Source organism: Perca flavescens, chromosome 23 (genome assembly GCF_004354835.1).
Source record: "Perca flavescens isolate YP-PL-M2 chromosome 23, PFLA_1.0, whole genome shotgun sequence".
Lineage (NCBI taxonomy): Eukaryota > Metazoa > Chordata > Actinopteri > Perciformes > Percidae > Perca > Perca flavescens.
Window position 1 is genome coordinate 7,782,157 of NC_041353.1, and position 144,179 is coordinate 7,926,335.

The window sequence follows — 144,179 nt, forward strand, 5'->3', positions numbered from 1 at the left end:
GTCTATCTGTAAAGTGTCTTGAGATAACTCTTGTTATGATTTGATACTATAAATAAAATTGAATTGAATTAATATTTAATTTCATGGACTGTAATATTCATATAATGGGAATGATTTTAAATTGATCTTATTATACAGAATTAGAACAGAATTAATTAATTAATCTTTTTTCAGTTTTCTTTTCTCTTCCTTTTAGCTTGTATTACTGTAATTGGCTTTAGCATAATTTCTTTCCAATTTGGTCCATTTTAATGTCTCTTATTTACTTTGATGTATGTTTTTCTTAGTAGTGGAAGAAGTATTCAGCTCCTTTACTTTACTTACAATACTGCAATAGCAGTTTCACTGACGAGAAGTTCTTGTTCAGAAAAATAAAAACCATTCAATGATGACCGAGCAAACGCCATCTGCTGAGAAAGATTGTGTGATAGGATGAAAAGCGCCAAAAAAATCAATTCACTAACCTACAGCTCTTTTCATCTCAGCACACAGTACAAACACTCAGCATCACCATTTCATCGCTGCATGCTGATGCAAAGCTCCATAGAAATAACTCTGCACGGTATTCCAGCAATATTCAATCCCTGTGCCTTTCTGTCACCATTACCTCACTCACTGTACAAGCAGGTTTCTCCCCACACTGTGATTTAGACCTGCTATTGGTGCTTACTGTCAGAAAGCTCATTTCAAGCAGGGATAATAGCACTATTAGTTAACCATACTGAAGGGTATGAGCCTTATGGTGTTAGATTTGTGTGCGTCTAGCTTGCTCCCAAAGGTGCACTGACTTTTAGGCAAGTTTATCATTGATATGTATTTATATGTTTTGTGGAGAGGTGGGTGGATGGTAGGGTGGGCTGGGGGAAGGGAGGTGGGTTGGTAGGGGTGGGTCGGTATAATCAATAACAAGTATTGAGAGAAGCATAGTATGTAAAAAATAGAGATGAAATTCTGATGACATTTTTTTTAGTGTTTGTTTGTTTTCTTTGTTGTTATTTTGCCTAATCATGATGACCCACAGAAATGTATAAATATAAAAAAAAAGAAAATTCTAAAAAGAAAAGAGGCTGTTTTGTGTGTTTTGTGTGCCCATACAGCCATTTTTGCCATACAGGTCTGAAAATGTGACACCCATCCACATCCCCACATTGGTGAGTAGGAGACCAGGCATTCAGCCATTATCTTTGCAAGTGCCAACCTTGTTACTGATAATGAGAAATCTTGGGTGGAACAAAAGGAGTGAGGACGCCTTTCCTAAAAATAAACCCTGAGCTATGGACTCAGGTCACAGTGCTGCATATTTAGCATATTTCTGTCTGCTCTTGAGGAGGAAAAGGAGAATGAGGGGCCACAAGGGTCGTCGCTAACTGTTTCCTTTCATGCCAACACAAACACTGCTGTGCTGCTTTTAACTACATCCCATTCCAGTGATGTATTCCCAAAATAAGCGTGCTTAGACTCCACGTTAAGTGTTTTATTCAAGATGTATTCAAACTGTCCTACACCCTCGCTGAAAGCTCTTTAATAAATGCCCATATCATGCCTTTTGTAACCCATGACATGTTTTGCAGTTAAGAGGTAAAATGCATTGCTTGCCTAGCTGTAAAATGAGCAACGCAAGTAATCTGTAATTCATAGTAAACATAACACTGTGTAATGGCCACTCTTGTGTTTTCATTTATTTGACATTAATGTTTCAGTCAAAAGCCATTAGGTTGGTAATTTTGTAGCGAGGAACTCACTCCCCCGTGAAATTGTTTATCCAAGAGTGAGTAAGTATTCAAGAAATGTTTCTCCCGAGCCTCCCAGATGTTGGGTTCGCACACAGTTCTGCAGATACCCTCCATTGCCGTCTGAAGAATTCTGCAACAGAGAGAGAGAGAGAGAGAGAGAGAGAGAGAGAGAGAGAGACTGGGGAATAATGAGTTCAATCATGTTAGTTCATCAGGCGTTGACGGCTTTGAAAACACGTGATTATCTTTTAGCACTTGGAAAAATTGACACAAAAATCAGACTTTGATCTGGCTTTGAGCTCACAACTTTCCGCTAAATCTCTGAGCTGTGTATTTCTACGAGAAAGCCATCAGTAAAGGTTGCTTTTGGCAATAAAATGCGGGAGTCCCTTTTCCTTCAAAAACAGTTTGACATTTTGGGAAATATACTTGCCAAGAGTTAGTCGATACATTACATGATTTTGTATAGATTATTATATAGATAGACAAATGACATAACGTGCGTGACATTTAGTGGTGGATTTTAGAAGCTAAAGGCTAGCTGTTTCCCCCTGTCTCCATTCTTTATGCTAAGCTAAGCTACGCAGCTGTCTGCAGCTTCATTTTTAATTGTACAGACATGAGAGTGGTATTCATTTTCTTATCTAACTCTTGGAAAGAAGGCAACTAAGTGTATTTCCCAAGAACTTTCCCTTTCACCTTTATTTATGAAGGGAAGGAATGCTGAACATCAACATCTTTACCAAATTTAATGGCAATAATTATCCGTTTTAACGTGGCTAAAAAGTATCACCGTAATATAGTCGGCAAAACAGTTGGCTGTAATGTAAATTATGTCATTTTTTTAGTAAAAGGGCTAAAACTTGCATGGTGTAGCCCTTTTAAAAAACACCAGGTGTAATTGCTGACATCACTACGGAGCTGTTAAGTATAACCAAAGAGCTTTTTTGTGATGCAAGGAGATATACAGAATATCCAGCATTGTGCTCACATTCTCTGATGATCCTGGATTTGAGCTGTTGAGCTTCCGGTCACAAGCCTGCTGTGGAATATAACCCTCCTCTGTGTACACGGCCGTGAGTCAGGAGTTTTACAGTGAGCTGCGGTCAGCAGCAGGAAGGAAGTTAAGTAGAGGGACAACAGAGAGCTTTAGGTGACACGCTTCCTATGAAATACAGAGGGAAAGTCAGCAAACATTGGCAAGAAAATTGTAACAACGTAACTAAACTTAGAAGCACTTAAAGTGCTCATATTATGCTCATTTTCAGGTGCATAATTGTATTTCAACACGGTCTCACGGCAGTTCGTGAAATGGTCATGTCAGTTTATTGATTCGTGTTCATAGGGACGTTTTTCTCTTTTCTTTTCGTGGTGGCGAGAGCGAAATGGTCTATATGGAGATTGCGGGGAAGGACGCCTCACACAACGCGAGACGGACGCCTCGCACGCCGGGGGACGCGATAATAACGGGATGGCGGAGGTTGGGTTTAGGAAAAAAAAAAAAAAACGGGAGAAGGACGCCTCGTACGCTGGGAGACGGCCGTGGAGGAGGACCCCTCACGCGCCGGGAGACGGCCGCAGGTGACGCACGACAATAACGGAACGGTTAACGGGGAAACAAAACGCCAGACGCGGGACACGATCCCCGCCCTTCGGGGTGAAAGTCCTGAATTGTTTGACCCATCCACCACCCCGACCAACCTCCTTACGCAGACTTTTCGACATTTCATACTACTCGCTACCGTAGTCGTGCTGTGACCATGACATATGCTTCCCATTTAAATACATTAGTTTACATTTTCGTGCTACCACGAAAAACAACAACAAAAAAACGTCCCTGTGAACACGAATCAATAAATTAAATAACGTGACCCTTTCACAAACTACCGTGAGACTGGGTTATTTAGAGGTTGTACCAGAATAGGTTTACATGGTTTAATTAAAAGAAAAAGCACCATATATTTGTTGTACTGCACATTGCTGCAGCGCCTCTTTTCACCCTTTGTGTTGAGCTCTCTGTTTTAGCTACAGAGTGAGGCACCGCACTTCTGTTCCATCTTTGTTGATTGACATGCGCAGTAGCTAGGTCAGCACAAGCCAATCAGAAGCAGAGTATGAGGGCGTGCCACGCAGCTAGGCAGCTAGGTGAGCATTATAACGTGTGTTACAAAGTGACGCACGTTTCGTCACGGAAGTAAAGACTGGACTACAACAGAGCTGTTTGGAGCACTTTGTGAACAGCGTTTCCTGTTGGAGATGGTAAGTCCCTTTGGGGTAGACTTTGGGCTTTTTCACTTTGTAAACCTATTACATGCATAAAAAAAAAAAGATATATAACACGATAAAGCAAAGGGAAAAAGACAAAAAGCACAACATGAGCACTTTAATAAATAAAACCCTCTACATGGGACATTCACATTCATTTAGCTAAAAGTATTACTCTGCTGCCTAATGAGCCCGGCCCACAGCCCTTATGTTCCTCATTGTTCTACAGATCCAGTCCTCTGTCCGGCTCGCAGGTCTGTCCGTTATCCCCTCTGTGCCCTCCAACGGCTCCCAGTACCGTCCCAGTGCCATCTGCAGGGTGCCATCTGTTGATGATGGTGGCGTGATGGTGGGTCACCGTGCCAACCTCCTCCCCTAGCTTTGTGATGCTCAGTCGGCTGAGTTCGCACACTGCAAAAAAAGTTCTCCCAGTCTTTTAAACCCATTTGTGTCCTGCTTAACTCAACTCAGCCTACGAAGCCACTTGGTGCTTCATGTTAAAACCTACAGAACAATCTTAACACAGCTGAAACAGCAATGGAAACAACTTACTCAAAGATTTGTTCCCTTTTGTTTTAGGAACATAAGACATTAAAGGCCCAATCGTTAATTTGTAAATACAATTTACAAATTATTTACACTATTTATTTTTGTGCTACTCATCTAATTGAGAATATAGGCATATTTTATGGCAGTGTTTACAAAGAAATACTGATGTAAACAAACATTTAACAGCAGAAAACATCAGACTGTTGTTGTCTAGTGTTAGTCTCTGCAAACCGGGCAAACTTTTGTCAACTTTAGTTTACATTTAGGTCATGGATTTTGCCTTTAAGACTACATGACTTCTAAAGGTTGCTGATTATTTTTTTTATTTTTTTTTTGTAGTGCAGCCCTCAGTGGGCAGATCAGCTTAGTGCAATTCCTTCATAATTACCATAACTGTCATTGTAAATTTCCACAACCGACAGTAATGTCCTCCAGTAACAGCAAATTTGGGAAGCTGGATTCATTACTGTTAATTCATTAGTGTATCATTTAGCACTACAGTCATCTGTCCTCTCCTTGCATAACCTCTTGAATGTTCCCTTGATACATGCAGGATATTATTTCTGCAGATGCTGCCACCACAGTCAAAGAGAAAGAGACGTTTCCATGTCCTCCGCTCTAGATGCACCCTCACCGGTGCGGCATTATGTCGTTTGTTGGTATGTTTGTCTTTGTTTCAGTGACAGACTCGATCTGTCACTTCATCGGGACGCCTCGATTTGTCATGGTCTGTCAGCGGAGAGAGAAACCGCCGCTGCCGTTGGTCCTCAGCACTGAGTAGTGTTTTTGCTCATCCAGTGTGTCTAAGACTTGTGTGTGTTGGGGGGGTTTAAAAATTGCAATTGGAGAGGAGGTTTGTTTGGCTTGCTGCACTTTACGGTAGAGAAGAGAGGGAGATTAGGCCATGGTGGAAAGAAAAATGAGCAGGAGAAAATGGGTGCGAGTGTCTCGGTGTGTGTGACAGCAGTTGCCAAGATCTAATTCCTTCTTTATGGATGATTTCCAACCTAGAGACTCCCAGCACGGCATCTCATTGGTGGAGCTCCTGTCAGGAATCAAAGAGACCAGCCAGCAATCATGAGGATTTTTCTTTTAGGTTTCTAAAGCTCCCGTTGAGACTTATTACTGGTCACATTTCCATGACACTTAAAAGGGCCATATCCGTGTATCCGACAAAGAGTATAGGGGACATGCGGAAGTGCTGCAACTGAATGAGCTCAAGTGTAGATGAAAGCCTGCCGAGCAACATTTATCATCTACGACAGATGTGAAATAAAAGTGCAGATTAAACATCACAAACGCACACATTGCGGTATAATGTGGATATAATAGCTCTTTGCCTTTGAGTCAGCATTAATTCAAACCATTTGTTACTATGACATGGGGTCACTTTTAAGGCCAGGAATCTGTCTACAAGTAGTTTTTTTTTTTTTCCCTCTCTCTTCGGTCAAGGTCCTGATGAAGACATTCTGCTCGGTATGGTTGAGGAAGCATGTCCGTGTCGCAGTAGAGACACAAACCAGACTTCCTAACCACGTGCTGAGGCAATGGAAAAACAGAAAAGACACTTTTCTTTGCATGACTCGGAGCAATTATAGCAGATACCACCGCTTATCCCCAAAGCTTAATCCAATAAAGATTGGAGCCCTTCATCGCAGATCTAAAGAGCAAGTCACACCCAGTGAGCCATTATTGACGAAACATGCCAAAACTAGAGCTTACAGTAAAGTTGGTTCCAGGATCACTGTCACAGTGATCACATAAAGAGGAGTCGGTCTTATTCTGTGGTGGAAGTTGCAGCACATATACTCACATACTGTGTGTACACATGGGATTACAATAGAGCACAGTGAAGCGTTGCAGATTCAGCCTGAATGCTATTTATCTGTCGGGATTTTAATTATCTGTACGGATTTTAAGGGAGACCGGTCAGCGTTTTACTGTTAATGCAGAGATGCAAATTACCAGTTAAGAGACAAGGCTGTGGACTGGTAGCTGGAGAGATGCCGGCTCACCTCCTGGGCACTGCCAAGGTGCTCTTGAGCAAGGCACTGAATCCCCAACTGCTCAGGGTGCCTTCCATGCGCCTCACTCTGACATCTCTCCATTTTATTGTATGTATCAATAGGTACTGAGTGTGTGTGTAATTCAGGCCTGTGTGTAATGTGGGTATATATAATGTGCAGCTGATGATATAGCTGGATAATCTGAATATGGATGGGAGTGTTATCACATTCCTACATATCCAGAATTGCGTACCAACTAGCTGACAGAAATCCCTCCACAAATAGTAAAATAATGTTAAGTGCACCTGACTGAGTCTGCAAAGCTGTACACCATCTACTGGTATGATGGGGGAGCAACAGTGAAATGTCTCTCTACTCCCCTTTAGACACAGAGCAGCATATATTTGAAGTACTGAAGACATGCGGTTTAATTTGAAATTATTTTCATAGGCATGCATGCCTGGTTATAAGCTAACAATGGCCTTAAAAGACCATTAAAGGTCTAATCACTGGAAAAAGTCTTAACTTGGAACTACTTTCTACCAAAACAATAGCCCCTATGAAAACAATTCACAGTGAGGTTTATTTATGCAGAGTAACAAGAACATTGTTTCAAGAAAAAGATGTTGCTGTTAATTAATTTAAACGCAACTGCAGACATGGTATTTACTCCCAGAGCTGGAGGTAGAGATGATTTTTTTGGGAGAAGTGTCCTGGCCAAGAAAGGGAGCAAAAACAAGTTACTGACAAACATCACAAGACAAGATACTATGAAATATGCCAATTGTCACAACACTCGTATTTAAATCTGGTTAGAAAATCCTAAATAAACTCTTAAAGTCTTATAAAATTATAAATTGCAAAAAAAGGATAATTAAAACCCGAACGGCACCTTTTAACAACCCAAGAACAATCCAAAACAATAACCGATTGTAAAATACCCCCCAAAACACAGGATATCTCCGCAAGTGTTTCTTTCTTCAAAAATTTGGGTGAACCACTTTGAGAGCCATTTACAGTGGTGCTCATAAGTTTATGAACCCATGCTAAAGTTGACTAAAAAGAGGAATAAAAAAAAAATATCTTTTGGAAATTGATCTTAATGCCTTGAAAAAATTAAGAAAAAAAACCAGCCTTTAAGGACACCAATTTTCTTTGTGAATGAATAATGTATCGTAAATAAATAAATGTTCTTCCTTAAAATACAGGGGGCATAAGTAAGTACACCCCTATGTAAAATTCCCATAGAGGGAGGCAGCTTTTTATTTTTAAAGGCCAGTTATTTTATGGATCCAGGATACTATGCATCCTGATAAAGTTCCCTTGGCCTTTGGAATCAAAATAGCCCCACATCATCACATACCCTTCACCATACCTAGAGATTGGCAAGGGGTACCTTCCATAAAATCATCTCTAACTGAAATAAAACCATGCCAATCTCTAGGTATGGTGAAGGGTATGTGATGATGTGGGGCTATTTTAATCCCAAAGGCCAAGGGAACTTTATCAGGATGCATAGTATCCTGGATCCATGAAATAACTGGCCTTTAAAGATATAAAGCTGCCTCCCTCTATGGGAATTTAACATAGGAGTGTGTATACATAATGCCCCCTTGTATTTTAAGGAAGAACATTTATTTATATACATTATTCATTCACAAAGAAAATTGGTTTCCTTAAATGTTGGATTTTTCCAATTTCTTTTTTAATTAAGGCATTAAGATCAATTTCCAAAAGAGGATTTTTTTTATTCCTCTTTTTAGTCAACTTTAGCATGGGTTCATAAACTTTTGAGCCTCACTGTATATCAATCAAATGAAATCAGCGGAGATAGGGTTAGAGAAAACCATTTAAATAATCAGACGTGGGAACTTTACAATGTACAAGTTTATTTTTAATGAACTCTTCAGTGGTTGGTAGTCACAGCACAGCTTGCATGTATTAAGCCACACACCTATTATACAAGATGACGGGAATGAAATAAAATAAAGAAAAATCCCAAAAAAAAAAAAAAAAAAAAAAAAAAAAAAAAAGTCTAAACCATAGTAAATGGGCATCAGTCCATCTGCAGCTTTTTTTTTTTTTTTTTTTTTTTTTTTTTTTTTTAAACTTGTTACTAAAAAGATCCTTAAAAGGCCACTGAAATGCATAAAATGTTTTCAGACGCATGGAATATTTGATGGTGGCAATTTCGCTTTAACCTGACATCAAGACTCCTCACATGGCATTGACAGTGCATGTAGACATTGTAAAAAGGATTGGGTTAGAGATACCTAATATATTCTTTATAGTGACAACACCTTTGCTATAATACTACAGCTTTAAAAAAAAAAAAAAAAAAAAAAAGACAAAATTAACAGCACTCTTCCAAGATACTGAATACAATGAAAGTGAAATGTAGTGAAGCGATTATTATTATTATTATTTTTTAAATCTCACAATTATGTGAACACTTATTTTAAACTGGAAAAAAAGGAAGCACTGAACACTGCAAGCCGTCCCTTTGTAAGAGAGAGGCTCTACTGTATTGTATTCAATGTCTTCAGACTATAAAAAGAAAAAAAATAATTAAAACACACCTTTTTGTCCTCTGGAATTTGTATACTTTTAATAGTAACAGACGGGAACCATAAATGCATGCCATGTGCTGGTCTCAAACAAATACATACAGGTATATACAGCATCACTCAGTACCTGCTAAAACAAAGTGAGAAATAGTATAAACTGACTACACTACAAACTTAAAACAAAAACAAAAAAAAGAGGAGGAAGGTGAGCGATGGAAGTGGTGGAAGAGTGAAAAATCCTACTTGTGATGGACTCGTCATTAAAGCATTAAAAAAAGAAAAAAGAAAAAGAAATGCATATTGCACATACAGTGAAAGCTTAAATTCCACCAGGTCTGCCTCTTTTCGCTAAAGCGAGAATTCAAAAGTTTCCCTCTTGGAGGAAGACACACAGAGGTAACAAAAATGGGGGAAGAGCGGCGAGTGTGTGTGTGCATTGGAGGAGATCTGTGTGGAGAAATTAGGGGCCACGAGGAGCTGATATAGAGCAGAAGTGGCACTTTGAGGGGTTAAAAAAAGAAAAGAAAAAAAAAGGGAGAGAGGAAACTGCACAGCACACAACACTAACACAGGGAGAGGAAAAGAAAAAAGGAAAGAAAAATACATCAGAGAGATTGTGGCACAAATAAAATCAGGTGTTGGATAATATCTGTTCTTCAGGGATAGCTGAGAGAGAGAGAGAGAGAGAGAGAGAGAGAGAGAGAGAGAGAGAGAAAGAGATCGCTGCAAGTGTTTTTTCTTTTTCTCTTTATGTACAACTAAGGCTTATTGGTTAAATAGTTTTCAGGCTTTCCCCGCCCACAATGCTTTAACATGCTCATCACACAACCCTTTCTTCCGTTTGCTCTGTAAACTCAAGTGGTTCTATCAGGACAGCAACCACACAATCAAGGGGATAATAGTCGTAGAGGTGGCGCAGGGGGGTAGATAGATGGATGGATGGATGGATGCTGCAGTGGTGGTGGAGGAGCAAAAAGGGGGAGATAAAGAGCTGGGAGGAGATAAAAAAAAAAAAAAAAAAAAGGAGTCTTGTCTCTGATGTCTGTTGCAATTAATATCTAAATGTGCAATTCCATTAGTCACTGCCATGGGGGACTACGGGGTGCAGAAGATGGGGTGGCGGGGGGGGGAGGGGTGGGGTGGGCTGTTCTACTTGGAAAGCTTGCTAATGACTCGAATGAGTGCTCCGTTCTCGTCCTTTAGTCTCTGGTTGTCTGCTTTCAAGTCTGGGAGCATCTGAAAAGGGAATAAAAAAAAAAGGAAAACAGGGATGGAGGGAGAGACACAGAGAGAGAAGGCTTAGACACGTCTTGACACATACGCTAGCTGTTAAACCAGTCAAGCCAGTTTTACAAAACTGTTAATTGCAGCCTGTGTAAGCAATGTCGGAGTCACACAGCACCTCTCATGTTTTGTTTTCTCCTTAAAAATAAAAATCACTTCCTTGTTCAAGTCAAAAGAGAGAGAGAGAGAAGTGAAAGCGGGCACACCACAGGCCAAAGGTCCTGAGAAAGCCATGCAGAATCTCAACAGCTGCTCACCGGCAGCCACAAAAATATATATACACAAACACACACACACACACACACACACACACGCGCGCACGCGCGCACGCACACACACAGCAGAGACAAAAAAAGTCACTTTTTTATTTGATGTAGTGCATACAAAATTGATCATTGTATGGTATTCTACATCCTACAGAGCCCAGCAGGTGTCAGGAGCAACAGATTTAGTTTTTTTTTGTACAAATGAGGAAATGATGCTCTTGAAAACACTCACATTACGGTAACAGCAGGACTTTAAGTTACAGGTTGCTGTGGCTACTTAAGATGTTAGCGGAGGGATAGCAGCTGTTGTTTTGGTATTGAGTTGACGAAAATTACTGAAGAAATGCCATTATATTAGATATAATTATGTTATCACTTTTAATTAATAACAGTTCCCCCGTTCCCTCAACACTCTACTGTACAGCTGCGATGCTACATGGGATGTTGTTTCAGCAATACTGGTTAGGTGTACACACTTTATACCGCTGTGTAGCCTCAGTGCAACAATAGAAGGGGATAGGAAAGCCATGGATGAGCTAATCTAAAAAGGACCCACTGCCTTTTATTAAATTAAATAATTATTCAATTCTTACACTGCAACTTTCATTTTTGTATTTTATTCCTGTCTTACTCTAATTTTAGCTTGTTTTTATTTTCTGTTCACTTGCCTCTTTGATGACTGAATTCATGTTTTTGGTTGTATTTAGATGTCCTTTGGTAGCGTGTTTCTTTTGCACTTTGTCACCATGCTTTTGGTGTGTTTGTGTAAAGCACTTTGAATTGTCTTGTTGCTGAATTGCGAGATATATATATATATATATATATATATATATATATATATATATATATATATATATATATATATATATATATATATATATATATATATATATATATATATATATATATATATCTCTCCTTGGATTTGGATAGAGAACCTTGGATCTACTTTAGATTCAACATGTTCCACAACATTAGGACATATGGCAAAATAAGACTGGTTCCCAGGAGGAAGTGAGTGCATATTAACGAGATTTTTTAATGTTCTGTTAATTTGTGTAATTATTTATTGAAGAGTATGAGTTAAATTATTCAACAGCCAAATGTATTTTTCCCCCCCTCATGACACCTGCCGGGCTCCATAGTATCCAAGGTAATGCTCCATTTTGTCGGACAGGCAGACAACAACAACCTATTTTTGGATGTTTATTGTGAGCTACGATAGGCAAATTTTTGCATAGACTGTATCCGTTTCTGGCATATATGAACACGTCTGATTTGGGGGCTTGAACCGGAGTTTGCCAGATTACTGCATGACACTGTAAACTCAAATATTTCCAATATAAACATAATGGCTGCTGAAAATTCACCCATTTGGGTAGCAGCATGTCTTGAACTCCACTCGATTACAGATATTACTATGTTAGCTAGAGTTTGACTCTTCTTTAATAAATAAAATGTGCAGATGCTGTGGTGGGGAAAACTTTAAGTAGAAAATCATGTTCTACAACACGGACACTCCAACAAGAGATTTCAGTCCACTTAAAAACAAACTCATTTATTGATTACAGATGACCGTCAACTGCTAGATAGAATATTCGATAATGTTCTGAAGTATAGCAAGTTAGTTTATACTTGATATTGATCAGGCACAATGGTAACCACTGCTGTCGGCCCATGCAGCTGATTTTAAAGGTCCCATATCATGCTCATTTTCAGGTTCATACTTTGGATTAATACTAGAACATGTTTACATGCTTTAATGTTGGAAAAAACAACAACACATTTTTCTCATACTGTCTACACGTATTCATTGTCTGAAATGCTCTGTTGTAGCACCCGTCTCTTTAAGGCCCCCTCCCCAAAAAGCCCAGTCTGCTCTGATTGGTCAGCGTTTCCAGGTCTTCTGCATCTGTGCTCGTGGAGATTCTGCACCGTCATTGCAGTCAGGGAATGACTGTACTGTAGGCTCGTTTAAAGACACTGTTTTTAAGTACGGGCTGGATTGAGCATTTTGATACTTTCATAGTATTTATATAGCACCTCGACCTGCTTTATGATTAAAAAAAAAAAAAAGGGATGGAAATTTCACTTTTTACAATATGGGACCTTTAATATTCGTTGAAGTCATCTGTCAAATTCAAATTTGGGGAGTAAAGGGGGTTGGGGGGGGGAGTTTCAGTCTCTGAAGATTTGGGCCAAAAAAGTTGATGCCAAAAAAGGAAGACACTTCATGCAAAGAAGCCAGAACAAGCCAAACTGAACACCTGAGCTCCCTCTGATGGAAGCATCACAACTAGAAACTACAAAGGGACACTTTCCTTTACAGTACTTGATGTGTTCATAATTTTAACATTAGAGTAAATTACGACATCTGCCACCCCTTAAAGGACTCTTAACTGAGCGTTTTCTCCACCCATAATAAACATGTTAGTTAGTTTGACATATTTGGGATGTGTCCCTAAGTTGCAATGTGTTGAAATTGCCTTCCAGTTGTGTACTGTAAAAGGAGAGAGTGTCCTGTTGTAAGAACAAAAAAATAAAAATAAATAAAAAATAAATAGACACCCTCCCCAATCTGAAAACCAAAAGCTCTGGGGAGGCAGAGGGGGGCGAAAAGGGGAGTTTACAAAACCAGTGATGGTGGGGCGGCTGGACACCTGCCTGTCTATGGGTGCGGGCAGAGCACGAATGAAGCATGAGAAGAATGGGGTTGGGAAGGGGGAAGGTGAGGAAGAAGAAGGAGAGGAGGAGGAGGAGAAGGTGGAGATGGCGGTGGACAGACGGACGTGGCTTAGAGGTCGACGGCGGGCAGCTGGCTGCAGGCGGACTGCGAGAGCTTTGCCAACACACGGGACAGGGCCCGGTTCTCTGCCTGCAGCCGCTCCTTAATCTGCCGCAGGGCCTGAACCTGCTTTACCTGGGGGAGGTTCTGCAGGGGGGGGAAAACAACAACCACAACACAGGAAAACAAAGAGAGAGAGAGAGAGAGAGAGAGAGAGAGAGAGAGAGAGAGAGAGAGAGAGAGAGAGAGAGAGAACAGAAGGACAGAGTGAAAGGCCGGCAGAAGAGGAAAAGAAACAAATTAGGAGAGAAAAGGTTTAATGAAAGACAGGACAATATAAATTAATAGAGAAGAGGGGCCGAGAGAAGGAGAAAGGGAAAACAGAAAAGGAAGATTGTTAGAAAATGGGGACAGATTTTGGAAACCGGAGGAATGATTAAATGCTTTCCGGTTCAGCATGATGCTTGTAGATAGAATGGGAAAGTGACACTGATAAGATCAGCCAGCTGCCTAAAAATAAACACACTTCGTTATCACAGAGATGGGAACAACACTTGCTTACTAGAATTTAATAGATTTTTTTTTTTCCTCTCCTCCTAAAAATCAGTTTTCAAGAAAAAGAACATTTAATTGGCTGTCGATAAAAGATGTCCACATAGATTACAACAGCTGACCTGAGAGGTGTGCTGACCAGAATAACAGATGCACATTTAGGAGTCTAACATGAGGACTGAGGTAACGTACCGTACTGGGCAGAATATAAAACAGTTCTGAAAGTTGCATGTGCAAGACTGGAGGTTGTATTACACTTGAAGACTTAAACATTCAAAACATCAGATAGATATTCTTTTTGAAGATCCATCTGGGTTTCTTTTGTAGCTATAATGTTGCTAGTTCAGCGATTTTCTTGAAGTCTATAGTCTTTTAGAGTAAGTCAGCCCGAGAAGTAAGTTTAACCTTCGAGAGGAGTTTTCTGACAGTTTGTGTAAGCTGCCATGGAGGAAAGAGAGAGAAAGAGTCGAAAGCGCCTTTAATGCAGCAACAAACCAAAACATCTTACGCAGCTAAGAATTGTCATCATGTCATGAGTCAGAGAAAATCATTCTAACCGATTCTACAGCCTGACAGGAGAGTGTGCTAGTATGAGACCGTCAGACAAGCGACACAAATATATGATTTATGTGCGTTCTGCTGTGATAAAAGTATTTCCTGTTTTACTTTTACAAGAGAAAAAGCGGATGAGGATTGTCTCAAGGTTACTTTTTCAACTGGAGTCTTGTATTCGGGGCCAATATTTTTGGTTCAAAATGGACTGAATGAGTAGGGCTGGGTATGGGTACTCGATAGCTTTAGGGTATCAACCGCAATAACCAAGTACCAAGTAGTATTGTGTTTGTATATCGTGTATCCTGTTTTTGTAGTTTAGCCTAAATCATTCCTGTTGTAATAATAAAACTGCACTTCAGATGTTGAATTGCTGAGATCTGGTAAGCTAAGGAGTAGTTTTGGTTTTACCGCCAAATAAAGTGGATTTGAATAATTTGTTCACCATCTGTTTGATTGTCTGACTGCTCCTGTTCCCAGATTCTCCCATCGAAATAATGGCCAAATCAATGAAAATAACACCCAAGGTGTAATAAATTAGAATTAAATTAAGAATCATGGAATTTGAAATGACTCACCACTTCTATTAAAACCCCCAAAAAATAAGTGAGCCAGATTTATATATAAAAAGGGACACTCAGACTGAAGTGACAGCTGTTAGTACTATATTGGCACTCACAAGTAACACCTACACACTAACTGCAATCATGACTCCATTAATGGAAATCTTCTACGGTACACAAACAGAAAATGTAATGCATGTGTGTAACTGTGTGTGGTGGTACCTTAAGTTCCTCCTCCATCTCAGAAATCTTCCTTTCTAGAGCTCTTCTTTCCTGTGGGGCAGAAGGAAAGCAGGTTAACTCAGGACTTGCACATTTCATAAAAGACAATTAGCAGAAAGCACACTATAGTGCAGGCTCTACACACACACACACACTGCATAAATAAGGTGTGGAAGATGCTTGAAACACACTCGTGAGGTGACTGCAAGCAACGGCCAGTTCAGACTTGCATACTCCGTGATGTAAACATAATGTATACGTAAGGATATCCAAAGAGAATGAGTCATGGAAATGGGGACGTAGATGTTTAGATGTTGTGTTGGATGTTAAGTTAACGAAAGGGGCAAATAAAAAAAAGGGCATTCTTGTATTATAAAAAGGTTGTGAAGACAAATGGAGAATGGTCTTAAAGGAACACGCCGACTTATTGGGAATTTAGCTTATTCACTGTAACCCCCAGAGTTACACAAGTCCATACATACCCTTCTCATCTCCGTGTGTGCTGTAAGGCTGTCTGACGGCTCCAGCAGCATCAGGCCAGCACAGAACATGCAGGTGAATGGTTCCAGCAATCCTACTGCTCCCAATAAGTGACAAAATAACGCCAACATGTTCCTATTTACATGTTGTGATTTGTAAAAGTCACAGCGTGTACAAAAAACAACGTAACATGAGACACAGCTGTCTTCTAACTGTAAACAAACCGGGAACTATATTCTCAGGCGGAAGAATATAGTACTTGGGCGGAGTGATATGCTCGCAGCAAGCCTGTCTAAGAATATAGTTCCCGGTTTGTTTACTGTTAGAAGATGGCTGTGTCTCATGTTACATTGTTTTTTGTACACGCTGTGACTATACAAATCACAACATGTAAATAGGAACATGTTGGCGTTATTTTGTCACTTTTGTCACAATTCGGAGCAGTAGGCTAGTTGGAACCAGTTACCTGCAGGATCTGTGCTCGGCTAAGCTAATGCTGGAACCGTCAGACAGAGTTACAGCACGCACGGAGATGAGAAGGGTATGTATCGACTTGTCTTACTCTGGGGGTTACGGTGAACCCTAAATTCCCAATAAGTTGGCGTGTTCCTTTAAATGTGGCTTGAAAATAATGGATGAATGTTTTACAAATCGAGGGCTTATGGTTTCACGGCTAAACAGCTGCAGCTGAAGACGCAAGCATTATTACTGAATGAGTGACAAAAACACACACGTGCACAGGTTCTTTCAACAGCAATTTAACAGTCTATGATTGTTCTACTGCACACATGAAGATAACACACTTTTACACACACACACACACACACACACACAAACAGAATATGCAGTCTTGAGAAGAGGTGACCACACGCTGCCTCTGAGGTCTAATACAGGTGAGAGAGAAGGTGGCAGTGTTCTGGGTGGCGAGGAGGGAGGAAGTCCCTTTGAACCCGATTACATGTGTGACACGACAGCCAGCAGCAGAGAGTAGACTAGTACAAAAAGTCAGGTTAAGATCATACCACCACCCAGATGATATTGGGGCCTGCTTGTTACCTTCAGACATAAACCCATTGGCAGTGTTACCAACATGTTTAAAGGCAGGTTGGAGTTATCAGAAATAACAGGAGGACTTTTGAGTATGAGATAAACTTGAGAGACAGAAGTTATACATCTTTTCAGTAAAGTTCATGGTGTTACTAAGCAAAGGAGGACATTTGTAATAGAACTGGGTTATTGAACTAGTTCTGTCATTACCCTTTTCTCCATCTCAAGCTGTGATCGGTCGGCATAGCGTTCCTGCCTCTGCAATGAGGAAAAATAAAAGTGAGCAGTCACGAGGAATCCCAATCGTCTTATCAACGCTGATGAGCGGAAGCAGTGTGAGCTCAGTGTACCTGTGTGGCCTTCTCTAGTTGTAGCTTCAAGTCTGCCAGCTCCAGGTCCGTGTCACGTAACTGGGCCTTCAACTTCTCGTTCTCAGCTAAGATCTGCTCGTAAAGCTGAAGGGAGGGAGAAACATAATCCATCAGTCAACAAGTGGAACAAGCGAACCACCAAGGCATTCTAAATAAAAATATATAACAAATATCATTGAAAGAAATATTGAGTCTTTCATAAATTCCTCATTTTGTGGGTAGGAAGCCTAAACTTCTCTCAGCTCGGTCACAAGGGCTTTGAAAGCTATTGCTATTACTTTGTACTATCTACTGTTTGGCCTGTACTTTTGTGGATTGTGCAGTTGAATTATTAGGGTGATCATGAATTAGACTCCATGATTTGTTATTTGGGCCTACTCAGGACTTTGTGCAATATCAACCAGTGACATGAACAAACTAGAATTACCGCCTTGCGGTTGTATGCCTCCGCCAACCAGTCAAGTTGCAATTTACTTTTATGTCTGTCCAGACTCATAATATACTGCATGTAGTGAACATTTTGACGGAATTTAATAAAAAAGGTATTAAGTGTATTTTGGAGCAAAAACGTGGATGCTTCACACACATCTTCAACCTGGCAGCACAGAAGGTCTACACAACCACCACAGTTTCGAGATTAGTGCCACCAATTCAGTATATGACCAAATGTGAAATACGATCCAATCTCCCCTTCTGTTAATGAGTCAGGGCCTTGAATAATGGCCAGAAAAGAGAAAAGAGAAGCTGAACCTTTGGGTATCAAATGTAATCACTTTATTATTTTATCTTATTAGATATTTGTGTGAAACTTTGTCATAATTAGCATAGGCATTCTTGAGTTATGGCCAAAATGTGTTTTGTAAGGTCACAATGACCCTTTGACTGAATTGGCCAAAAACTAATCCTCTCCCTCAAGTCCAAGTGGACATTTCTGCCAAAATTGAAAATCTTTCCTCCAGGCGTTCCGGAGATATGGAGTTTAAAAAAAATAAATAAATAATGCCTCTGGCCACGGCTGATATAAATATAAAAATGTGTGTTTTTGTGTATGGGAGTCAAACTCCATCAGTGCTCTGAATTAAACCTGGGATCCAAATGAGCTTAAAGGGTAACTACCGTTTCTTCCAACCTGGACTCTATGTTCCTATGTGTTTGTGTCCAAGTGACTGATGGGAAAAATGCAGATGCAGTTGGCAGCGGCGAAACAAGCTACAACGTAAGTTAATAGGTTGTATTTACCTTCACAAAAGTGCTCGTTTTGCCACTGACCGGCTCAGATTAATATTTTAAGTGTCTGACAACATCATGGAAAGGATTACTAAGGAGGTCGACCTTTCTTGTTAAAGAGTAAGATCCTTTTTTTAAAAAAACATCAGCAAAGTTGTGTTCGCTAAACCCACCAGACTCTAAATAAACACTAATTTTAGCATCGTAAAATACACTTCATTCAAAGTTAGAAAGAAACAAAATAAAAGTCTAGTTTTGGTTGAAATAAACACAGTTTACCATTTATAAATATGTTCTCTCTACTAGGCTCTATACTATTATATACACGCTAAAAGTATTGCGTTTTCAAATAGAGTCTGGTGGGTTTAGCGCTAGCGACTTCAGAGCTGTTTCTGGTTAAACGTCTCAAATAGGTTTTAAAGGTCTATCTCTGAAGGGGTCCTTTCCATAATGTTGTCAGACACTTAGAATATTAATAAGTGGCAAAACGAGCACTTTTGTGAAGGTAAATACAACCTATTAACTTACATTGTAGCTTGTTTCGCCGCTGCTGACTGCAGCGATCTCGCTTAATACTGGACCAGTGTCAAAGATTGTTGTTCCCATCAGTCACTTAGACACAAAAACATAGGAATATAGGTTCAACTCCAGGTTGAAAAAAAAAAAAACGGTGTAAATAGCTTTTTTTTTTTTTTTTTACATACTGTACACACCTTCTTATAGTCAGTGGTGTCGTCCCTATCCAGTCGGCTCGGGTAGGTCTTCCGACTCTCGCCACAGCTAAAAAGAGTGTCATTGCGATCTATGGATGAAGAGCTGCTCTCATTCCTATAACAGAAATAACAGGCGTTCAATTAAAATCGTTTGTGAAATACAGATAATATACTGTATAAAAAGGATAATAACAAAGAGCATTATAATATGAAGGGGATGCAACATACCTGGACAATCTGTCACTCTGTCAGAAAGCAAAAACGAAAGTAAGTGTTAATGTTGATAAAGAGAAACGCACTCTCCATCTGGTGAAAAAATAATCTTATCAGTCAGTGTCTACTGGAAGACAGATTACATGTGTGAGGAGGGCTTTTGTAATTAGCTTATACAAACAAAACTGAACAAAAGGATGTGATGGGACATTTTAAACTAAACCTCCACTTCCACATTCTACAGCCTCCCTCTGCATGCATCCGCACCTGGCCCGTACTCCTTTGCAATCTGCCTCCTACATACACTCCTGCACTTTATACAAATACATGCTGACTTATCCCTAAACAAAGTACCGTGTCTCCAGGCCTGCTGTGCATTGTGCGGTGAGAATGGGGCCAGACGTTAGATAGGGAGGTCGGGTTGGAGTCAGATATTTAAAAATTGCAGTCAGCTTCCCGCGGTGACCAGAGGACAGGGACAACAACGCTACAATCTGAGTCAAGAAGTCCTTTAAGGAAAATGACCAGTTCAACTGATAAACAGCCAGCTTGGCTCCATTCAATGCAAGACTAGAGATTTAAATACACAGGGGATTTGCACTGTAAACTCTTTAAGAGTCTGCTAAACATATTCTCTACCACAGTGTTTCTTACATGGTTTTCTTTATATAGGCATTTTTTTTCCTACCAAAAGTGTTGTGTGCTTGTCTGGGGGTAATTGGATGAAAAATACTTCAAAGGGGGTACATTATTGAAAAAAAGTTTGAGAAGCACTGCTCTACCATATCGGCATTACTCAAATATAAAAAAATAAAAATAAAAAAACATTTTGGTGCTTTTAATTGAGTGCCAGGCAGGAAAGGAAGCGCACTTCCTGCACGCTTGCAAAGATAATTGCTTGCTTCCTATTTAGTGCTCTGTTGCTGCTCCACCCTTTCTATTGTCCTACTGAAGGGGAGGGCTGGTAGCTGTGTATATGCCTGCTGATTGTACTCAAGTCTGCTCTCTACGTTATGCTGCGAAAGACACTCCCATTCAAACAGGATGTTTATCCAGTCAGCAATATTTTCACAACACTGCGCTTTCTGCTTCATGCTATGTCTTCCATGGGTAGTATGAACGCATTTAATTGAATTCAAAAGCTCATTTATAGTTTTTCTTCATAGTTCAGGGACTGGAAGACTGGTTAATCTGTTTCTTACGTGTTCATTTTGCCCAACACTGGTTGAAATTCTTATTTACAGTGACTTATGTGTGTATGACTATGCACAAAAGAGCAAAAAAAAAGCAAACAGAGTTGACAAGTGCTTTTGTTCTTCTTAAATTTCATCTCCAAATTGGAAAAACTCTCTGCCATTTCACTGTGTGTGCTGTGACCCAGCAGTGACCCAGACTTCCTTTCCTTTGTATGTCTGCATGTTTTTAAAACCCACTGATCTATGGCTGAGACCACTTTTGGTTTGCAAGGTCACCCCAGCAACCAGACAATCACCAGAAGATGGAAACTGTGTGTGTGTGTGTGTGTGTGTGGGGGGGGGAGAGAGAGACAATAAAAATTCAAAGGCCGCAGTTGTTGAGAGGGGAGGAAATCATAGCTGAACAGGGAAGAGTGGTGAACATCAAAGACTACTGGCCATGCTTGGCCTTGACTTCATGAGATGAGACATGAGGAAGGACCAGAATAGAGAATAAATGCAGAAGGGGCAAAAATCAAACGGAGGTCATCGTGTGTGTGTGTGTGTGTGTGTGTGTGTGTGTGTGTGTGTGTGTGTGTGTGTGTGTGTGTGTGTGTGTGTGTGTAGTTACCTGTGGCTCTCCCTTGGTGCTGCCCTCCTCTGAGTCGGACTGCTGGTCAGGGTCATTTTCATCACCCTGGAATTGAAAGAAAGAAAAAAAAAAAATAAAACAGATGAAAGGGTTACCATCCAACTGATCAAAGAGGAACACTCAGGGTTGTGCGAGTGTTATGAACAGCAGCACCTCATCAAGAGTGCTAGGAATACTTATGATGGTGAAAGAAGTGATAGTGCAGGTCTCTTACATCCTGGGTCCAGAAGGAGACTCCAGTGGAGCGTCTCTTCTCGCGGGGCCGCCTGCGATCCCGTATGGAGCGGGGCTGAGACTTGTCCTCCCCTTCCTTCTCCTCCTCCTTTTTGTCCATTTCTGTCCAATCGAGAAAAATGACAGCAGGTTTACTACACGCACACACACACACACACACACACACACACACACACACACACACACACACACACACACACACACGTGATATTGCTGCCATGATACTAAAATGACAGTAGGGCTGCACGATTTGTCACGCGCTACTGCCCAAACAGAGTGACTGGTCGCTGCTCATCTTTTGTGGACGCTGTTACGAGGGTGTAGCGATTAACACATCCATGGGGTAGCGTGAGTCAGAGGTAGATTCAACGTGGACTCCACACACAACCATGAATCAGAAATTAGTGACAGCGAGAACTGCAGGCGAGTGAGTGACATCAGTGTGAGGGAAAAGCGAGAGGCAAAAGAGAAAAAGAGACAGCAAAGACGATGTGTGCTGCGAGTTAACAGAGAACACAAAGCGTCATCGCTTGTTAATACGGTCGGTAAAGTGAAGGGTACTTACAACGTGGAGTGCGCGCAGAGGGTCTCGCACACCGCACAGCTTTTTTTGTTTACTCGAAACGCACGATTTTTGCTGTTATGTAATCGCACAGAGTGACATCACGATTGCGATTGGATTAATCGCGCAGCCCTTAATGACACCAAATGAAAAGACCCAATAAAGAGAGGAAAACCTACAAAATGATGACAGCCTCACATGTTCAATCTCCAGTGCAAACCATACCGTTAACACTCCGCACTACATTATTAGATCTAGTATCATTTTCGTCAACTTTTAAATAAAAAAGGAGAAGACCAGCAGTCGTGTGAAACATGCATTTAACACAGTTTTGCATATGAACGTAGAGAAAATGAGACCGTGATATGATGACATCTGTACATCTCTAAATCATCTGTTGTTGACCTCTGGTCAGTTTTTCACCAGAGCACTGATTAAGCCTGATTATTTTGACATCAACGATGTGCAAATGACCACACAGTATTCCTAACAAGAAATCAAAGTGAAAAATTAAAAAAGGTTAAAAAGGTTCTCGAAGCAATGTTGGGAGACGTTATTCTTGATGACGTTCAAAGTATTTTCAAACAAAACGAGACTAGCACCTCCCTCCTCCTCATCCTGTCTCCTCCCCCTCCCTTCCGTGCTTCAGCGAACTAACCCCCCCCAACCCCCACCCCCAAATCCTTCTTGTCGGTTATTGGAACGCTGGAACACGGTTTGTTATGTTTTTGTGGTCCAGGTTGGCCACTTTGTTTTTGTTGCCGTTTGTGGAGCCTGGGCTGTCTACAGAGACCGCGTTTTTTCACAGTGTGTTCAGGGGACGGCAGCTCGCGCATAGTGAGGAGAGGTTTGCTGTATGTAACAAAAAAATAAATAATTGTAGCCTTAAAAAAAAGAGAGAGAGAGAAAAAAGAAGGCGAGAAAAAGGTTGTGGTCGTGGGTAAACAAAGAGGTCAGTGTTTCCATCAGTTGAACAGACTTGAACTGCCTTCTATTTTCCCAGGAATTTTTTCATGGATTTATTTGTTAACAGGAGGGACTTCATTTTAAACAACCTAATCCCTTTCTGGATGCCTCTAGTCAGCATCAGGCAGTTTGCCAATGTGAATGTGGACCTGTGGAGACAAGATACAAGCATCATCCTACGCCTATTATGGCTTTATATCAGAGGAGATGGCATTTAAGTTATTTCAGGTTCAACGTCATGATAGTTAAGCTAGCCGCAAAAAAAAAAAAAAAAAAAAAAAAAAAAAAAGGAATCACTAAGGTTGGACTTAAATTTAGGTTTTCTGTGATTATGACCCAAATGATCAAACTGCCAATCTAAAATGATGAATATGAGACATGATCCTTGTCTCGGAGAATTATAATGGCCGTACAGTTGCTGTAGAGGTGTATTCGGATGGGAACGGCACTGACCTTTTTCCGTGTCTCTGGAGGAGCGGCTGTAGGAGGAGGTGATCCCCGTCAGACTGTTAGGCCTGTTGAGGGAGCTGGAACTGGAGGACAATGCGGTGCTCGAGTACGGGATGGAGCCGGTGCTGACTGTGGAAATGGCGGAGGTAGAGGAGGAAGACGAGGGCCGGTAGCGCTGGTAGAGAAGAGGGAGAGAAGGAGGATATTCAAATATTCAAGGTGTAGATGACAGGCGGGGACAGCGCCCCGTCTTGGTCACAAAACCTCCGAGCACAAATGTACCTCTTCGAAGCTGCGGTACTTCGATCGGTAATCGTCTTCCTTGGTCTCCATCTCCTTCTTCTCCTCCTGCTGCTTTTCCTTGTCCTGCTTCTCCTTCTCCTCCTTCTCCTCCTCTCGGGTCTTTGGGGGACGACTCCGGCCGATTGTCTTTTCAGCCTCTTGCAGGTCAGTTAGAGTCACACCCTGGAAGAAATGATTGATAGACTAGCTTTAGAATTTTAATTCTTTGCTTGAATCTTTTATATTATTTTTTGTATTATTATTTTATAACCAGAATCCTGTTGTTTACATTATGGCTAGCTCTGCAGTCAAAAGTCTTACTGGTGCTTTACAATTGGGGTTTCATTCATTCATTTCAAAACTCTTGTCAGCTTGTAAAATGATCAGCTCTGTGTACAGGCCCAGATGTTAAGTCCTGCCTGTGTGCACAAAAAGTGCTGCTTCAACCAGGATAAGAAAACGTATTTAAACCAGTGTATGGCTATAAAACCATAACGTAAACTGAGGGCAACTACGGGTCACCATGATGAGGGGCGCTTCTGCCATTTTACTTTACTGTCATGGTACTCATTAAAAACGGTGACTCGTTTGGTGGCAAGGAGGGATGAATGGAGTCTCGACACATCAGAGGTGATAAAGGTTAACCAACCTGGGTGGACCTTCTTGACTGCCGAGCCTGTCTGGAGCGAGCTTTCCTCTGGGACTCTGACTCCTCGTCTCGCACTGGCGTCAGGTATGACCTGAGAGCGAACACACACACACACACACACACACCTTTATGTTTGTGTTCATCTTCGGAGGCAAGATGGCGAAGCGCATATATGACCCAGAGTATTTAAAATGTGGATTTTTGTACATTGAGGATATAAAGGGACTGAAACCCCAGTGTGTCATATGTAATGAAGCGCTTGCACATGAGGGCATGAAACCATCCATAAACAAACATTTGTGGAAGGGTGTGAATGTGAATGTGAAGCAGCTATCTAGGTCAAGAATGTTAAGCTTCCTGGAAAATGTTTGAGTTTCTTAAGATCAAGCTTTGAAAACAACAGTGTGGTAAAACAGGACTCCAATCTCTGCGTTTAACCCTTCACTATTAGAGTTATCAGGCCCAACAGGCAACACAGTTTAGAAAGTAAGAGGGAGCTATTCTAGCACTTTCTCTCAGCGTTCCTCTGCTGGACACACAGAAGTATGAACTCATTCAGTGCAGCGTGGAGCCTTGGCCTTGAGGAAAATATGTAGCTTCTGCCCCCCTTCCTTATAAGGAAAAGTCGCTGGAGAAGTCTAGGTTTTGAAACAGCCCTGCCCTACTCCCACCATGACAGGTGGCTTATTTCAGCACTGCAACAGGAAGACATCCACTTGACCCTACTCAAACACACACGCTTTCTGTGAAACGCTCCCTCACGTGCTCCCTCTATCACAGACCGACAGAGAGAAACTCTCTCTTCCCCTCCACACTGTGTGTACAGAGTTGAAGAGCACACACCCTGTTCTCAAACAGAGGAAATGCATCCGGATTAGTGTTTGACTGACGGAAGCTTAATATTTCTTGAAGGTGTTTCCAGTAAATGTTGTGTTCCAATATGCAAGTTATCTGATCTTGTAATTTTCATAAATATACATAAACAAATACAGTAAATAAATACAGTAAGTACTCCTCTTTTCCCAACTCACGCCAAGAGAAAGAAATTTTATGGGATGCTGAAAGTCCAAAATAGCAATTAACATGGCAAACTAAATCTGAACTACAAGTAAGTGTAAGTGGGTCATAATTGCGAATTAAATCCTGACAGGGTGATTCAAGACCCCTCAGCAACCTTCAATTCAGAAAAATGACCCGCTCGCTCAACATTACACCACTTATCCCAGAAATCAATAATTTAACATTATAAGATAAGAAGCCTTTGTCATTATATTACAATGAATGCAACAAAAATACGAGTGCCCCTCCCAGCGGTGCTTAAAATAGAACTATATCGCACACATCCACATATAACGTTAGAAACAATATTCATTCAACGTTCATCATTAAACCAGGGCAGGTAGTTGCGATAATAAATATATTGCACAGTTAATACAGGGTTTCTGCAGGTTTTAACAAGTCAAATTTAATTTCCAATTTTGCAAAGTAAATACATTCATTCAAATTGAATAAAAGCGACACGGAGGAATAATTATTCATATACATGAAAGAAAACATATATGTTCATATACAGCGAATTATATTTGGACTAGCGAAAGAAAGAACTACAACACCACAGAATAAAAAAGTATTTCAGTGAGTATCAGAGGTAGCGTTGCATGGACGTAGGAAAATTAAGACCTGGAACACAATACTTCAGTGAATTTAAGACTTTGTAAGGCCTACAATTTTGATTGTGAAATTTTTGACTTTTTAAGACCCTGCAGCAACCCTGTAATAAAAAATTATATTATAATATTGTACAGATCAATAAAACGGATTGTAAAAACACTCATAAGAAATGTGAATATGGGTGCAGAGATGTTACGTGTGTAGATTTAGAGTGTGGATGTCCATGTTTTGATGGACCTGTAGTGTCTCCCTGAGGGCAGGAGATCAAAGAGATGGTGCCCGGGGTGAGAAAGGTCTTTAACAATGTTTTTTTTGCTCTGGAAAGGAAACAGGTGCGTGGAATGTCCTGAATAGACCTTTTTCACAGCAGACATGTTGACATGTCATAGTAGGAAAAGCACAGGTGTATTCAAAACCATTAATGATGGCTGCATTCCACTTAGGAGAGGCCCTGGTATTGTGCATTACTGGGACACTTGATGGAATTGAGCCATCGTTACGGTTATCAATTTCAGCGGTGCTTTTCCTACTGTGACAAGTCAAAATGTCTGCTGTGAAGAAGGTCCATTGAGGGAAGAGGGCAGCAGATGATCTTCTCTGCGCTGCTGATGACCCGCTGCAGTGCTTGTTTGTCTGCTGCTGAGCAGCCCGGCATACCACACACACTGTGAGGCAGTACTATATGTGATGATGCTATTTAAATTTGACTAACAATTGATTTTATTGTTTTTGAAAATGATCGCCGTGAGTCTATGATCATCATTCATAGCAGTGGTAAATAACGGACCGTAGAATGCTGTAAATGACCAATCAGAATCAAGTATTACATAAAGCAGTTTAGCACTTACATATGAAAGGACATACTGTACATGAGTTATGTAGAGAATAAAAAGGGTATGGGTGTGTTTGAGTTACCTGCGTCTTTCAGAGCCAGTGCCAATGCCAGTGGTGGTAGTTGTAGATATGGCGGTGGTGGTAGTGGTCGATGTGGTGGTCGTAGTAGAGCCAGTGTTCATAGTGGGGATGACCGAAGCAGACTCCTTCTCCTTCTCCTTTTCCCTCTCTGCACTCTCCTCTGACCAGTACCTGTTTACACATAAGCATTGTTTTAAAGAAATGTGCTTAGCCTGTAAGATTTCAATTCAATCAATTCATTTTAAGACTGAAATGTGTGGTTGTAGAGGTCTACTGGCAGCCATTTTGGATGACCGACACTGTGCCATTCCTATATCCATGTAAAATACACTATAAGGCCGGTGATTCTCAACTGGTGGGTTGTGGACAGCTGGTCAATAAATAAATAAAATTTAATGCGCATCTGATTTTGGACTTTGGTCTTTTGTTTAAAAAATAAATACATTTTGACAGACACGCGTCAGAGCCGTGCAGCAGTCTAGCGCCGAAGCCATGGTCACCATCATTTGATTAACGTTTTTGATTACGTTCACTTTAAGTTTGTGTTGATCTTCGGAGGCAAGTATTTAAAATGTGGATTTTCGTACATTGAGGATATAAAAAGGGACTGAAACCCCAAGGTGTCATATGTAATGAAGCGCTTGCACATGAGGGCATCAAACCATCCGAAAAATTTAAATATGTTAATATAGGTTATTAAAAAAAAATTGTTTCCGAAGGCCATTTTTGAAAAATAAATCTGCTTGGTTTGAATTCTATAAAAGTGAATAGCGACTTAATAACCATGGGGAAATGTGGGTCACAGGGTGGGACCAGTTGAGAACCCCTGCTATAAGGTTTATTTTCTATGCATGTATGCAATTTCTTTGGGTCTCTTAGAATAAAAGGATAAAATATCAGGAATGTGTTTCAACCTTTCAAAAAAAGTTAATAAAACCTCCACGAGAAAAAGCCACAGAGCTGCAAAACTAGTGGAATATCTACAAGCTATGGATTACAGATGTCTGGTATCTCATTTTCAGGTCTGGCTGATGGTGGTCCCGTTCATGTACCTGCTGGTTAGACTGCGGGTGGAGGAGGAGCCCAGGCTGGAGAGCAGGCCGCGATGGCCTGTGGGCGAGGTAACAGATGAGGAGGTGGTGGTGGTCGTGGGGGGGGAGGTGCTCGAGGAACTCAAGTCCTCGTGTCTTCGGCCAAAAGAGCCGCTGGAAGACAAAATGTCAGACAACACATCAGAGTCACCAGTGAGCCAGAACGGGACACAAATACAGGTATGTTGATCGCAATTAGTTAGATGCTCTGATTATTAACTGTAGTTGATTAATTAGATATTGGCTTTTTTCCTTTCTTCTGCATTATACAGCAACATTGTGACTCCATGAGATAAGAGATAAACATTTTATAAGATATTTTGCTTTCTTTATGACAAGAATGCCCCGTTTCCTCTAGAGCTGCAACGATTAGTCGATTAATCAAGTAGTCGGTTGACAGAAACATAATCGCCAAATATTTGGATAATCAGTTAATTTGCAATGATCAAACTGTTTAAAAGTAATTTTTCATGCAGAAAATGCTATTTTCAGCCACTCGGAAATGGAGATTTCCTGCTTTTCTCTGTTTTTATAAATCACGTTAAACTGAAATCTTTGGCAAAAGAATTGCTAATAAAAAAAAAAAAAGCATCATTAGTTGCAGCCCTAGTTTACTCTGATGCTTTTGAGCAGTATATTAAACACTGGGCAGGAGACGGTTATCCTTTTTATTTTATTTTTAAGACTTAGTTTTCTGTGTGGCATTTTTAGGCCTTTATTTTTGACAGGATAGCTTAGACTTGAAAGGCGAGAGAGAGCCGCGGCCACTGCGTTGAGGACTGAGCCTTCGGTTTGTGGGCACAAACTATACCAGGTGAGCTACCCAGGTACCCAGTTATGCTTTTTCTCTTTCACAGTTTTAGAGCCTATGTTGTATTTTCTACTGCAGAGGTTTGAAACATTGATAGTCCGAATGCTGCATTTTGGGCTCAACCCTCTGCTGTTAGTTATGACGGCTCTACGTGGGTTATAAACAAAAAAGGTCAATCAATGCCACATAGGCTTAATACATCGACAGCGAAATCCTCTACAGGAAAATGCTGTGATATTACTGTTAGTTTGTAAAAAGTAGCTCCAACTGCCTTTATGAGATGACTATATATTTCAGTGTATTTTCTTTTGCAAAGCCAATGGTTATACCAGGAAGGGTTAAGGGTTCTGTTAGTGTAGTTTTAGTGCTAATAATGACAATTTATTTAAAAAGGGCATTTACAATTGTACCGTTTCGGTAAAAATAAGCTGAAGATACTTTAATTGAAAGTACAGAGCTGTCACAGTATTAGTCGATGCGTGACAAGTTACTGCATTTATTGGGTTGGTTTGGAAAAGATTTTCATCTTTACCGAAACACCACCAGTGATAACCACAATCCGGCTTCATACAGAGGCAAGTTCTGAATGTTGAAACCACCTCTTCTGGTATTCATCTAGACATTACAGGAGGAACACGATACACAAGGTAGGCACTTCAGCAGAGCAGGGACACACAGTCAGAGAAGACAGGTGGGTGTAGAGACGGCGGTGCCCCGGGGGGAGGCTGGTGTACCTGCGGTAAATGCTGTAAGACTGGTAGTGGGAGGTGGGTGGCTGCCAGGGTTTAGTATTACAGGTGTTAGGGTCCAAGCTGGAAGTGGACGAAGACTTGGCTGGCACGTCCCGCGTGCTGCTGCTCCGCCCTAGTGCTAGCGTGTGGGACGTGCTGGCGTGTTGGAAGGCGGGTGGGCAAGAGAGGCATGTTAGCGGTGGAGGCGCACACAAACACACACACAGATATAGTACAAGTAACATACATATTTAAAACTACTAAGCTTCGACACACTATTTGTGCATGAATGTCATATGGGGCTAGCTGCTGACTGGACAATTGAAAGCAACAACGGAGTTGTGTTCATAAGTTATACAGAAGCCATGAATTAAGGTTTTTGTAGATTTTTGATGATCGCAATCACCTTGTCCAGTCAACACACACATAGTTCTAAAAAATTAATAAAAATACACGGTGATATAGATAATTTTTAGAATAGAGATTTTTAATGAATAAGATTAGATATTTTCCCATATGACATGCATGCAGCAAGTCCATGTCTAGGTTTTGTGCCACAAACAACCCTGGGAATTGGATTCACCTGGGAGTCAGACAGGCATATATTATATATATATAGCCTAATAGGCTTGTTAAATGCCAGAATAATGCATTGCAAACTCAGTGGCACAGCAACCTGACAGGACAGGTACAGTCATGCAACAGACTCTTGCAGCAGTGATAGAGAAAAGCGTTGTGCTATTTCGCATGGCTTTCTCAGTAGCTGCTGCTGTGCATGGAAGCATGTACGTACATATCTCTGATGACAAATCAAAGCGAAATGTACAGTGGATGATTGATAAACAACTATCAATGCTGTCTACACAGTAGGGTTTTTTTTTTTTTTTTTTTTTAGTTCCAAAGCTATGCAAGTCAACCTCATGATGGAGGTTGATGGAGCAGAGATCTGATGATGAGATGAGCGATGGAAGTTTGGCAGAGATTTGTTTCGCAGCGTAGGCTAACCTGCGCTGGTAGCTGGGGGGTCGGTTGGTGGAGGCGCTTCCTTCGCTGTTCTTCAGGTCGTCATCCCAGCGTCGCCGGGTGTATGAGCCACTACGTATCAGAGCAGTAGAGTCCCTGGGAAACCACAAGCTACAATAGTACCTCAGGCTTTCCCCAACAAATACGGACATAGATACTAGATATGGGCACATAAAACTGATAGTCTTCCCCATTAAACCTAATTCTACCCACTTTAGTCACTTTGAAGTCTACCAAATCCATTGCAGCACAACATAACAACCTAACCAAAGGCAGTTTCTTAGGGCCACACACACATGCAGAGCATTCAGGCCCTTTGCCTGCAACACATAGCAGTGGGCAGCAGGTGCCGCTAATGCCAACGCATGTTTGCACAGAGCCACTTTGCTCCCAGCTTTCACCTGTTTTCCTTCTCGTCAATGTCTGAAGTGCTGGGAAGTCTCCTGGGGATGGTGGGGGCCACGTAGGCAAGCCGAGTTCCTTTATCCTTTTCCTGTAGACAGAGCAACAAAAAAGGGACCCACGTAAGTGAGCATTTATGGACAAATATCACTACTAATTTGTAACTTTATTTACCTTTAAAAACTAGTGTAAATATTACATACCATACAAACCATACATACCATACATACATACGCAAGCTGGTAAATGGGAACTCAATAAAAAGGCTATAAGAAGGAAGAGGCAATGGCTACATTTGATATTCTATACTATAGTTCACCTTCTCTTTGTCTTTGTTGTCTAGAGAAGAGGAGAGGCGAGGGCTCGAGGCTGAGCGCATCACCCCAGTCGTGTCCTTCTCCCTCTGAGCTTCCTTGGTGGCTGTGATCTCCGCTAGCGCCCCGTAACTGCCCGTCTTCCTCAAACCCAGCCGCCACGACGCTGGAGACTCGTCCTTCCTATCGTCGTCCTTCCTATCCTCCTCCACTTTAGTTGAGACCTTTCCAGCAGGCTGAATGGCCTGAGGGGGGGGGAGGAGGAAAGGCGGCGATTTAGTGTGCAAAGTTAACCATGGAAAAGTAGATTTTTAGTCATCTTGGTGAGTAGCACAAGGGTCAATTAGGTCAAAAACAGTTTGGATTAATCTCCAGGGGCTGCAATTTAAGAGTTGCAATTTTTAAGGAAGGGCATGCCAGTTAAGAGATCACATCAACTGCTGCTACTACTGGACTAAAAGTTATTCCATCCAGAGTAAATGCTATTCTTAAAAATATGATTATTATGTAGCGCAATTAAACCCTTTGGGATTTTAGGGTTCGGTTGATTTCAGGTCTGGACACATACATTTTTAAAACAAACTATCAAAAAGGTGCATACATAGCCATAAGCAACTAAATAAAAACACAGAAGCCACACAGACACACGGTGAAAGCACGACCAAGAAAGTGCATTTGTTGAGTACAAGTGAAAAAAGAAAAAAACACCATGTCGGGTTGATGAGTGAAAGTCAGCGATCGGGAGGTTCAATCAGCGTCACCTGGATTGGGCCAGGGTGGTTAAGGGGGGGGGGTGTGCATAGGTGCATGAAGGATGAGAGAAAAACTCTGGTGCACATCAATACCTCACCATAGGTTTTTTGGGCACAAGAGAAATGCCAGTTTTGCGCAAGCCTTGACGCCACAATGCAGGACAGCCTGGCTCCGCCACAGGCATGAAGGGAGTAACACAATCAAACTAAAGCCAACCAAGACATGAGCCCAGGATGAGAAAGACGCAGAGAGGAGGAGGGAGGGCAGGGAGGAGGTTGAGACAGAGAAAAAGCCAGAATAAGACAGAAGCAGCAGCAAAAGAAACACTTTATGGCAAGGACAGATCTTTTTAAGGCCTAGTCACACCACACAATGCTTACTGCCAAACCAGGGGGTAGGGGGAGGGGGCGGGAGAGACGACTACTATTATTGTTCTCTGTTGAAATAAGTGACAGATCCAACAAACATTGTTAATGTTTTGGTCACACTTGTTAGACAGAAGACATTGTGACATGAGAGCACTAGGCTTCAAAGAACGATTGGAACACGGAGATCATTGCAAGAAAAGAAGCAGAAAAAAAGGATAGGTGGACACTTATTGCAGGACGTCAACTAAAGGGTGCAAATTCAGAGAGATAGAACACCGTAAAGGTACCCTCTTATTTAGGCTGCATTCATGAGTGTACAATAATAATGCAGTCTGTTGGCTGTGTCTGATATCACAGACCTAATGCAATGAGCGTCAGAGCTTTTATTTAAAGATTTAATCTTTGGTTCTAAATGTATGCCATGTGAACTTTGGCCACACTAAAACACTTAAATACCTTTCCAACATTTAAACACGATGTCCCATACAGTATTTGTTTAAACCAGTGGACTGAAGGAAGCAGACATACCCTTGGGAAAAGTCACCAGGTTCACATTAGTTAAATGTTTAGCCTCATTTTTCCAGCAGAGGGCAGCAGACTCAAAAGTTGGAAAATACTACCAGGCAGGTCCTAGTTTTAATCCCAACAACCAAACCGATCTCAGCACTCCAGCCTCCTGGTCTCCTAACAAGTCTTCTAGTAAACTGGTAACGTCATCCAGAATTGGCCACCAATCATCCCCACGGTGCAGTTTGTTAAACACCCCTGACAATTAGTCGTAAAGGTCATTCTCAGGTTTGTTAGCTGTGTGCGCTCATTGTAATGCAACATGAAGAGCACAAATCACAACCAGGGACAACCATTGCCGTGATGGCCTGGAGTATGAATTGCAAACTCATTTATGCAACCTCCAGTATCTTCAGCCGGCTGTCAAATTAGGTTTGTGTTCAAGGGGGAGAAAAACTAAATAGAATTTCACTGATTTGGGTACAGAAGGAGGTACCAACGTGTCTCCGTAGACCAACGCTAATGTGACAGAGGAGGTGCAGTTACTACTTAAGTGGTTTGAGGGTAGAATAGTGACATGATTGCATCACGGGTGAGCTGCAGCATTTCATTACCCCGAAGCCCTTTTTCAAAATCAATCAGCTGCTAATTTGATCATCTTCTTTTTTTTTTTATTATTAAAATAACAGTACTGTGGCAGCGTAGGATTATAAATACTTGTCCACCAGGTCCCACCTTCTTAACCGGTGAAGTAGGGGTTGTCACCTGGTTGGTTGGGCTACTTGGAGGTGACACGGCGATGCTGGTTGGGGCTGGCGTTGTGCTGTTGCTCACCGATGCTGAAGGCTTGCTCTTGTCTGGAGGGGTAAGAAGGAAAAAAAGTGTGAGAGTTGTTTGAGTCAACAAACAACAATGAATGAAAACAAGTATGGAACATGGGTTGTATACATGCATTTATAGAAAATAAAGATTTTATTTGGTGACACAGAAAGAGACACAAAGCTGACTGAATGAAATTCTATGTGACTAATTTAACTGACAACCAGTAAATGCTTATTCTTTAAGGCCTGGACACACCGAGCCGATAGTTGGCCGTTGGACAGTCTGGCGAGGTCAGTGACTCGAGTCTGTTCGGTGCCGTTGTCCGTCGGCCTTCATTTTGGCCAATTTGACATGTATCATCGGCGGGGCGGGCACCGCCGGCAGTCGGACTCAAATGACCCATCTGATTGGTAGAATGCTAAGCCGGAAACGGAGAGCGGAACGAGCGTCACTAGAGTCTCTCAAAATCTGACGAAAATCTTTTGAACTGACCTTTGTTGATCTGAAATGAAGACAGATTCAGCAACTGCAAGGCATATTTCTCGCTTAAAACTATTTTAGTACAATATGAGATCATATTCTGAACAAGCCGCCATGACAGTCGGTCTTTGAATTTCCAGAGAAACCAGACCCTCGGACATTTTTGTCCAATCAGCTGCCGGTTTTCATTTTTTGGGCGACAATACAGATTGGCGCTGCCTGCTTTTATGGAGACGTTTTACGTCTCGTCGCTTTGGTGTGTTCCAAGGCACTTTTCTGACCAATTTAGGGAGACTGATCAGCCCAACTGCCTTTTCTGCCAACGTTTGACTGTCGGTTCTGTGTGTCTGGACCTTAAAGCACAAGCACACAAGCACAAGCACAAGCACACACACACACACACACACACACACACACCTGCTTCAGTCTCCGACTCTGAATCTTCGTCGTCCTCTTCCTCACTGGAGCAGCTCGATTCGTCCTTCTTGCCCTCCTCTACTTCATCCACCTTCTCTGGTTCTATGGTCTCAATGCACGGGGCGCTCTTTTCTGGCTCCAGAAGCAGCGTTTCTTTGCTGCAACACACAAATTTAACAAAATTAGCACAGAACTACAGGATCAGTATAGTACAGTATTTAGAACGGCAAGGGAGAATACAGTCAAAAGATACAAAATATAACATTCAAACTGTTAGTTATGCCTGTGATACAGTTGGCTTGATAATCCTAAAATGGATTTAGTAGGCAGTTTCCGTTATTTACTTCTTGATTGGTTTCAGTGGTTGGTTGTTATCCCCAGTGGTTGTTGTGGTTACAATCAAAGGAGATTTCTTGTCACCTATCAGCTGGAATAAAAAAAAACAAAAATCAGCAATTCTAACACGTTTTTACAGCGCTCACTCAAATGTATCTGCTGACACAGTTGTTTTGTGCAGATATGAGTCATTATAAAAGGAGCAGCGACATTGACTTACCAGATTTTGTTTCTTTTGTAGTTCTTCTAAGTATCCCAGAACATCTTCGTCTGCTACATCAAGAGCTGTCTGGCCCTGAGGAAAAGAAATAAAAGTTATCTAAAATATGAACTGCACAGCACTTAATGACAGGACTCATGACGGCTCCAGCCACTCACCATTTTATTAATGAGGTCCATATCACATTGATTCTCCACCAGTATCCTACATGCCTCCTCTTTGCCCCAGTGTGCGGCCGCGTGTAGAGGAGTCCAGCCATCATAGTCTTTAATATTTACATCATACCCTGTTTGGATTAAAAGCCTGCACAATGAAGGAGTGGGTTGTGCGAGAGAGAGGGGAAACAAAAACAGATTGTTAGCATTTGCAAATCTTTTTTTTTTTTTTTTTTTTTTTTCTCTTCGTTTTCCTGGATTTGATTGTGTAAACTAATCTTTCAAGGTGCTGACAGTGTCCAGGCTTTTAGATGTGCGTCAGCATTCTAACCCCAGGTCAGATTTATTAGATACAGTCTCACAGTCCCTTCCCCGAAACACATGGACACATAATTTAAAAATCTTGGGTCATCTCTTAGCGAGAGCAGAATGAGGTTGGCAAATTTTAAAACCAATATTTCAGCCCATAAATCTGTCATGATGGGGAAAACATTTAGATCCCCGTCTTGTATATTGTAGTCACGCTAAACATCAGAGATCTTAGAGCTATCTATGGCAGCGGAGTGTGCTGGCTGGCTTCCCAGACCAGATGGACAGGTGGCTGCGGTTCCTTTCCTCGGCCAGTGTAGCCGTATTAAAACAGCCCACAGAGACAACGTCGGAACAACGCATTGACAAGATGCAGAGACAAAGATATGGTTATTGGCATTAGCAAAGAAAACACATAATGCTAGGCCTCACCACTGTCTTGACTATAAATAGTATTTATGGAATGTACCAAACAGGAAAGGCTTTATGTAACAACGAGCAATTGGTCGTTACATTTTCATTTTTTGTCCCAGCAGAGAAAGGCATCACGTTTAGTCTTAGTCTTCTACCTGTGAAATCAAGGCCACTGCTTACTTTAAAACCTCGACGTATCCTTTCGCAGCAGCTACATGGAGTGCCGTTCCGCCAGACTTTGTGTGCCGGCTGTCTTGGATCTGGCCGCTGTTGAGCCACTGCCGGGCGTCCCTCAGCATGACCCGCTCCTCCTCCTTCCGGGCTGCCTCGATGTCCACCCCTGGTAAGTGACAGAGGAGGCGGACACAGTCAAAGAGGCACTGCAGGATTACCTGCTACTTAGGAACAAGCTGCCGGCTGTAACACTGAACACAAAACATGGAACGAGACACTACACATCCGTACACATCCACATTGTAAAGAGTTCCACTTCTCTCGCATCTAGATAAAAAAAGGTATGTGAATGTTTGGAATACATTACAATAGTTTGTGACTATAGATTACAGAGAAAACTGAAAAGAATTCCGTGCATATTTAAACTGCTATGATAATGAGACAATAATGATAGCTATGAAGTTACACAAAATTGAACCCGTGTGCTTTAATTCAGGATATCCATTGTGTTTAAGGTTCTACAGAGGAAACAGACACGACATTGTTCTGGCAACCTCCTCAAACACTACAAGGTGTTTTTAAGCACTGGTTTTGTTTTAGCGAACAGTTTTAAAGCCAATATTCAGTCAATTTGTCAATGAAATGATGTCTGCAAAAACACAGGCCTCAGTCTGTTAAGTGGGTCGATATGACTCAGCTATAAGCTGCATGCAGTGCAGCAGTGAAAACAGGCCTACATGGTCTTCCTGGCGCCTGGTTGCAACGCGAGACGATCTGAAAATGCACAACTGCAGGAGTCGTTGACTCGTCAACTGAGTGTTAACTGTGTCCAACTACATAAAACAGTGATCCAAGGAGTGCTCTGGGGTAGGAGCCAACACGTCAGCTGATCTTATAGGTTTTTGTTCTACTCCCAAGGATACATCATCACGGATTTCCTGCCACTAGAAAATCTTTAAGATTGCATCAAGCTTTTAAACCAATGAAGGAGGAAATCTGTGTCTGCAAATTTGGCTCGGGCAGGCCAAGGAAAAGCCTAACTTTACACGGAGGGTTAGCCATTGCTAGCGGGAGAGGAGCACAAGGAGTAGAGGATGGTTACCCGAATCCAGGTTCGGACAGATATTAAGAAATTATGTTCGGGTTGGGGTCGGGCTCAGTCACATCAGCGCCATAAGGCATTGAACATTTTAAATTAAAACTGCTTATTATGTAGGTGTGCGCCTGTGTTAATATGTGCTTGTTGCCCCGTGTGCGCCGATGCGCTCATCTGTTGACATTTCCGAATGCCTTCCTACAGTTGCTTAATAAAAGCAGCCTTTCCACACAAACAAACATACATGTGTCATTAGTATGAGAAAAAAAAACGAGATTTTAACTGCGTTGGGCTCGGACATAAATATCTTAATGCCTGTCGGGCTCGGACAGAAAAATCCGGCCCGATCCACACTCTAACAAGGAGATCGGTTATCAACAAGAGGACGCTTGATTCCAAAACAAAAGTTATTTAAGCCTCGATTCCACCAGGGGCAGATGTGCCGTGTTCCGGTTGCGCCATGGTTGTGTTCCGTCATACCACACCAGGACCACACCAATTTAGTTGTTAAAATAGTAGTGATGTGATATACAATCAGGAGTGTGCACAGGGTGTTAATTCCCTGGATGCTCTAGCCGCTCCACTTCCTGCCTGGCCTGTGCAACGCCCTGTGGCTCCGCCCTAGACCTAGAGCGTAATATTTGGCGGAGCAGAGCGAAGAGCTGCTTCTGGGAATGCGCTGCGTCGACGCTGGTGGAATCACAGGCATTGTCTTGAGGGGCCGTGATTGCATCCGCCGGCCCCAGCGCATATACGCCGTCGCTTAGTGGAATTTAAGGGTAGGACGTCTGCTGTACGCTTTTTGCTCTTTCAAAAAAGTTTTAATAACTGGCCTATAAGTCTCAAATATCAGTGACAATCCACTCTCCAACACAAACACAGGCCTAAATTGAGCAAAGCAACAGTAATATTCAGGCTTGTTTAAAACCGGATGTGTTGCTCATTAGTGGGCTGACGTCTGAGAAAGTGAAACCAAATGGGAAGAAGATGACTCAGTGTCTGAGTTTATTTTTGACTGGATTTCAAGTTTCATTTCAAACCAAGTGACTCAGGGAGGGAGACTGTCTTCACTATGGTTGGCTGGTCAGTGAAGCAGTAACTTAGTAATGGCCACCAAAATATTGTCACTTTTGTTTAATAAAGGTTACGAAAATCAGAAACAGTCAACACAACTTTAGATAAACAATCACCTACTCTATCATCATAATAAGATTACAAGCGAGACGTGATCAAAATGTAAATTAAAGACATAAGTCACAGCCTCAGACGGAGACTTTTATATAATTTTTTTTGTTTGGTGTTGCACATTATTGTGGCGTATTCACTTCATCACCTGGACATGTTACATTTCTAAAAAATAAATACATTTTAAAACACGTGTTTTTAAAATGCTTAATTTGTAGATTTAAACCGCATACAGTGCCAGGTACGCATTTTGTAACTCTATTTAATTATTACAATTAAAAAAAGTGGGACACCCCCAGAAATGCTAGAATTCAAACTTCAGTTGGAAATGGGGATGGCTTTTCTTACAAGAGAAAACACAGTGTACATACGCTACGGAGCAAATGAACCTAAACTTCCTTAGGCTAGTTCAGTTAATGTAGGCAATGGGAGCTGGCCAGGCAGGCCAAAGTCCCGTGATCTCTTGGGAAGTAGCCTACACTGGGTCTATAAAAAGCAGGGAGCCTAATGGCCTCTAAGTAGGACTACAGAACAAGAGCTCAGTGGAAGACTTGGCAGAGGTTCAAAGTTGAGTTTTTACAAGAGAGCAGCACATCTTGCACATAAGATAAAGAGACAATTCAATAGACCAAAAAAGGACTAGTCTCTCCTTTCACCTCGCTAACAATGTACCTACAGTACTGGCTTTTCAGAAAAGTCAAAAAGAAAAAAAAAAGGGGCAACATTTTTATTTTTTGGAGCTGAGAGGGAACTACTAAATAACCCCTGTGTCCTCTCAGCACCATGGACAGAGCGCGATTTAAACATTTGTGAGATGGTCCACCTTCAGTCCAATGCAAGGACACGCAGCAGCCCTCATGAGGCAGCTGATGGAGGGGGGGGGGGGCAGGGCTGTCCAGTCACTTGAACCAATCAGGGTCAAGAATGTAGAGGTTGTTCCCACCAAGAGGAAACCATGGCCACACTTGCTAACAAGTGTAACCCCATGACTGCTATCTCCTTGATAGGAGAAAACCACATTACAATCATACAGAAGCGTTACACAACAGCTAGTTGCATAATGCTGCCTGCTACTTCTAACACAGAGAACTGAGCGCTGGATTGTCTGCGGCTGCCCTGAGGCAAGGATTGTTGCAAATTCTCTCTTCAGTGGAGTTTGATCTCAAAAGTCGTTTCATGAAAGTCTGCATTAAAGAATAAATAAGGCTCTAACTTGAAAATATAATGTCCACGTTATAATAAAAGTATTCAGTAGTTGGCCTCTGTGATGTTTAGGAGCACAGTAAACGAAGATGCACATTTGGTTTTGTGTCTGTTAGTGATGGATCTTTGAGGAGTCAGCGTGAGGATGCTCTGAACAAGGCAGCTGTCAGGCATCGGCAAATGAAAGCCGACAGCTGCTGCTGGCCAGGATGCTTGAGGTTCGGGTGGGTGCATGTCTCACTGCCGTTATATAACACGGACTAGGAGCACAACATGCAAACAGCCCTGGGTGTAATTATCACTGGATGCCATGTGCATTTAAACACTTGGACCTTGACTCAAAGAACTGTGAGGAGTTTGGCAGCTTACAGCCTTTTTTCCTGAGGATGCTGGAGAGATAGTAGACAGTTAACAATAATGCACAACAGTCCTTTTTTTTTGGTCAGTCAGTGTAATCAACATTATTATTATTTTTTTAAATCTAGTAAGAGAGTGTGCAGTGTTTTCCACGTGGTGGTCTGTAGATATGAATGATGATGATGACGACTTGGCAAAAAAGGTCACACCCACAAAGCATGGTGAACGAGACAGGATCTGTGTTCCATGACGAGTTGGGTGGTTTGCCGACATGGTCGCAGACCTCTGACGCCCTGGTTGACAGCCGTCCCCTCCCCACAGGGATCCTGAGAGGGCGCGGCAAACATTCACAACAAAAAGTCCACAGTCCTAAAGGGAGTGAGTTTCAGGGGAGGGGTGCTGTTAAGCTCACAGACGGAGCTTAACTTCATTGCCCGGAGCCTTTCAAAAGTCGAAAAAGTCGGTCGTGGCGCACCGCCACGGATGAAATGCGAGGAGAAGAGGGAATCCTCCCACACCAAGCAGCCACCCCTTACCCGCCAAGTTGAAGAACCTGGGCAGACTGCGGCGACTCGTTGGGAAATGTAGCTCACCCAGTAAGAGCGTTCGCCCCACGTTGGCTGAGTCCTGCAGCGGCATGAGTTCGAATCAGACCTGCTGCTCTTTGCTGCGAAACTGTGCGGGGGCTTAATGTTAATGTGGTCGAAATCTTCACTTAAACTCATGCTAATGGATTTTCTGATTGCTAGATAGTATGTGTATATACAGATAGGATATATAAGAAAAAAAGGAACGAATATTCGAATAATGAACAGCCAAATCCGGACAAGCTTATCATATACATTTCTAAAAAGGGGCTTACATGATTGGGCTACCTGTGCAAGACCTGCATTTAACACCTTACTGTAAACTATCAATGACAGTGGTTAGAAATGTAGCAAATAAAAAACAAAACAAAAAAAAGGCAAATGGTGCCACAGAGAAGGGCAAGCCAGCAAACCTTTATTAGGAAGCTGCGGAGCACCCCTCTGGCCTGGGGCCAGTTAACACGTCTGTGCTGGTGCCTCTCACCATAGGGGAGGGCCTTTCATCATCTCAAGAATGCCCTGGCCTAAAATAGAAAGACTCGACTTTTCAGTTTTGAATCATCACATGAGTGCTCACAACACAGCTGGATCACTTTCGTATATTATGTAAGTTTTCAAGCAAGAGAGTGAAAAACAGCAGATGACTGGCACTGAATGAGAACTCCGATTCCATTTGATAACATACTCTTGCATATCTGAAATATACACAGGGACCCTACCACACATCAGGACGGTTTCTCAATAGGATTAAGCTTTGATTACATGGTAATACTAGAAACTTCTTTTTCTTTTTATTATTGACTAAATCAGCTTGGCTAACTGCATTTACAGCAAGGTTTACTGAGCACTGTAAATAACAGTAGCAGAATGCACATGGTCATATCTTGCCCAAATGCCACCATTTTTTCTTTGTTTTTGCATTAACAATACATAACCTTGTGACCGAGGCTGCGTTAGCTACAGCATGCTAGTGGTTTAATTCACATGAGACACTTTACATTTTTATAATGCAGTTTTTGCGTTGGGAGAGAAGGATGACACAGTAGTACAATATGGACCAGACAGTAGGAGTTCAAGACGTCTTTAATACTGTACCTTGTCTGTTGATCTCATTCTGCAGGAGCTCCTCCATTGCCTCCTCTTCAGCAATGTCCAGAGGTGTCTCACCCTCACTGTTCACAACTCCTACACTGGCACCCTGGCTGATGAGATACCTGCAACAATACACAACAATACACACACACACACATTTTGGGTTGAGCCAAGAGGTTATTTATATGAACATCCTCCTAAGGTTTTCCAAAATGGTGTTATTCTGGTTGATTTTTCTACTGAAAAGTTTGAGGTTAAACTCTAGCCTCTGACGGGGTGAAAGGGAAAGGAGGTAGAGGCCAATTGTCACTTCCTTTAACTGATGAGGAAACAGTTGAAGGACAGGAGCTGCGTAATGTTGTTTTGGGTTCAGTGCCAGAATTGGTTGACACTACATCAGTCTGCAGCTCCTGTTTTGCCCTGTCACAACTTCGGCCAAATTACATAGATCCACCAGTTACACGGATTACATGATTATTACAATAATTAGAATAATTAAATTCATCTGTTGCAATATCGTGTTGCAGTTTATTCATTGCTGCTAAAAATCCCCCATAAGACATATATGAATATTCTTCAAATACTGAGAGGGAACAAATACCCACACACAAAAAAAAGACTGTCTATGGAGACAAGGACATGCTCCTAACGCCTAAGTCTTACTGGCATTTAGCACACACTGATGCTACACCACACATATACGACATATGGCGTTTTTCCATTACATGGTACCTGCTCGACCCGCCTTGACTCTACTCGCCTTTTTGGTTTTCAATTATGAAAAAAAAAGTCCCTGGTACCTGCCAACAGGTACTTTTAGTATCACCTCCGTCCAGGTTCCAAGCGAGCTGAGGCGATACCAAAAGAGGACGTGTAAACCACTGATTAGACTACTGATTGGTCGGAGAGAATCATCACTAATCACGGAGTCATCGTTGCTAGCGACAGACGGGGGTGTCCTGAACAAATCCGTCATTTTTAAAATTGTTTAGCCTCCCTCCAGCTTCTTTTGAAACAAAATGTGTCTTCTGGCTGTGGCAACAGCCACATGCTCAGAATCAAAACAACACACCTTTGACGTTCTGTTCAGTTTCCTGTGGTGTCGCTATGACGACCAGCCACGCTCGCCTCAGGCATGAGGCGGTACTAATTCTGCAATGGAAAAAGGAGGATGGGGCCCCGGGGCCGAGCCGAGTCGAGCAGGTACCATGTAATGTAAAAACGCCATAAGGTAAATAACCATGGAACTTTTTCAAATAAGTAAGATGCTAATAGAAGTCACGCAGTGTTTTTAAGTTGCAAAGGGTCAGGCTATGCAAACAGAGTAAACATGACACCTAAATGATGAAGAAAAAGAGGAGTCCGAAGAAGGAGTGGCCCAAATCCACAGGTGTGTGGCATATGAATGACTCTCTGGGTTTTACGCTACACTACCGTCCAGACATTATAGTACATAACTGCAACTACAGATGCAATCCAAGCATTCTTTACTACCAATCCAATGCTCAGTACTAGAGGACTCTAGCCTGGCATCGCCAGACCAATCTGCAAATGCGTTTGAATTTGCAAATGCATATTAATCTGGAACCTCTCCGTTCATTTGTCAATTTCCAAGGGGCATTATCAACGGGCGCAGACCAAAATGCCTGTGGATGCAATTGAATACATCTACAACCGATCAGAGCGACGAAAAGGTGTAGCTCTGAGCAACACATGCAAGATGAGGCGAGGCTTGCTCTGTTCGAAGCAGGATTCGTATTTGATCAGCACCGCCTAGTTTGACGAGTTTCGTGAGCCTGGTGCCTTGCGCTGGACGCCGTCTGCCAGTTACTTTTGGTCACTACGTTTGATAAGCACAACACTCCTCGTCAGTAATCACCTTGAACCTGCCCCATGGTAGATAAACGGTTGGGATTGGTTCGCCCAGGGCCTGGCCAGCTGGAAATCTGTCTGAATGTGAGGGGGAGCCAGACATATCTGCCAGAGCAAATTAAACATGAGCTCGCAGATTCATCTGGAAGACTTGAACATCAACTAGGTGGTCCTCAGACGAGACACGAGTCACTTCAGCGAAAGGTTGTACCCCTATAACATGAAGAGACAAGTTTCGTGGACATCTTTGTCCATGTAAACCTATACAGACCTGAAGTTAATCCATAAAACTCTACAAATATTAGCAACAACCTAAATACGCATTTAACATTGTATCAAGGCTGCTTAGCAATTTAACCCTTTATAGATCTTTGTTTCCCCCAGCAGAAATTCAAGACCCATTTTTTTTACCCATTCAACATCTTGAGTTCAGCTGCTTTCGATTAAAGCTGCAGTAAGACTCAGACCCTTCTCATTAGGCCAACACACCACTTGAGACGGGCTCAGTGCTTATGACTTCCCCCTAAATGGCAAGTGACTGACTGCAGTTAGTTTCAAAGTTTTATATCTTCTTGATTGGACTTTCTATTCTGCCTATTTTGGGTCATCTTTACTAGGTTTTTGGCTTTGTGGTCTGGAGTCCCACTGTGGGATTCTAACCAACCCTCCCATTAGATGGCTGTGGTGACACGGGCTTATACAGTCCAGCTTTGGAGTTCCCGTCACTGAGAATGAGGATGCCGGGATTAAAATGGGCCTACTGAGAGCTAACCACCCACTTCAGGTTGCGTAGTTTCTCTCTATGACACGATGTCTCCATTAGTCACCCATATCAGGCCAACCACTTGACCTTTTCATTCATTATGCGACAACAAAAAACATCTTGTTTTCTGTAATACTAGCCCAGTGCTGTGTTCATGAGGCCTACTGGACACAGACTTGCTGGGTCTAAGAAGTTAACATTAAAATATCTCAAAATTGTGTGGACATTTAAGCCACACGTTTATCTTCCTACATCCAGTTTTTTTTTTTTTAAAGTAACATCAATAGGGGGGATATATTTGTAGCCAGGTTCCCATAATGGAACACAGAAGTAAAGCAGGTCACAGCACACTCCCAATGTGCTGAACAATGTGTACAACTGAGCTCCTTTAGCCCCTTTTAGCCTGTTTAAATATCCTCTGATAACATCTCTGTGTTGTGTTCTGTGCCCTAGGAGCAGTCTTCTTACCTGAAAAGGACTGGGGGCAAGAAAATACTACAGTGCAACTCTAGAGCTCAATTCCAGATATAGTGGCCTGATCTCTCCATATTTGATTACATCACTCTAACAATGTGTGTCTGCGCTATCAGATGGGCTGTGGCTCCTACCAAAATGTGACAAGAACTGTGTGCTACTAAAAATGATGGCTTTTGAGGTGTTGATTCTGGCATGCAAGCTGAAATGACCATGGGCATTTATACAGTAAACATGCACCAATTGGCAGGAAATTAGTCAAAACAATGTTAAATTTTATTATGGCAAAAGGTGAAAGATGTTAAGAGTGCTGCTGTGCAAGCTTTAAATTATCCAGACCAAAATCCCATTTTATTGAGCTAAAAAAAAAAAATAATAATATAAGATTATAGTACAGCACTAGGCCATACTGAGTAGACAATCTTGCCAGCACCAACATAAAAGAGAGGTCACTAATGGGGGGCTCAGAGATGTGACAGGACAGTGCAGACCTCAGCTGGAGCCTAGCCATGTCACCCCTGATATCACTTTGTGCTTGACAATCCAAATGAAATTGTATAGTACCAACTAATGAGGAGTGCTGCAGTTGCAAAAAAAAAAAAAACAATGTTTTTCTTAGAATGAGCAAGATACAAAACAGGATGCAAGGATGAGTTAGCAAAAACATCAAACCTGATGAAAAAGATACGAGTGCTTCTTAGAAACTGAATAAACAGGCCTCTCAATACTTACTCTGCTATGTCTAGGTATCCACAGGAGGCTGCAGCATGGAGGGGGATCCAGCCCTCATTGTCAGGCTGGTTGATGCTGGCTCCATGCTCCACCAGGAAAGTCACCATGTCAACATTGTCATCTATACATGCCTGTGAGAGAGAGAGAGAGAGAGAGAGAGAGAGAGAGAGAGAGAGAGAGAGAGAGAGAGAGAGAGAGAGAGAGAGAGAGAGAGAGAGAGAGAGAGAGAGAGAGAGAGAGAGAGAGAGAGAGAGAGAGAGAGAGACCACTGTAAGAAACAAGACCTGACGTGTGTGTGTCCACATGCTTTATGCAAAAAGTAAGAGAACTCAATCTTTCAATGACCACTTTTACCTAAGCACTCAGCTTTGCACATTAGCCAAATACTTTAATTGTGATAAATCAAACAACTGAAATAACCACAAATGCACACAAACCGTGTACGTTATTTTGTTACACTGAGCAGCAGGTGAATCAGTAGCCCCGTTTTTAACCTGGTGTTAAAATCTGATCTGAGTGATCAGATCACAAGTGGACAGCTCTAAGTAAAGGTAGCAATGCAACCAGGACGCATTGATCACATGATACAATAACCCTATTTTTAGTTTCATAAAAAAGGCCCCAGAATTCACAACCATCTAGGATAGTACAACAGACATTCCTGCTCTTACATCGCAACAGCTGCTGTTGCCATTTAGTAGTCTCACATTGCTAGACCTCTCTCCACAGCGCTGTGTCAGCGGTGAGCACGAGTTGTTAAAGCAGCGGCTGTAAAAACGGTGGAACGGTTTCATATCCTATAAATTCTTCACAATAAATGTCCCCCGCTATTTTGTTATTTAAAAGCTTTTATTATGAAGCAGCAAAGTCAGGAAATGTTTAGTCTTCAGCAGTAGGGCTGGGCAATATGTGATTTGAGACTAGATATTGTCTTAGAGTTTGGAAATAGTTATATCTTAATATAACAATGGTGCTTTCTTTTCCTGGTTTTAAAGACTGCTCTACAGTAAAGGGATATAATTTTACTTCACCCACTTAGTCATTCTATCCACATCCAAATCTCATTGTGTAAATATTTTGTGAAAGCACCAATAGCTAACAATACGACATCGTGCGAGGTATTTGGTCAAATATTAGTTTTTGGTGATATTTGATTGTCTCCATATTGCCCAGCCCTAATCAGCAGTAACATTGCCAGGCCTTCCTCCACAGCGCTGCGGAGGAGGGTCTGGCGAGTCCATAGAGCATTCCAGAATAGCCTCGGGAAGGAACTTGTTTTGGTGAAACATGTGTACGTTCAAAAGGTTGTTTTAGTCGTGCAAAGAAGAAAACTCAGATAGTCTAGCTAGCTGTCTGGATTACAAAATCTGAATACAATCCATTAGAGCTGGGCAATATATCGATATTATATCGATATTGTGATATGAGACTAGATATCGTCTTAGATTTTGGATATCCTAATATCGTAATATGGCATAAGTGTTGTCTTTTCCTGGTTTTAAAGGCTGCATTACAGTAAAGTGTTGTCATTTTCACTTACCAGACTGTTGTAACTGTTCTATTATTTGCCTTTACCCACTCAGTCATTATAATCACATTACTGATGATTATTTATCAAAAATCTCATTGTGTAAACATTATAGTCAACCCTACAATATCGTGGCGGGATCGATCAAGGTATTTGGTCAAAAATATTGTGATATTTGATTATCTCCATATCGCCCAGCCCTACAATCCATATAACAAAATACCCCAGTTAGTCCAAATCAGGGCCACACTTAAGAATATGCTTGCTGGGGTGGGTGGTACTGCCAGTGGCATACAGCCTATGAAAAAAGGTTTACTAAATGTTTTGGTACAGGACATCTAAGATTCCCCTTACCTAATTTCAGGGCATACACTCAAAGGGAAGTCAAGACACTGGGTTGTAAAGTAGCAGACTGACACATCCTAGACTGTCACCACAGGAGATCAGAAGCACAGACAACAAAGTGGGTGCTTAGCATGCACCAGTCTAATTTTCTTCACACCAACAACGTTGTTTAACCATTTTCTGAAACCCCCCAGTACAGCAAACCAAACCATATATGACTGACACAGTGAAAACAAAAGTGATACCCACAAAAATAAATGGCAGCTGCAAGTAGCATCTTTCCTTGGCCACACGCCTGAGAAGAAGCAAGCTGTCAAAGTGGTCACATTTCTGCTCAACATCCAAAACAATGAGACCGAGGGAAAGCAGAAATGGAGATCCTGCATTGCACTCTCCATTCAGGACACACAGAGGCCCTGAGGTTAAGACGTTACCTGACATTGAAGACACATAACTAGAGGACCTGCAGAGAAGTGGTCAGAATAGTCCTTAGGTGGGGAAGGAAGAAAAAAAAAAAAAAAAAAAAAAAAAAAAAAAAAAAATACTTCTCCAGTATCTCTGCAGCTGTCCAACAGGTATTAAATGATCTGTGGAATCACAAATTCACAGTTTGACAGCTGTTGTAGTAAATAATCAGCAGAGATAAACACTTGAAATCCACAACAATTACCCATCAGTGAACACTGTGCCTGGACTGTCTTGCTCTCTCTACTGGGGTTGCTATGACAACAAAAGCGTTGACAAGGGAAACAGATACACATGAACACACAGCGGCCTCACGTTTAGGGCACACGACTATCTGGCTGGAATCCTTGTCCAAATTTGGGCCGTTTACAGCACCGTACATGGCCACAGCTAAAGAGGCCTCACTGAGCTTATCGGACGGTGTGTGTGTGTGTGTGTGTGTGTGTGATATGGTTTGGTTGTGTGTGGGAGCTCAGGCACAGAATTCCTCCAGGTGTAGATGGACTTGTTAACAGACAGGGTTCATCAGACTTTGTTACAGGGTAGGATAGACAACTGAGGGTAGGGGAGACAACAACGCCAGATATGACTTTGACAGTGCTGCAGTCTGCAGCTCTCATCAGCACTAGTGAAATGTCACCCACAAGGGCTTGTTAGTTGGACATCACAATCATGTGCAAATGATGCCTATCCTGTTCCAACACATGGCAGCTTGTGGTTCCCATCCTAGTCCACAATTTGGTAATGTCAGCGAAGCCGGGCCTGTAGTTCAAATAAAGTATCGGATTGAGTGACTGTGTTGAATTGGCAACCAAGGCAGTAAGTGAAAGTGAGCTGTGGGATTGGCTGGTCAACCAAGTGAATCAGTGACTCTTTTAGAACGGCCTCTTTAAATTTGTCACCACTGCCTTTTGTTTTCTCCTTCGACAAGTGAAAGAACACAGATGACGACATAAATGCAAAGCAAAAAAAAACAAAATCAGTTTCACTTTATTTAGATCAGACATACTTTCAATTGTTATTACTTACTATTAAATTGTAGGCTAGTGTGTACACTGCCTTCTCTTTGCGCAGTTTTGGTTTTTTGGATCATAATTACAGAATACTGACCTGTCATTTATTTTTGTGCAGACTCAGAAAGAATGTGCATGTTGGCTGTCAGGCGGACCGTCGGCTGTATTCTTTGCGGTGTGTTCAAGTACAACTTTTAACATAAGACATCAGGTGATGCAAGGCAACACGTAGCATTTAATTAGTCAGCATGTATACTGCGCTCTTTCCTTTTTGACTGCTGGCATGGGACTGAGAAAAAAAAAAAAAAAAAAAAAAAAAAAAAAAAAAAAAAAAAAAAAAAGACTGTTACAGCTTTTTGCCTCATCTGAAAACTGTCCTCCATGCCCTAATCTAAATCCTCCCCACGCTTATCTCTTCAAAGTCTTCTCCTTCTCCAAGAATGGAAACAAGCCCCTTAAGGTGAACGCAGTGCTGGCTGTGACCTCCCTCTTCATTGCGTCACATTACTGCAGTGGCTCCTCCCAGCAGCTATTGGAGGCAAACAAAGGTAATCCCTTAATGGCTGTAATTGTGTGTAGCTGACAGGTGCCGGAGTGACAGCCTGCATCAAGAGTATGCATAGTGTAGTGGCCAGAGGGACAGGATAAAGAAGAAGAGAGTCAAGAGAAAGTGCTGTGGCATTCTTATTTCCAGAGCATGGTGGTGTCCTCAGTGTGTACTGCTAATGGTGGGATAGCAATCTCTTGCAAAATTAACCTCCATGGTTCATATACATCTACAAAGACAAAGTATTTCATATCTAAGAGCAGGCAGAGTGGGTGAGTCAGAAAGAGTAGAGGAGGGGGATCTGAGTCTGACCATTAGCCTAATTGAAGTTATATTAAGAAACATTATGAGCTAAATCCTGTCTCACACATCACAATCAGCCCTGGAATGACATATAGGACCAGTGCTGTGCTTGTAGTTAAACATTCAGACATGTTATGACTCACTCTCAAGCAGACATGTTGCCATTTAAACCTGTTTAGCCAGTGTGTCTGAGAGGGGGAGAAGAGAGGAGGCCTTGTAAAGCATGAAGGCACTAATATATATATATATATATATATATATATATATATATATATATATATATATATATATATATATATATATATATATATATATATATATATATATATATATAAAATAAAAGAAAAAAAAAAAAAACAATGGAGGAAATACTGACTTGCTGAACACTATGTGGCCAGAGCACATTAGATATCACTCCATGTATCCTGTCAGTTTGCCAGACAGGCCTACAGAATGAGTCCTTGCCACGCTTTCTGATAAAAGTACCTCTCTAATGGAAACTGAGGCTTCTGGGAAATTGACGTAAAAGCGAGGGGGAGGAAATCAAGTATTAACTTAATCAATGGACAAAGGATGCTCCATTTGATTGGCTGACAGAGGTAAATGTTCAGATAAACCGTTCTGTTTATCCATTACGCGTTGTGAGATTTGGTTTGCAGTGACACACACACACACACACTTAACAGTGCTATAAAAGCAGAAGCATAATACCACAGGCTATCTAAAGTTTATATTGTAGGAATGTACAGTGTAGCAGGGTCTCCTGTAATGCTTCAATGGAGCCTATTTGATACTTGAGGTTGTGACAGACCACTTAGCATCTTATTTCATAATACAGGACTGCTCCTAGCATGTTCTTTTCCAAGTCCTCCAAACATAAAGGTCTAAATCACGAAATGTGTCGTCTGTGTTTATGAGCTGGTGTATCCTGATGGGAGCACATTAAAATAAACATCAGCCAGACGTCACTGGACGGTCAGCCTCTATTAGTCAAGAAAAAAAAAAAAAAAAAAAAAAAAAAAAAAACTGGCATCCAGTGGGACTTTATGAAAGAAAAAGCAGGATAGAGAAACCTGTCCCTAGTTAATGTGAAGCACCCCAAGGATATAGATATAGATATATATAGATATATATATATATATATATATATATATATATATATATATATATATATATATATATATATATATATATATATATATATATATATATATATATATATATATATATATATATATATATATATATACACACACACACACACACTATATATATTATATATATATATGAAACTAGATATATTCTTAGATTTTGGATATCGTAATATGGCATAAGTGTTGTGTTTTCCTGGTTTTAAAAAGGGTGCATTACAGTAAAGTGATGTCATATTCTTACCAGACTGTTGTAACTGTTCTATTGTTTGCCTTTACCCACTCAGTCATTATATCCACATTACTGATGATTATTTATCAAAAATCTCATTGTGTAAATATTTTGTGAAAGCAGTCAACACTACAATATCATTGCAGTATTGATAGAAGTATTTGGTCAAAAATAGTTATATTTGATTTTCTCCATATCGCCCAGCCCTAGTATAAAGAACCATTAACATGTCATCTGGCCTAATCTTGCTAGATAAATGGTAGTCATAAATGCTTGATAAATGTAAATGTGTTCATGTTGACTTGTCGAATTATAAAAACGAGGTTTAATTTGCGTATAGTTGCATTTGGCCAAAAAAATTCCTAAGACAGAAAAGTAAATAAAAGCAGAGCAATGTACATATCTCTCACTTCACACACTCTTCAATTAACTCCATCCGCATGGGGCTGATTATAGGCACTATCAAGAGATTAATTTAATAAACCTTCCAAGCCAGTGGGGATAAATATGGAGAGGATTAGGACAGAAACAATACAGCGTCCATCCATATGCACCAGTCTAATCCTGAAATAATATGGAGGAATTCAAGCCCTACTCCCCTACTAGCGCCGCAAAGAAGATGGGCTAAGCCACTCCCGGAGCGGGCACAAAAATGCACCCATAACGTGTACCTAAGAAAGGAGGCCAGTCTGTTGCCACGACAACAAAGCCAAAAAGAGAACATGGGTTCAGGCCTTGTCAGGCTTTTGTAAGAAACATAAATTAATAGAGAAAAAGACTTCATTTTAAAGCACACAGGGGTTGCTCGGATAGCCCCTGAAGGCACTGTGAGACAACATAAAAAAAATAAAATAAAAAAAAAATAATGTTGAAAGGAGCATCTTGAGGTGCCATCTTTCTTTTCTTTTCAAATCTCTTGCAGGCATGACTTTTAAATGTTATTAAAGAGATTATCATGCCCTTTTATGGCTTTTTTAAATAAAATAAAAAAAATAAAAACTATTTTTGTATAGCCACATTTACATCTTTTATTGATTAGCATCTAGCAATGTCTAGAAAAAGTTACTTAGCCTACAAGATGTAATGATAAAGCCACACCAGTTTACCTAGCTACAACTCAAACTATAATAATGCTTTCAGTTTCTATTTGTGCTTTACATTTACACAAACTTCCATCACGCCAATGGAGGTAATGAGCTAACGGGAACTGAAGTGGCTCAATCAATCAGCACAGAAGACAATTATAACATTTTGCTAACTTTACTTCAAATAGACAAGTCTGACACCCCAGACAAAACATTTTAAGAAGGCACAATCTTCTTCATGCTATAGTAAAGGGGTATAGCTTCTGTGTGTGTATAAAAGGGCAGGTTTATTATCCTCTTGGCCATCGTGGAGAGAGCTCTGAGCTTAAATTCAGCACTACTCCACATCAAGGAGACACTTGAGGACCCCTCCCCTCCTTGACTTCCTTTAGTAGCACCCTCAGATGGCCAACTCAAGCACCCTGGAGAAAGCTCCCGTTGTGGCTCCTGCACGTTTTACTGCCGAGAGTGGCAGAGAACTCAGTGGCACAGGCAGCCAGCTGAGCCCATTGTGCTAGCAGCTATTCAAAATTCAATGACAATGGTGCATGGCCATGATAACAGCCATGACTGACAACAGTGTGCCCGTGCGGCAAGGAATGTCATGAGAACCATCAAGCGTGCCACAAATCAATCTAGGCTACTTTATGCAAGTAGGCCATATTAAAAGTGATCCCACAAATAATGCACACATCACATCAAAAACGTTTAGACTCTTGCACCAAAGTGGCCACATCTCCCAAGTATTTCATATGAAGATTTTGGTAGGATTTACCACTGCATCAATTATGCTGCGCTCTACTTTATTCAGTCACACATTTACACACAGGGATCATTGTCCGACTGACTAACATGCACCTAGCACTAGGACATCTTCAGACACACAATAACCTACTCACAGCATTATTGTAAACAATTGCAAGTCTTTGTTTAGAGCTTTTTGCAGCTGTATTATAGAAAAGCAGTGTACAGGGACATAAAGTAAGCAATCTCAACAGCCATATCTTAACATCAGTTTATGCATCGCTGTTGAATGCAAGAGTGAAGCCCTGAGTATAAATTTAAACCAACAAATTTTACCCTCTTCTCCCTGATGGTTGGATTCTAGCCTTGAGCATAGTTTAGGTTTGGGCTTTATTTGCCAATGGTGGTGAATGGAATCTCGTTTGTGGTGCTCAATCATTGAATAAGGTCATTCTCAACTCAACAGAGACATGTCTTTTCAGAAACACTGTCCAGATTCTTAAAGATAATCCACAGGCCTCACTGTCAACAGTTTGTATAAGTACAACTGAACCTTTTACTGAATAAATAGTCCCAATGAAAAGTCCCCACAAAGATCTCTGTTGATCATGCTACACTAACTAAATGTGAAATTACAACAGCAACAAACCAAGAGATTATCACAGTGATGGGGGAACAGCTGTTTAAATCCCCAACAGCAAAAGGCTTAAGTCACTTCGATTGTGATCAGGACTTTGGCTGGGATCAAAGCATCTACACAACCATAAGACACTCAGAGCCCTTTAAAAAAAAAAAAATTAAAAATAAATACAAATAAAAACATGGCTTGTGGAGAAGAAGGGTGATCACTACCATTCTCTAAGAACAGATATTAAAATACAATATAATAAAAATAAACTTCACCCTGTTCAATCATCTGGTGCTTTCAGTAAGCTCTTCAGTTTTCTTCTTTGTGTGATGTGTTTGGATGGGGGGGGGGTAAAATGTTGTAATTTCTGTGGTAAGGAGGATGGCTGAAACCCTCTAGTATCTGTCAGGAGAGCCAAAACATTATCTAGGTATTGTGGTGTGAGGTTTGTCCAATATTTCATGTACAAAATGGAGAGAAAAAAGAAATAGAAAAAAAAGAAAAGAGCCTCATCGGCTTTCAGAATGTGTGCTTAGGGCATCCACAATAAAGCTTAATAACACAGGACTTGTTTTTCCTTAAAAAGAGGGAAAGACCAGTTTTCCCCTCATATAAAGAGACAGTGTTGACAACAAAGCAGCTTCTTCTGGAGCTCAGAACTGGCCTCTCTCTCTCGCTCTCTTACTTTACTCCTCTCCCTTTTCTAGTACAACTTCTATCTGCACCCACCTAACTAGTGAGCAGCAAGGCCCTGGACTAGCATACCAGTGGAGAAATTCCCAGATAAGTAATACTCCTAGCCTAGGGGCTTCAGGCATCAGCGCTTTGGCCACTCCTCGTGGGCTACGTCATCGGCTCAGAGGCGCGCAGCCACTTCCACAAAAGGAATTCCTTCTTACCGTCCCTGCATGTAAGTAGGAGTGCGTTATGGGTCTGTGTTTGCATGTGTGTGTTTTCATGTGTGTGTGTTTGCATGTGTGTGTGTGTGTCAGATCAGCCCAGACAATGAGAGATGTGGTAAAAAAAAAAAAAAAAAAAAAAAAAAAAAGAGAAAAACTATACCGGAAATGGAACAATCCAGACACGAATATAAAAAAAAAAAAAAAAAAAAAAAAAAAAAAAAAAAAGGATTACATGAGGATCAGTAAATCTATACTTGGAAGAGACTTTAGTGTGAATGTTCAGTCTGTAAGGTAAACATCCGTGTGTGTGTGTGTCTGAGACAAAGAGCTCACAGCTCCTGTGCTATTGGCAGGGTTCATGAGGCCAGAGGGTACGAGGGGGAGGGTTTGAGCGCTGCAGGGCGACCAGCTGGGTCCCTCCGCTAGATGAGCCACACACACACACACACACACACACACACACACACACACACACACACACACACACACACACACACACACACACACACACACACACACACACACACACACACACACACACACACACACACACACACACACACACACACACACACACACACACACACACACACACACACACACACACACACACACACACACACGACCATATATGGCCCTGGGATTCCCATGGAAAAAGAAGACCAGGATTGAGGAAGAGAGGGGGGGGGGAATGCAGGAGAGATTGTAACTGTATGTTTCACTTGGGCTTTCACTCAGAGGCCAAAACAATAGCCCCACTTGAGAGCCAAATTAGTTTCCATGTGAGGGGTCCAAAGGCGAGAGGGGGCACCGGGAGGGGGGCAGGGGGAGGCAGAGAGGTCAGATAGCCAGAATGGCAGAATACAACCTCCGTTGAAATTTCCATATAACAGAACCCTTATGTGCAGGCTACTGTACGGAGGACAGTAGATAGCTCAGTCAGCAGTCACAGACAGTCTACTGAAGAGGCATTAAGAATGGTCCACAGACTGCACCCCCTCTCCTCTTCCCCCGGGGTCCTGGCACTGTCACCGCTGATGCAAACAAGCTCTGAGCCCGAGAGGTTAAATGGATAGTGTGGGTGCCAGGGTCTGCCCTGCAGGCATTCTACCAACTTATGTCCATTACCAGCACAAATATGGATCATCACCAGAGTAACACTGCATCACAACGCATGCTGAATTGCTAGTACGCTGTCACGCAAAGACCAAGACCAAGACCACTAAAATCAGAAAAGGAGTTTATTGCCACAGTAGTTACCCAACGTGGAATTTGCCTTAGTGATTGGTGCATACATAAACTAACATTTTAAACAATAAGAATAAACAACAAATACAGAAACAAAAATATATGAAAAATAGTAGTTTAAAGTAGTTTATAGCTGTTTTAGTAGTTTATGAATGAAAGATGAATGCAATCTAATCTACACCTTAACTTTAATAAACTACTCATATGTAAGCAAACGGACCAAGAATCCTGTACATTTGATTTGGAAAAATTGCACTTGCCAATATAGGGATTTTTACTTGATTTTGATCCATTGTGCAGCCCTTCAAACACAAGACTTCTACTAGGAGTGAAAATGTATTCATGAAATTCTAAAAAATGATATAGGCTAGGCTACTGATGCAGACCTCAGGCCTCTCCATATGAGAAACTGGTCAACAATTTAACAAACAGAAAATTTATTTATTTAACCCGACACATATAAAAGATGTAAAAAGAATGAGAATGCATAATTGTTTGCCTGGTTTTAGGTAAATCATTAGGCAAGGCAGTGCAGATAGCTGTATGCCTACATGTGTGTGTGTGTCTATGTTAGGGTAGTGAAATAAAAGCAGAGGGAGTGGAAGAAGCAAGCTCACTAGTGGAGCCTCAAAGAGGAAATGAGAAAAATAAACAGCCACTTCCTGTTCCTCTCTGGCCTGAAATCTCCAACACCCTGATCCCTCCTACCATCACCACCTCCGTAAGGAAAGACGGGCAATACCCCCCCTTCCTCCCTACGTTCTGGGCCTGAAAATTCACAGCACAAGGGCATCCATTTTTACTGTCCTCCAAACAACCTAAATAAGACACAAAAGGTGCATGGATGCACTTTTTAGACAAGTTCTTTGATGGTTAACCACATTAATGATAAAAAGTCAATGTCAGCTGCCTAAAACATGCAACCGATGCCCCAGAGATTACACAATGTGCACCAACTTTGCACAATGTCAGTCGATACTCTAGATGGCCGGTAAACATAAAACTATGATTAAAATCGGTCATCAATCACTAAATAAGATTCCTGCACAGTGGACCAAAATGCTGCTCAACATGATCTATAAAGCGACCGGGGGGCCAGACCTTGAGGATCGTAACTCGACTGTGTCTTATGAGGGGGTTGTGGTTCATTAATTTTTCATTTAACAGTCTATTAACATCTCAGCTTGATTGCACTCAGTGACCTGACATTTATGCTCTATAAAACATGGAGATAAAATTGTGTTTGAGGGCAGTGTTATGATTTTATCATGTCTTATTTTGCAATCGGTCTTGATTTAAAAATTAAAAATTGTATGATTTCTGTCTTTGATGAACAAAAGCATCATTTGCTATCACTACTTCATTCAGTCGGTTATCAAATATTATTAGTTGATGCTCAGTTGATTTTCTTTAATGGAAAGTGTAAAAAGAGTTTTCATGAGATTACATTAATCATTGTGAAATCCTGCTCATCTCCCTTTACCAGCTAGTCAGTTGAATCTTTGTTTTATTGTCCAGTGAGTGACATTTGGTGTGCAACTAGGTTTAAAAGCATTTGGGATTATTAAAAACATGTACTAAACATCTACCAATAGAAAAAAAAACATCACTTTCTAGCTAACACTGAGGCCATACTTATGTAAGTCAATTTGACTCACAAGCCAAAGTGCTCAGACTGTCATGGTCCAGGCCCATTTACTGACACTGCTATTTATCTGCAGGAAGAGCATCACTCGCATGTGCTTATTCACGAGAACACTAATGGAGTAGCATCACAGCAAACCGCAGGTTCATTCAATCTCATGGCCACTGATGGATCAGCACGAACAAAAATCAATCCAGCCTCAGGAAGAATAGCTGCTGCAATCCCGGAGCTAATGAGGATCCCAAATAAACAAACAAACCCATGCCAATCAAGTGTAAAGACTGAAAAAGAGAGATGTGGCAATATATTAGCTCACTGTCCTATCAGCTGATATTAGCTTTAAAAGCCAATGTTATATTAAATTATTATTATTTTAACTGCTGATAAATTCCAGATTGTAATACAAGCATTTTTTTCCCCTAGAAGCAGCCCCTCCAGAAAAACGTGATTATGCGATTGCATAATTCAATGCATAATCAGCCAAAGGTTGCATATTAATGCACTTTCGCCTCATAAATTGCCGATTTCCGCGCAAAATATTTTGCAGGGCTTGCATGATTTCATAATCCCTGCATTTTCGTTGCAAAAAAGTCACTATATCTTAGCAGAAAGTTGAAAATGTTGCGTCTACTTCATACAAGAGCAGCCATTTTCCCCTGTTGCCATGGCAACGTTATAAAGTGACGTTATGAAGTGACGTTATGAAGTGACGTAATTACGCGATGTTAACATCATCGAAATGCAGGGTGTTGGGGGAATCACTTTTTTTTTTCTCTTTTTCATCAAACCGCAGTTTTTGCAAGTTCCCGCAATTTAATAATAATAAATATCCAGTATATTCCATCGCATTGTTTAACAAAACGTGCTGCATAGTCAAGGATTTTTGCCCGCAACAATCACAAAAAAACTCCGCATTTTTCTGGAAGGACTGCCTAGAAGTATCATTTATTGCTACTGTCAAATTAGCAACAAAGTAATGATAGCATAATACATTTTCTAAAATATGGCAATCTATAATGGGCGAAAGCAACAATGAGCTTATAAGTTTCCCCAACTGAGAATGTAAGGATAGCATGTCCTCGATGTCTTAGGGGCCTAACTAAAACACAATGTGCAGACTGTGTATAATGGGCCAATCATCATGTTTACCTCTATTCCTCATTTTCGTCAGCTGAAAATGCAGCCATTTTGAGAATAAATGGAAAGAATGTAACCTCATCCTTCCACAGACAACAAGTGAACATGCGCTTAATTGTACTCGCTGCTCTGTAAGACAATGAGTAATTCACAGTCTCTGGGTCCAGGTGTTTTCAGTTCAAAAACAGCTCATAAAAAAAATCACTCAGTGTGAGACATCTGACTGCCGCCAAGCAAACAACACAGCGAGATGGCTTCAAGAAGACCTGGCTTAAGTAGAAGACAGACACTATGTGCCACGGCTGGGGGGAAAATAAACCAAGCTGAAGTCATCCCACAAACATTTCGCAGCAGCTCAATACTATGCACGGCTTGGAAAAGTGGGGGCAGACAGCAAAGCACGTGGTGGGCAATAATCTGTTAAGGCACCTGGCAGATTCTTTTACCAATCTGTTTTACACAAAAAGGTCTCAACAAGCAATTATGCCTGCATGTTATTTCTCATTTACCCCTCAAAGCGTTCCGCGAAGCAGCGATAAGAGCTGTAACCTCACGTATGACGTATGACGGGTGACAAATAGTGGCACACGCTATCCTCAAAATGCATTCAGCAGACAGGAAGAGATAAACCATGGCAGCCTTGGGTTTGAAATCAACTTCTCATTTTCCTAAATTCACATACAGCAGTACTGCCATGTTATGGCAATGTAATAACCGACGTAAACATCAGGCTAAAAAGTGAAGTGGAACATTGAAAAACAAAATCCAGCCCTTCGCCACATCAAATGTGCTTTTGGGCAAGGTCAAGTCTGTGTCCATAGCCTGACCGAAAAGATAGCACAGATCTTATATACGTGGCAGCAGGTTTACTCTACTGAGGAATTCTCCATACGACCCCAAGTGAACCAGTTCCCACCTGCAGCAAAGCTCATCTGACATACTTCAGAGAACACTCGCTGTTCCAGATCCTCTAGTGGGGATGCCTCTGGCGTTTTATCCCTGCTATGCATCGGCAGCAGTGTCATAAATTCAGTTGGGATGCATAGGCTCCGTGCAGACCAGAATCAACTGAGCCATGCATGATTTTAGTTTTAGAGACAGACAAATGCACGTGTATCTTTTTACCCTGGCATGATGCTTAGTTGATGTAAATGCACATCTATCAGATCTGAGCCAACAACGTGAATTTGTTTTCAATAAGAAAATCACCTTTACAAAATTAACTACGCTGCAAGACGTTTTACAGTGCTTCCAAGCCCATTTAGCTTGCACAGTAGCGGTCTATTTTCAAAGTCATCCATGTTATCATGACACACTGTGCCAGGTAAACAACACCGACGTGTCACAAGCAGCAGATGACCCGACATGTTGCAAAGCATTGGCGCGCAAACACCACAAAGACTTCCTGCTGTTGATTACGGGGTTGGTAGAACGGCTGAATGAAACCGTGAGCGAGGGCAGCTTGACAAGGACAGACCTGCCAATTATACACAGGTAATGTATACATGTTCTGGGGCTCCAATTCTAAAATTAACGCTCTCAGTCCTCAAGCACGCTGAAGTTACAATAGCGTGATCTACAGTGATCTACTGCAGACTGGAATTCAGCATTGCCTTTGCTTTTAATGTAAGGAGTTAAACTGAGACATCATGTTTAGCTCACATTAGTGCATCGACAGTACAACTGCATGGACTCAAAACACCCGTAGGCGCTTGCTGTGTAAAGGTACAACACCCCTTTGACACTGGTCACACAAACAAAGCTGCCGACTGAGCTTTTAAAATGGCCAATGGGGTATTACTGGCAGAAAATCTAATGAAGTATTGCTTAAGCTGGTTTCACACCACCACATGGCAACCACCCATGACAACAGCCTACCTGCAAGAGCATTTCCCCAAAAACAAAAGCTTTAAAGAAGTGGTTCCAGCCACCAGGCGGTTACCACCAGAAGTTCAGCACGTTGAACTCTGGGCGGCAGAGGAAATTCTGCGCACATTCACGGCAACTGCTTCCCCTCAATAAAATGACTGTACTTATAAGACTGTGATGCTGTTTGAGAATCTGATCATTCATCACAATAAACAAGGGTACCGAGAGGCTGCGTAACAATACAATCAAATTAAAATTATGATTAGTCTCTTGTATGCACTGAACATTACCCAATTACATAGGTCAATGTTGGCTTTGGTTTTTAGACAAGAATTGAAATATCAAACAAAGATATGTCTTTAACAATGATAAACAATCATAGCTCATATGGCAAGCCATGATTAGGTCTAAATATTAGCCCCAATAAAATACCAAAACATGACGATAGCTAATCACATTAGGAGGACTGGCAGTTAACTATTCATGCTAGACAAAGAACAATACAATCTGTGACTGACTGTCAAGATTTCAGTCCATAAATTATTAAGTTGCATCTTAATGTATTCTGCATTATGTTAGAGATGCATGAGTGACTAGCTGCTACCGTAAGATGGCCTTAAACCATAACAAAGAAACTGGAAGCCTTGTGCAACCTTTTGCAAGAAAAGCAACGTGAAATAGGCAGATATATAATGCTGTAGTATGAGCATTAACTGTTGGGCACGGAGATCCTCTTACAGCCTAAATACTGTAACAGGAAAAGTAATTTTACCATAAAAAGCCAACAATAGGTTTAAAATAAGCAAATATTTTATATGCAATTGACCTACATCATGTCTTTTAAAGTCCATCTACCCACCAATAACTCTTCAGCTGGTTAAGTCATAGAAACAGCAGCTAAGAGACTAGTTCTCTGCATTAACCCAACAAAAGAAACAGGCATGCTGGCTCTACACATGCCAGGTAGTCCTCTCAACACACCAAAGCAATGTGGGGCCATGTACCATGTCATCAAGTCAATTTTATTTACATATCCCAATACCACAAATTTGCCTCAAGGGGCTTGTACACAACGACTCAATGACACTTAAACGATTGACAAAATATCAACTGAAATGCTGCACTTCAAAGTCAAGCTGAGTGGACTGGACTTTGATGTTCAACAATAGGTTTATCTAAACTCCTTAATCATGCTAATCTCTACACAAATGTGGAATCAGATAAAAGAATAAATAAATCCTTTAACAGAAAAGAGCCCCCACCTCCCCCCTAAAGCTACCTGAAAGTAAAAGATTTCACTAACATTCAAATAAACCCCAAGGATGTTGATTTTGATGACCATACATACTGAAAGGCAGTGGATTTACAATGCTTTATATGAAGGTACCAAAGGATTCCTAATTAAAATCTACATGCAAAAGAGCATTGCTTTGTCATCTGGGCTCATTTTGGGCCACATGCTGTACACCCCCACAAAGTCCCACAAACTGCTAAAAAGCTGATAACAGAAATGTGCATTACATCTCACCCTCAACATATTATGTAATCCTACGTAGTCTTTATCCAACGGTCATCAGATCTGGGAGTTATTATGCAGGCAGCTAGATCCCTGACAGATTCTTGTGGATTAAGCCAGTCTCGATAAGGCACCAACCTGTTGTATAGCCTAGCAAAACAGGTGAGAGAGAAAAAAAAAAAAAAAAGGGAAGATATGTAATGCAACGTGATGCTTTGCTTGTCTTAGCCAAAGGGCCCCTCTACAAGAAAAGGCGGGATTTTCTCCCTCAGGCAGAAAGACAGGAGGCTTGAGGTCTGTAAGAGGATGCCATGATGCCTTTATCAGAAGGACAGGGACATGTCAAAGGAATTTCCTTTTTTTGCTCGTATTACTGACCAACTGTGAGCCTCAGGCACAGCTGAGAATCTCAGGGTTGGGGCTGTAGTGAGAGATCCACAGCAATTATGTAACGTTTTAATATGACTGATGCTGGTCTGGATAAAAAAGAAAAAACAGCCGCCGTACCATCTTCAACCACATGCTCTAGAATTGTTCCATTACAACAATTCATGAAAATGATTCTCATTTTAAACAGCTGAGCACAGCCAAAGACTCTTTCTCTGTTCGGTCTGTTATGCAACTCCCACTCTGTACATGCAAATCCACCAACACAAGTGACTAGCAATCTTCCCTGAGTCGTTGTCATGGAGACCGGGCGAGATAATGTTCGTAGACTTCAGGGCCATAATGAGGGTGTGTAATGTCAACAGAGCAAAGGCATTGTAATACCCTACTCTGACATGTTAAGCTGGGCTGAGTCTTGTCACCTCGGTCCTGGGGATCAGCAAAGGCCGTGAAAACTAAAGACAAAAAGTTCAGGTGTGGGTCAGTGTGGAGATTTTCTTGTTTGAAGCAACAAGCCCCGGTTACCTCCACACTAATTGCCTTGATGGAGCTCAGTGGGCAACAGTCAGCTGGGCCTTGGCATTGTTTGGGGAGAGGCAAGCCAGAGAGAGAATGACTAGAGGGGAGGGGTTTAGGTGACAGCTGAGGAATGTCTGCTCTGCTCTCCCTTTGCCATGGTTTCCAGCGACTGTCATGTGAGGAATGCACAGGCTAGGACGACAGGACTTGGAATGCCACCCTCAGAGACGAGTTTAGCTGACAGGATCTGGAATCTGGACTGGCCTACCGAACCCCTCACTCACTTGTGCGTCCTCGTTGCCGTCCACCTGAATCCATGCAGTCTGCATTTGGGTAAGCCAGTCAATCACGTCGCAAAAATGGAAATTTGATTTTGAAAATTACAAAAAGCTACATAAAGTTGCACTCTTCACTCATCTTATCAAAAACTGAAGACATCAAAAAATGGTTAACTCTCCAAACCTCATCCCAACAATTTCCATATGCACAAGGGGGCCTGTAATGGTCTTCATCATAAATCACATCATACAGACTACAACAGAAGAGAACATGTCTAAAAGGTCCTTCTGCAACAAGTAATTTTTTTAAGTGACAGAAGGCCTATGACTCACATAAAGACACCCTCTAGCCTAAATGTGAGATTATGCCAGGGCTGCACTACAAAGCAGAGCTACAGTGAGTCATACCCAAACTTAGTATCATCTCCTGAAACCCAGTTAGGAGAACTTGTGGTGGTGGTATTTATAACCCTGCACCGGTCACCAGCACTGGGGGTGATATCGCTGCACCGCGTGTGAAATGAGCCATCTTGTATCAAAATGACACTTCACAACAAAGCCAGGGGTCAGTCATTTAATAGACTAGTGCAATTTATTGCACAAAATTACCACTGATTGAGTTTATTCCCCCCCGATGCAAAACTTGTTAATTTCAGGAAACCATGGTATGCTTTAGAGATTAATGTCTGACACCAATAAGTAAAGTAAGTAAATGACAAAGACCTAAAGAAAGACATAATTTGACTGATTGTCCATCTTCCTTTCACTTCATCTATGGAAACTATCATCGCCTTGACCTTGCCGCAACTCTGGGATTAGCACTTTTAACAGAAATCCCTGTATTGCCCTTTTCAACTCCTTTATAAGAACCCTCAAACCCCAGGTTCACATGCTGGCCTACAAAACATACACACACACAAACACCCGCACGGCAGCTTTTTTCGTCTCCAGAGATGGTTAGGTCTGGACAGCGGCACTGCAAATTCTTTCCACACTCTAGCTTATCCCAGGACATCAGCCCAAAAAAAGGCAACGTTTGCACCCACCCAATGAGTTTGAACGGGGGGGGCCATGCTAATTCCAGATTTCATTATAGCGGACTAGCACAAACATGGCTGATTTAACAACACCATTAATAAACTCGCAAATGACACACACAAAAAAAATGTATTTCCTCTTTGGGGATTAATAAAGTATGTCTTTTTCAAGGAAATGATCCATCTCAGAAAACTTGCTTTTAAAACTTGTATTGGTGTAATAGCTGTGTAAAGTATTAGATGACAAACATGCCATGTAGGTGGTGCACTTAGCTCTAATAAAGCTTACTATTGCTTGAGAAGTGGGCATGAGTAATGGAGGTGCCATCACTGGAAAGCAATGCCGGTAATAAACATTTAATGTAAGAATTCCTTCATTCATTCTTAGAACATCAGCATCCTTGCTGATGAATGAAAACAGTGTAAATGCTTCGTTCCACCATCAATAACTGGAACCTAATCATAATAAATGACTTGGGGTGTCCTCTTGCCCTAGAGGTGCATACACATAACTGCAAAGTCCTGGGTAGAAATCCAATCAGGGACCTTTGTCAAATTTCACACTTTGATTTTAACTACCTAAGAAATATAACAAGGTCATTGGTAGTAAAAATTGAAAAGAAGTCTGTTATTGATGTACAGCAGCTAATACTGTTAACATACTATACGTGTATTTGTAATAAATGTCACTAAATGCAATAACATAAGTGTATATCTGAAAAAAGAACCCCAATAATATATTTCCAGGTATTGTTTATCAAATCATCAACGGTAGAGAGATGAGGTCACATCTGGAGCATAGCAGAGAATGAACAGGAGTAGTAGACAATACGAATGGATCTTTAACTAGACTGACATATTCACAACTTACAATGATTAAGTTCCAAACCGCAGCAATTCATATTTTAAAAGAAATATACTGTATGCACAGTAACGTTAAACATCACTGAATGCAAGTGCTAGCTCAGGACTATTCTTTCTGTAACTGCATGTACTAAAAGCTACGATAATATTTCAATCCCTGGATTGGTGTTTTAGGAACCTTGTAAATCAGACTTAAGTTTCAAAAAGCCTTAACAGAGGCTAGTACCTTGACGTTACTAACGACAGGCAAAACAGGCTGCCATTTTCATACACAGTAAAGAGTACAGAGGCTAGTAAACGTAGCTACCGTAGTTAGCGGGCAAAAAGTTAGCATAGCTAGCACTGCTGACATTCCAGCTAAATAAAAGTATATGACACGCATATCTTCCTGGTTAAAACCAAAAACACCAAAGTCCCCAAACGTAAACGTTAGAGACAAAGTTATCGGCTGACGTCGCTTCTCAAGCTAGCTGACGAATGAATTAACCTAAGCTAAACCTCCACAACAGCTAACGACAGCTAGCTTATCCTGCTAATGTAGCGTTAGCATACATTCCGCTTGGCAGCTGCATTGAAATAATTGATCACATTTTAAGTAATATACCAAACACTGCTGTCAACACGGTTTATATTACGTAAATGTCGCATACAGATAAGGCCTTGCAAGGCCAACATTGGCCTGTAACGTTAATCGAATTACGTTGTAACTAACTAACACTAGCGAGCTTCTGCTTCCTCCAGAGAGTACATAGACAAGAGTAGTAACGTTACCACTTTTACTGCTAGCCAGGTGGTAGCCATCGTTGTGGAATTCATTTTGCCTGAATGATTGTCTCAATCAATGACAATATTTAAGATCCTAACATGACTCCATAGTAGCACCCGAAATTAATGGTCTCCAACAATATCAATGCACCATAAAACACAAAGGCTGTTCGGGTTGAATGTAATTTACAACATAGAATGACCCAACGTTACAATCTGAAGTGCAGCACTACAGAAATTAGACTGCACCCACTGACTGAGGACAAGGCTAGTTTACTGGGACAAAAAGTAGTCCTGAAGGCGAAGCTTTTAACGTTGTTTTTAATTGTGGATTGCACTCTAAAAACTGCATGCACAGCTAGCACTGCTTTGAATTTAAATATTACATAACCAAACTCGGAGAGAAGCCAGTGTGTTCATCTTTAACGTTACTCTGCGTCGAAAAGGAAGGCTGTGCTAGGTAGGTAAACAACGGGATGAGAATGGCTTCCATTTGACAGGTGTTCCAGGACAAGCAGTTGCTAGCAGCAAACTGATATTTGCGTCTATGCTGGCAGTGCCAGTGACTGACGTTAACACCAATAGCAGGCTAACACAAACCTGGTGGAGGGCGGTGAGACCGTCTACATTGGCGTAGTTGATGTCAGCGCCCCGGTCAAGCATTCGGAGCACCTCCTCGGTATCGCCGCTTGAGCAAGCGGCCAGAAACACGGCGCCATCATCGAACTTCACCTTCGTCTTCTTCTTTTTCAGAACAGGAGGCTCCTGGTCCGTTTCCGAGCCCAGCCATCGCTTTAACTGCTCATTCCTCTTCTGCTTGGCGTCCGCCATCTTCATCCCCCTCCTGTCTCGGGCTTCTTATCTTTCTCCGAGAGAGGATATACTTTATAGTGCCACTATCCCACAGCGCACTGGGGCGTGGGAAGGGAGGGCTGGGGACTGGAGGGAGGGGAGAACCGAGAGAGAGAGGGCGTCTGGATTGTTTTCCATAACCTCGCGAGATCTGGAGCTCAGGAGCTGCAGTATAACGTCATCACCAGCAGATTATGAAGAGAGAGTGAGCAGGGTAATCCCTTATAGACAGTGTACACCAAATAAGACAAGAGTACTTGAAAATATTACATAACATCCAGCTAGCTCGCAGTGAAACAGTGAAGTGAAAAAGTAAAACAAAACGTAATGAGAGTGTAAGACATAACATTGTTAAAATATAGGGATACATGTGCAATAAGGTAATAGATATTTGTAGAAGACAGTCATTTGTGGAAGACAGTACTTGCTTATACCTTATAGTGTTCACTAGGATATTACTGGGCAAATAATAGAAGTCATATAGTTCATATATAGTTCAACCATCACATGTATCAATATAACAGTGAATGTAACTAAAGCAAAACATATCAGCAGGCTGTTTATAAAAATGAATATAGGGTATCATATACAAAATGTAAATAGCTTCACCAAATCTCAACACAAGCGGTAGGAGTTGCTCAGCTGTGATGGAGATGGTTCAATTCTTATCAGGAGGTGTTGGACTATTTGGGGATATTTTCTTTAATCTCAATATATGAATCCTCAACTCTTCCATCCAGTAACCAGTGATATTTATTGATACTGGTTTTGTACATTTCATGTAATCAATGCAATGACGTAAGATCACCGTATGGTGTTGAAAGCCATTGATATAGCCTATTTGTTTTTGTCTAGCTGTTCTGTGATCATCACACACGGTGGCCCACGGTGGTTAGCACTGTGTCCTCACAGCCACCACTAAAAACATGTTCTCCTCCCTCTCTACCGAGCTGACGTGTGGTGAGCGTCTGCCATCGTAAGGCTGATGAGCATACACATTGGTGGTGTAGAGAGTAGTCCCCCCCAGAGTGTTTATGATGAAGGGCTATATAAATGTAATGAATGAATTATTATTATTATTATGGGTTTTAATTAAGAAAGTGATCAAGCATTCAAACAAAATCAAATCTCCATTCATCTGACAAAAAACAAATAATATTAGAATGTCTGACCTATCTGTAAAGTCATATTATCGACTATGTAGTGTCTTGTGAGATTGAATCTTGAAGCAGTCGACAAAACCATTATAGAAATAGAAAACCAGGTATATCTAACAAATTGAAAAGCACCATAGGTGACAATGTTAGGCATATACTGTTTTAAGACATTGGACAACTTTACAAAAGAGACAAAAGGACAGGGAAATCATGTAGATTAAAATAATGAATGGCAACACCCGAACCAAACAGTGGTTAGTCAATTCAAGGACATGCTAACTAACAAACTTTTTTGAGGTATTTCCCCATTCTTCCACACATGAATGCATCATATGAAATAACTGTTCCAACTATGTTATAGTTGATACATCTAATAAAAACACATTGCTCTCTGGGAAAATAAAAGCCTTCTTGCCATTTTTTGATTTGATGGGTAACACTTGAAGTGCTAGGAATGTCTAGTGGACTTGAGCACAGGGGTGGTCCAGCTCAACCTGGAGTAAAAACAAGGTGGCCAGGCATAAAATGTTTTTTTTATTTTGGCACCGCCATGTGTTATTGTTGGCACACACCCATATGTACTCAGTAGGGGGTGTGGTATAGCCTCCTCATGCGCAAGTTGTGGGTATGAGGCTTTTTTTTTTTTTTTTTTTTTTACATACTGTCATTACAGATGATAATTATGTTATTTTTGGGTTTAAAGACATTTCAAAATGAAAATGATGCTGCTTGTGCTTGATTAGATACCACCCACCCACTGAACTTGGAGTTAACATCCTGAATAACAAGCTGTTCAAGCAAAATCATGATCCAAAACATTTATACAACTGTGACCATGAGCCATTGTGTGAAGTCACGCTACCCCCATTTTCTCAGGATCAGAACCATTTCTCATGTGACTGACACTAAACGTAGACAGATTTAAATAATTTATTGTCTGTAAATGAGACTTGGGCTGGAGCACATGGGACAGAACACGGAGGTCAGGACACAGAGAGGACGACCAGGTCAGCTGATACAGATCCTTGATGTTACAGAAAAGTCATGGCAAATTACTGCAGTTCTACTGAGTCATAGAGACGGTGGAACACCAACAGCGTCAGTTTGAGGAAGTTGTTGGCCAGAGGCTTCAGTGTGCTGATATCAGGAAGGTAGGAGGGAAAGTTATGTGTAAGCTGCTGTTTGGCGAGGAGGGCCGACCTTACAGTGACTGACAGCACAAGGCGAGCCATGTGGGCCACATCCAGCTCTGAACGCTGGAGAGTGTACTAAGTGGGTTTTTAGAGCTGCAGACTGCGTTACTTGCAGGAAAAGAAAGTTTTAGCTGAGTCAGATATGAATGCAAACATCAGATAAAAAACAAAATCTAATCAAATAAAAGCTAAATGCAAATGCCAACGCCTCCACCATTACCTTTCCCATGCAATGTGGCGTTGCCTCCTAAAAATGATTTTCATCAATATATTTTGTCAGAAATCGACACAAGCTTTTTTTTGCAAACCTCTTTTGTCGGGCAGGTGCGTAGGATGTGATCAAAAGAAATCAACACAAATTATGCCTATGTAAGTTTCTTCAGGTGATCATGTGTACAGCTCAAGACCAAACGGAATCCATTTCAAATTCAAGCTGTAAGGACAAAATGCAAAAGAAGTCAAGGGATTTGAAAACTTCCAATAGGAGTTGTCCCTTATTTGCTTAACATCTACATTGTCAACAACATAGTTACGTGAGACGAGCCTCTTGTTGCACTGAAGGCATGGAAAATCTTCAACGTATATATCCGCATGCTCCACTAAACATCGTGACAAATATCCTGGATGTAAAGTAATGCATCCTGTTTATGCATTCTGCAGTACCACCTCAGCAGCTGTATTTACCTCAGCGAGGACATGATCATGGCTTCTTATAGTGATGATTTGAAAGTTAATTAACTAACCTTACACTGAATTACTACCACTTACTATGTCACGTCATCAGTGGTGTAGTCTAATGTATTGTAATGGGTTGACTGTAACACACACATATATATATATATATATATATATATATATATATATATTTTTTTTTTTTTTTTCTTTTTCCTGGCTCAGAATGGGCCTTTGGGGGGCATATGTTCTGCAGTGTTAGTTTAGTTTGCTGTCACATTACTCTACCCCATATTTGTGAATCCAAATATCTGAATGTAAAGTTCTGTCACAAAAGGAAATCCTGGAGATTTCTTAGTGGGTATGCTGCGTATACCTGCATATCACGTAGACTACACCACTGCACGTCATGAAGTAACATCATGAGAAGTCAGTAAAACTAGTTTTGCAACAATGTATCCTACAGATAAAAGCAATCAGTGCAAATAATTGTGGTAATTGACGTGTTGCGAGGATGCGTGACAATTTCAGTGTTTGTTACAATTGATAGAATGTCAGCAGGAAATACATTATAAATACAACACAGGGGGAAAAAACTTGTCTCAGCGTCAGACTCTGACTGGCAGTTGTGACTATGCTGCAGTACATGTGTCATGAGACTCCCAGACAAACTCCTGTCTTTCATTACCCTTCACTTTGATCTCCGGATGATTGTTTGCTGTTGTTCCTGTTCCTTGAGAGAATAAAAGTATCTCGGAGTGACTCAAGTGTAACAGTGCCACACAATTACACTAGCGCACTCTCACTGCTTGTCTTCAGCCGTTGAGACGTGCACGACCGAGCTGATTAAAACCCGCCGACAGATCTAAAAGTCATGTCATTGTAGCCGCGCTTCCAGCGGCTTGACTTCACTGTCAGGCCCCTCAGCACCTATGACTGATCCCCCGGAGGAAGCTTGTGTTTACTGCTTTAATTGAGTGTTTCCAAAGGGCCTGTACCCTGATGTGGTTTGTGAAACCAGATGAGGTGTCCAAGTCAAGTGTTCTGGAAAGACAGCTGGAAATGGGTATTTTGGAGATACTTATCTGAGCTACAGTATCAGTCTGTTTTTATTGCATTATCTTTTGATTAAATATTTTCACAATGAATTCTTGAATGAATTATAGCAATAGTTTAACATTATGGAAAATGTGCTTACTTGCCCTCATACCAAGAGTTGGATGTGAAAATCAACACCATTATCAATGTGAGAGTCTTCTCATCTTACTCTCAACAAGAAAGCAAATACGTTTTTCCCAAAATGCTGAGCTATTCCTTAAATATAGAATATATCCTTGCTCTGTAGAGTTACTGTTTGGGCATTTTGGGATGAATTGTAAAGTCTTTACTTACTTTTACTTACTAGCTGTAATATAGTTTTAGTAGTGTAGCTTTCAGTAATGTCAAGTTAGTGCATAGATGCAATTTTGATAGATAAAGATTAATAAAGTTCCAGAAAAAAACCCGGCATCTTTTATTTTTATCAATGTTTTTCATAAACACTGATAAGAAGACACTGGATAAATCAGAATAGCTCTCAATGGTGTCAGTCTCGCTGGGGCAGATATAAGCCCTCCAAAAGCCACAACATTAAGATCAGATAGGGGAAAATACCTAATATTCATTGCCATACAGTAACTGTATCCCGTCATATCCACCAGCATGTCAGTGCAGGTGAACCCAGACAAGTAGCACTCACAGAGGGGTGACTGGTGAAGTGTGGACAACTCAGTCCAATCTGAGAGAAGCCAGACACTCTGCTCCCATGCTCCCATGTCACCCAATGTATGTTGTTGGCGCCTGCGACACTGACACTCATCTCCTTCCCCAATTTACGGGTCCAGACAGCAGCGCTATCGGACAGATAGAAATAGTCATGCTTTGATGTTATTGGAGGATGTCTAAAAAGTGATGTTGAGAAATACCCTGATAGTGCTGGCTCAGCCCTTCAGACCCTTTCAATTAGTCACTGCTGAATTGAAAACCTTGTCCAGGCCTGTGGTATCAGGCGAGAGTTAGCAGGTCTACAGACAGCGAAAAGCCAGATTCCAATGGAATATAAAAATATTCTTCCTAGAAGCGTTCATCCATGAAGCCCCAAGGTGACAGTGTGTGTTGTACTGGGCTCAACCCCAAGGCCATCACTGATGAATGGGCCTCCATTTGACTGCATGTTAGCTATGTGTAGAACTTCACCTCCCCGTCCAATGTCACCAGGGGCATCAACTGTCAAAGTATTTAGGGACTGAGTGAATTGAGAAAGCAGACTCTGTCCGAGGCCAATCATGTGTCAGGCAGTGAAGTAGACGAACAGAGACCGATTGGCAGAGAAACGGAGAGAGAGAGAGAGAGAGAGAGAGAGAGAGAGAGCGAGAGAGAGCAAGAGAGAGAAGAGAGGCAGTTGAATGAAAGGCAGGTGGGGTAAAGAAGGGGGCAAATTGTTTTCGACCATTCTCATTAAGACGAGTAATAATAGCAACCTGATCTGGTCATCGCACGCTGTGGCCTTCTTCTCAGCTGTGGATGCTGCTTTACATGCTTGTGTCTGGGTTCCTCTTTGTGTGTTTGTGTACTGCAAATCCACTCTAGGTCCTTTAAATGGGACACATACCATGCTCATTTTCAGGTTCATACTTGTACTTTGTGTTTCTACTAGAACATGTTTACTTACTTCCTTACAGGTTTGCTTAAATGTTCAAAAACACGTTATTTTTCTCATACGGTCTGTCTGAATAAACCTGTATTTACCCTCTGTCTGAAACACTCCGTTTAAACACCTGTCTCTTTAGCGCACTTCTGAAAAAGCCCAGTCTGCTCTGATTGCTCTCTGAGTCTCTGCACCTCAACCTGCTTGGTAATTAAAAAAGCATTTTGGGTTGACTGAAACGCACACACCGGAGTTGTTGCAGCCTCTCCGTGGCCTGTGTTAACATGAGGTGATGTCTTAGTAAAGACACCCTGCACCCAAAACTACTGTTGTCTACTCCTAGACGACAGCTGAGCTCTAACCCCGGACAGAAATAGGGCAGTCGCTTTCACTTAGCAGGGGCTGTACAGCTGGAGCATCACTTGATTCTCCTCTTTCAATCTTAGGCCATTATGCTGGCATGATAGCAATGGGATGTTTGATTGTGCTAACTCAATTCAAATATATGGTGACGGAGTTATGTGCAAATGAACAGTGGACTTAGTGTATGATGCAGACGTATTTAATACTAGGATGTGTGTTTCTTTAAGGACAAATGAAAAGTGACGGCCTAATAAGACAAGGCTATTTGAGCGACCTTGTTTCCTAGAGAAAAACGGCTAATAATAGGCCAAAATCTGGAGCTGCAGTGAAGCCTGTAATAGGTTAGTGCTAAAAGCTACGATGAATCATTCCAGCCAAGCAAGCCACGAAAAAAAAGATCATCAATTTTTTCCTGTCAAAAATAATTATCATGTTCCAGACAGATGAAGATGAGCATGTTTATGTCTTTAAACCAAAGATTATTGAAGGAACAGATTACTAGATTACAAATGACCAGGCAGGAACTGTAAGTGAAGGATAGTTTCACATTTGTTTTGTCTTAAATTAGTCCTCATATGTCCATATGTGCATTGAAAGAGAGTTATTGGTTACTGACAATGTTCCTCCTGTCTGTACTGGCCATTAATAGATCCCCTCCTAAAGTGACTCCAATATGAGATTTAGGTCAAAAGCTAATGCAAGGATTAATCAGACAAAGCTAGTCAAATTCAGTGGGTATCTTCCAAAGTAAAGTTCCATGAAGTATGAAGTCATGGAGACTCTTTCGTTGTATATGGGCATGTGTATTCACTGCATTAACACAGGCTTAAACCTTTTTAAACCTAACCTTTAAATCTGCATTAATTGACTTTACAGCCGTTATCACCTCATGAAGCTGATATGCTAAACGTGTCAGCAAACAGTTGCTTATTTACACATCCAGCAGATACAGAGAAACATTAGCATTCATTTTGTGTTAGTGTCCACCTAGTCTAGATCCTTTGCGTTCCACTTCCGGGATTGCTCCGGTGCTGCAGGAAATTTCACCGGATGCATGTACTGTATTTACGGTTTACTTACGTTTTCTTTGTGTTGGAATTTTAAATTTGATGGATTTATGAGGACTTTGGTTGACTGCTCCTCAGATCTCTGCAGGCTAAATTGAGACAGCTAGCTAGACTATCTGTCCAATCTGAGTTTTCTCTCGTACAACTATTTTGCAGCGGCTCTGTGCAGAGTTTAGCATCGCCCATGACGATTCTGATTGGTTTAAACCAGAGAACGTTTTCCTCCCATCCCCGAATGCTTTGTGGAGTAACCAGACCCTGCTTCAATGCACTTTGGAGGAGGGTCTGGCAAAGCGAGACTAGTCTCCACCTGATAAAGTCCAACATTCACTCTCCTACTGTAGCTCTGGTCTCACCTCCGGAGGTGTCAAAAGTATTCACTTTCATTACTCAGGTAGAAGTATAGATACTAGGGTTTAGAAAGATGTCTGTAGAAGTATCAACTCAAGCTTTTTACTCAAATAAAAGTGTAAAAGTACTGGTTTTAAAACTACTTAAAGTATAAAAGTAAAAGTAATGGGGAAAAAATTTATATCAATACACTTTTTCAAATTAGATGGCGAGTTTTGGAAACAATTAGCTTGTGATACTTGGGTGCGCAGCGCTTGCAGCGCATTTGAAAGGAGTTGTTTTTGCCTCCAACCATTTTGAAAGATTCTTCCAGGTACGGCCAGGGATGTAGAAGGGTTGGCTGGTCTTCCTGGCTACCAACCTCCTCGCTGGGGCTTGGTTGGGACATTTTGCTCGAGTTCTGAGTCTCTGCCACGGACATCTTCGTACTAGTGTACTAGTGCTACGTATGTCTGCTATTTCTTTGCTGGAGTGTGACGTGATTTGTGTCATGTGCAGGTGCAATGGGGCCCTTGCTCCTCTGCGCGCGTCAGGGTTACTGGTGGACGCTGATCCTTGCGGCCGTGCATTTGCGCAGCACTCAGACACTGCAAATTGTCACCAATGAAAAGGGAACTCTCTGCTGAGTTCAATGATATCTCACACAAGACTCTACGTCATACAGTTCATTAGCTGTGAAAGTGTGCCATGCCCACACCGTTTGACAATTTTTTTTTCTTTTAATAACTTTTCATCTTTAAGGTGTTGAGAAGGTACAAACCAAATTTGAAGTCCATCGGATGAAATCTCTAGGAGGTTCGTTAAAGTATAGCACCTTGACTTTTAAGTCTACTTCCTGTTGCCACTAGGGGGCGTTATGACTTTAAGTAAATGTTAAAGTACAACATGTGGAAATGGCCAAAATCGCACTAATTTTGAACTTTCAATTCAAAATGGAAAACTTCCTGTTGGGTTTAGGGTATTGCTTCACTGAGCTTTGTTGTACGTCTTGACATGCTACATATGTTTACCAAGTTTTGTTAGTCTACGTTAAACGTACTGCAGGGGCTCAATTTCTTAAGTTTTGTAGGGGGCGCTAGCGAGCCATTTTTGTGCGCCTATTCTCGAAACCCTTAAAATACGTACATTTCACCAGTCTTGATGTGACTGCCAATTTTGGTGAGTTTCTGAGAATGTTAAGCCCCCGTCAAAAAAGGCAATTAATTTGCCAGAAGAAGGAATAATAATTCCTTCAGTTTCAATAGGGCCTTTGCCCTATTGAAACTGAAGGTAATAAGCGTCTTTAGCGTCTTTAGCGTCTAATAATAGACGCTAAAACGCTCCATAAGGCTGAGGGAAAATCAGAGGCTTTTTATAAAAAACTATATTTTTCATTACATTTATGGGCTTTTTGAGAGATCCTATTTGTTACAACAATGCAGTTTTAGAAGTTCCATGAAATGAAACGAAAACTGAAAAAGATATCCATAAATCCATTAGCACTATTTATCTCTTAGATAATTTTAAAGCCTTGGTTCTCCTGTTTTAGAGTTCTTGATTTAGCCATTGAAACCCTCTGCCCTCATTATTTCCATTCACCTTGATGAAAAGAACCATGAGCGGAAAAACAGAGCCGCTTTCAGTCTTTAAAGCCTCGGCCCTATCAGGTTTAAATACCACTTACACATTGTGAACTGAACTCAACCCTGTGAACAATCAGATGGTGCGAGCCCAGGGCGTGCATTCTCCGAGGTCAAAGTTCACAGACCCTCTCATTTGTCATGGGCAGTACTTCAAGGCACTTCATATGTGGACAGGTTCATGTTTCAATTAACAGGTGTCATATATCTTATTTCCTAACTGTGCTCATCTCCCACGACCTTGGTAATCCTAAAAATCTACTGCAAGTTACAATGGATACAGTGTTTCCCATGAATGCATCAATCATACTCAGTTTGTCTCAGTCAGATGTTAAAACCTCGATGCAGGGTTATCTTTTTTTTGGGCCGTTTTTAGGCCTTTATTGACAGGACAGCTGAAGAAATGAAAGGGGAGACAGAGGGGGGAATGACATGCAGCAAAGGGCCGCAGGTTGGAGTCGAACCCCGGGGCCCGCTGCGTCAAGGAGTAAACCTCTATATATGGGCACCCGCTCTACCAACTGAGCTATCTGGGCGCCCAACACAGGGTTATCTTTGAATATATGGATTGTATTTCCGAAGGGCCTTGGAAACCCAATAAAGGCTATTTGGAAATAATTGCCTTTAAATTGAGCAAATCAAGTCCATCTAAGACCTGAATAACTTAAACAAGAATTGCGTCCAGCATTAAAAAGCATTAAAAATCCGGTTTTTAAGTTTCCCTTATCACACAGAAATGGTGTTCAGTTAAGCTCCATCCACACACTTCACAAAGGAAGCCCTCAAGCAGCAGCTTAAAAATAGATAAGTGTTCCTTGTGCTACTCTCCCTCTTGCAGTGAAGCCACCCACATATGATTATTACCCTTTATGCAGTCATCTGACAGTATTATCAGCACTAATGTCTGCAGCATAATGTTTGAGCTAGAATAAAGCTTGTAGGGAGAAAAAGATTTGCTTCACTTCACGTATTACTGCTAAGAGAAGGCAAAACACCAGGTAATGCAGGTTTATAGGAGCATTGTTGTCAGACCGGATCTGTCATCTGGATGTTATGCATGATGACCAGTAATGTAACATGAAAAGGATGTGTATTTTTGGAAGATAACACCTCAACCACATTTTTTTTGGGTGGGTGGGAAATCACGGGAAACAGAGAAGCTATACTCTCGTTTAAAGTACACTTTGAGTTCCTGCACTGATCTCTTATAATGGCACATTTGATGCAATTACATTTTGTTTTTGTCACAGAGATGGAAGCCTGATAAGTGAACTTCTATCTGTGATCTGTAGTTTAAATTTAGACTGCACTATAAATTGGGTCAAGGCAGTTTTAGTGGCAATATTCAGAATGCTGTTCTCCCATGTCCGAAGTGCGGCCGGAGGAATGTAAATAAAGTGCATTTTGAACACTGTGGACCAGGTCGACTGCCTGTCCCTGACAACACGGCACACCTGAGCCTGGAGTTCAGGGAAACCGTCAATTGCAGTGACCTAATAAAATAGTGGTTGATGTTATCTGCTAGGCATCGGCATCAAAGCAAGGTGTGGCTGTGTCGCAGCTGACAAGGTGACGACTGACGCTGTTCATCACACGTGTCAACAGCGCAGTCTGCTCTTACCTGAGCCGGAGAGGATGATAGAGGGAGTGGGAGTGATGGGAGGGCCGAGGAAAGCAGGAGGGGGTGTTGGTGTAGAGTCTACTTTGACCCCCTCATTACACCTCAAGGGTAACTTCCCCTTTCACGTCTGAGCTTCTGAAGACAGAACAGAGCACAACTCACATGTCACATGGGATCAGCATAGACCACGCAATCCGATTTTGTCTTCGGTGTACTGGAAACATACCAATATGTTCAGAGTTCAAGGCTTTTGGTGCCCCAAAGGTAGACTGGTTTTCCAGCCTCATGTCTTAACTCCTAAATAATCTTTTTCCCCAACCGTAAGCATACCATTAACTCAGTCTGATGATATTAAAAGGAATAGTTTTTGGGAAATGCGCTTATTCTCTTTCCTGCCGAGAGTTAGACAAGAGGTTTGACACCACACACACATACATATACAGTAAATATGTAGCCGGAGCCAACAGCTGGTTAGCCTAGCCTAGCATTAAGACTGGAAACGGGGGAATAGCTTGCTCTGTTGCCAAACGTTAACACTGTTCACTTTCCAGCACCTCTAAAGCTCCCCAATTAACATGTTATATAAAAAAACACATTGCTTTTAAGATAAAGTAGGCTAAGCTAACCGGCTACTGGCTCCATCTACATATTTAAGCTAACTGACTACAGGCTCCAGCTACATATTTACCTGAACCTGCTGCTTGCTCCAGCTACATATTTAAACTAAGTGGCTACTGGCTCCAGCAACATACTTACCTTAAAGGTCCCATGGCATGAAAATTTCACTTTATGAGGTTTTTTAACATTAATATGAGTTCCCCCAGCCTGCCTATGGTCCCCCAGTGGCTAGAAATGGCGATAGGTGTAAAGCGAGCCCTGGGTATCCTGCTCTGCCTTTGAGAAAATGAAAGCTCAGATGGGCCGATCTGGAATCTTCTCCTTATGAGGTCATAAGGAGTAAGGTTACCTCCCCTTCGCCCGCCCAGAGAATTTGGCCGACCCATGAGAGAGAGACATCATGGCTTTCAAACGAGCAAAGTGGCAGTTGTTCAAGGCCACACCCCCACCCTCCACCTCGCCCCCCCTCTTTCTCCTCCTCAATAGCTACAGACACAGAAATGGCACCGTCCTAAGGAAAGCTCATTGTGGGACTGGCTCTAGTGGCTGTAATTCTGCACCAAGGCTGAATTTTAGGAAAGAGACTTCAGATACAGTATTAGGGGACCACTAAGGTCTATATAAAAGCATCCAAAGAGCACCATGTCATGGGACCATTAACCGGCTGCTAGCTTCAGCTAGCCTACATATTTATGTTAATTGGCTGCTGGCTCGAGCTACATTGTTATACTGTTCAAACATGAGAGTGGTTAACATCATCTCACCTACCTCTACCTACATCACATACCTAGAAGCAAATAGGTGTGTTTTCCAGAATGTTGAACTATTCATTATAATATTATCACTTTCAAGTTCAAGTTCCGGTTTTCATAAAGAAGACAGAATTTAAATTAAACAAAAAATTGTAAAGCTCTGATTTGTAAGTAATACTTTGAGAATACAACACCATAAAGGTGAAGATGTGCGTCAGACAAAACAAGTCCCAGACCCTCCCCCTCCCCCACCCCCCCAAAACAAAATCAAGTTTGACAGATGAATGCACACAAACAAACATAACATGAAAAGCGAGCAGGAAGTGGAACCCAAGATAAACAATCAGATTTATTTTGAAAGCCTGCATGACATCATCATAACAATCTCCAGCTGCGGAATGGTGCTAAAAATAGCAAAGATGTCAAAGCCCTGGTACATATATGTCCATGAAGTGTGCGGAGAACATTCCCCAGATAACAGCAGATGGCTCGTAGATTGGAGCCTGAGGAAAGGCTGAATAGCTCGCCCACACACGTCTGATGTGGGCGACTCCAGGCACTGGAGGCTCACCTGGGAAAAGCCCACGCAAGGGCTCCAAAATAATTGTGTGTGGGGTTAAAGGGGTCATAGGGATTTGTTTTGCACTTACACACATTGTGTACATGAAGTGGTTGTCGACCTGTATCACAGGGGTTGTGATGGAAAAAATGAGTCAGGCTTGCTGAAACAGAGAGGCCAGCAGCTGTGTGTGAAGACATCCACTATTCAATGTGTTTGGGACGGTCTGATTGGTCAGAGCACCCAGGATGTAGCAGGTCCTGCCGAAGTATGCGTAAAGTGTCTAAATAAAAAAAGGTTTCGGTCCGAGCCAAAAGCAACTTGCAAATGTCTACTTCTGCATCTGTTGTTGCTGTCGTGATGTTGCATTTCCTCCTCATTTCTGCTTTTATTTTGCAAATAAAAGGGAACTTTGCTGCAGTTCCGCAATTGAGAAGAAGTAACACTTTCAAGTTTAAAAAGTACCAGTGAGTACAACAAGGCAGACTAATTCCCAATCTGGGGAACCCTATCTTTCATAACAAGCCTTTCCAGCTTCTGATGGATGGAAGCCTTATTTCAGCTCAATGAAGTCATCAGTATCGTGTGTTTCTCTGATGCACATGATTAGTTGGGCCAAAGCCTGGCTCTGCTCCTGCTGCCGGGCTTCACCGCTGCTGTATGAGGGAGAAAAAAAAAACATAAAGGGGGGAAAAGAGAGAGTCCACGACATCATTTCTCCAGGCCTTTTAAGGAGCTCTCCAGCGGAGGGCTGAGAGAGCTGGCCCACTTTCCCATCAGAGCTTCCCAGCCCTGTCTCCTCTCCCCTGGGAGCCTGGAACACAGAGTGACTGAGCACAGACTTATAGACACACCAGGAAACACAATATGGATATAATATACTTTAAAAACATACCAGAAATACTCTAGCAAACTGACTGTATATACGCTAAGACAGTAAAGACAAACTACATGAAACACAAGTCATCGGCATGACATGAAGATCATTTGTCAATGGCACTTAATGAGAGAAATGGGCCGCAAGTTATAACATGTACTTATCACGTTGTCAAGGTCACACTTCATCATCTTTTAGACATTTTAATATGCGTGCAGGCACACGCAAATACAGGGAGAGAAGTGGGGAGATGCTAGTTGCTGGCAGCAATCATATTCATCATTGTATTCCCAGATGTTGTCAAGGGCTCAGTGTTCCAAAGCCCATCAGATAGAAACACTGGAAAGAGGAGGGGAGTGGGAAAAAAAAAAAAAAAGAAGAAGTAAAATCGAGAAATAAAGAAGGCTTTGCTGTAGTGGTGACCCTCTCTGGCTTCATCATGCAGATGTCAGCCAGACCCCACATGGCCCCGTTCTCACCCCGCTGCCACTGCCTCATACATGAACCCCATACGACCCACACACACACAGAATGGGTGAGATGGAGGAAAATAAGTAGGGGGAGACCAAGAGCGAGATGAAACAAGAGAAGAAGGAGGGTGATGAAGCAGATTGTGTGGGCGAGCTGAGTGTGTGTGTGTGTGTGTGTGTGTGTGTGTGTGTGTGTGTGTGAGTGAGATTGATCAAGGGGAAGTACCGGTGCATGTGTGACAGCGCAGACAAATGGCGAATGAAAGAGTGTTATGTTGGCAAGTTTGGCCCTGCTGTACTGCCAGATCGTCTTCATGAATTCAATGTTTCAAGTGCAGCTTTGAGGCCCTCAACCTGCTCTATACATAATAACCGTCACTGAAATACATGATGAGGCTTTTTGAGTGGGCTGGATGGAATCATTTTGTTTTCTTAAACCAAATCCGATGGTATATTACGACCCATTTAGTCCAAATAAAGCCACAGAAGTTGAAGAATCTGCTTCTTTTTTTCTTCTTCTACATTACATGAAACATAACAAGAGTTAGTATCCAGAATGCTGGTAATTCTAAATCTTACATGACCCATGACATGATGATCACAATGAAAACAGACATCTAACCAAACCAACTGGTTTTAGTTGATTCATGGAAATTTGAACAAATCTTTTTAGGGTCAGCCTGTTGAACGTACTGAGTGCTCATGAATCCCAGATTTTTCCCACTCATAGTGCCCATGCTCTCGCTGTTAATGTAGGGTACTGCTCACGCTGAAAGCATAGGAAGCGGGACAACCAATGAATGAGCAGGAATTTTTGTCTTGAACCAGTATGTCAATACTCGAGTCAAGACAACTTGGCAGCTACACTGACTCACAACAAATAAACCGTTCTATCGAACTGGAACGTCTGCTAATTGCAAAGGAACAAATCGAGGCAGTCTAATCGCATTTCTATGACATCGCTACATACAAGTGGGATGCTGAATCAATGCATTAAAATGAACATTTTATCTTTATCAATGTAAACGTATACATGATAACTGGTAATGCATTGAAGAGAAGTTTTGTAAGGTGGGAAGCACTATCTGTGGAATGTTCATGTACTATAATGGAATGTCATGGAGAAACTGACGCCGTATTTTGCAAAAAGTATCAAAACTCGAAAGGTTCGATACATTTACTTGTATCAACTCAAAGGAAAAAGTCCGCCCATATCTAACTCGTTTAAGTGTTAGCTTAAAGGATCATGGCGACTTATTGGGACTTTAGCTTATTCACAGTAACCCCCAGAGTTAGACAAGTCCATACATACCCTTCTCATCTCCATGCATGTTGTAACTCTGTCTGACGGCCCCAGCGCTAGCTAAACCTAGCACAGATCCTGGAGGTAACCGGTTCCAACCAGCCTATTGCTCCGAATAAGTGACAAAATAACGCCAACATGTTCCTGTTTACATGTGGTGATTTGTATAGTCACAGGGTGTACAAATAACAAGGTCACTATGCTTTTACTATCTAGTAATTGGTGACTCTATTACTCCAACTCTGAGCGAACTCCAGGCGAACTCTCTGCTCCTCACCACAGGGCTTCTGGTGCTGCTAGCAAATCACTCCGCCCAAGTAATTGAAGTAGCAGTGCTTCGCCTTTCTGAGAATATAGTTCCCAGTTTGTATACGGTTAGAAGACGGCGGTGTCTCATGTGACCTTGTTATTTGTACACCCTGTGACTACAAATCACAACATGTAAACAGGAACATGTTGGCGTTATTTTGTCACTTATTGGGAGCAGTAGACTAGATGGAACCGGTTACCTCCAGCTCCAGGATCTGTGCTAGGCTAAGCTAGCGTTGGGGGTGTCAGACAGAGTTACAACACGCACGGAGATGAGAAGAGTGGCGTCAAAGTATCATTGACTAAAACAAACCAGATGTTGAATGTGTATTGTACCTCAATAAATTACACTAGACTTAATAAATATATCTTAATTTATTTCCCATCTGCTTACTGGAAGCAGGTACAATAAAAACATTTTTTTAGGATGGTCCATAGCTGTGTATGAAGATCCACATCAGTTAAAAGTAATGTTGCATAATTATGTAGCCTATAGTAAATCAGTCAGATTCATGCAGAAATGTTGTTGACTTTTCCTAACTTCTTCTCATGATATTTTTCATGGCACTTAAAGGAAAGGAAAACTGACATTGTTTTTTAGGTTATTTGGATCCAGCTCAACTATCTGAGCAAAGCATTGCATTCTGGGAGCAGAGACAATATGTATGTTGCACTGCTGAGCCTGCTGACTTCTGCATTATCCTGTGGCCCCAACTCAAAGGCTAGATGGAAGCTGACAGAGCATGGGACAGCTGCAAGGCCCATTGCTATGTGGTAAATGCGTGCTGAAATAGCCAAATTAATGGAAGGGGCTCAAGTCCAAACCAGGGTTCAATACCGGGCTACATTTTAGTGCTATGAGCAGACATCAATATTTACTGCTACCATGGCACAGCGACAGGCAGTACCATTTTGGTACCTCTCACTTTTAGGGGTGATTGTATGCCAGTTTCGGGAAATCCCAGTTTTTGTGGCATATTGGTCCACCACCTTGGGACTGTTGTTTCTTAGAAAGAGGCTTAATAGGGACAGATGTACTGGGAGTGTCGTTCACCACACAGTGATTGTGTTTTGTGAAGTCTACAACTCTCACTAAAAATCCAAATGCTTAAAAATATCAGATAAAAAAAATAATGGTGTTCCCATTCTATGGGACTTTAGAAAGTAGGGATATTCTGTCTGGATGTATCATGTACAGTAGCAACATTATTTTGAAAATATTAAATATTTTAATTTTAATATTGATTATTTAAGATGCAAGTCAGTAAGTACATGCATTATAAAATATTGGTGCAGAAGATTTCACAGGAAAATGGCGAGGTAAAAAAAAGCTATTCATGGATCCTCGCACAAGGATATAAAAGGTAAGACCTGTTGCCTTGAATTATATTTCTCTTGACTCACAGATTCATGGGCCTCACGGCTTCATCTCAGGGAAGACACATTTCTGCCTCATGAGCCCAAAAAGAGTTTTCTCTCGTTTCCATGGCGACCACACTTCTGTATACCTCACAAAACCTTTTGGGCCCTACCGGCCTCTCGGCCTACCGGGTTTAGCAGATCTTCTCCTTCTGCTCAGGGAAACTTCAATTACCGACAACACTTTTTCAACCACCGCAGGGCCTATTATGGTCAAATGGGACGCTATGGCCAGCCAGGAACAGCATCTCCTCCCCTGTAAATCTGTGAGCGTTGTCTCATGCTCACGGTGCTGTGACAAGCCGAGGTCAAGGGGTCGCGCCTCCAGGTGATGTGTTTCCATAAGGCCGTGCAGAGAGAATGCACATATATGGTGTGGTCTTTATTTATTGCCAGCTCTTTAACTGGAGGACTGCAGACTCTCCTCCTTCTGTAAGCTCTGCACCTCTTCTAAAGTGCTGAATCTCTGTGTCTGCCTCTTCAGAAAATGTGGGATTTAAGCTTCTAGGATATTTGAAGAGCATTATGATTTTATCTGCCATATGCCAACAGAATAAGTTATAATGTGATTGTGTTGGGTTTTCAGTCCTCTGCACAAGTTAAGCTGAATATACCATGAACCAAAGCAGTAATCTGAGAACGTTTAACTTCAAATGTTTGAGAGGTCTGGACATTGTCAGATGAACTTGACAGTTTGCAACACAAAAGGGTTGTATGCTTTAGCGGGTTGCTGAACAAAGCGGGAAATCAGGAACGATTCAGTGTCCTTAACATGTTTCCTTCGTGGACGGTGACGGGGGGCCCCTAGTGACCCATAACACAAACACAGCTTTATCTGAAAGCTTATCATCCAGCCAGGGCTCCCAACGCAGTGCTTCCTCTGTCTGCCTGACTCTGTTGTAGATATTGGCACTGTCAGTCTTTAGCTACATCCCACACATTTATCTGTTGGCTAATGAACTCCTTGGACTTTTCACGCATAAACTGAAAGAGAAAGGGCAACGAGAACAGAGACTGTTGTATAGAAAAGAGAGCAGATTGGGCTCTGGACTAAGTCCTTCATATAATGACACTTCAATAGAGCATGCTCCATTTGTCACTACAAGAGCATTAGGGAAAAGGTCCCAACACCTACTGTATGTCATCACTCATTTTTACTCATAACACAGACCTTTTCTCATTCATGCAGCCTTGTGAATTCAGAAGCTACTTTAAAGCTGCATTATACAATATTTTCATGTTAACAGCGGATCAAATTTGTAATGGGAAAGCAGTGACTTGTAGTGACAAACCAACAGAGAATTATTGTTTCCCAGGAGTATATAAGCAACGTTCAGCTTATTGTTTTGGTTTTAGGCACCACAACTTTACTGTTTTGGTTAACTCTGTTAGACCCACTGTACACTAGCCGGGTCCTACCAGACTCTCGTAGTCTGGCCACTCTCCATTGACAAACTTTTCCCGGACCCCCGTGGGGATGAGGGCCACAACATCATGGCAAACAAACAACAAAACTCAGAAAAGATTGTTCTTGCTCGGGCTTTAACTTCTGGATATTCGGCAGCGTTGCCACAACAGACCGAATGTCCTCACTCGCATCTTTCTCCGCCGCAATTCTAGTGCACAGCCTCAACGTCATCCTTCTCAGCCACTCCCTCTGTTCGCTGATTGGACCGCCAAAAAGTTGGCTGGAGAAAACCGAAGACTATACGGCGAACCCAGATGTAGTACTGAAGGGAAATGAAAATTGAGCGGGAGTACGTAGGAGGGAGGAGCCAGGCTAACTGTACGCTACCATAGCATCAAATGGCAGACAGACAAAGTTAGTAACTAGCTTAAGCCTTTAGCAGCTAACAAGCTAGATTTTTCCCTCTGGAGTTGTCGGAGTCCGAAACAAGAAGAGTGAATATTGGACTTCTATTCGTCAGGTGGCCAGAAACATGACTCCAAATCAAGACTATTGTTACTCTGTGTCTGTTTGATGTTTAATTAGCTAGCTGTTTGCTAATGTGTTCGCCATAACAACTTGTCAAGGTGATTATAAATGTCAATGTTGTGTCTACAACTTGTTCCACTGCCCCCATGTGGCCAAAAACTAAAATAATGCTACTTTAAAAAGTAGAAGGTAAAATCTTTATTTTCAAAAATGTTTATAGGCCTGTGCTGTAAAAGAAAGGGAGGCAAATGTCATGAGCAACATAAACTTTCAAATCTATGCTCTCACACAGATGAGGCTCCACGCAAACCACGGTGGTTTGAATTTGGGAGTCGAGGCAGCAGCTCAGCTCGCGGCCCCGAGAGGAGTAAGCATTCCCTCTGACAATAAAAGAAGCCAGTTGCATTTACACCCGTGGCCGACACTATAAACACCAGTGTCGCTGTAGTAAATGTCAGGCATAGGTAGGCACTGCACACATGACTCACGCCACTGTATACAAATTCACAAGATGCTATCTATCTTCGGTCCTTCTCTGACCCGGGAATGGCCCTTACTCCTTTGGCTGCTTCCCTCCTTTAAGGGTAACACTGTGCCTTGAAGTTGACACTTTTCTCTCGTCTCCAGTGTCGTTCTGCAGGATGTGATATTCTTCACAATTGTCCCTCTCAAGGCTCTGGAGAAGGCGTCTGGTACAATTTTTCACCCTCACATCAATCTGTTTGATTTGTTTTTGTCAAATGCACGTCCATGGCAAATCTTGAGAAAGCAGAGAGCGGGCCGTTTGACGCCAGCTTACTCCCAGGGGTCTGCAGGGTCTAATTTGGTCAGATCAACATTGTCCAACATTGTGGTCAGATCAAAGACTTGTGTACGATTTTGGTTTGACATTTGATGTCCAAAAAGCTCCCCACTTCCTTTTTCCCATGTCATGTCCCTTTCCCATACCCTGAACCTAAACTCCTCGGTCCCAAGCAGCGCTGAACCACACGGCTTCTGTGGTTTGACTCGCCACAAGCTTAAAAATGAGGTTTGATGATACCAAGGTACAGTGAGTTTGTGTAGTTTGGTGTAAGCCGTCAGCCTGTAATGCAGGGGAAATTAATGCTCTGCACTGATCTCTGCCAGACAGCATAATGGTTGATGATACAACCTTGCCCCCAGCTGAGAGGACAATGATGTCACACTTAAAATGTGTAAATAACTTCACCAACACTAGAGAGTGCTGTTGTGTAGGGATTAAGAAAAGTGGATGAGGAGGAGATTTCCAGTAACCTGGCCACTGGGACTACACTACACCGGATTGTATAATTCAGCATCGTCAGTGTAGGTTAAAATCTAGCTAAATGTTATATGTAGCTGTGATTTGGCTCCTCTTAGATCCTTGTGAATAAACAAATTATAATATTTTCATCCTTCTCAAGATGGTTTATAAAATGGGTGCAATTTATCACAATTTCCAGAATAATCCATGTAAAGAAACTAAGACTTCTAAAAAAAAAAATGTTGCTGCTGTATTCTGATCTTTCCCCTTTGGTTGGCAGCAGACCAGTGCTGCTGCTTCTTGTGGTTTTTGTTGTTTAGACAGCTCTTCCTTCTCTGAACATGCAATTTCCAGTATGTAGTATTAAGAGAGAATCCATTCACTCGTTCCAAAGGTTTCAGATTTGAACCACGTTTTGTTTCTTATACACAGTTTAGGTGGTAGATAGCGTTAGAGTATGACATAATCTCTTTTAAATGTCATGTTTTTATTGTGGGCTTTGTGTAATGAGGTTTTATGAATTGTTTTGACATCTGTTGACTCTACTGCTGTCATAATAAAAGAGGCTTCTGTGTAACGTCACAACTCAAAGACCAAAACAACTATGGTGTGCAGAAAAATGATTTATGAATATAGTTGCATCTTATTCAAATATTTTAATGTGACAATTAGGCATGTGCCAGTATAAGATTCTGACGGTATGATAACCTTCAGGAAAAATATCACGGTATTGCAATTACAGCTTTAAAATGTATTATTTTTTTTTAAATGTCTGTGTCATTGAACACAATGCATTTTATTTTAAACACACTGCACACTGGCAGGGAGAGGGATTTCTCAACTGCACTTTCTCTTCTTGAAGACTCATATCAAACAGCTCATACCTTAGGAACGGTATGACAGAAAAGTTTAGTGGTTTTGAAACCGTGACTTTCTCAAACCACGGTATACCTTGAAACCGGTAAGTGGCCCATGCCTAGTGACAATTGGACTCTATTGCAAAGCTCAGTGTCACCACTGCAGCTCCTTCATCATTCTAAACTAACTCTCCATAACATCTCATCTCTGTCAACAGAGAACCCTTCACGCTTAACGCTTTAGTTTCTGTCTCAACCATAATCCTCTCTGTTTTGCTCCTTGCTTATGCTGAATCTTCACTCAATCCCATTGCATTAAAAAACTTCAACAAATGTATAAACTTATACATATATCTAATGTATATAGCATGTTAGCATATGTTGTAGTAGCTTATAGGCCTTTTTATATTGTATTCTAGTATCTCTTTATATTGTGTATTCTATATATATATATATATATATATATATATATATATATATATATATATATATATATATATAAAATAGACAATGTATTGTATTCTGTATTGAGCTAGACCTTTTTTAATTTGTATTTGTTGTATGCACTCTCTATCTATCTATCTATCTATCTATCTATCTATCTATCTATCTATCTATCTATCTATCTATCTATCTATCTATATATCTAAAATAAAACAGTTGTTTAATATTTTTCAACAGCCTGGACTTCATTTTGTTTGCCATCAGCATCTTAAACTTCTTCCATTACATTTCTAGTGGCAAACATGGTAATTTCCACATTAAATTACCATTTCCTATCAAGAAACAGCTATTTCTATCAACAACTACAAATGTAAAATGGAGGTAGAGCGAGAGCAACTGTCGCAAAACCCTACCACAAAGCACGTCAAATTGTCGTACCCCTGATAGCCCCTGATATTCCGCGTGTGAAACCCCATCGGTCTCTCCGTACGGCACCCTAGCTGAAGACGGTATGTTTGTCAGCCTGATCCTTTAAAATGGTACAAATTATACGTATTCACTTGTTTCTAATGTAACTGTGGCTCCCTGTGTGTTTCAGAAACATGCCAGCTAAAGGTCCTTTGCAGTCTGTCCAGGTTTTTGGACGCAAAGTAAGTAAAATATAGAATTTATTCCACGTGTGGTGTTGTGGCTACACTGTCTTGCTAGCGCACATTAGCTAAAGTAGCTAACATGATGTGGTGCGGTGTCTAGTTTTTCACCGATATACCCGAGCAATGATACGGTTGTGTTAGGCCTATATAGGTCTACACGTCATGAAACGTAGTTTGAAGTTCCATAACTGTTGTACACGATCATAACGCACCTTTAAAAGTGTTGATGGATTAGATCATATAGCAAGCTAACGTTATAGCGTAACGTTAGCTAGCTAGCCTGGTTGCTAGCAGTGGTTGGGCTTCTGATACTTTAGAAAAGATAACGTTAGTTTTAGTTTAACTGTCTCCTGATACAAACAAACCTACTAATTCCTCACTGAATTGGAAATGTTAGCATTGCTAATCGATAACACGGCCCGAGAAATTACGTGTTCTCAACAACCAAATGTTTAAATTAAAAACCGTAAGCAATGCCTATTACTCGTTTAACCTGATGTGTGTGTGTGTGTGTGTGTGTGTGTGAATATGCAGGTTTAAATAGATGATCTTTCAGTTGTTTTTGACCGTAACGTTACCTGATTTTTGTTGTCATAGAAAACCGCCACAGCAGTTGCCCATTGCAAGAGGGGGAATGGCCTGATCAAGGTGAACGGCAGACCTCTGGATATGGTGGAGCCTGCCACCCTCCAGTACAAGGTGAGTTCCCGTGAGAAAGGTGGTTAACATCGGGCTGCACATGGTGGATGAGGGCACAGCCTTTAGCATCTTTAATTGAATGGGGTCAGTGACAAGTGATGAGCAGTGCAGCATGACATGGGTGTCAGTTGTGACCTGTCCTCAACTATGCATTTCAAGACAATGCAAAGTGGAAGCGTAATGCTCTTCCTGGCCTTTTGATTTGAATTAATTTTATTTATTGCAGATTATGGTATAAATCTCTTAATCTTAGTGTCTCTTAAACATAAATTCTTTGACGCTAGTAGGGATTTAGTAACTTGCTCCAGGAAACCGCAGTATTCTGTAGACAGTCGGTGCTCTCAGTATACTGTAGAACACCTGTACAGCTATCCTGGTCACCATGATCATCTTTCTTTTGTCAAATGTATGGTTGACATCAATATTTGCCCTCTTTTTAGCTTCTGGAGCCAGTGCTGTTGCTGGGCAAGGAGCGTTTTGCTGGAGTTGACATCAGAGTCAGAGTGAAGGGTGGTGGACATGTTGCACAGGTCTATGGTAAGCAAAATTGGGTTTTTTTCTAAATGAGTTTGGTGCTTCATATTTATCCATCAGCAGTTATTGTCTTAGGTTTTATCACGTTGATATTTATTGTTTACTGTCTTCCAGCAATCCGTCAGGCCATCTCCAAATCCCTGGTTGCCTACTACCAGAAGTGTGAGTATTACATTTTGTTCAGTGTACAAACATAACTCATGCTTTTGTGAAAATGCTTACTATTAAATGTTTCCACAAAATGAACTGAGGCCAAACACATTGGAAGTGTTTTACATTAAGTGATGTGCTTAATGAGCACATGTTACATTTCAGGACAATAGATGTCAGTATTTGTTTGAAAGATATTCTTTAAATGCGTTCTTCAGAGTAAACTTTCTTGCCTAAAGCTGTCCTTTTATTGATCCATCGACATTAACTGAGGCTATAGATCTGAGGGCATCCTCAGTAGCTGAAAGCAGGCTAGTTTTTCTTAAACTACAACACAGCACCACCTGTCACAGCACCCAGAAGGATACTTTCAAAGCCAAAACATCAGGAATACAATCAAGTTATTCTGAAATGGAAGGCTTAAACTTTCTGTCTTAACTATTTCAAATGTTAAATTTGTTGTAAAAGGGATGATGCATATCAGAGCAAGTAAACAAAACTTTGGAACAGTGAGCGCTCTGAATTCATGAGCACTACCCAAGACTGAATGTCTACTCCACAGATAAATATGGAGTACAGGACATGAGCTGTCAAACACTGATTGCCTTGTTCTCATAGAAACTTCCTGGTCACAGGACGCTTTCTAAACAATATAATTGTTTTCCACTTTTGTGAATTCTTACTGAATGGATCATTTCAAAAGTGTCAACACTTAACAAAACCTGAATGAGAAAGAAACGAAGTTATTTTTTTGTTTCAAAAGATCACTTTGATGTAGAAATCTGAATGTCCATACTACAGTGTCTACTGCATTGTACGTTGAGTATTCTGTACAAACTTAAGTATGCAGAATATAGGAACACTTTGGATAGAACTTGCAGAATAACCTCAATTGTTTATGTCCTTATGCAGATGTAGATGAGGCCTCCAAGAAGGAGATCAAGGACATCCTGATCCAGTACGACAGGACCCTGCTGGTTGCCGATCCGCGTCGCTGCGAGTCCAAGAAGTTCGGTGGACCTGGAGCTCGTGCCCGCTACCAGAAGTCCTACCGTTAATCCTGTACATTTTCTTAATAAATTGGAAGAACACAGAATTTGATGTCATTTTTGAATTAATAGGACTGTACAGAAGGCTTGCCCACAACCTATCTTCCTAGTTTTTTAATGAACAAGGATGCTTGAGTTGAAATTGATGGATTCAACAACAAAAGTACAAAATAGTTTTTTTTTTGGTCACATAGCACAAAGACATTCTCACACACTGACATGGTGTTATGAATGCCAAGAAATGAACAATGATTATATTGACTTCTACATTTACAACATGAATTCGTTATGTTTCTAGACACTGTGAGCCAATGTGCGTTTTTGAGGGACTCAACTGTTTTGATTGCCCCCTTCATTGAGCAACATCAACTCCTGAAACGAGGCCATGGGATCTGTAACTGAACTTGACATTTTGGCCTCTGCATAAGGAAAAGAGAAAAATTACCTACAGGAGATACAGTGAAAGTGAATTGAAACTACCATTGAATTCACATTAACGCATGAAATAATGTTACAATAATGGTCTAAGAAAAACCGTCATAACAAATGGAAAATGGATTAATATGATATATCTTGCTATATGCTTATCAGTTCTATAAATTAGTGAGAGCAGATTTGCCAATATTAAGATTTTTTTTTTTAATCACTTCAGAAGTGAATCAATTCAGCGTATTGCATGAATAATGGCTTCGTTCCTTTCAAGTGCATCAATAAGCCTGCATGTTGAATCAGCATGCACCAATAGTCTACGAGACTCTCCACAGTGTGAAGTAAGGATTACATGCACAATATCAAGACTCTGAAACCGAAGTAGCCAAATGGAATTCAGCCATCATTTTATTAATTCACACAATCATCTACTGTGACATGTCAAAAAAGCGTTGATATTTATTGGGTGTGCAATGGGAATCATTAAATCAGTAATTAATATTTACATACATTTTTCGAATAGACCTGTTGAAACAGATGCTTTTTACGTTCACTTTAGGTTTCTTTTTTACAAGCACTCACACTTTTTCAGTGTTCTCAGCATCTAGTTTTGGTCTTTACGATTACCACATTTTACCAGCAGATGGAGCCAGAAGACTGATGAATCAATGATGCAAAGACATTCCCTTACCAGCAGCTGTTTGAAAAATTGGCTTGTTGACATTTCATAAGTCACAGTCCTATAAATATGTGATTAATGAATACACACCACTGTGCAATTCCACACTGTATCCCTTTTTGCAAAACTTCCTCTGAGCAAGCCACATAAATCCTTGCATGGATAAATAAAGTCCAGCAATGCTACTCAAGCTGACTTTGCTTTGGTCAACAACATATAGAGAAACACTGATGTTGATTATTGTTCCAGGCCTGTGTTGGCTTTGTTATTAAAGTCGTTTATTGTAACCAGGCAGCATGCTGATTTGATGGATGCTTTTTCACTCAGACATTTCAGGTGTGAGTAATCCTTGCCCAAATTTCATGGTTGGAGGTTTTATTGTATTTTTTTCAGTCCTTTCTAACCTGATAAGAATACCTTGCACAGGTGATCAACACTTAACTCTCAACACAATAAGAGGCCATTTCCTCATCAAATCGCAGCATTCCTTGTTCATTTTCTGCTGATAGGTTGTTACTGCTATCTGTTTATTTTGTCAGTGCTGATACACAAACACCCACTCCACCACAACAACAGAAGTGTAATGAGGTGACCTGAGCTGAGGCCCAGATGTTGTTGGCCTCTCTGTGGGCAGCCAGCAGCAGCCGTTCCCGCTCGGTGTGCTCCCGGGGGGATCAGGCCTGTGTAACAGCCCTCCAATAATCAACACAGCAGGGAAGCCCACGCCCCACTGCTACTGTTGTTTACTACTGTTTATTTTCTTCCCCTGCCTACCGCCTCACCTCTATAGGCCATAATGCTGCGACATTCTGTGCCTGTGGATATGGCTGTGTCTGTCAGTTTTTTCTGTCTGATGAAAATTGGTCATCTCTTTTTACTCCTCAAAATAATGTGTGTATATTATGGCTTAAGTAGGACAGAAATGTGTAAAACAACTGTCATGATATCAAATACTGTACTTTATTTACAATAACTGAAATAACACAGTAATACATCCTTAAACCTGTTAAAGCTGAAACGTGTATTCCTGATCATATTCAAGTGAACCAACACCAGGTATTACTTTCAAATAAGCCACCCGTTAGAATGGGTGTCTATCTTTTAACAAATGGCTTAGTTAATGGTTAATACATCATTTACTAATGTTTCGTTAAAAATCCACATTTAAAAACAACTTTTGGGTTGCCAGGTTATAAAAAATCCCTCTTGTTGGTGTTTATCATCTTCCAGTCTGACACTTTAGTCTACCAGGCAGTAGACCCCACCAATGGACCATATGGCTTTTAACCTTCTAAGAAAGGGCTGCAGTCCATTTATTAACTATTTCTCAACATTTATAACTGCAGACTTGATGTATGAGTAAGTACGAAACTCATGAGCATTTATTTATGACTTGAATTTACAGCATGGGAGATTATTATGGATTGTTATTAAAGCTCTAAATGAACACGTTGCTTGCCTTGTGAGAAAGTGATACAGGTTACTAGTTGCTATCATGCATGGCTGCAGGAAATGAATTAATAAAGTGAAATGTTGGTGCAGTGTGTGGTTTAATGTAATTTGTAGTACTGAATGTAACACATAAAAGGATGTGTGCAACATGTTGGCACCTGTGGTCTGTTTTCTTCCCTCTCAACAACAACAACATTGTGTATCTGCTTTTCCAGTAATTAAAAAAAAAGACTCGGTAATTCTTTTGGCATTTAAATCTTGTTTAATTAAGTGTGCAGGGTTTATTATTATCGCACGCACACACACACACACACACACACACACACACACACACACACACACACACACACACCGAACCCAGCACCTAGCACCCGCCTTTCCTCTGTTAACACCTCTGCCTCTCTAGGTCTCAAAAATCCCACAAACACTGAGGTGTTAGGCCAGGATGCATTTTGTCATCACTTGCACTTCATCCCACCACCTCTCTTCAAGACGCCTCCAAGAACACACACTCTGCAATTTACCCTTGAAACCATGCACAAAAAAAATAGGCTTCAAGCATGACCTACAGTACATTTGTTTTTCAGCCTCCTCTCTGCAGAGACAAAAGGACAGAAGGAGGGATGTTCATTAACATATACAAACCGCTGCTCTCCTCCTCCCTGCAGCGGTCGACTCCTCGTCGAGCTTCATTGCCATGAATGAGTAAACAAACAATTGGTTGAAGGTGCCAGTGGCTGGGATTTGGGGGGGGGGGACAGTAGTAGGCAGCAACAAATGTTGGCTTCAGTGAGAGGAAATGCAGCTTAACCAAGCGACGCGCCGCTGTTTGGGCCGAGAATGATAATGAGAGGCTCGCTGCTTAGCTGTGGCATTGTCCTTGAGGGGAGGTGATCCATGAGCATGTGTGTTGTTTGAAGGAGGAGGAATGTCTCCATTGAGACCAGAGCTGGATGTATTACATTGTTTTGTCTGCTGTGCCAACGGGAAGAATTCTAGTACCGATACCAAGATGACGCTTTTAGCGATACTTGGAAATAAACATGTTTTTTTTTCTACCAATGCCATTTCTTCTCCATTTAACAATGTCAAACCAATTGCTAACACACTAAAATGACAAGCATAGCACAATTATTTAAATTGACACACAGAGAGCAAAACCTCTTCTCAGGTCTCCAAAAGTCTAAACACATTTTCTGCTTTACATATCATTGTAAATAGAATATGGGTTCTAATTTGGGGTTTGGACTACTAGTAAGACAAAACAAACAATTAGAGGAAGTCATTTGGGATTGTTTGACGTTTGACATCTTATAGATTAATCAGTGGTAGTAGTAGTAATTGTAGTAGTAGTAGTAGTAGTATTAGTAGTAGTAGCAATTGCAGCCCTAGTTTTAAAGGAATAGTTCATTTTATGTTGGGAAATACATTGCGAAGATCGATACTACTGTCATTCAGGGTAAATTCAACTTTTCCACTGAATTTTTATTATTTTTTCACACACACACACACACACACACACACACACAGGACAGAAATACACGTACATGCACTGGACCAATACACTTGCATTACAGTTTATTTCGATTGCTTAAGCACTATTTTGGAGGACACTACACACAATTTGCACAACCACACACCCAAATAGCAGAACACCTCAGACCCTTTGCAAAATGAAACATTCCTGCAAAAACTATACACTAATTTATAAAAAAAAAAACATATTTCTTGTTCCTACTTTTAGCAAATCTACTTCTCAGTGATTAGAGTACTGTAAAGGAGGTACACAGAGAAAGTGCAAATATACAATAAGTTCACCAAATACTACACAAGACCAATGCTGCTGACTGAGGAAAATTTAATTTATTTCTCTTCATGTAACCAAATCAGTCAACATGGAGAATCCCAACAACACATGTCCCAGTTTTCATACAGCTACTACAGTAGTGTGCATAACACTGTTAGCTCATTCAGCAAACAACAGACAAACATAATATACTTTATCCAGTACAGGTTACAGTTACAGTAAAAAACAAACAACAATAAAAACAAAGCGCTGAAAATACAGTACAGAAAATACTAGACTTACCTGCTGCATATTTATAGTGCTTACAGTTTTTTTTCCAACTGCTTACACACATTTTCAAAACTATGGCTCCTTTTTTCAAAACTCTACGCACAATTCCCAAAACTGCACACACAAAATGCAAAATGCCTCACATCTTCAAAACGAAACACTGTATTCAAAATGAAGCATTTGCATCAAATGGCAAACACTTTTTTCATAATAGTACATTTTTGGATATACCATGTACACACTGTTGTTCTAAATCTAAAGCTCTTTTGTCTTTCATAGGCTTATATCTACATTTACAATGTTCTAGAGTGGCATTGTATGCACTTTGTGCAAAACAAAGTCTGATTGATTTGTAATTCTGAAATAGTCACATGTCACATAGTAGAGGAATTACTGTACAGTACAGGAGAAGCTCGCAGGCAGTTTCAACTTACATTAGCTGTTTAAGTTTAATAACTAATGTTAACTAGCATTTTAGTTAGCAGTAATTAGCCTGTGCCCATGTTATCTCCTTACATATACCTAAGCTCTCCGTCTCTGCAAGATTGGGAATGATTGAGATTTTTCTTGGCACAGCTACCAGAAGACTTCCAACTTCTACACACATCTACGCCTTCAAGCTCAGTTGGAGGCTGCTCAGTAACGCTCAGCCCTCACCAGAAAAGTGCTTCTAATATCCTCCACTGGTCTCCGTCCAGAGCAACCGGATCTGTTGCTCCATTTCTTTTACTGCCTATGGGTAGAGAATTGTGTGTAGAGTTTTGAAAAAATGCAAATAATATTTATGCAAATAAAAACTGAGTGAAAGGCTGAGAAATAGCTTATGGTTTTGGAGATTCGATGTGTAGTTTTGCACTTTGAGTGAGAGGTTATAAAAATCGTGTGACATTAAAAGATTTTGTGTGTTTGCGCACCTAATGTTTCACAGATTGGCTCACAGGTGTGGTCATATGACAGTCAGTGGTTTGGAATTGCAAGGAAGTGACATCATGATATACTTCTGTGTTTAGTGTTTTACAAATCACTGTGTGTATTGTTTTGCAATGTGTGAGGCTGACATTGTGGGGCACATCTGGGCCACTGTTTTTCTCCTTAAGTGTAAGGTTTTGATAATTATGTAATACTTTTGATTTCAGTGTGTAATCGACAAAAACTGTAATGGAGAGATATCAGAAAGAGGCGGCTGCTCATGGACAGGCACCCCGAACAGTTGGGGGTCCAGTGCCTTGCTCAAGGACACCAATGCAGTGCCCAGGAGGCAAACTGGCACCTCTCCAGCTACCACTCCACACTCGATACTTGGTCTTGAAGGCCTTGAACCGTTGACCCTCCAGTACCCAAGCCAAGTCCCCACAGACTGAGCTACTGCAAACTAAAATAAACCGTAGAAATAAAAATACATTTGCAGATAGCTTAGGCCAGTTACACACTGGCTGCGTGGCGTGAGCGTGTCAGCTGCATAGCGTGTCCGTTTTTATTTTGACTCCCATGTTAACAGGTTAGGGCGGAGGCCGCGCCGAAAACGCGTGCCTGCTAGAAATAGAACCGACGCCTATTTTTCACGCGACAAGCAAGCGTGTTTGAAGCTTTTCCAGGCAAAATAGAATAGGAAAAGATGTTTATGTGTCTTTTAGACACGGATACATATTAATAAATGACACGTTGACGTTTGAAAGTCTCTAGGTTTTGATATAAATGCAGATATAAATGTAATTTAAACGTTTCTGGTGTGTAAAGACATGCCGCCACGCAGCTGACACGCAACAGAAACACCACGCTCACGCCACGCAGGCAGTGTGTAACGGCCTTAGTTTAGCATAAAGATTGGAAATATGTTACCAGGATCAGTAGCGTCGTAGAGCCTCTGCTGGCAGCCTGTCAACAGCAGGCAAAGAAAGATACCCTAATTGAGACGATCTTGGACAGAATGTCTGGAATTCCCTGTTTTGGTATCTGATCTACACCGAGCTCTGGCTCCGCATCCCCATATCCACTGTGCTTCAGCAGCTAATGCAAAACCTGATGAATGACAAGACATTTATGTCAGTGTGTATGCTTATTAAAGTTGCTCTCTAGCCAGGATTCTTACAGCAGTTCCCTTTTTCCATCCTTACAGATGTTCAAATTTCCAAAACAACACTTTGAACGACTGCGAGAGACAACAAAAACAGCACTGCAGACAGAGAAAAACATATGTAGGCCCCGACAGTGTGCAAATGGTTCAAACTGCTCTTTCTAGACTTGAAAAAAAAAGTGAAGTCCTAAGTCTGTGAACGAGGGTTTCCATGTAGAGAGCATAGTGATCATCAAGGCTTTCTCATTCATCTCTAGTCAAGCTTAGTGAGCGTGTGTGTGTGTGTGCATAAGGCAGCTTGTAACAGGCAGCAACTTTCAACAATATTCAGTTTGGTCTTTTGTGTAACAGACACAAAGGAGGATTTTGGGCTTCAGAGTCATGTAAGATCATTCCCGGGGACCATTTGCTGACTAGTTTATTCTATCTTTGCAGAATCAGGAAAAGCAAATCAATCTTTTGCTTTCCATGGTCATACTCTTTCCTACATACCTGCAAATGGCTGCTTTGTAGTTACTGTTTGGTGCTTATCTTTTCACTTTCTGCAAAAGAACACAAGTTCGCAGCCACCTGAATGTTTGAAATCAACATTTCAGAAGTCAGGCATGAATGCTAATGACAACTATAAAGTGAAGTCTCTTCTCTTTATTCCACAATCCCACGCTCCACTCAGTTTCACCCCGCCTTTTTCCTTAAAGTACCCTTCGTTACCGTCGAGGGTTGAGAGAGAATATTGAGCTGATGATGGATTCATCTCATCTGTTTCGCTCTGCACAAAGAGGCCTTGCTAACACTCCTCTCAGCCTGTTTTTGGTCTGAAAGCAGCCAGAAAAGGGCTCCATGTTACCGACCCGCTCTGTTAGTCACACTCTCTGCGGCCAGCATTGACTCATTCCCAACGCATTTAACCTAGACTTGAACTAAAGTGGAATTAGTCCCAGTGCGCTCACACCACAGAACCTTTGTCTCCCAGTAAAATCTGCCTCTACCCTGTACCCTTGCCTCCTTAAGTCTCTTTTTCTTCCTCCATCTTTGTGCAGGCAGCGTGGCACTGGACATGGCCTGCACACAGGGCGAGCCGGGTCATGCAGGGGTTTCCCCCTGAGAGCTCGGCTGTTACGCCCAAGCCAAATCGGGAGGTCATAGGCTACCTCACACACCCTTCCACCTTTACCCTTCAGCTCTGGCTTCGGTGCTCTGATTCCCTGTGACAACCTGCGGAGGACCTGCGGTGATCCCCCTCCTCAGGGGTCAGCGTGGCCAGCCAGGATCTATTTTAGTGAAAACACACAGGTCATACAAGAGAGCCTCACCTCCTGTGCCACAGGGGTGAGAAGATTATTAGAGTTCACAGTGCACCCAGACAGCTTTGAAGTATAGAGCTTATCTTTCATTCCTGCCACGTTTGTTGTTGTTGTTTCTTTTAAAGTCATGATTAAAGGAATACGTCAGGATTGGTCAACTTTACCTGAGAGGAGATGAGAATGTGTTCACCATCATCTGTGCGTGTCCCTTTTAGATTAATGGCTCTCTGGCTGGAGCTCCATGATCACACTTTGTCATTAAAAGCTATATTTAGTAATAATGAATCACTAGTATTATCTCAGCCAATCCTTAATGTTATAATCACGAATATACTTGCAGAGTCTGTGTTGTGTTTGGGGTGCCTCTCAACTGATTATAAATCACAATATAGGCTGCTTTTACTGCTGGGTTGTGATTTGGATGTTGTAAAGTGATATTGTTCATATATACCTACATCTAAAATAAAGTTTGTGAGTAATGTTTAATTGAAATGTGCCCTTGTCTGACAGGAGTGTCTCTGAGAGAGTACATTTAAAGGATTTGGAAATTTCTGACTTTGGTGCCCCCTACTGGAAGTATATAATTACATATATCAATATATATCAATATATATATATATATATATATATATATATATATATATATAAAATTGTTTTTGTGTTTTTTAGGATTGACATAAATGGAGTGATATCAATTGATATCAATCTTCTGCTCAGTAGATGAATATTACTTGGCCAAATCAACTTTGAATGTGATTTTCTGGAAGTTCCAGTCATATAATGAAAACACCAAAATCTATTTCTGACTAGGGTTATTGTATTTTATTTTGATAATAGTCACCTGTAATGGTGATGATAACAAGTAATCTTTTAACACTTAAGGGGATACTTTGCCGGTGTGAATCCAGCTCTGTGTCATCTTTGTTTGGGCAGTGTGCAGATGAACAGTGTTTGGCTTCCCTCCGTGGCGCCAGTGCATGGAGCTCGGAGCAGCCGAGGTCTGCCGAGACTTGCTGGATTACATGAGACGCTCAGCTGGAAGCTCAAAGTGCTGCGGCCATGTAGGGAAGCCTTACACCGTTCATCTGCCCACACAAAAATGAAACGGAGCTGGATTTAAATCAACAAAATATTTCTTTAACATACAGTTTAGAGCTCAATAAAAATGTTAGCATAGAGCCCAGTAAATGTAATTGTCCATGCTCTCATCACTTAAAGTCACTATCTGAAAATTAAAATGTCTATTACATTGGCATCCAGCAGTGGTAATATTGAAAAAGAGAAAACTCTTTTATGTGCACAATTCTCACAAAGATTGTCTCATTTTTCAACAAACAAAAATGTACACCATCAGAATAATTTGAAAGATGCTATGATCACATACAAAACTACACATAATAACTGTAAAATTAGAAACATGTTTTATCACTTAACATTCAGTAAAATGTTAACATCAGCAGCAGGGGAAGGGGAATTTTATTGTTGATGCTCTCATCACTTTAAGGGGCAAAGTTGGCGTATCTCCCAAAAACCTGTTGCACTCCTTTGAGGGATTTGACCTGCTAGTCAGCGTCACTAAGTGCTGTGGAGCACATGAGCTACTTGACTCGGACCTGTCAGGAAGTGTTGTGAAGAATGTTACCAAGAGAGAAGAGTGTGAATTGATTGCCCTCTGACTGCTGCCAAAACCACGCTCGGTGTGCCATCCTGTGTTGAGTACGTGTGTGTTTCGGCCTGTCATGCCCCCTATATGTGGAGATTGGGGGGGCATGGCTAAATAAACGGAGTAAAAGCTGTTGAAAGGGGCTGGACACTACCAGCACAAGAGGACTTGACATCCATGTGTTCTTGTTTCGAGACAGAGAGGGGGCAAGCGTGACGGAAGCAGGAGGCCCAGGTTGCAGCACCCCGCCTGGCTGCCAGAGCTCAGTCATAGGGCAAGGAATTGTGGGGAGGAGGAGGGGGCGGTAAACGGTAATGGAAGAGGGTGGTGTTAATATTAACTGCAATTCCAGACCTTCTACTACCAGTCTCTCTTCTTTTTTTTCTCCATTTCCAAAGCTCTCCAGCCAGCAGAGATCTCTAAACCCCAACACCCTATCCTACTGCTACACACACAAGTATACACACATTCCAAGAGGCAGGGATGGGAGCGTGACAATCGGGAAACAACGGCTGTTAGTTACAGAAAATGCATTACGGCGTGGGCCCGGGCCGCAGAGCGAAGGAGAGGAAGTGGTGGGATTACGCCGGGCTTGGACAAGCAGAGCACAGGGCTATTTCCTCCCCCTCTCTGTAGTAAACTGTTCAGATTTACAAGGCCTCCAGGGACAAGGGTACCCCATCCTCGTCCCGTCAAACCTCGACAGCTCCTGATTTAAAAATAATCCTAAATCAGCGCATGACAGTTGTCAGCAGGGCATAAGGAGGTCAGAGGAGTAATCGACGCAGGAGAAAAGACAAATCGTTTAATGTGACTTGGTTTTGATGATAAAAGATAAACCTTGTGTGCACTGTGAATTTAAAGAGCCAATCTGTCTGCTGCAAAGTGCCCCCATTATTGGCTTGAACATTACACTTTTCCAACACTTCCATTGATTTTCTGAGCTTCGAATCTAAGACCTTGTATGTGACCAACAAGTTTTATATATTTGGAGCCGGTAAAAACATCGTACTCGTGATGGATTTTTGATTTACGATAGGTCTCTTAAGAGTTGACTTTCCAGAAGCAATGACAAAGTGTTTGTTATTCTCCACACTTTTAGAAGTAACAGGCACGTGACAAATATGTGTTTGCACAAATCTATATTCAGGACACACAGTGAGTTTGCAAGTAGACTTCTTGGGACTCATTTTTGTATTTTTCATCATCATTCCTGCGTTACTTCCACTAAGGAGGTTATGCTTTCGGTTTGTTTTGTTTGACTGATTGTCAGCAGGATTACTAATACAAACCCGATTTCCATGAAATTTGGTGAAAGGGTGTAACATGGGCCAAGGACGAACCCATTACATTTTTGGAGCAGATCCGAATCACAGAGGTCTGAGCTCTCTGAGTGCACTTCTAGTTTTCTAGATTCTACTCAACGATTCAATTGATGAGATCTGGGAAAGCGGCAATATTGCTAAAAAGTCTGGCAGGGCAAGAAAGGAAAACTTCCCCCTTCAAGCCACATGGAGCCCCCAGTCTAACAGTGTTTCTCCTCTTCTACGTCTGACACAGTGAACATATTTCTCCCTGTAGCCTTTGTAGCAGTAAATAATCACATTTCACTATCTCCCTTCTCTCCTGTTCCAGCTACTGCTCCGTTGATGTATGTTTTTTTTTACTGTGGCAGCATCACTTCAAACCGGATGCAATCCGGCTGCCCCGTCAGCCTCTCCTGTGATCACTGCAGGCCTCGGAAGACCCCTTCAACAGAAACAGGAAGCAGTTCATAGCGTGGGTCACGACCCCTCTCATTCAGCCCCATGAGTCAAGCAGGGCCCACCCCGGCGAAACACAGGAAAGTTCCGGTCCCATCAACAAGGTGTGAAAGGATATTCAGACAGGAGGAGGGAAAGGAGACTTCTTTTCTCTCTCTCTCTCTCTCTCTCTCTCTTCATGTACATCTGTATGCATGTGTGTGTGAGTCAGAAGGAGAGAGGTGCACATCTGTTGAGCAGTAGCCGTGTAACATTATTACACACAAGGCCCAGAGAGGCGCACCTAAACACAACTACAGCTGCATCTAATACAAGGCTGCATCCACGGGAGGAAACTACTGCATGAGCTATTGAACAAATACTGAATGCTTGATAGGTCCCTTTAGACTTCTGATCAGTGGCCATAACACAGTCTATCAGTAAACGGTGGATATGGACGCATGTGTGTAGTAAAACAGGCTTTCCCAAACGTTTAGCAAAATCCACTGCTGTCTAACAAATTGAGTACAGATCATCTTTTGAAGCATTTCATTTTAGAGTTACTGATGTGTTGTACTTGTGTTTTATGTAATGGGTTGGTGTATTCGGTTACACTTTACTTTAAGGTCATGAACGTGTCATGAATATTATAAACAAGTCATAAACGTTGATGACATAACGCTTCTTTTAGTAAGTGTCATTTGGTTTTTGTCATGACATGTTAGGGTTAGGGTTAGGGTTCTGTGTTATGATTGTGTCATGACAGTGCCATGTGTTCATGATAGTGTCATGTCACTGTTATGTAGATACCTTCAAGTAAAGTGATACCGTGTTTTCAGTGTGTTTGATGAGACGTGACATATAAGGCTGTGTCTGAAATAATTTCCCCATTCCCTATTTCCTAAATAACAACCACATTGTTTACTCTATATTGAGATTTTTTTTTCAGGTGTAGTTTGTTAAATGCAAATTTCACACTCAGAATTTTGGGCAATCAAATAAAATGGAGAACAGTAAATATAATGCACTATATAGTAAATAAAGAGAGCTTTAAGATACAGCCGAGAGTTTTCAGACACAGCCGAAGTGAATCTCTGCGATGCAACTCGATGAGATGTGATTAAGTGACTAATTAATTGGAATAATGCAACATTCTGTAACTTAACTTGACATAATGCAACACCATACATAATGCAAGATAATATGACTCAGTGCAAGTCCCCCAAGTAACCCGACATGACTGGACTTGTCCTGACTTGTCTGGAGGCTGGGAGAACAAAAACACATGCAGTAGCATAACAACCTGCCTTATTTATAACCTCATGATGCAAATGAGCAGGGATGGAAACATCAGTAGTGTCCAAACAAATCAGCAGAAATACAGTGGCTTTTTGCATAAATACTTTATTAATTAACTATTGATGTTATATTTTATTATGAATGGAACTCTGCTGGATGTGGTTTTTCTCTCGTAAAAGGAGAAAAAAAAAATGTCTTTATTGGACAAAAAGCACAAAATAAAGTGTGCACTTTGCTGACTGAACTGTACAGCAAAATAATCACACTGCCAATGTCTGATGTTTATGGAGAGTTGGACGCTTTAATAGTCAGTTATGGATGCAGTTTTAAATGTACACCACTTCATTCAAAATGTACATACAAGAAAATTTACTCAAAGTCAAATGTTCCAGCTTTCAAGGAATAAAAATACACTAAAAAGCTACTTAGCTACAGTATACAGTACAGTTACTATACTTTCACTGTATAAGCCCACATAAATAAGAGACTTGCTGAGTTGATGTTTTTGTGCCAAAGATTCAGGCTTTTTTGGCCAAACCAGAGAGCTGATGTCATGGGAGCTCTGTTAATGTTCATGTTAGACCACATCTGATATTTCACTTTAATAGAGGGGTGTTAATGGTGAAGGGGAAGCAGTAGAAACATGGGAGAGAGAAGGGAGAGATTATTTGGCTGAACAAAGAGAAGTTATTTTTTCTGCCTGTGTCCAAATAAAAATCCCTTATATGTTTCTACTCAATAGCTACCATCAGACTCCAACATTATCTCCTCTCTGCTGATTTCAACTCCTAAGATCTAACTATGCTTAATATCTTCCTCCGTGTGAGTCATAATTATCCAGCCTTCCCAGACATCTCTAACCTCTGGCAGGTTTATAAGTGTCCCAGATAAAATTGTGAAATCAGTACTTAGCAGCAAGGTCATTACACATTATAAGAATATTAGAAATGTGTTGGCTTTATAGAGCAGGCATGCCCTTTATACCAGTTAAAGACACACTTACCAATATTTTTTTATATTCACAGTAAATCAAATGACAAAGGGCAATCTGACAAAAGTCACTCCTGGTGACAAACCCACCAAATTCTGCTATTCTCCTTTAGGCTCTTTCAACTGTTTTTGATTGCAGTTTTGTCGTTGCTGTCATTTCCAACAAAAGAAGACAGTGGAAAAGACAAATTTAGCAACTATCTGGTGAACATAGTGGAGCATGTAGCAGCTAATGAGATATTTGCCACAGGAGTTGGTGGAGACCAAAACAAAGCTAAATGGAGAAATATTATTGGACTTATATTCATCAGGTGTAAATACACAAATCTAAATAAATGCTAATGTTGCTCCCTGCCATATGACAGTGTATATATGATAGTGCTAAAAGACTGAAGCTAATCTCCATGTTCCAGGCAAAGAGTCACTTTCCTCAAAAGTCGATCATCGATATATAGAAGATATGAAAGTAAAGTTGAGGCATTTTGTTCCTGCTCTGTGCTAGTTATAGCTGCTTACCTTACGGGCACTGCTGGCAGTCGGACTCAAATGACCCATCTGATTGGTAGAGTACTAACCCGGAAAAGGGGAGCGGAATGAGCGTGACTAGAGTCTCTCAAAATCTTTCAGTTTTTAAACTGACCTTTGTTGCACTGAAATGAAGACAGATTCAGCAACTACATGGCCTATTATAGAAACACGTTTCGGTGAACTATTTTAGTACAATATGAGATTGTATTCTGATCGAACCGCCATGATACAAACCTGTCTTTGAATTTCGGGAGAAACCAGACCCAATTCATCCAATCAGCTGCTTGTTTTCATTTTTGGGCGACAATACAGATTAGCACCAGCCTGCACTTATGGAGATGTATACGTCTCGTCTCTTCGGTGTGTTCCGAGGCACTTTTATGACCAACTCGGGGAGACTGATCAGTCTAACTGCCTTTTCTGCCGAGGGTCGGCCGTCTGGTCGGCGTGTCTGGGCCTTTATACTACTTGTGAAGTGTGATGTGCTCCTTGGCCTTGGAGGTAACGTAAGCTAGTTAGCCAGGCGTGCTAAAGTTTGCAGCATATGTTAGAGCAGATAAACACACTGTTTAATCCATTCCTTCCACTTTTGCTTGTTTCTTTGATTTTGGACAGGCTAAAAAAGACATTAAACCATTTAAAAGCTGGGTATCACTCCTAGAGGGTAATGAAAACCGTTGCAGCATGTATGTTGAGAAACCTGCTGTGCCTATTTATGGTTGCTAAGCTATTGGGCAATCAACTTTATAAGATGATGTCAATGTTGTGTTTCCAACTTGTTCTGCAGTCCCCAAGTGCCCAAAATGTAGCTTGAAGTTTTATTTTGTAGCTTTAAGTGATTTTTATGAAAAGCACACAGTCCACGCCTGCTCAGTAATTCTATCCTCCATCTGCTTTACAGTGATGAGAATTTTAACAAATGAGCCAGTATTTTTCCTGTTGAATTTATCCCTTGCCAGTTCTGGTATTTGTCCTTTTGCCAGCTGTTTTCTTCCTGAGGTAAATCTCTATAAATCAATGGAAGTTAATCTGCTGAGAAGATTGTGTGCTCACTCTGGCTATGGGGGCACTCTATCTCCATTGGTTACAGAGCATCCATCAAGTGCTCAATGAAGGCCCTGCAGAGCAGTGACATCCCTATCCCTTCTAACCCCATCACCCTAACCCACCCCCCAAACCCCTCCTCGCACTTATTCATATTCTTCTCCAGATAATATGATTATGAAGATCGATTTATTCTGAAGAGATAAAGCTTGATAACTTAAAGAAATGTATTGTATCAGTTGTTATCTGTTGTTACACTCCATATCCGCTTTTTCTTTATCTGGATGTCCTCTTGGCCTGCCTGCGAAATGATTCTTCCTCCAGCACCGTCTCAAGGGCGGCAGTGGCTCGCTGCAATGGAAAGTTGATCTGATTGCCCTGTCATTTATCATGTAACTTTAACTCCGGGGGCACAGTGGAGTGAAGTGAAGACTTCTTCTCGGTGATATAAAGCTGGCTGCATGGGTGCAAATCATCTTTGTACTCATTGCAGGGGGAGATGGGTTTTGAAATTCCACACATTTTGTCCAGGAGTGTCTCTGTGGATATAACTCACCTAGCACCATGGTTTCAATAACACATGCACGTACACACTTATATGCAGATACACTCATCATTTGTCATACAACTCTGTAGAGTACTGTATCACTGTAATTGAAAAGTTTCAGGTTATACTGTATGTGAGAAAAGGCAGAAGATGTAAAGGGGGATTTGTGACCCTTGGAGACAAAAGTCATTTCAGAAGTGTTTGACAAATAGAAGAAGAGACAGAAAAACAGGGAGTAGAAAGACAAAAGGAGAGCGAGACCTTACCAAAGGTTTCCTGGGTTTGAACCCCAGATGACCCTGTTGTGTTTACCCAGGTTGACCCTCCCTTATTACCCACCATGCCAGACCTCTTTCCTCTGCATCTACCAACATTTTCCAGGTGAGGACCTTTGTTGATGAGCAAAATATGTCCAAATGCGATGACAAATGTTGAAAGAATACACCCAGGCCTTTACAAGCGTATTCTGTTGAGTGACGTTAACACCAGCTACCCACCAGGTACCTTGTTAGCTCCGGTGTTTCATACTAGTATTATTTGAAATATGAAAGAAATAGATTGTGTAACATTTCTTCAACTAAAGGGGATGTCATTTTAAGCCAAGCATGGCGAATTGGTTAAACCAACCCTTTCAAAATTTTAGAAATGAATTTATGATCTCATCATAAAAGCAACTTGACCTCAACATATTTCAGCATTTGGAATGGCTGAATGTGAAAAAAAGGATTAGATTTACATGCAAATAGAAGGCATTTGTCTCTTTGTCTCCTGAATGTACATCCTGTTGAAACTAAATAATAGGATTGGGCATTCCACAAGGTGTACTCTTTAAAAGTAGTGAGCTAATATGATATGAGTTATGGAGGAATTTAAGTTTGACTTAAAGGTAGTCTAAGTAAAACATGTGATTTCTAGTTCATGCATGCCTATGAGAGAGCCATTAAACACATTTGTGTACATGATAATACAAGAAAAAAAATTTTTTTAGTTAGTTATTTTTTGTGATGTGGTAGCATTGATTAGATGATTCGCAGATTAAAAAATGCCTAGACATCTGCAAATCACAAAATCAGTGCTGTCATACTAACATTGCTGCAGTCACATACGGTCCACAGTCCTTAATATTTTGTCATTTTCAAATTTGAATTTAAATCGGCCTCCATTAGTCAAGAAAATTCTTCAGCCTGTGGGATTATCCACATTTTTATGACATTATGACCCACTAGACACTGTGTGCTGCCTGTTTCAGTGCACGGTGGGTTTGTGTAAATGGTCGTGGTGGGCTAATTCTTCTTCATGTTGTGGTGCTCCTGGTGAGCTCAGTATTCTGACATGTACAAACTCTGCTGTGTTGAGCGTCTTCTTTCTAGGGGGCTCAGGAGGCTGCTTTTGAAAGCAGGCCAGCAGGGACCACACGGAGAGAGGCAATCAGGGAAAACATGTCCACAAACACAACCAACAACCACTGACGTCGCCTTTCATCTTCCTCAATCCAGTACAGAGAAGGTGGGAGGAGCATTGAGGACAGCTCTGGAATCAGGACTAAATAAAGACTATAATGATGAATTTTGGGTGCTAATAGGCCTCTGCAGCAGAGAGTAAAGATTTGCATTCTTTTGCCAAACACTGTTAAGAATGGGTCAAGCAGGTCAGTCCTGGACATTGGTGTTTAAGTACCAAACGGTGGAAAAGAGGGGAATCACTGGTCCAAGATGACTCCATTCCCTCCTATTGTTCATCATCTAGACTGTCTTCTTTCCATTCGAGAATGAGCCTGACTCAAAACTCAAACATCGCCCCCAAAGGAACTCCTCACTCACAAAGAATGTCCAAATGAGCGTGAGGGTCTCAAACATCGGCGCTGCCTGCTCCTTTAAAACAATGTCGGAAATTCTCCAAAGAGGCGAACACACAAACAAAGCTGGCTTGGTTTTCAGCCAGCAGCGGAACCGGGCTGGTGGGAAACTGAAATAACGTCTATTAGCTGTTTAAAGTTACAGTTTGTGTTTTGATAATTTGAGTGGGAGCCAGAGGGTGGTTTAGTAGTAATGGGCTGGAGCCATGCTCTGTGATGGGCTCCGGTATGTTGATTAGCTGGGGGGGCTTACAGATGAACCCTGGGCAGCGCAAGGTTTCAGCTCCCCGCAGGCGTAAACTGTGGGTGGCAAGGAGATAAAACACAAGGCAGACTCGGCATTGTTTATGCTGCCTGTTTGTGGTCTGCATCCATGCAGGGGCGAGTGTGCAGCCCTTATGTCTCTACAATGTAGCACGGGGATGCTAAAACCTCCTACACTTGCAGTTAGGAACTCCAGCTTCCAATAGGTGTTTAATGTCTGAAAAAAAGATGTTTTCAAATTGATGGAAATATATGTATTTTGGTGGAAAAAGCCTGAAATTAGCAAGGACATGTGAATGCCACAAGATAAACAAATCAACATAAAAAAAAAATAAAACTTAATGCATGAGAAATCCCAATGTGATAATTCACCTGGGGAGACAGGACTAAGTATTCTCTACTGGAGGTCCATGGTTAAGTATGGGGGGTCCCACTCCACCTGTCCCCCTGCCCCGAGCACCCAGGGTCAGCCACTAGAGAGGTGGTCCCGCCTGGCTCCATCCACACCACCACGAGCCCACCCTATCAACGCTAAACAGTGTGAAACAACACATTAACCAGCGGCCTGTCCAAATGTCAGCCAGGACAAGTGCTTGCTTTAAAAACGACCACCACACATCTCAGTTATCTAGCTGTGTGGTCTCCACATAAAGATACCTTGTCAGATTTTTTTGTTGGTCGTAACCTGCGTGAAAGCGTCTGCTGAACAACATCTGAATCGCTGCTTGGTAAAATATATAAAAAAAATAAAGAAGATATTTTGGACGAATGTATTCCGATTAAAGATTGGACCGGAAGTTGTGCAGCGTCCGCAGAATTTAATGAAGGAATTTACGATGCTTGAGAACGTGTTGACACTGACGTCTGCTTTATTTGAAAGCATGTTATTGCCAATGCCATTTGTACCAAAGTGTAGCAAACACTACAGGGGTTAGACAATCAATGATTCATAATCAGGTACTGCCAGTTGTCATTTACCACATTCAGATGGTATGTGGTGATGTGTGTGTAAAGAAGAAGCATATAGAAGCTGTAGTGTTTTTTTGTTTTTATTTAAACAATAAAATCATATTTAGGCCAATTTTAGAGCAAAAAGCCTACAGGCTCTACATTTAGACGATATTTAGACACATCGACACAAAACATCAGCTCTTTTTCTGAGACAACACTGCAACAATCGGTTACATTTTACTTGAAGGTATCTACATAAGTCATGAACGTGTCATAAACATTATAAACAAGTCATAAACGTTTGACATAACGCTTCTTTTAGTAGGTGTCATTCGGTTATTGACATGACAAGTTATGGTTAGGGTTAGGCATGTACTGTCAGAAGGGACACACCCCTGAATGGAACAAGGTGTTCATTTACAGTGACATGGCGACCAGGATTGTACAAGACATTTCGACCAATTTATCCCATACATCTCTGATCTCAGCTAGTTTGTCTCTTTCACGTTGACCAGCTCTAGTGTTGTGGAACACCCAAGTTTTTGTATGAATTGACTCCAAAGACATTGTTGTTAGAAAGATTGGCCTTCCACTCTCGTCATTCCACAGACTGGCAGTTGCTTCTCCCTTTGACTTGTACACTCCAGCTAATACTATTCAATTTAATTCAATTCAATTTGATTTATAGTTTCAAATCATAACAAGAGTTATCTCGAGACACTTTACAGATAGAGTAGGTCTAGACCACACTATAAATTCCAAAACCCCAACAATTACAGTAATTCCCCCAACTACATCAGACTAGTCCCCTGAATCCTCTTCATCATAGGAAAATTCACAATCCGGATCGTCAGTAGCATTGTTCTTGGTCTCTGAAAGATCCTCTGACTCTGAAACATCTTCCTTTACATCACTATTACCATCAAAAATCTGTGCTAAAACTTCTTCAGTTGCAAACCTTTTGGAGCTCATTTTGTAGTGTGCGTGTCAAAGAGATGACATTACAACAGAGAAGAGGACAAGCGCGAGAAAGCTCCTCCTCCTTTACACACACACACACACACACACACACACACACACACACACACACACACACACACACACACACACACACAACACGCACACACACACACCTGGTCCTAAATGGGTGTTGAAAGTCTCCGGGTCAAAATGACCCGCAACATCATCTTTGTATACAAACTCTGAACAGACATTCCACTACACATCAGTGTGTCAAAATTTTATGAACAAGTTCATGACCCTAAATGAGGAAATGTCATACAAGTTCATGAAGAAAAAGATAGGTTAACCAGTATTTTGGTCAACACAAAAACGGAAATGGGTCAAATTGACCCTTAACATAATACGAGGGTTAAATACAAACGTGAGATACTTTCCTTGAGTGTTTGGATTTTATTCAACTTACACTTAACTTATAACTACTTAATTCAGAGGGAAATATTTTGACAAACATTTACTAAGTGAAGTTACTTTAGAGATCAGGATTTTACACATAAAACAAGATGATAAAAAACGAAACTACTTCCACTTTGGCAAACCAGTAATGTTGATACAATAATGATATATGATAGTTTAACACTTACGGAGGCCACTTTTGCAAAATTAGTCCTTTTACTTTTGATACGTCCACCATCCCTGAAAACCACAAAAGAAGAATTCAGCTTCTTTGCTTATGCCTACTTCTTTTTATCACCAAAGGCCATTTGTAGCAGTGGGCGGTGCTAATTAAAGTTTGGAGGTATAATTAAACCACATTTCCTTGCAATTTTTACTAGGAAAAAGTGATGCAGGGGCTGAATGTGAATTTAGTAAATGATCTTTTAAAACCAGTTCACCACAGATGGTACTTTCTAATGGTGATGTATGTGTATTGACACTGGGCTGACAATGACTTCCATTGTTTGGATTCTCACAATAAATACATGGACTAAGCTGTGATACTTGGGCATCTTTGTCATTACAAGTTCAATACTGCAGGCGATTAATATTGCGACACTTTGGTGGTATCGTGCAACCCAAACCCTCACTACTGTTCCACACATAAATCTCACAGAGCGTGACTAAACCGGCGGTAACAGGAGCTGGGGCCGGCGGTCCCCGCGGACCCCGTCCTGCATGTCAGTGTTTTAGACCGCTCTGCTGTAAGGACCAGCCCCAGAACCTCCCTGGGCCCCCGGAGACCCTGTGAAACCAAACAGTGAGGTCAGCTCTGGGCTCCCATCTCACAGTGAGGATTATATACACACACACACACACACACACACACACACACACACACACACACACACACACACACACACACACACACAGCGCTAAAACCACTGAAACTGAACTTGGATTAAGTCATTAAGGGTAACCATCCCCTACAACCTCAGCCATGGACTTTCTCTGTAAAAAGATATTCTCTTCTCACAGCAATTGATTTTCTGTCTGTGAGCAAAGCTGGCAGGCCTATTATGACCTTTATTTTGGAAAGACAATTAATTTCTGCAGAATTACAACTCATTATATTCTTCATTAACCTTTTTTTCTCTGCAAAAACTCAATAAATGGCTTCCTGGTTATCTCCCACCAAAAGACAATGAAATAAAAATTAAAAAACTGTGAAGTGCAGACTGATGCTTCCTTTTCAATTATATTACACCCGTCTGACTATTTCCCTGCATGCACCTGCACTACTATTACACACACACACACACACACAATGAAACTCTAGCTCCAATAACTTCCACAACAGTAACACTAGATTTTTTATTGTATCAAACAGGTGGTGATGACTTTCAGTGTCGGTGACATGCACAACACCAGGCGTGGTGTAAGACCTGTGTGTTTGTGTCTGCATGTGTGTGTGTACACGTGCATGTGTGGCACCTCAGACAGGACAGTTGATCCTCAGTCTCACACTGTTTTTGGCTTTTTATTTTAGCACATGAAGGAGCAAACTACCAACAACAACCTTCAGAATAAAATGCTTACCATGCCTGCAGCATTCCACACACACACACACACACACACACACACACACACACACACACACACACACACACACACACACACACACACACACACACACACACACACAGCCAGGGATGAGGCCCATGCGCATGCACACACACATGCTTAACTGGCACAGATTCACACACACAATCATCAATGCTCAATTACCCTCTCCTGTGTTTAGACAGTAATGCTAGTCTGGAGGGTCTTGGGTGTGGAGAGCAACCTGTTGAGAATAATTCATGCGAGTGTCAAAAGTGGGAATCTCAGGATTCTCTTACATTTTGTGGGCCACACACACACACACACACACACACACACACACACACACACACACACACACACACACACACACACACACACACACACACACACACACGTATGGATGGATGGACAAAGCCTTCCAGCCCATTTGTCAACATTATAGGGATCAATTGTAAATCACATTTCATTTATTGCTTTCAGCCAAGTCAGACAATCATAAATATTGTAGAGAGAGGACAACAGGATTCGCTGATTATATAAAGCCGGGTAAGAGCCATTCTCTGCTACTGATTTCCCAAACTAAAGAATTCTCAAGCTTCAAATCGCTTCAAAATGGGGTGCGGATCAACATCCGGCATATTTTCTCATATTTTGCACCTTGACTGCATTGTAGAGAGGTTTGGATTACCTATTTATGTATCTTACAAAACCCATTTTGAACAATGTTGACTTAATTTCACTACTATACAGTATCAACTACATTTATATATTCACAATAATCACAATTCAAATGTAACCCACAAAAAGAGATCTAACTAAAGGAAGATGTGCTATTGAATAACAATAGATTGTGCATCCACTACATTGTAAAGAGAACTGCTTTGAGTGTCCACTTCATTTATCATCCACATTCTGGATTACATGTCTTAACATTTGGTCTCTTTGATGACCAGTTTCTGTTGAATCAATTCTTTTAATTACTGGATACTTGTTTACTTCAACGTTTCCCTTGTCATGCATGTTTTAGACCGCTCCCTGCTCCAACACAGCTGATTCTAACCATCAACTCCTTATGAACTCCTGAAGCTGCTTGATAACAATGATTATTGAATTCGGCTGTGTTGGAGCCAGGAGAGACCTAAAACATGCAGGACAAGTTTAGGAAACACTGGTTTACTCCATACGTGTCTTTTTTCCCCCAGAGCCTAATATCTTGAAATATAAATATTTGTTGAACCAATCAAATCTTTCAAATCAAATTTCATATGATTATATGATACATGCAAAGCAGACATTGAAGCTGGTGAGGCTGGAACAAGTGCTTGATAAATGACTATTATTATAATGTTGTCAGTTGACTAATTACGTAATTGACCAATCATCTCAGCGAGGACTTACAGATACAGAAAGTTTAGAGAATCTGAAATTGTCTCACAAAGCCCATGTCAAATGATGTTGACTCCGGATGATACGCCTTTGGAAGAAGTTTCATATTAACTCAATTGTGAATCAACAGGATAAAAAAGATTTTGGGTAACAAAGGCTCTCCTTTATGGCTGAGCCAGACATGGCTGTGTTCTTTAACCACTGTGGCTTAATGGCTATCATATTATTGTCTGCATCCAGCCAAAGCTTCAGTCCCCTTGCTATCTGTTGTTTTAATGATAGACCCCATATAACCAATTACACAGCGCAGCGGTGCCTGTCTGCTCACTCATCAACACTGATATTCATCAATATCCTATTATTTTCTCTTGGAGCCAGGCACTTTATCCCCACCACAAATTCTGCTGGTTGTTGTTATTCAAGGGTCTAATTTTCATTGTAACAAAATATGCTTTGTTCTAGGCTCAGACACTTCAGGAAAAACTAATATTGGTGGATCATTGTCATGAAGGTTGCCATGGCTACAGTCACACTTGCTGATGATTGGATTCATTCTGTGTTATCGCTGGCTACATCCCCGACTCCCAGAGGCAGTGTGATAGAAATGATAGCGATGTTCCACCGTATCGTTTTCAGTCTGCAACATCAAAGCGACACTGCAAAAAAAAAAAAAAAAAAACTCAGACTGCCTTAAAAAAAAACACACACTCTTCTTTTGATTTGGATGCAATTGTCATACTCCATGTGCAATGAAAGTCACTTTTGAGAAATGCCCATCATAATGCTAAAGCAGTGACGCTTGGCACATGTACTTGAAGAGTTGAATTAAAACACAGAGGGCCAGACAGAGGCCAACGGGGTCAGTGTCTCACCTCACTGGCCAGACGAGAGGTCTCCTATCGTCTCATGCTGGGTCAAGGCCAGCACCCCCTCTAAGTCCCCATTATCGGCTCTGTCTGGCTGGCAGATAGGGATACAACACCAAAGGCTAATACATCACTCTCCTGAATGAGGACAGGATCAATCAGGATGGACCTTCAGATCACTCCAATCTAAATTACCATGTGCTGTCAGGTGATAAGCTGCAGAGGGCCTATTCTCAATGTGTGTTACAATGGCAACCTGTTGAAACAATGGGGCAAAAGGCATGTGAACAGCTGGTAAAGTCTGCTCACCCTGTAGGCTTGTTGGCGATTCTGCTTCTCTTTTCAATACTAAGCAATGAGTTGTTATTCTTTGCGTCCATTTGCAGGAACAGCCCTTTAAGCCAGTCCATCAATACCAGCCCATTTGCAAGGGGGCTATTGACATTGTCTGACCAATGTGCAACACTCTCATCATGCCTCATAATGTAATGCTCTGAGGTCATAGAGAGTTAGCTGGCAAACGGGCAAGTCAGCGAGCTCTTTCCCTCGCTAATTGATGTACTTCAGCCGCTCGGCCTTTGAACTGAATCCCTGCGTCGTCCACCAGAGAGAAGGCAGATGCCATCAGCGTTGCCTCCCTTTTCGCCTTTGAAACCCAAGCCCCCCGTCTAACCCGCAGCTCAGGGCACGAGTGAGAGGAGCCGTCTGTTAGCTTAGCTCCAGAGACAGTTACTCCCCGCTTTGTTTGACCACCGTTGAGTCTGGCCTGTGAGTATGAGGGAGCCAGGCCAAAAAGATTAGCTGTGGTTTCAGTGGGAGATGCCATCATACAGGCTGTAGTGAGTGTGTTACTGGCTGCTCCTGAGAGCATGGTTGGTCCAAGGAGGGGAACCATTGTTTGTGCAAGACTTGAGCCTCAACTGGCACTCTTCCAGCCCTGTGTAGGAAGCCAATAATGAATTCTATGTCTGTGTGTTTGTGCATATAGGCCTGGAGTTGTGTTACTCCATATCATGAAAATAACACAACACAGCAACTCAACTACAACAACAACATTCTCAGCCCTGAAGTTACACAGCTTTTCCGAACTTAACTGATAACTCTCCTCTGTAGCAAGCTTATGGAACTGGCATGTCCAGTTTGTGTTACTGTCGTATAATCCATTTTCTGCTCATAAGTGTGCCATCTTAATTACAAAGTAGTCTCTGGAAAGTATATTGGGGTTAGCCCTTCTTGCTGAAGTAGCTGCTAATATTAGCATGTACTGGTATGACGTGAAGTTATTTCTGGCTGGTAATGAAACTAATGAGCAGAGTAACGAGAGAGAAGGAATTTCTGCTCATTGTAACCACCTGTTGTAGTCCTTTATAGCCTTCCATGGCACATGGCTGCTAGTCGATGCCTTTCTTTTTGTAGTTATCTGCACTGAATTGCTCCTCTCCCATTTATGACTGACAGTTCTTTGGCAGGCGTTTCCAACATTTGGGTACGGAAGCTCCATATAATCTTGGGAACAACAACTCCAGTAACTGGCTTTTGCACACCAAGTCTGTATTTTTCATATGCATTTTAAAAAAACACACAGAAACAATGCACACTGAGTCTGATGCGTTTTTTATTATTCTATTTATTTCGAAATTCACAATACGAGACAAAATGGTGGCCAGGTTTGCATTCTATTAAAAGTCAAAGCCTGCTAGCATCTGAATTAATTACATGGGTGCAATGAATAGCACTAGTTTTAAACGCGGCTAATAAATGCCAAAGTTCATTAGCAAGAAGGTTTTGTTTAGCTGCCTAGAGTATATTTACTACTGTCTAATCTTTCGTACATCTTATTTTACGATACCATCCCCGATTCCAAGCTGTTCCGCAATCACCTGCCACAGTCTCTTTAAATTCCGCATCTCGGTATTCTTTACTTTGTTTGCTGTAAAGTGCTTTTTGCTGGGAGACATATCAGAAGCCATTTTGGATGATGGTGTTTTGTGGAGGCTGTGATTGCTCAAACAAATCTCTAAAGGCTAAAACTTTTATGACGGAGAAATGTTTTGGAAAAATAAAACTTTGCTCGGATGTCATTATTCTACAAACTGAGAAAAAAGTTATTTTATTGTTGAAAACAACAAAGAGACTGCAAAAACCTAATGACAATCTGACGTACCATTTGTACAGTAATTGGTGTTCCAACATCATTTCGAAAAATCCAGAACTTTATTGAGATATGAGCACTCTTTTCCATTCATTCAACAACCTCCCTTTGCAGTTTGTGGACTGGAGGACCTGAAGGTTAAAGTGTCATGATCCCAGGTGAGGCATTGTCATCGGGCCCATGACCACAGTACTTAACCCCTTTTTGGCTAATTCATATCCCAGGTGTGGAGCTGGGTTATATACGGTGTGTCCGTCACGGTGATCAGAGTTTCCTCTAAAACAGCCCAATGAGTGCGCAGCCTGTCTGAGGCAGGAGGTCCAGTTAAGCTAGGGGTGGGTGGGGGGTAGGAGGAGTGTTGGGGGGGCGGAGAGCTTAGAGAGAAGGGGGTCCTGTGGTTCATGTTCGTTATCAGTTCTGTTTGTGACCCCCATGTCAGCACTGGTCCTAACTGGATCCCCCTTTCCGAGAACATGATACAGGAATGGCGTTAGGGTTTTTTTTTTTTTTTTTTTAACTGTCTGGAAATCTGAGATCTAGGAGCAAAAAAAAAAAAAAAAGTCAGAATTTAAGCAAAGAAGTATTAGCCAACTATAGTAAAACATAAAGTTCCAGCATTTAATGGCACCAGTTAATAATTAAATTTCTGGGGGTAAGTGGAACACTATATCAATGACGATTAATTTAGGGGATCGCTCTAGTGCCACTGGGCAATCCGCCAGATGTCCCTCATTTTGGACGGAGTTTAGAATGCCAACACAAAGTGGAAGTTGAGGGACTATGGTTAACTGCTCCTCAGATCTCTGCAGGGTAAATTGATCTGGCAAATCTGAGTTTTTGTTGCACGACTAAAACAACTTTTGAACGAGCACCAAAACAAGTTCCATCCCAAGGCTATTTTGCAGAGGCACAGTTATTGCGTCCGGCGCCGCCCAAGACGATAGTGATTGGTTAAAAGAAATGCCAATAATCCAGAGCACATTTTTCACCCATCATGGAGTGCTGTGTGGACTAGCCAGACCCTCCTCTACAGCGCTGTGGAGGAAAGTCTGCCAATGACTTAACTGACTGCTGACTGTCTTGATATTATTAGTGTTATTCGGTCAATGTGATTTAATTTACCAATGTGATAAATTCACACATCACTTCACCACATTGGAGGAAAATGAGTACTGAATATGTCCTGAACATGATTTTTGAACACATGAATACCATCAATTCAAATAATTCCACCAAAATGAAAGTTATCATTCTTTAACATAACTAAAATACTTACTAAAATTTAGCAAATCGTTGTGCCGTTAAACAAACTAACAAACATACTGGATGAATCTTTTCCAAAAGAAGGGATATGATCAATACAGTAAGAATAAATCTGCAGCACACTATTGTATGTCATTATTTCTTCCTCACTTCTCCCGCAGCGCCTCATGAATTATTCACCTAAGAAATTTTTTTTGAATCTCAGAGTGCCACAGGAGGAGCTACTGACTGTCCCTGCTGGGATCACGTCCTACTTCAAAGTTCGGAACATTGAGGTGCTGCCAAAGTGCAGAAAGACTTTTTTTCTTTTCTTTTTTTTTTTTTTTAAACCTTTTTCACTCATACATTTTCATGTGGCTAAACCCACCTGAATCTTTTCTACCCAACGCTTTATTTTCTTTTTGGAGATAATCGTCTAAGTGAGATTTTGTTCTTTTACATTTGTAACACACCAAGAATAAATTTAAAGGATGTGAGGCTATATAATAAATATAGGCTATATAAAAACATAAATCAATTATTTTTAAATTCCATTAAATTAATTTTGTAATACCCTTAAATTAATTTTGTAATACCCTTAAATCACTTTCGTACGGCGAACAACAGTTTTTGTTTGTTGTAAAACATTAATATGAGCTTTAAAGGTGCTAGTTAGATTTTGTTACCATTGGACAGAGCCAGGCTAGCTGTTTCCCCCTGCTTCCAGTTTCAACCGTCTCTAACCGTCTCCATGGCTGTAGCTCCATATTTAACACACAGATATGAGAGTGGTATTTAGCTTCTAAAATGGGTGTTATTTCCCAAAATGTCAAACTATTCCGTTGAGTAGGCTCTAAGCCAGAGTTTGGGCTTTTTATTCACCACTGCAACACAACTGAATGAAGTGATATGTCACACTGAACCTTTTTAAATAAGGTACCTGTGTCAGCTCACACATATACACATGGATTTCATCATACGTTTTCAGTATTTAGATGCAGCGTTCAGGCTGCAAAGCTGTCGACTCCGAGCCTCTTTGCATTCTAGACAACTTTGCGCTTTCTGCAGTCCATCCTGACTCCACCTCCTTGCCTGAGACGCCAGATCCTCCTGTTTGAGTTTCTACCCAGGCTATCCCAGGCTATCCCATGATTCTTCCTGACAGCTGAAGCGTCAACCCCTTGACACTGACGGGAATTTATGGTCCGGTTCAGGATGCACAGTAGCCCGGGGGTGAGAATACACGACTGGGGCACAGCAGGGACACGACTCCATTCATCTCAGTTCAGTGATCGAGGCCAATTACAGCCTAAATGCAGGCTTAATTGTAATATATACTATATTCATAAGCCATTTGAGCAAGTGTTTATATCAAATATATTTATCATCATGGCTCATTCATCATCGTTTGTCATTTTTCCTTTGCACCGTGACTATTTGTTTGCATGAAAATTAGAAAGCAGAATAGTTTTTACGATAACTATGGGATGCAAAATCTATCTTATCTGACAAAATGCACTGAGATACCAACACCTCCCACTCGAGAGAACCTAATGCACCACATTCACATTCACACCCACACTCACACTTACTTTTTTTAATGTCTGCTACATGGCAAGCTCATAAACAGAAAACCAAAAATAAAAGCTATATTGTTTTGCACATGTGACTGCCCCCGAGAATACCTACCTTCTGGATAAATAGAAACCAAAGAAAATCTCATGCATTTGCAGTATTTGATGAAATACACACAGCTTGAATAGTGTGTTTACTATCTAACACCAATTCATTAATATTCTATCCTGTTGCATTAGTAGTAAGGAAATACCCAAATATTGTGCATATAGCATAGCATTAATTAGGGTCAAAATGTTAATTATAATTTATTTAAATGTGAATAGGTGTCATGTTTGTCTTTATAATTAATGTACATGACATACTGCTGATTTCTGCATATAAGCAGTTTGTGAAAAGTTACACTTTTTGCTGCTCTTAACAATCAAGAAACTTAAATTTCATCAACAGCAATTCCAAGCAGAGACAGAAAGACAATGGGCCACACATTGACACAGGAAACACAGGTGTAATCAATAACATTAATTGTGAACCTGCATCAGAATCAGAATCAGAATCAGAAATACTTTAATAATCCCAGGGGGAAATTATTTTTGTTACTGGTAAAGTAACAAAAAAATGGTAGCTTTATCACAGCAGGCATTGTGACTTGCACAGGTGGAACTAATAATGTTAATTGGAGTGTCTCACCATACCAATGAGTCAGCATGTTCACCTAAATGGGATGCCGCAAGCATTAACGATATCATTTGCACCTGCGTTTGACAAGACAAACTGCCCATTGTAAAACAGACAAATATAACGGAGTTGTGTTTATATTATTGGTTGTGAGACGGGAGTTTAGAGTTAGCCAGAGGGGAAGAAATAGAGTATGGACATCACAAATGAAAAATAACCCACAAAAGAATGCTAATCTTAAAATGTCAAAATTGTGTGATTTAGCATTCATGCAATGTTGTCAGAACGTGAAGAACTCAAAAATCCTCCTGTTATTATCTATTATTATTATATATCTTTGGATCCTTTACACATTATTACAAGATTGTTAGCCTCTTTGTTTCAAACCTTGCAGTCACGCTAGATACAGTAAAAGGAAATTAGCGTTTTGTGTAATATTTGTGGTGGTTTGTTCACAAGTAAAACCAGTTACAAACAAACAAACAAAGTGTATAGCTCCTTATTTCATTATATAACTGTCAGCGTTGGTGGCTCTGTAGCCTTTTTGCCACCAGTTTGTTGTTGAAGTAATTATGATTCAGAGATGTATTAATAGTTTTTCTCACTTGGCTGCCCTTAATAACAATCTGTATAATATGACATGAATGACTTGGAGATACCATGTTGACTGGTACTAGTATTTCAGACCCCCTGACGAATGATGAAAAGCCCCGGTGACTCCACAACAACCTAACAGAAGTCGGGAGTGAGGAAGGGGGAGGAACATCCATAGGGTAAAAGTAAAACCCCACTAGAACTGCAGCCGCTCACATTCCGGCCTGTGAAGTTTCCAACTATAGACCTTTCAGGTTGCAATGAAAATGTTTCACATTTCTATTTATACCACCTCGTGCATGCGCTTCACAAAGCTGTTTTCACACTATACATTCCAATCTATTTATGTTGGGATTTTCTACAAGTTACAATCAGACGTACCATTCCCACCAGCTAGAACAGGCACAACACATCTAAAATGTGTATAGGATTATATTCTGTATGTGAATGATGTTATACTCTCAGCGGGACTGTTCAGCAATTATACCTTAGATAAGATGTTGGGCAATATGTTCAAGCTGTTTTTTTGCTCTTTTTTTTTGCTCTAACAATTTAATTAATGAGGAAGACCTCTCAAATCAAGAGTTGAGTCACTTAAACCTGCAAAAAAACGTTTTTTGGGGGCTTCTTGGGGACAGTGGAAACAATCTGTAAACATTGATTATCACCTTTTGATCTGATATGTCGAGCTTGTTAGCAGACAGTTACTTATTTACACATCCTGCAGACACAGAACGACATTAACATTCATTTGGAGTCGTGTCCACCTGATGAATGTAAATCAAGTATTTATTCTCCTTCTAGATCTGTTTTGCTCCTGAGGGAAATATATGGCTCTTTGGCTGCTAAATGCTGCCGACACTCACCAGCTGGGAGCTAACTTTGTCTGTTAGCCTCTTTGTGTCTTTTCACTGAAAACAGCTGATGAGAGCAGGGAGACTGAACCGAAACGATAAGGTTGCCGGTAAACCAAAACAATGAACTCAAAGAGATTAAAACACTATATTATACACAATAATTGTCCGTGGATGTCTCTTTACAAGTGAGGCCTTTCACATGCCAGGCTGTTCTCATGAAATATCCGTACATATACAGTAGCTACAGTAATGCAGTGTAATTTGAGACTGTCCTCCGTAAGTCCTTTTGTTCAAGTAGCAATTACGACTCATATTTATGTTTATAGGATGTAGTGGTGGTACCGTCTAATGGCCGTAGTAATTATAACGGGAGCAAAGCAAGAAGAGCACCAAATTCCACATTAGGTGGCGGTGACCTGTCGCCATACTTTTCGTAGGATATCATGCAAATTTTTATGCATAAGTTCTTGTACGACATCATACGAACCCATTGATGAGAATATGTTGCACATTTGAGCCATTGTCAATATGGAAATATTGATTTAAATGCCACGTTCTACCAAGGCATACTTTATTAAGTGTATATAGATGTAAGTAATGCTTAGTTGTTAATAAATGTATCATTGTGTTATAGATGAGTAAGAAGGCGTTAATAAAGACAACATTTGGGTAGACAGGTTGTTAAAATATTCCATAGTCTGTTGTATATCCTTCTCCTGCAATTGTTTTGACCTTTATATCATATTCATCAGTAATTCTGTAAATGAGCTTCAGGAAATCTGAATCCAAATCCATTTGTTAACAAACAACTGCAGACTGACCTTAACAACAAGCTAGAAACCCAAACAAAACAGGTTATGCTGTCAAAAGATATAGCCTACATCACATCGTCATATCAGACACAATAAAAAATGGTTGTTCTTTGGCACATTACTGATCTTACTAAAGCCAATTATTACAAACCCCTTATAGGGTGTTTCCTATATGAATGTGGCACAAAGATCTATGCATTAACATTGAGTTTTGCCGTGGTAACTGTGGAACAACAGCATTATGTCTTTCGGTGGCATCGCTGGGAATTATCTGTGTGCAGCCATTTTGTCCAGATGCAGGTATTTCAAGCACCTGTCATGAAACCTGAGGTGACATTTCAATCTCTCCTGAAGGCCTTAATGTATAAGCATTTCCTGCACAAAGTCACTAGGTTGTAAAGAGCCATTGGGAAAAAAAAGAGATGCTTGATGCAGTGTGACAGCCAAAGTGTTGGGTAGAGTTTCACATTCTATATATAAGCCTGGTGACTTGTGTCCCTGTTGCTCTGTTCAAATGCCAGAGTCCCACTGTCAAAACAGAGAGAGGGGCGCAACAATATGATGGACCTTTTTGAGACCAACCCTTATCTTTTCAATGATTTGCGCTATTTGGAAGAAGGGGATCATGGACCACTACAGCACCTGGACATTTCCGGGGTGTCTCCTCTGTACAACGGCAATGACAGCCCGCTGTCCCCGGGCCAGGATAATGTTCCGTCTGAGAACGGGGGGGAGAGCAGCGGGGAAGAGCACGTCCTTGCGCCCCCGGGTCTCCGGGCGCACTGCGACGGCCAGTGTCTCATGTGGGCCTGCAAGATCTGCAAGAGAAAGTCAGCGCCGACGGACAGACGCAAGGCCGCCACGCTCCGGGAGAGGAGGAGGCTCAAGAAGATCAACGAGGCCTTCGACGTGCTGAAGAGGAAGACCGTGGCCAACCCCAACCAGAGGCTACCCAAAGTGGAGATTTTACGCAGCGCCATTAGTTACATAGAGAGCTTACAGGATCTGCTGCAGACGCTGGACGAGCAGGAGAAACCGCAAAACGGATCATCCCACAAAGAACACCGTGTAAGATATCACTGGATGCCAATAAAATCCTCATAGTGTCCCCATGATATTCCTTAGGAGTCAGTCTGTGGGCCTGTGGAGGCTATTCAGATATTTTTCTAATGACATCATGTTATGACTTTTATTCCCAGTTGTATCAGTAACATCCCTATAATATTCCTGCATGACATTATGATGTGTTTACCACATTTTTATATCTCGGTGTCACTATGATATTCTTATTCCAGTTGAGGCTAACATGTGACATTCAGTAAGGATGTCCCTAATATATTTTTTTCTGTTTAGATGTCCCTATGATCTTCCAATAACATTCATCCTTTCCTTTTTTATTTTTTTATTTGGAGTTTTGTCTGTCAAAAGAATATTAATTGCCAATTTGATGAAATGTACTTATGTTTATGTACAAGGTTTTAATATTAACTGACAAAAAAAATGTATGGGTAACACGTGCATTGTCAACTTACAGGTGGAGTATCACTGGAAAAAGTCCTCAGAGACCTGGCCGACCTCTGCCGACCATTCCACTGCAGCAATAATAAACCAGAGAGAAGGTACATCTGTCAAACTTCATTCATACAATCAACAGTAAAAAGATAAATAAAATAAAACCATTGTAAGTCATTGTCCCTTTGTTTTTTCAGGAACCAGTGAGTCTTCTGCATCCTCCAGCCTCCTGCGTCTGTCCTCCATCGTGGACAGCATCACCAACAACGACAAAAACAACTTCTCCACAAACTGAAACATAAGCGAAGACCTCGACTATAGAAAACAATTTTCGAATTTCCATTATTTATCTCTAAATTATTTCCACTATATTCAGCCATTCTGGCTTCTGTTTATGTAGTCTTCATTTGTACAGCAGGAGCAACAAATTTGTACATATTTTATAATAATGTAATGTTTAGCTTTATTTATTTTATATTCAAAAGCAGATAAATTCCTTTAAGAAAGCTGATATTGTATTTAAATATTTGTACATAACTGACCAAGCCAATAAATTAAACTTTTGCAATACTCTAAACCACTATTTTCCTAATTCTTCGAGGGCATGCTGGACAGGAAAGTGCATCCATGTATTTGATGTAACAGAGGCAATTCAAGCATCACACCACATATAGAGACTCTTTAAGCTTCTTTACCATTGCAATGTTAAAAACAACAATTGTCACGGACGGTTAAAAATTTCTACTCGGGCACAAATCATGGGTAAAACATTTTCTGCAAATAAAAGGTCACTCTACCCCTCACTGTATCTCTGTGTTTTACACCCAAACCATTACCAGTTCAAGGTTTACCAGTTCCCCCTGCATTCATGGCTATTAGAAGTCCATAAAATCAGTTTAAACTGCCCTGGAATAGTTTGCTTCTCTTTGTTCCAACTGGCCACCAGCAGGACTGATCCCGCAGCAGTAACTCGAGTCCCCTCCAAAACACAGCGTGCCTCTCCTCTCCTATCACATGTTGGGGGGACATGGAAACTTGGGCAGCAGGATTGTGGGTGCAAAGCCCGCTGGGATAATGAAGTTATCTGAGCCATTAGGTCTTAATTCATCATCGCTTGCGTCGTCGTCACGTGGTAGAGTGTTTACATGCAAGCTATTCAAATGTGTGACGTGATGCTAACGGCATGGAAATCCATTGAGTCTTGTTTGTCGTGTTTTGACATGAGGGGGGGGGGCGGCGTTTGTTGATGATGTCGAGGTGTGCTGGTCTCTCTCAGATCTCTGTGGACGACGCAAAGCCCTGGTTGACCTTTGGGACTCTGCCTCATCTCTCAGGCCTGCAGACACAGAAACAGACACACACACACACACGTCCATGCAAACTGTCCCGTGTGTCAGGTTTATTAGAAGGTCAAGACTACAATGTAACATCCAATAAGGGGAAAACAAAGCTATTTCAAAGATCCAGGGGGAGAGTGCAAACTGAGTTTTTTTTGTGCCTAAAAAGTGTGTTGAGTGACTGGTTAAGGATGCTGAGATGCTCCACAGAAGGGTTTAGAATGTTCTACGTGCCCACAGCTGTGAAACCTTAGAATTACTGTACATGTGATACTTGCATGTTTCCTGAGTACATTTATAATGTTTCATATGTATTGTTCTTTCAATTTGTAAATGTTTAAAGGTCCAATGTGTAGGAATTTCTCCCATCTAGCGTTGAGATCACACTGTATATCGCAATCAGCTCTCTCGCACCACGCAGTTCAAAGTACGTATTACCGCTACGGTAGCCTTCACGCTTCAAAAAGCCGGTCTCTTGCTCTTTTCAATATCCTTTTTCTTTTTCTGGTTGAAGAAGAAGACTCCTGTTCCTGAAATTTGGATTTTGAATACGTGTGGTCCTCCATGTTTCCTTCTTCAAACTTGCCGGGGCCGGGAAGCGACGATACCACATTAGCAGCATTAGCAGCACCTGTGAGTTTATCATGTGACAGCGAAAACGCGAAAGGCGGAGCAGTATGTCCTGTATGTCCCTTACTGGCTAACGTATTTTAAGATGGCGCATGAATATGGAGTGTCTACCCCAGTTCATGCAAATGCAAATGTAAAATTTCAAGCCAAAAGGGAATACTTGGAATTGATGGTGGAGGTAAATATTCATGAAAAAGGACAAGTTTGTGAATGGGCAACACAGATTTTGATAATGAACAACTAAACACATTACACACAGGACCTTTAAGGTTTTCTTTCATATGTGTTGCCAGTTTTGGGAAAAGTTTCCCTTTTGGCAATTAATAAAGTTATCTAATCTAATCTTTGCTATACTTATAGGCCTACTCTGCTACATTTAAGAGGCAAATATTTAAAGTATTTGTCAAGTAGTATCCTACTTGACCCACTACATCATTAAAATGCTGCTTAAGTATCACTAATACTTATCTGTAGATATAAATTATAAATGGGGCCATTCTGCATAACTACATATTTTATACTTTTCATACATTTAACTAACTAATTTAAGTAACTGTTACTTCTGTACTTTTAACACAAATTTTGAAAGCAGGATTTACTCGTCATGGAGTATTATTTTTCCCTATTTGTATTAGTGCTTTTATGTAAGCAAAAGATATGAATACTTGTTTCACCACTGAGCTGAATTAAGAGCTGAAAAACATACAGTAATCCTTATATTGCACTTTTCAACAGAACTATTCATATCTTTGACCAAATATCCTGTTTTCTGTAGAAACCAGACAGAAACATGATACCCCTAAACAGTAATGTGGTTTTAATGGGCTCCTGCCCACGCACTCAATCTGATAGCAGTGTTACTTCATTACATTTTGCAGCTACATGGGTGTCTGCTCATTTAACGTTGGTTAATGTTGGTAATGACTGTATTGACCTAAATTGTAGACCAAAGAAATGTTTGGTTCAATGTGGGTACTCTGCAGTTGTATTTGCTGTAAAAACTCAATATCCAGCTGTGTTTTGAATCTTACTGTCTCTACAGTACAGTATATGTTCGCTCCATCAAAGAAACGGCACATTCTGAGAGCCCTGACTTTATCTTGTCTAACTTTACAGGCAATTTGGTGTTACTGATAACACCATATATTTCTAATTTGGCTAAAGGCAGTGTTGTTTAAAAGTCAAAGCCGATGAAAGGCGAGCAGTTGTTTGGGGGGGGCTTTATTTTCATTGAATGTCCTGCGAGGAAAAGGATTCACTGCAGCAGCGCTGGCATGCACCTCTTTCTGCTCACTGCCAAACAAATGCTGTTGCCACTCAAAATGCTTTTTTGTTTCACTTATTCTTGTGGGGAAAGTAAAATGGACTTTATGTGTGGTGAAAGATAACCTTAAACAAAACCCACTGAGCTTTGAAAAAGAAAGTAATCTTCTTGAATTCAATTTTATTTAGGCCTGTTCACATAATTGATTTTCCTTTGAAGAACTCTGAATAAATGTGTATTTTTAAATGTAGTTCCAGTTACAGAGACATTCTTAAAACTCCAAATTCACTAACAGTATTTTGGCAGTTAAAATATATAAAATGTGATTAAATATGGGCTTTAATTTCACCTAAGGGAGCTTAAGAGAGGTATCTATTTTGCTGGAATGTATGTGATAAATCGCCTCTCTGTCAGGGGTTTGTGTTGCACCAAACAAGCACCATATTAAGTCAAAGCATGAGGCAGTTTAGAAGAAATAAGGTTTTCAGACGTGATGGGTGATGGACATAAAAGATCACCTCCTGCCCTTCACTTAACTCTGTCTCTGACCCTTGAAAACAACAAAAAAGCAAACTCACAAGAGTTCCCAAGAGACCAGCCGAGCGCACTGATCACAGCACCGGCCTGCGCGCAATAACTGCGCCAATATAAGTATTAAACGCCATGTGCTGCGCCGATCTAACTCCAGCCTCAATTAGCTATCGCTTGATACCAGGTTTTCTCATTGTCGACCTTGTTCTCAGCCTTTGATCATCTCAGCAGCTACAATCGCGAGAGAGCCGATGTCTTCTTCAGCTGTGCCTAATCCAAACTCCGACGGCAATTCAGAGGCAGCATGAATACTGGTGTTTTCTTAGGTGCGCACAGTTCCCAGAGAAGGGGGCTCGCCAAACGTTTTGACACATTGTGAGAAATATCCGCATTGTATCCTTGTAAGCTGTCAACAACATAATTAGTTAAATTAGCCTGCAAGTCAGAGTCGAACTGCAAAAAAGCCCGTTTCAGTCTGAGAGAGAGAGAGAGAGAGAGCAATTCTGCCAATAGAGAGACCGTTAAACTTCACTCCAAAGCTATGTCACCATCTTTATTTTCCAGAAACAGATGTGGACAGCTTGAAACTAAACAGAATGAGGCAAAATCTGAAGAAAAGTACCTTGTTTTACAACATTTCTAAAACCTCTTGTGAGGGTTTGATTTGCACTGTAAAACATTTCAAAATATCCAATAATTATTTTTTTCACTTGTATTTTCTTTTCTGTTAAAAAAAAGTAAACAAAAAAAAAACTCCTGCACCATAATGGCCATCTGTGTGCTGCTGAATCAAAGTACCTGAATTGTGTCAATAACCTTTAACGGTTAAAATTTGGTCCTTGGACGCAGGGAATTGTGCAGTGGTGTCAATTGTGTAATTACTGTCTTGATGAGCTTTGGCTAACAGGGATCCCCGTCATTCACAGCACCTTCAGTGATGAGCTTGGGGTGTTTAGAAGGGGCTTACCACTGTAATGTGAATTCACAGGGCTTGAAATGTTACACCTTCCTTTGCAGCTGGGCTGCATCTGCAACGCTGTTGTCTCCGCCGTGAAAATTGGCCTGCATAGTCCAACAAGTGGTCACCCTCTTTTTCTGCACAGTTTTGACTAAACAAAACACTCTCTCTTTAAAATGCATGTCTCCATAGCAAAGTGTCACTTTCGTTGTCAAGCTTTGATATGATGCCTGTAGGCCGCCTACAGATAAATCAAGCACAACAACATAACATAACAACATAAAGCTCTTATGATTATTCAAAAAGAAGTCATGTTGTGGTTACAACTGCAAATCTTCACCCACACTCCTGAAACATTCCCAAGCATTGTATTCATCATGGCATTGCAGGAGAAGGGCACTTGGAAGGAGAGATCGGTGATAAGTAGGAAAACACCAGTAAGTGCAGATGTGGGAAACTCTGCAGGGTACTGGGGGGTGAGAAGCAGCGCGTTGGGATGGGGCAGGGAGGGAGCTGAGCTAACCCCAGCCTGCCTTCTGGCTGGGCCAATGGGCCATGGTAATTAGATCTGGCCAATGTGGGCCCTGGGCTCTGGCCTGGGGGCATATAAGGGGGGCCTGGGGCAACAGACTCCTCATATCACTCAGAGGTCTCCTCTCTCTCATCCCACTCCTCTACCCTCCTTCCTTCCTTTGCGCCCATCTCTACATCCATTCAGACCTCTTTTCTTCAGCAAACATGGACGTCTTCTCACCATCCCAGGTCTACTACGACTGTGCTTCATCTCCAGACAGCCTGGAGTTTGGCGCAGGCTTGGAGCTCGATGGCTCCGAGGAGGACGAGCATGTGAGGATCCCCGGAGCCCCCCACCAGCCGGGACACTGCCTCCAGTGGGCCTGCAAGGCCTGCAAGCGCAAGTCCAACTTTGTGGACCGCAGACGGGCCGCCACAATGCGAGAGCGCCGGCGGCTGAAGAAGGTCAACCACGCTTTCGAGGCTTTGAGGCGCTGCACCTCGGCCAACCCCAGCCAACGTCTGCCCAAGGTGGAGATCCTGCGCAACGCCATCCAGTACATCGAGAGCCTGCAGGATCTGCTACGAGAGCAGGTGGAAAACTACTACGGCCTACCTGGAGAGAGCAGCTCTGAGCCCGGGAGCCCGCTGTCCAGCTGCTCTGATGGCATGGTAAGACCTCTCATCCACATGGTCAGCCTCTTCATGCAGACATCTGGTTGAGCAGTTGAGTCTTGCTCCAGCTCTGAAACCAATGCAATGTCAGCGAGGGAAACGACAATAACTGCATGCGAGCCAGAACTTCATCTTTTAGAAACTTCACCTGAAAAGACCTTTATTGTTGTATCTCCAGAGTCTTACATTTAAGCCCTGACATTTTTCATTACCATGTACAGTATTTCATTGCAAAACAGAGCCTGCATTTCCAGTTTAGAAACCTATTGTTCAAATAAGCTTGTTTTGCCCCAAGACCTCAATTACGATGCATCTCCATGCATGTCACACTCTCCCGTTGTTCTTAAATACAGAAATCTTGTATCTCTGTCCTCTGTGTGTGATGGGTGTTATTAAAGGTCAGGTTGAATTAGTTTTTCTCAACAACAGTCTGAAGGAGACAGTGTATCAGCTAATACAAAAGAACTTATCATGCTGGCTGGAGTAATGGCTTTCTCACCACCGGACACTTTATAGCCCTAATAAACCGAGCTAAATCCACCTTACTGAAGTCTGGCAGGAAAAACCGGGTGCTTTTCTGCATTCCATCTTGACTGCATGTTCTGCACCGCTGCCAGGATTTTCTGCAGATTTACTAGGAGAAAGTGTCATCTTGCACAAACTGGTGTTGCTTCCACTGATACAATCGATTCGGCACGCTCAGATCCAGGCAGGGGAAGGGAGTGCATATACTGCCACTTTGGCTTTAAGGTGGATGTGAAATAAAGAAGCCCATAACTTTGGAATTCAGGATTTATTAGCCTGTCCAGAATATCATGAAGGGCATTGGTTGTTTGTTTTTTTCAAATTTGTCCTGCTTATTCCTTTCCCATATATACGTATGCAAACATAACACATCATTTTCTGTTTGCAAGAATTCAAGGGTAAAGTTGATTTCTGGTTTCCTTGCAGGCTGACAGCAACAGTCCAGTGTGGCACCATCTGAATGCAAACTACAGCAACGGTTATTCATATGCGAGGAACGGTAAGACATTTTGAGAGCAACAGCAGCCGGATGTGAATATGACATGAGCATTTGTGTCAGCATAGTGCTTTAAAAACCCAATAACTGAATGGTAGATTATTTTGAATGTATGTTTTATTTTGCCTCTGGGAGTCCTAAAGTACCAGAATTTAAGTATATTATGATATAAATCAAAAGCTGATAAAACATATAGATAAAAAACATAAAATAATGTTTTTTGTGTTTTTTAATAAACACATGTCCTCTGTCTTCCTCTTATCAGACAGTTTAGGCGACAAGGCAGCCGGAGCCTCCAGTCTGGAGTGTCTCTCCAGCATCGTGGACCGTCTGTCCTCGGTGGAGTCCAGCTGCGGACCGCCAGCTCTGAGAGACATGGCCACCTTCTCCCCCGGTAGCTCCGACTCGCAGCCCTGCACGCCGGAGAGCCCCGGATCCAGGCCCGTCTACCACGTCCTGTGAAGGAAACTTTGCTGTGACGTGGAAATATTGCCACGGGCAGGCAACCTGCTTTCACCACACACCAGCTGCATTTGCAACAAGAAATAAGAACTAGTGTTGTGCAAATCTGAAGAAGACTCCGCCGTATCTAAAGACCTGCGGCAAGCAGCTTTTATATTGTACATGAGATTGTAAATATGTAATGTAAATGCCCATTTATTCTATACATGCTATTATACCCAATGAGACATATTTAATTATGACAGTTAATGTAATGTTGCATTATTCCAACATGAAGTGGTATTTAAGCCGTTTTAATTATTTACTTTACATGTTGCCATTAAATTTTTCACAGTTTTGTATAAAACTTTGAGCCATTTGGAATTTATTTCTTCTTCCTTTTCTGTTTCTTTGTGACCATGTGGTCAAATATTAATCATCAGGCTAACGTAGGAGGTGTAATTAGCTAAAATAGTCAAGAAATATGGTCACTTAGGGTTGTGTTGTTCACTCGTGAAGACACCATGAACATGAAACACCAAAAACTGAAGACTAGCTGACACTGTTGTCATTTTTACACATTTTGTAACACAAAATCGAACTGTGAGAGCAGTTGCCGTCATTATAACACTGGTCGGTTACAGTTTAGTGGGTTTGCAACTGTTTAAACATGCATCATCAGCTAAATTAATCATTTAAGATACTGTAGCAGGTTCTTGTGCTTTTGCATACAAATACAAATACAAATCCAAAAAGGTGGCTTCATCAAAATAAAAGGGCAAGTTATTTATCATGTCTCGCGCAGGGCTCGTCCAGAACATTCTAGACTGTCTCCAGCTAACAAGGTGTGGAGATCACATTAGAAACTGATAGAGGTCAATTGATACCATTAATCATTTGACAGTGCTGTAATCACTCAGGTAGCCTACTGCGTATAAGTCATTACAGCAGTGTAAAAGGACATTTTATCCTTCTAAAATATGTTCCCACCCCCCCTCATCATAGCAAGGTTTTAAACAAAAGAAGACAAACATGTTAACAATTAATGAAAATATTTCAGAGTTTACTCATTAAAAACACATTTGTCCTTCTTTGTTCACAGCTCTTTGTATTTTTGATGTGCCTGGGAGTGTTTAGGGGGAAGCAGCACTGTGTGTACCTGTTTGTTCTTCCAAATGTGAGTCATCATTAACACCCTTGATTATACCATCAACACCAGAGTTGAGAACAAATAGCCTCTAATTGTGCTTGAGGGGGAGGGGGATAACACGTGTGTCCTTCTGCATCGTGTCTTTGACCATGCTGTGTTTATCTTCAGTTTATGTAGTCTATTGAGAGGCAATACAATTGTAAAAATCACAACACTTACATAGAAAGATCTATATTATAAAATATCCTTTGTCGTTATTATTCTAATGGGTGGCTGTGGCTCGGAGGTATGGAGTGGTCACCCCCCCAACCACAAGATGTCAAAGTGTCCCTGAGCAAGACACTGAACCCCAAGTTGCTCCCCGGATGCTGTATGTATAGCTGTCCACTGCTCCATAGGATGGGTTAAATGCAGTAATTGAATTTCACTACATTGTACTGTTAATTGTATGTGACGAATAACAATAAGTTTTCGGGGTTCTTATGATTACATTCATTCAAATTTCCTCTCCTATAATGTCTTCTTCTACTTTTGCTTGGCCTTTGTTATTTTACAAATAAATACAAAATATCTACCTGTACCTCTCTTATAGGATTCGTTATAATGGTGTCTCAATATATCATCATTTTGCTCTTGAGCATTATGTTCTTTATTATTGTTTGAAATGCTGATGAGAAACTAAAGCCATTTCACTGTTGCTATTCCTTATCAACAGTGGTGAAAGTTACAATCAGATCCTTAAGTAAAAGTGGAAATACCAGCATTCAAAGTCCTGCATTCAAAAAATACACAAGTGCTCTCTACTAAATAAAGTATCAAAAGTGGAAGTACAATAAATTCCTCCAAAATGAAGTGGAGTAGAAGTATAAAGTGGCACAAAATGGAAACACTCAAGTAAAGTACCTCCACTGGTGGGAGAAGTATTCAGATCTTCGAATAAAAGAAACAGTATAAAAATGCTCCATTACAAGCAAGCGCCCTGTATAGAAAATACTTAACAATTATTAACAAAAGTGTATTTCAATTATTAAAAGAAAAAGTACTCATAATGCATAAAAAATGGCCCCTGTGTTGTACTATTATATATTTTATTAGATTATTATTGCCAGTGCATTCATGTGCAAGTAGCATTTTTATGCTTATAGCTTTCCATCTGTGCCAGTCAGCTAAAAAGGCTCAAATCTTTGATGAGGTTTCACTTGGAAGCAAGTTAGCAGGTGAGACGCTCGCTGCAAAAATGAATCAGTTCCATTCAAAAACGACAAAAATAAATAAATATGTGCACATATTCATCCACCTATCCAACAGCACTTTCTTATTCTACGGCTGGAGAGAAGCTCAGAGTAAAACAATAGCAGTTGTTCCGTCTCTCTGCTCCGGTACTGTGAAACACTGAGGACATTCCAGCAGCGCCTTCAGCGTATTTCACCAACCACCACGGCTGCGTGCGTGCGACACTCCAAATGTCACTATGTCCTTTTCCATGGCTTACACTTTGGTTGCGATTCATGAATTGCTCGCTCACTGAGCCTGGAGTGTCAACGCAAACATACTATGAGTTTGCATCTAGGTTGTTGAGGCCGAACAAAATCAGGGGAAATGAAAGATAAACAGAGAGAGAGAGACTTTTATAAAATCTGACTTTCATTATTTATTTAATTATTGAATTTGAATCTTGACAGAGCATTTATTAAAACAAATTGACTCTGGGATAGCATGACTCAAATACCAGCACAGTCATGACTGAAGTACTCAGTGAGACCACAAGGATGAGGTGTTTCTTGCATTTCCTACATCAACACTACATTTTTATCTCCTATGTTTGGATTTTTATGTAAGAAAAATGAATGGGCAGGTTTTTACTTCAGGGAACTATATAGAGTGCCTATCATAATCCTAACATTATGAATCTTGAAGGTACTTTATATTTGAGGGGAACTACTGATCTTATAATGAAAGTTTAACTGGGATCTTTGGAGAATTGAATCTGCCCTCTGGCAAAATCTGTCATGTTGTACAGCTGTCTAAGCAATGCTCAAAGATAGCAAAAATGGAGATGATATAATGTAGTTGATTCTTTGGTTTATGGAGTTTAGAGCATTTAATCACTATAACACCCGCGTAGATCCACATTTATTTTCCGCTCCTGTGATGTGATCCTGAGGAGGTGTTACATTCAGGCTCTTTGCTCCTGATTAATGGCCAGGGACACGGGTGAGGGATCTGTCACCTGCATAAATGTCACCTGAAGTGACCTGTTTTGTCACTTCAGGCTTTGGTCAGTTGCTTTAGAATTGGTTGTTTGCTGGAGAATAGCTCCAACGGGGATTTTATTGCACATAACACCGTGTGCAACATGTTGCCGGTGAAGAAACAGCACTGCTTTGTGCTTCTGCTGTCACTGTTTGAGTTTAATACCTTCCATTCACAAGAGTCTCTTGATTAGCTGCAGTGTGAGCTCTCTGTATTGAGCTAACACAAGGTCATTGACTTTCTGTTCCAGGGCTAAAAACCTGCATCACCATCTTCAGAGGGGCATTTCAGTGCACACGGTTTAATCATCTCACCTTCAGCAGCTGCACTTATCACTGAGAGGCAATCAGAGACAGTCTGTTGTATCATTGTTAGGAGAAATAAACACATCACAGTGTTTACTGTAAAATTATTATGCTGCATGCTACTATACTGTACCGATATTGTAATTATTCTAGTTACCTGACTGGGTATCAAACCCTGCTCTGGACGGGGTCAGCAGCTAAATTTATTTTAGCCACCTAAAAAAAAGCCCCCCCTAAAAAAAACATTATTATCTGTGTAAGTGTACGCTATATTTAAAGGTCCCATGGCATGGAAATTTCACTTTATGAGGTTTTTTAACATTAATATGAGTTCCCCCAGCCTGTCTATGGTCCCCCAGTGGCTAGAAATGGCGATAGGTGTAAACCGAGCCCTGGGTATCCTGCTCTGCCTTTGAGAAAATGAAAGCTCAGATGAGCCGTTTTGGAATCTGCTTGTTATGAGGTCATAACAAGCAAGGTTACCTCCCCTTTCTCTGCTTTGCCCACCCAGAGAATTTGGCCAACCCATGAGAGAAGAGACATCATGGCTTTCAAACGAGAAAAGTGGCAGTTGGTCAAGGCCACACCCCCACCCTCCACCTTGCCCCTCCCACTCTCCTCCTCAATAGCTTGAGACACAGAAATGGCACATACTAAGGAAAGCTCATTGTGGGACTGACCCCAAACTTCCCTTTCCCGAGCAACATTAACCAGCTCCGACTGGGGGATCCCGAGGCGTTCCCAGGCCAGGTTGGAGATATAATCCCTCCACCTAGTCCTGGGTCTTCCCCGAGGCCTCCTCCCAGCTGGACGTGCCTGGAACACCTCCCTAGGGAGGCGCCCAGGGGGCATCCTCACCAGATGCCCGAACCACCTCAACTGGCTCCTTTCGACGCGAAGAAGCAGCGGCTCTACTCCGAGCTCCTCGCGGATGACTGAGCTTCTCACCCTATCTCTAAGGGAGACGCCAGCCACCCTCCTGAGGAAACCCATTTCAGCCGCTTGTACCCTGGATCTCGTTCTTTCGGCCATGTCATGGGACCTTTAAAATATTTTCAAAATTTTACCTTGCAGTAAAACAGGGCCTTTAAGAGAATGAACTGAAGTCGTCATATTGCTCTCTTTAAAGCTGTGTTCTGCGAGGTAAAGTTACAGTTTTTGTCAAAGGAGTCTGGTAGTTTGGAAGAGAGCATAAATAGATATAATGGCTTCAGTTCCCCATTCTAAAGGGTCGGACACCAAGGTAAAGCAGCAAAACATTTCTAAATATAGCACACACTTTTTTTAGGTGTCTTAAATATGTTTAGCTGCTATCCCCATTCCACAGCAGCACATTTCTTTTCTTCCGTGTCGGGACTCCTGTCCTGCCTATCCCTTTTAGACTCCCTCCTGCAATGTACACTGCCACAATCTGCTGAACTCTGTGTTCCCACCAAAACCTTGTATAAATAAATCATTTTTATCTCTTTGGAATGGCTTGGATGTAGCAACATCCCTAATCAAACCATCTGTATCTTTGCAAATAATTATTCAGAAGATGACAATACTGGGTGTTATACTGCTGACATGATTTCTGGTGCTCCTGGTCAGAGTTAATTAAATGATAAAAGTGTAGTATGGGGAATGAAGAAAGGGTCAATAAAGCATTCACTGTACACAAGCACATAGATTTATTTATACAAATATAGTATGTATAACAATTGCATATCAACAGTTTGTTGTCTCTTTTTTATCTTGACGGTAAGTACAGGACCATAAGCTTCAAAAATGTTCAGTCAATTAAGAAAGAGTACCTGTGATTTAAAGATACAAAAAGGGATCAGTTGTATTGAGATGTTCTGCTTGACGAAGCGAGCGTCCTATAAAACCTGAGCCCAGAGGTGACCTAATACAAAAGCTTTGGCATTATGTGACCTAAGTGCTAACAGGTTATTTAGGAAATGGTAATGCCTGACACATTTTATGCATGTAGAAGGATTTTGCTCTGCTGGACTTGTGCAATTAGATGTAATGTCATGAAAAGTGATCACTTTCTGTCAATAAATCCATAATGGAATAATCATAAAAAAAAAAGCCACATATTAACGTCCTGACAGCTTTTCATTCGCTGTTTCAACATACAGAGTCCGGATGGAGAAAAAAAAACTCTGGCACGCAGGAAGTGATGCGTTTTATGTTTTGGATTTAGTTAGGATAATTTGAAGGAGAAAAGAAAAGCGGTAAAGCCTGCACAGTTGAACAAACAAAGAAAAGAAAGCCACCTAAAGAAAAATAAATACAAACAGAAATACAAACAGAAATACAAGACAGTATCAGTGACACAAAGAAGTGATCTCAGGGATGTGTAGGGCAAAAGAAAAACACACAACAAGGAGCGCTTAGCACCAAAGATGGAGACGATAGAAAAGTAATAATCACTTTTATCAACATTTCCGTTACAGGTGCGGAGGATAACAGGAAGTGAAACATTCCACTCAGTCTCGTAATAACTTCTCAAAATGATTGTCAAAACAGAAACCAGGATCTACATGAACTATGTGCTAATATTTAGCTGTTATACAAGGAATAAATAATAATCTGCACATCTTAGAAAGAATACATAATATTTAAAAGGAACAATAAAATGTATGCTATATCTATGATCTCATAAACTATAAAATAGACTGAACAACAATTATAGCATTATTTTTGATTTAATTCCCACTCTGTTCCAATAAAAACTGGTGACATTCTGTTTGTCTGTCGAGAACACGACATATAACATTTCTGAGGACTGATTTTAACTTTGGTAAAATCTCTTGTTAACATGTTGGTCTCATGGTATATTTTCTAAATAAATCTCAGTGAGGAGTGGCTTACCAAGTTTGGTAATAATCACAGTTATTGCACAATAATTATTCATGCCACCTGTAAATCAATAATCTCTTTAAATGGCACAGAGGATATACTGGACACAGAAGCTGCCTTACAGTACATAAGACCCATTTTACTTTACAATGATTTACATGTGCATGTATCCCATAAACTCTGTATATATGTATGTATCCGATCGTGAATTTAGTGTCAAAGAATGAAAAAACTTAAGCATGTGTGTTATTGCTAAACCTACAAGATACAAAATCTTTCCTGCTACAATATAGAAGGTAAAAAAGAGTCCACGTTTATTCCAAAACAGGACAAGTTTGACAAAAAAAGAAAAGAAACTGATGGTCATTCATACAGAGATACAAGCACCTGTTGAAGAATTAATAGAAACACCACTGTACACATGACATCTATGGCAAAATGGCAAAGGTGCCGCGGTGTAGTGGAAGTCGGTGAACAATCAAAAATGGATGACTGTAAACAAAACAACAAACACAAGAAAGGGAGTTTCAGTAAGACTCACAACCGGGGAGAACAACTTATAAAAGTGAATACAAAGTTAAAATGGACAACTTTCAGTGCTAGCCTCCATCATACTTGTCTTTCAAAGCACCAATTTCAGGACAAACGGCTCTCTTTGTTTTTGCTCAGTAATCGGTTGTACACTGGAAGGGAGAGAGGAAGTAAAAGAGTCTTCTACTTGTTGGTTTCTTCCACGACGGAGAGATTCCTTTGGGATCCTCAACAACAGACAGATGGTCTTTGAGATCCACCTTTTCACTCTCCTTCACTTCTTCTTTTTTTGGAACAACCTGCAGATCATTAAAAAAAAGAGAAACAAACTGAGAGTGATGCCTTAGAGCTCACTGATGGTTCAGACTTAGAGACTTGAGTGTTATCTTGACAACATTCTGCACAATGCATATTTATTTATGTATTTATTTATTACTCTATCACCTCCTACTGTGCAATATGTCATTTCCATGTATCTGCACCTTACTCATCTGTATATCTGTGTCTATATACATGTATACTGTCTGTTTATATAAGGGTTTTTATAGTGTCAATATTACTATTCTAATTATAACTCTAATTCTATTTTTGTTCTATTTCTTATAATACTTTTTGTAATTTTTTTCCTTTGTCTATTTAATGTGTGTGGATCTTTCTTTTGAGCTGCTGTAAACAAGGGAATTTCCCCAGTGTGGGATTAATAAAGTCTATCTTATCTTATCTTATCAAGCTAATTCTGTATTGCCTGATGATTTTACTAAATGATTATAGATTTAAATGCTGCTTGATTCTCATACCAGCTTTAAAGCTTCAATTCCTCCAACTCTCATGTTTTTGGTACAACAAATGAGCTTTTAAAGGGATAGTTTGGACCTTTTGAAGTGGGGGTTGCATGAGGTACTTATCCATAGTCAGTGTATTACCTACAGTAAATGACGGTCGGCACGCCCCCAGTTTGGAGAAGCAGGCAGGAGTACCGACTTGGAAGCTAAGCAATGTACTGCCGTGGACAAGTCAACAGCAAAAAGTATTTTCTTTACTATATGTGACGCAAAGTTACTTTAAACAAAAGTAAGTGACTGTATTCATGTTTTTACAGTATGTTTTAGAGCTAAAGTTTTGTTAATTTTCATGCATTAATCTGCTAACTAGAAGAGAAGTTTGTCAAGGCATGTGTGTGGCACTGCTAGAGTGTAGAAACAGTGCTAGCTACTGTAACGCGGGGACTCTATTCATTGTATTACAAAGGCACAGAGAGCATTTATGCAAGAGAGACTGAAAAGACTCTTGCCATCCCATTCCCTTTTGACTCCATTCTACTTTTTCAGGGATGCTTTTGCTATCTGCTGCCTGACCACGCCCACCTCACCTGTTGCCTATAAATTGATTGTGAACTCTTTGCTCATTCTGCCGGCACTCCAATGCAACTTGTGTGAGTCTTCATGAGTTAACGTGAGTCAAGTTATCATTTGTCTGTTTTATGCCATGAGTTTCTGTCACTTTGCTATGCTAACATGTGCACTGCTAACAGAATTCCATTGTTTGCCAGCCATGTGCCATAAGCAATGTGGATATATTGTTTGTTGTACTATCTGAAAAGCCTGTGCATTTGTTTGTTTGCAGAATGTGTTAATTGACCACTTTCATTAATTGTATTATGTTTTTGTTATCTCTTTCTGCAGCACGCAGTAAATGCAATGAATCCACGTCACTCTGAATGATAAAATAAAATACCACTGGTGCTGCATTGAACCCTGCCTTCTCCCTGCTTCATTCCTCACTCCATATCACCTGATGTCTTCTGACCGAGACTATGTTTGCTCACCACACCTTCACTCCACCTGAACCATGCCCATCACCTTACAGTTCCTTCAGAGACTGTGCGAATGGTTTGTTTTTCTACACATAGAGCTGGTGCCTTGGAATACATTGCTGAAAGACAAACTCTGGGAACCACAATACAACACAATGCAGAGTTATACCCACTACACAGGCTCTAAATAAAAGTGGGATGTTGTTGTTGTGTTCAGACCTGCCCCCACTGCTAAAAAAAATCCTAAAGGAAACACTGTATATACAGTATATGCAGGGTTTGCTGCAGCAATTCATAGTGGCGGCGGGTCACTTTGCCTGACATACATCCATTAACAGTTAAACTTTTATAAAATAATACATTCAACTTGCAGGAAAGAAAGGAGTAGAGGCAGTATGTCTTACATACACATATTTTTCATCTACTAATTATTGATCAGGAGACCAAACACTCAGCTGTGTAATGTAGTCACCTGTGTTGGTGGACAGAGAGACAGTGACAGAGACAAATGAATGCCAGGCAAACCAGTGGCTTATGTTGCATTCTTGTCTGCTTGTGCGTGTCACTTGGTCAGCAGCCTCTTGGCCGCCAAAGCAAATCTCTGCGGTCAGCATGCCAGCATGGATACTGTACAACATGATCCCTGCTCAGTTCCCTCTCTGTAGCTCTACCATAATACACTGTTACAAGCTCCCAAATACCTTCCCAAGCTGCACCGTGCCAAGTGCAAGACAAGAGATATGCTTGGGGGATTTGGTATCAAACGGGCGGCGACATAGGGATCCTGGACACATGCCCGCCTCCAATACGTCAGGGAAACGCTTACATAATTTGGGAAGCCTGGCCAGAACTAAGCATAGCATGATATGATTTAGCTTAATGGTCTGATTAGTGTCTGACAAGTTTCTTCTTGCTTTTCTTCTGCTTTAGTTTGACTGGCAGTGCACAACTTTGTTCTAAATTTGGACTGTAAAAATACTGTTTAAAGCAGAGGTATGCAGACCCTCCATCCAGCTGTAGCTTCCAAATCATAGCATTACAGGCTGTATTATCATCGTACCTGCATGAACATGAGCCACAGATGTAATCGGTTTTAGCTTGAATAATTTACAGCCTTTACAACAGAATCACTGGCAGAACATAGCAGAAGCAGTAAAATCTGCACAGAGGGATACCAGCTGCTGAGTTTGCAAAATATACCACAGAGGTTTTAGGCTTCGTGCTGGGATGTAAATGTCTGCTAGTCTGCACACGAGCCAATTAAAGTGGTTGCAAGGCAAAGCAGAGCATAGGTGAATACAACTTAAAAGGACAGTTGAACAGGCTTCTTCTATATTCCTTGGCTGGATGCTTGCAAAATGTTTTAATTTTGACACTTCACTTGACTCAGGAAAACCACTTTACTAATTAAGTATATACTGTAAACAAAAAAACAATACAGATGAAAAGTAAGCTTTCTGAGGAGATTTAAAATATGCTAATAAATCTGCCTGCAGGAGAAAAAGTCCAGTCACCTTGAAACTGGAATAGCTGGGAGTCCAAGGCTGTGCACATGCTCATGAGGAAAATGATAAAAGATAATACTGTATGTGGATATTATCTGTATTATCCATATCTGTATCCCCTCCTAAAATAAAAATAAAAACAAATAGCATACACTTCAGATCCAAAACTCTATCAAATAAAAAAGAAAGAAAATCCATGTTGAAGCTCAAAGATAATCTATGCTCATCTTAAGTTCACCATAGTCGAGTCCAGGCTCAGCTGTGCAGACTGCAACTCTAAGCCAAAATAAAGCCACACACCGTTCATAAAGATGCCCACATAGAGATGACACAGAGCTGAATCAAAATCAGCAAAGTATCCCTTTAACATCTACTTCCAATATGTCCCAGCCTATTGAAACTTGGGACTGACTAATCATTCATGTCATTATCCTCTTCTCTGGCGGTGCCTTACCTTATGTCTGACCCCCACCCACCCCTCACCCTTAAAGCAATGAAGCGCCTCACCTACGACATGTGGTTCTGCTGAGAGGCCACGTTCTGCTGCTGTTGCTGCTGCTGCATGAGGATCTGCTGCTGCTGGCGTCGCCGGGCCGTACGCAGCTTCTCAAAGCGAGCTTCCATCTCCTCCAGCACTTTGGGGGTGTAGCGAACCACCAGCTTAACACTGTCCTTGGCCGCCTTCAGTAGCTCCACCGCTTTCTCGTGGTGCTCGCCCTCCACGCTCTGCAGGGGGTTTAGAGACAGAGACAGGGTAGAATTTTAAATGAAGCTGATTTGAATATGTATTCTTAAAAATAGTAACTCCCCTTTCCTCCATTTTTAATACCCTGTGATATTATGTGAAACTAGTAGGCTTACAGTCAGTGATATTCAACTCTCTGTTGCTGTTGGAGAAGTATTTCTGCTTCTTACTCAAGACATGTGCTGCACTTTGATGTCAATAGTTCCTGACTGTTGACTGACATATCAAACTGAGCATTGCTCCATAGTGTGAGAAGTTGCTAAAAAAATATTAATATATCTTTTTGGAAGCGGGCTTAAATAATAAATAGGGATAGAAAAGCTTATCTGCACTCTCTCTCCGATCCATATATTGAGGCATTGTCCCCACATTCTGTATCAAAAGGTCAGACCTACCACGCCATTGACGGACAGGAGCTGATCCCCTCGCTTTAGGCCGCCCTGCCTCTCAGCCACGCCTCCGGGGATGATGCGGGAGATGTAGATAGGGGAGTTCTGCTCCTTGCCGCCCATCACGTTGAAGCCCAGCCCTTCCTCGGTCTTGGGTAGCTCCACCACTCGCGGGTGGGAGTGACCTTCGCTGGCTGCGAAGGCTGCAACTGTGGCCTGAAGGAAGAGAAGGAAAATGATCCTTCGTACGTATTATCTTACTACTAACTATCCCCAAACCCTGAAAAAATACCTGTATGTACTGTACATATTCATTTTGAGACATTATATAGTATAAACAATGTGTAACACTGGGTTGAATTGAGCCCAAACATG

The 144,179-nt window shown here is 41.2% G+C and overlaps 5 protein-coding genes across 12 annotated transcripts in view; 3 read left to right on the forward strand and 2 right to left on the reverse strand.

Moving 5' to 3' along the window:
* Positions 1-9,101: 9,101 nt before the first annotated feature.
* ppp1r12a (protein phosphatase 1, regulatory subunit 12A) lies at positions 9,102-66,791 on the reverse strand. 8 transcript variants are annotated; one of them, XM_028570186.1, is made up of 27 exons: positions 66,448-66,791; positions 45,640-45,770; positions 41,802-41,920; positions 36,285-36,444; positions 35,385-35,529; positions 35,227-35,301; positions 35,015-35,097; positions 34,671-34,828; positions 33,687-33,808; positions 31,329-31,568; positions 31,009-31,100; positions 30,590-30,703; positions 29,588-29,740; positions 28,004-28,156; positions 26,952-27,122; positions 24,366-24,456; positions 23,717-23,899; positions 23,438-23,609; positions 21,437-21,558; positions 21,202-21,267; positions 19,411-19,427; positions 19,183-19,297; positions 17,222-17,326; positions 17,082-17,129; positions 16,847-16,880; positions 15,345-15,395; positions 10,270-10,356 (listed from the first exon to the last, which is right to left on the reverse strand). In XM_028570186.1, exons 1-26 carry the CDS (start codon positions 66,682-66,684, stop codon positions 15,364-15,366), a joined length of 3,138 nt encoding a protein of 1,045 aa, XP_028425987.1. In that variant the 5' UTR covers positions 66,685-66,791; the 3' UTR covers positions 10,270-10,356; positions 15,345-15,363. The 8 variants fall into 8 exon arrangements, with proteins under 8 accessions (XP_028425986.1, XP_028425991.1, XP_028425987.1 ...); XM_028570187.1 differs by lacking the exon at positions 10,270-10,356 and adding an exon at positions 13,516-13,602; XM_028570185.1 differs by lacking the exon at positions 16,847-16,880 and having other exon boundaries at positions 9,102-10,356.
* A 21,898-nt stretch (positions 66,792-88,689) lies between these two features.
* Positions 88,690-91,368, forward strand: rps16 (ribosomal protein S16). Its single transcript, XM_028570347.1, has 6 exons — positions 88,690-88,745; positions 88,835-88,886; positions 89,487-89,588; positions 90,029-90,125; positions 90,237-90,284; positions 91,185-91,368. Exons 2-6 carry the CDS (start codon positions 88,839-88,841, stop codon positions 91,328-91,330), a joined length of 441 nt encoding a protein of 146 aa, XP_028426148.1. The 5' UTR covers positions 88,690-88,745; positions 88,835-88,838; the 3' UTR covers positions 91,331-91,368.
* Positions 91,369-123,886: 32,518 nt separating this feature from the next.
* On the forward strand, positions 123,887-125,580 carry myf6 (myogenic factor 6). Its single transcript, XM_028570435.1, has 3 exons — positions 123,887-124,452; positions 124,919-125,003; positions 125,094-125,580. The coding sequence occupies exons 1-3, from the start codon at positions 123,943-123,945 to the stop codon at positions 125,189-125,191; spliced, it is 693 nt and encodes a 230-aa protein (XP_028426236.1). The 5' UTR covers positions 123,887-123,942; the 3' UTR covers positions 125,192-125,580.
* A 4,693-nt stretch (positions 125,581-130,273) lies between these two features.
* On the forward strand, positions 130,274-132,552 carry myf5 (myogenic factor 5). The gene is made up of 3 exons (XM_028570806.1): positions 130,274-130,801; positions 131,756-131,828; positions 132,091-132,552. Exons 1-3 carry the CDS (start codon positions 130,355-130,357, stop codon positions 132,285-132,287), a joined length of 717 nt encoding a protein of 238 aa, XP_028426607.1. The 5' UTR covers positions 130,274-130,354; the 3' UTR covers positions 132,288-132,552.
* Positions 132,553-137,620: 5,068 nt separating this feature from the next.
* Positions 137,621-144,179, reverse strand: part of lin7a (lin-7 homolog A (C. elegans)) — a 40,103-nt gene continuing 33,544 nt past the window's right edge. The window contains exons 4-6 of the mRNA XM_028570858.1: positions 143,811-144,020; positions 143,178-143,396; positions 137,621-139,651 (exon numbers count right to left, since the gene is read on the reverse strand). Coding sequence (XP_028426659.1) covers positions 143,178-143,396; positions 143,811-144,020 — 429 coding nt within the window. The 3' untranslated portion in view covers positions 137,621-139,651. The remainder of the gene's footprint in view (positions 139,652-143,177; positions 143,397-143,810; positions 144,021-144,179) is intronic.

Excerpts from the sequence above, each read along its gene's own strand:
- ppp1r12a (XM_028570183.1), bottom strand. The coding sequence starts at position 66,684 with ATGAAGATGGCGGACGCCAAGCAGAAGAGGAATGAGCAGTTAAAGCGA. Across the intron at positions 27,123-28,003 it reads ACCCGCAGTCTAACCAGCAG|GTACTGGTCAGAGGAGAGTG; the intron begins GTACATGAACGG and ends ATGTGTAAACAG. Across the intron at positions 21,559-23,437 it reads CTCCAGAGACACGGAAAAAG|AAATGGACAAAAAGGAGGAG; the intron begins GTCAGTGCCGTT and ends TCGATTGGACAG.
- rps16 (XM_028570347.1), top strand. The coding sequence starts at position 88,839 with ATGCCAGCTAAAGGTCCTTTGCAGTCTGTCCAGGTTTTTGGACGCAAA. Across the intron at positions 88,887-89,486 it reads TCCAGGTTTTTGGACGCAAA|AAAACCGCCACAGCAGTTGC; the intron begins GTAAGTAAAATA and ends TTGTTGTCATAG. Across the intron at positions 90,126-90,236 it reads ACATGTTGCACAGGTCTATG|CAATCCGTCAGGCCATCTCC; the intron begins GTAAGCAAAATT and ends ACTGTCTTCCAG.
- myf6 (XM_028570435.1), top strand. The coding sequence starts at position 123,943 with ATGATGGACCTTTTTGAGACCAACCCTTATCTTTTCAATGATTTGCGC. Across the intron at positions 124,453-124,918 it reads CATCCCACAAAGAACACCGT|GTGGAGTATCACTGGAAAAA; the intron begins GTAAGATATCAC and ends GTCAACTTACAG. Across the intron at positions 125,004-125,093 it reads AATAATAAACCAGAGAGAAG|GAACCAGTGAGTCTTCTGCA; the intron begins GTACATCTGTCA and ends TTGTTTTTTCAG.
- myf5 (XM_028570806.1), top strand. The coding sequence starts at position 130,355 with ATGGACGTCTTCTCACCATCCCAGGTCTACTACGACTGTGCTTCATCT. Across the intron at positions 130,802-131,755 it reads CCAGCTGCTCTGATGGCATG|GCTGACAGCAACAGTCCAGT; the intron begins GTAAGACCTCTC and ends GTTTCCTTGCAG. Across the intron at positions 131,829-132,090 it reads TTATTCATATGCGAGGAACG|ACAGTTTAGGCGACAAGGCA; the intron begins GTAAGACATTTT and ends TCCTCTTATCAG.